This window comes from Stegostoma tigrinum, chromosome 34 (assembly GCF_030684315.1).
Source record: "Stegostoma tigrinum isolate sSteTig4 chromosome 34, sSteTig4.hap1, whole genome shotgun sequence".
Taxonomy (NCBI): Eukaryota; Metazoa; Chordata; class Chondrichthyes; order Orectolobiformes; family Stegostomatidae; genus Stegostoma; species Stegostoma tigrinum.
Window position 1 is genome coordinate 1461505 of NC_081387.1, and position 144179 is coordinate 1605683.

A 144179-nucleotide genomic window follows, 5' to 3' on the forward strand; every position below is an offset into this window, starting at 1 on the left:
GTTGTTGATAAGCTGGTCACTTCTGACATCCGCAATTGGTTCCAATTGCATAAACCAATCAGCAAATTCACTGAGCGAAGTCCACTCGAAACACAGTGAAATAAACAGATATACACACACACACACACACACACACACACACACACACACACACACTCTTGAATAATCAAATGCACACAGATATATTCACACACATGCACACAGGCACATGCACATATAGGCACACAGACACATATACATTTCTGTGCCATCTTCATTTTCTTCTCCAACAACTCAAACAAAGCAACAGCGTAGACACAACTGTCAGTGAGTTACAGAGATAACAAGGCATAGAGCGGGATGAACACAGCAGGCCAAGCAGCATGAGAGGAACACAAATGCTGACATTTCAGGCCTAGACCCTTCTTCAGAAACTTTTTTAATATAAAAGTGCAGCATTCACATATGACAGGCAGTGAAAGAGGGATACAGACAACGTGCAACTGAATGGAATTAGATTATGTAAAACAATTATTAACCACGTTCAGCACAGAAATGGTGAGCCAAAGGGTCTATTCCTGTGCTGCACTGTTATAAATTCCATGTTCCGCAGTCTTTGTTTGTCTTTTATCAGTTTTCCTTCAGATTGACTTCTTCAGCACAAAATTTCCATCAATTCCTACATGCCACTAGGCTTCTGTTTCTGAACATTTCCGGGAAGTTCTAAAAACAAAATCGTGCTGATCTGATCTAAAACAGAATTTGCTGGAGAAACTTAACAGGTCTGACAGTATCTGTGGAGCAAGAAAGAAAGTTAATGCTTTGGTCAAGTATGACTCTTCAGAAAAGAAAAGGGCTGTGAAACAATGGATTTTATGTTGTTGACAAAGGGGCAGATGAGGAGTGTGTGGAACAGATGGTGAGACTGTCCAGAACAAAAGACAAAGGAAGTGCAATTCAAGTAAGGAGCGATCTTGATTTTAAATATGTGCTTGCAATAGCTGTCACTTGTCAAAAGTAGATTAGCTTTGCTGAGAGAAAACACACAGAGAAAAGAGAGGGGTGAAGTCTGTAAAATCAGAATAGAGTACAGAGTTAATAGTCCCCAATAGTTGAACTCAATGTTGTGTCTTGAAGGATGAGAACTGCCTCAACAGAAAATGAAGTGGTTTACTAAAATAGCAAGCAACTGGAAGGTTGGAGTCATTCTTACAGAGAAATGTTCCACAGAGCTGTCACTTAGTCTGTTTGGTCTCACCAATGAAACGGTGACAACATGATGAGTAGGAAATATGTTTGGCTGGATCAAAGGAAGCAAAAGTAAAATGCCGCTTCACCTCGAAGATCTTATAGAAACATATAAGATTAGGAAGGATAAGGTGGAGTCAGGGAGGTTGTTTCTGCCATCAGGTGAAACTAGAACTAGAGGGCATCGCCTCAAAATAAAGGGAAGCAGATGTAGGACTGAGGTCAGGAGGAACTTCTTCACCCAAAGGGTTGTGAATCTGTGGAATTCCCTGCCCAGTGAAGCGGTTGAAGTTACCTCACTGAACTTGTTTAAGGCAAGGCTAGATAAATTTTTGAACAGTAAAGGAATTAAGCGTTATGGTGAGTGGGTGGGTAAGTGGAGTTGAATCTCAAAAAGATCAGCCATGATCTTATTAAATGGCAGGGCAGGCTTGAGGGGCCGGATGGCCTACTCCTGCTCCTAGTTCTTAAGGTCTGTATGTTTGGGGCCCTGAGCACTGAGGAAAGAGAGGGTGAATGTGCAAATGTTTCCACTTCTACAATTGGGAAAGTCCCATGGGAGACTGAGGATATATTGAGAGTCATGGAGGAGTGGATCAGTTTGTTCTGAATGGAAATGGTCCCTACAGAGTGCTGACACAGGTAGGAAGGATATATTGTTGGTGGCGGAATCCTGATGGTGGCATCTTTATGAGGCAGTTGTGGGCACAGAAAAACACAGTTAGTACAGAGGCTGCCCTACATTGTTCCTGATATTTTCCTCAGATAGAACAGCATGGTGGCTTAGTGGTTAGCACCACTGCCTGACAGTGCCAGGGACATGGGTTCACTTCCACCCTCAAGTGACTGTCTGTGAAGTTTGCACAATCTCCCTGCGGCAATCCATGTGCCAGCCTTGGGTCAGGTCTAGTGCCATGACTAGTGTTCCCTCTAAGCTGCCTGAGTCTGTGTGGGTTTCTCCGCTTTCCTCCCACAGTTCAAAGATGTGGAAGCTAGGTGGATTAGCCATGCTAAATTGCCCATGATATTTTGGGATGTCTAGGATAGTTGTAATAGCCATGAGAAACATAGGGTTATAGGGAAAAGGTAGGGGGTGGGGATGCATTTGGGTAGGATGTTCTTCTAAGGGTCAGTATGCACTTGTTCAGCCAAAAGGCCTCTTTCCACACTGTAGGAATTCTATGATTATATGTGGCAAGAAAGGGAAGATTAACATCTTGCTTTGCAGTCAGGTCCCCTGGAGATCCTGGAAGATGGGGGCATGGTAGCAGGGGGAGAGTTTGCAGCTTAGAGGGAACACTAGTCACGGCACTAGACGTGGCACATGGATCACTGCAGTCTCTGCATTTGGTTGGATGTCCAAACGATGCAGGTAGAATGTCAACGACCATCTCCACTCTGCAAACTTCTTTTCTCTGATACCTTGCACTCATGCTATCTCTACAACCGTACCCACCTCCCTGCAAAGCACACTCTCTACCACTCCCAGTATCACTTGCAACATCTTCCCTCATTCGATCTCACCCATCCAAACCCATGATACCACCAATGCAGTGTGCCCTCTGAGCTGCCCACTTACTTGCTTGAGAAATCTCATCACCTCACACCACTAAAAAGACATCTATGTCACCCATTTTCATGTCCAATAATACTTCTCTCATTTCAGGAGGAAGATAAAACAGAGGGCAGGAAGAGCCAAGATGGATGTGCAGGCTAGGTGGATTAGCCATTGAAAGTGTAGGGTTACAGGGATAGGGTAGTGGAGTGGACCTAAGTGGGATACCCTTTAGAGGGTTGCTGTGGACTCGATAGGCCTAACAGACTGCTTCCACACTGTAGGGATTCTATGAGGACAGGATCCTGTCTCTGATGGTCCTGAGCAGCTGAATGACCATGTCCAGGCCCCTGGGCTGTTATCAGAAGGTGCCCTTGTCAGGACCCACTGACCAAAGTCTATCTCCTTCAACCCGACTGAGGACTGCTGTCAACTATGCCAATCTTCCTGGCTTTATGCCTATAATAACTGAGATTCAACCCAGCCCAGTCTATGGGTCCAAGTCCTTGAGCACAGTGTCCTTGCTGTAGTGTTTTGAAGATGTTTGCTGTTGCACTATGAGATGCAGAATTGAAGTATAGAAGCATCTTCCGAGTGGAGTGGAGATGTGTCTTGAGGGTTCTCAGAGGCTGGCACATGTCAAGGTGCCAGGTCATGTGCCTGGTGCCCATGGAGTGTACCCTGAGACATTGGTGTATTATGTCCAGTATGGAGATCCTTTGCAGCAGCAAACAAGCCAAAGTCACCAGGTCCCCACTCCAATATCCATGTTCAGAATTCTCAGTGCCTGGTTCAAACCCAGTCTCAGGCGACTGTCTGTGTGGAGCTTGCACATTCTCCTTATGTCTGCATGGGTTTCCTCCAGGTGCTCTGGTTTCCTCCTACAGTCCAAAGATGTGCAGGCTAGGTGGATTGGCCATGCTAAGTTGCCCGTAATGTTCAGGGATGTATAACTTAGGTGGGTTATAGGTGAGTGGGTTTGGGTGGGTGCTCTGACAGTCGATGTGGACTTGTTCAGCTGAAGGGCCTGTTTCCATGCTGCAGGGATGCTATGGAGAATGCATACTGGTTCCAGTTGGCCAGTTGGAATTCAGAAAATTTGAGAGGGAAAGAAAGATTGAAGTAAAAAAAAAATTAAAATCGAAAGAGATAAGACCATTAGAGAACATCTGTTGGTCATGAAGCAGTTTGGAGCAAAGAGGGGTGTAAAAGAAACAATTTTGACAGGATAGACAGGATGCCAAGTAATACAGAAGCATGTTTGGAAACACAAAGTGATGCCAAGAAGTTACTATGCTTCCATCATAATAAGACTGGAAACATTAAAGCCAATTATTGGAAGTTAAATGTGAAACCATTTGCAATGATAGGAATGTCTAAAGAATCTTTAGGAAAGATTGAATTGAAAAAAGAATTATCTGTAGCTTTAATACAAAAAGAACACTTTGCCTACAAAGGTACCAAGTAGGGAAAGATGGTGTGGACAATTAAGAATTTATATAAAAGGATTTTTCCTGGGATGTAGGTGTTGCAGGCTGGGCCAGCATTCAACCCTAATTGAACTTGAGAAAGTGTTGTTGAGCAGCCTCCTTGAATCATTGCAGTTCATGTGCTCTAGGTAGACACACAATGCCCATTAGGGAGGGAATTCCAGGATTTTGGCCCAGAGACATGAAAGCATAATGATATTTGTCCAAATCAGTATTGTGCGTGGCTTGCAAGGGAACTTTCAGGTGATGGTGGTGTTCCTATATATTTGCAGCCCTTATCCTGAGCTTGGAATCAGACCATTTAAAGTTTTGAGTATTTTGATGCAGAAGGGAAGCATCTGCTAATGCTTGAGATTACAGAATGGTTAAGGTGTAGAAAGAGGCTAAACAGCCCATCATGCCAACATTAGTTATATTACGTAGTGCTAATCTCCTGCCTTTTCACCATATTTATCCAAATAGATATCCAATGCCCTCTTCATTATGTGAATTGAACCTGCTGTCTCCAGACTTCCAGGCAGTGTGTTCCAGACCCAAACTACTCACTGTGTGGAAGTGTTTCTTAAAATCAAAAATGTACGCTCTCTCATTATTACAAGCAGAAATGGCTTCTCCCTATCTACTGTCTAGCCCACTCATGATTTTGAAAACCTCAGAATCATAGAATCCCCACAGTGTGGAAATAGGCCTTTTCACCCAACTCTACACTGCCCCTTCAAACAGCATCCCACCCAGACCAATTGCCCTACCCTTTTCCTGCATTTCTCATGTCTAATCCACCTAACTCACACATACTTGGACACTATGGGCAATTTAGCATGGCTAATCCACCTCGCCTGCAAATCTTTGGACTGTGGGAGGAAACCTACGCATTTACAGGGAGAACTTGCAAACTCCACACAGACAGTCGCCCGAGGGTGGAAGCGAACCCGGGTCCCTGGTGTTCCAATCTCTCGGGAGATTCTCTCCAGGGAGAACAGTCTGAAATGCTTCAATCTATTCTCATAACTGAAGCTTCTCACACTTGGAACCATTCTACAAATCACTTCTTCACTCTATTCACAGCATTCACACCTTTCCTAAAATGTGGTGTCCACTGCAGTACACAAGACTTCAGTCAAGATCCAATAGTGATTCAAACAAGTTCGGTATCACCTTCCTGCTTTTGTACTTTTTGCCCTGCATGCTCTATTAATCACTCTCCACTGGTCCTGCCACTTTAAGATCCCTCTGCTCCTGGATCCCTTTAATAACTGTACCCTCCATTTTACGTTGTCTTTCACTGTCCATCTGAATAAAGCACATCACCTCACACTTCTCTTCATTAAACCTCACCTGCTCCCCCCGAACAAGTGTGCCACTCCATCAACTTGAGAATGTCCTTTTTGATCGCACACTGTCCTCCACACAGCTTAAAATGTTTCCAAGTTGAGTGTCATCTGCAAACAAGGAAATTGTCCCTTGCACACCAAGATCCAGATCATTAATATGTGCCAGAAAAAGTGAGGGCCCAGTTCTGACCCCTGGGAGACTTCATTACAAATCTTCTTCCAGCCTGAAAAATATTTGTTGACTCTCTATGTTTTCTATCACTCAGCCAACGTTGTATGTCTAGGTTTCCTCACAAGTTTATTGTGTGGTACTGTATCAAACACCTTCTGGAAATCCATAAACACCACATCAAGTGTGTTGACTATTCTGATACCTCATCAAAAAAAAGCTCGAGACATAATTTTCTCTTCAGAAATCCATGCCGGAGTCTTCTTAATCAATCCATTTCTTTCTCGTTACTAATTCTCTCCTGAAGAATTATTTCTAGAAGTTACTCCAGCAGTAAAGTTAAATTAACTCGTCAGTACTTGCTGGAATTTTCCTTGAACCTTTCTTGAACAAGGCCACATTGTTTGCAATTCTCCAGTCTTCAGGCTGAAGGATTATGGCCACTACCCTCACAATTTCTACCCTCACTTCGTTGAAAATCCCTGGATGCATCTCATCTGGGCCCAGTGCCTCATCAGACTAAAGTACCAACCATCTATCCAAGGCTCTTCCTTATTAATTTTAAATCCTCGTTAATAGCAGAGTTTCCTTCTCTGTCACCATCGTTTGAGTAGCATCCTGTAAAGACAGATGCAAAGTATTTATTTAATGTCTTAGCCATGCCACTGACTCCACTCATAAATCTCCTTTGTGGTCTCTGACCAACCCTACGACCCTGACACTCTGGTTTCTCTTACAGATCGTATAAACGTTTGCCTTTTATTTAAAATTCTATAATCAATTACTTGATGTTTATATGCACAGAGAAGACTTTGGGATTTCCCTTTATAGTAACTGCAGGCTTCTGTCAGAATTCCTTCTTCTCCTGCTATTTGTTTTCTCACCTCCATGTTTCAGTGTGCCTTTTGATTGTGAAGTGTATTTCCTGCCTTACACCTGTCATAATGTTAATTTAATGTTTTAATGTTAATTTCTACCTCATTTGTCCCAAGTGAATTCTTTTTTGTCCTACCTTTTCCATCAGAGGGAATATACCTCAACTGTATCCTAACGAGTCTCCTCTTTGAAGGTTGCCTATTTCTATTGGTTTTCCAACCCAGCTCTTGTTCCAATTCATCCTGCTCAGCTCTGTTCTTGCCTCATTAAAGTCAGCTCTCTGCCAATTGATTTTCCTTACTCTGGAAATGTTCCATGTCATTTTTCGACATTATTCCTATATCTTATGATCCAATTGTAGAGTCTTCTAAATGTTGCCCCACTGACATTTGACCCACTTCACCTACCTCATTTTCAAGGGCCAAGTCCAACATGCATCCTCCTCCCTTGTTGGATTAGATACAAACTTGGAAACACTCGCGAACACAATCTGGGAATATTTAGCCTTCGCTATCCATTACACACCAGTATCACAATCTACACTTTGGTAATTTAACTACCCATTATATCTACTCCACAATGTTGCCATTTCTCTACTTGCCCTGCAGATTTGTTCCTCTACATCCTTTCCACTAATTGTTGTCTATGGAATAGCAATGTAATTACACTCTTCTTATTCCATAGCTTTATCCAAATTGGTTCTGTCCTTGAAACCTCAGAAATATTCTCCTTCTCTATCTTTCCTGAACAATTTACGCTCAGAAATATTTAACACACAATCTTGCCCTTCTTTGAACCAGGTTTCCATCACTGCTACAACATTATAATTCCACTTTGTAATTCATTCATATCCCGACACCTTCACTGTATTCTGTGTATTTACAGACATGCATGTTACTTTATTTTGGAATTTATTGTTTTCTCTCCTACTGTGATTTCATCTATTAGCTTACAATTCTTTATGCAAGTTCCAGCTGCACCCCTAGGTATTTTACAAGCCCTGATATCCTATTCTATGGTGTCTCATACCCCTGCCAATTATTTCAAGGCCTGCACAGTGACACTAACAGCCCATGAGTAATTCAATCCCAACTCTGTTCACTTATAACCCATTTGGATTGCACAGATGCCATCTTCCCTCGAGCCAGTGTCCAAGGAATCTAAATCCTTCCCTCCTGCATCTTTCCAGCTAAACATTCATCTGCCTTATCCTCCTATTGCTGTATTTTCCTGCACGTAGCTCTGGGAGCACTTTGTCGAGCAAATAGCTATGGAGATACTAGATGCACTTTCAAAAATTCTTAGAATCTGGACAAGCTCCAGATGATGGGAAAACTGTCAATGTCACACCTTTTTACAAAAAGGGAAAGCGACAAAAACAGGCAATTATAGACCAGTTAGACATTGCCTAATAGAGTGTAGAGCTGGATGAACACAGCAGGCCAAGCAGTTTCAGAGGAGCAGGAAGGGTAACATTTCAGGCTTAGACCATTTTCTGAAGAAAAGCCTAGACCGGAAACATCTACCTTCTTGCTCTTCTGATGCTGCTTAGCCTGCTGTATTCATCCAGCTGTAAACCTTGTCATCTCAAATTCTACAGCATCTGCAGTTCCTACTATCTGAGACATTGCCTAATGTCTAACTGGAAAAATCTAGCATCTCATTATTGAGGAAGCATCAGCAGAAAATTTAGATACGCACAGCATAATCAAGGTCGAGTCATGATGGGGAGATCTTGCCTGACAAATTTACTAGGATTATTTGAGGTGTTAACCAGTATATGTAACTTATTTAGATTTCCAGGTTTTTGGTAAGGTAACGCATGTAAGGTTGCTCACTGACAGTCCAGAATGTTGAAAGCAGCAATTAACATGAATAGCTTATTAATAGAAGACAAACAGTAGGACGAGAGAGCATTTTCAGGATGGAAACCTCCACGTAACGGAGTACCACAGGGATCAGACTGGGGCCACAAATTATTTACAGTATATACTGATGACTTAGATTAGATTCCCTACAGTGTGGAAACAGGGCCTTTGGCCCAACAAGTCCACACTGCCCCTTGAAGCATCCCACCCAGACCCATTCCCCTATAACCCACGCACCCCTGAATACTCAGACAATTTAGCATGGCTGATCCACCTTTGGACTGTGGGAGGAAACTGGAGCACCCGGAGGAAACCCACACAGACACGGGGAGAATGTGCAAAGTCCACACAGACAGTCGCCGGAGGCTGGAATCGAACCCAGGTCCCTGGCGCTGTCAGGCTGCAGTGCTAACCACTGAGCCACCGTGCCACCTACTTAAATGATGGAAACGAATTTACTACCACCAAGTTTGCAAAAGACACAAAAATGGGTGGGAAAATGTAGAAGAATGAGCGTAAAGCTGATTAAAATAGAATGAGATGGTCACTGTTTAAAAATAACAGGTCGCCCATTTAAGATAGATAAGGAGAAATATTTTCTCAAAAAGTATTGGGAATCTTTGGAACACTATTCCTCAGCGGAAACAGAGTCACTGAATATTTTTGAAGAGAGAAATTGAGAGATTCTGATTAAGCAAAGGGAGTAAATGTTTATCAGCATAGGTGGAAGTTCAGAATTGAGGTTATAGTCAGATTATCCATGCCTTTATTCAATGGTACTGTTCAGTGGCTGAATTTGGCTCCAAACCAACGTATTCGTCTTGAACAGACAATGGATTGGAAGTGGTGAATCACACAACTGGTCAGACAGGGGTTAGCAATGGCAAGGTATTCAAGGAGACAACTTGTCAGCAAGTAAACTCGCTGCCCTATAGTATGGACAGCTCTACATCCTGCAAGGAACCAGTATGGTGCCTGATACAGGGGTCTGAAAAGTGACAAAGGTTTATTAAGACAAAGGTTTGTACAACAGTCACAGAGTGGATCTTAAGAGTTTAGTATGCACCTCAGCAAGGGTGCTGCTGAGCCATGTGGACTGGAGCTTCAGTGGTAATGCTGCAGATCATTGGGACTGATGCGCCTCTGCCCCAAAACCCACATCACGTTATCCTCCCCAATTTGCTCCCTCACAAGGCCCTTGACAAACATCCATCGCAGAACCAAATTAAGAAGCTCTCCCCCAACTTTGCCACCATGACTCATAGGGACAGTAGCTTTGATTCATATTTGTTTAAGCATTTTGCATTGACAAAGTGGGTGAGAAATAATGTTGAGGCTTTTATTGCATTCACCATTAAATAAGTCACTGATTTGCATCAGCGAATGTCCCTGCAGTTCACAGCAGGCATTGAGGATGCAATGTCTGTGCAGCACACACCTGGTCCCTGGCTCCAAGTATGGAAAATGAACAAATGGGAACTGGAAGGTTCTGAGAACTGTTCAGTTGCGTGAGGGAAGAACCAAGTGAATCAACTGAAGCACTGAGTGATGAACTGACTCCTCACATCCTGGGCTAAGAATTGCTCACTTGTGTCTTCCTCATCCATTCCTTCCTCTCCATCATCCAGATCTTCCTCATCAGATGAGGAGAGGTCTTCGGGCACTTCTTCCTCCAGCTGCAGTCCCCTCTGCACAGCAAAGTTGTGCAGGATGCAGCAAACAACCACAATACGGGAGACCCTCTGTGGGCTGTACTGCAGAGGACCACCAGACCGGTCCAGGCAGCGGAAGCGCCGCTTCAGGAGTCCCAAGGTACGCCTGATGACCCTCCTGGTAGCCTCGTGGCTTTTGTTATACCGCAGCTCGGCAGGCGTGCTGGGGCTGGGGTGCGGAGTCATCAGCCACGTGTGGAGGGGGTAGTCTCTGTCACCGAGTAGCCAGCCTTTGACATTCTGGCAGCTGCTGAAGAGTGGGGGGATGGTGGACTGTTGCAGAATGAAGGCGTCACGGCAGCTGCCAGGAAAGCGAGCACAGACCTGCATAATTCGATGACCGTGGTCTGTAACAAGCTGCACATTGATGGAGTAGTAGCCCCTCCTGTTGAAAGCTGCTGGCTGATTGTCTGGGGCCTTGATGGCGATGTGAGTGCAGTCTATGATCCCCTGTACTCTGGGGAAGCCTGCTAGGGCAGAAAATCCTGCCGCCCTGTCATTTTGACTGCTTGCATCCATTGGAAAACAGATGTAGTCATTGGCTCGGGCAAACAGAGCGTTTGTCACCTGTTTAATGCACTTGTGCACTGCCGACTGGCTGATGCGAGAAATGTCACCGGCAGCCCCCTGGAAGGAGCCAGAAGCAAAAAAGTTCAGGGCAGTGGTCACCTTTACAGCTACCGGCAGGGCATGGCCACCAGGCCCGGCTGGCATCAGGTCCTGCTGCAGAAGGCCGCACAGGTCGCTAACCGCCTGCTTTGAGAAGCGCAGCCTCCTCAGACACTCCTCCTCGGACAACTCCAGGAATGTGACCCGGGGCCGGTAAACACGGTTGGCAGGGTACAGCCTCCGCCGAGTCCTTTCCTTGGCCTGCGAGCGCCTACTGGCTCCTACCACCCGCTTCTGGGTGGTCAGCTTGCGTTGTAGCTGCCACTGTTCTCGGTGCCTCTGCTCCAGCTCATCCTGCTGCTGCTGCTGCCGCTCCTCCTCCTCTTCGTGCAGCCAGATCAAAGTTCCCAAGACAGCCCCCATTTAAGCTGCCCCCAGACTCCGGTTCCCTCTCTGTATTCTGGCCTCCCTACCTCGTTTCTCTCTTTCTCCCCAGCAAGTGTCTGTCTCTCTTTTGCCCTCTCTCTGACCCTGAACTCTCTCACCCCAGCGTCTCTTTTGTTTTCTCACTGTTGTGTCCCACGCCCTTGCCCACACCCCTGTATTTGCCCTTCTCTCCCACCCACATTCCCTTGCCCACACACCTGTATCTGCCCCCCTCTCGCTCTCCTACACACCCTCCCTTGCCCACGTCCCTGTACCTGCCCCCTGTCTCTCCCACGCCCCCTGTACCTGCCCCCCGTCTCTCCCACGCCCCCTGTACCTCCCACGCCCCCTGTACCTCCCACGCCCCCTGTACCTGCCCCCCCGTCTCTCCCACGCCCCCTGTACCTGCCCCCGGTCTCTCCCACGCCCCCTGTACCTGCCCCCGGTCTCTCCCACGCCCCCTGTACCTGCCCCCTGTCTCTCCCACGCCCCTGTACCTGCCCCCTGTCTCCCTCCCAAGTGAACAGACAATCAATGCTTAGACAATGATCCGAGACACACAATCACAGCGCAATCAGTCCCCAGGCAAGTAAGAGCCGGAGCCAATTAGAAGCAGGCTTATGCCGGGGTGCTCCTGAAGAAGGAGTTAGAGGTCAGAAAGGATCAATAGTAGAGGGTCTCACTGATGAAGTGGGTGAGGCAAGCTGCAGTGACGTTTTTTAAAAAGCGTCAGAATAGGTACGGGGCGCTCGGTGATGGCGTAAGAGCTCGGCCCCCTCAAACCGATATCCACGCCCCCTCAAACCTCAGTGTGACCCTGTGATCTTTTACTTGTAGTTCGTGCTCATCTCACCTGGCGAACACACTACGCTCCGGAAGCTTCTGTTTTTAAATAAACCCGTTGGATTTGTAGAGATAGTAGGAACTGCAGATGCTGGAGAATCTGAGATAACAGGTTGTAGAGCTGGGTGAACACAGGAGGACAAGCTGCATCCTGCTCTGATGATGCTGTTGAATTTATAAGCTGGTGTGTGTCATTTCTGACCTTGCCCGCCCACCAGAGGCAGACATAGCTCTGTCCTGACAAGGCATGCCGCATCCCAGACCTCTGGCCACTTCCCCTCAATCCCGGCCCGTGACACACCTGTCCTTACCCTCAAACCGCGTTACCCCGCCCCATTGCCCCTCAGTTCCCGTCCCTGACCCTCTGTCCCTGCCTCCACCTCTCCAGGTACACTGCCCCTCAGTCCCCGCCCCAGGCCATCTCTCCCCGCCCACTGCGCCTCAGTCCCCGCCTCAGGCCATCTCTCCCCGCCCACTGCGCCTCAGTCCCCGCCCCAGGCCATCTCTCCCCGCCCACTGCGCCTCAGTCCCCGCCCCAGGCCATCTCTCCCCGCCCACTGCCGCTCAGTCCCCGCCCCCTCGGCGTCCCGGCCCCGCCCCTCCACCCGCCGCCGTGTTGCTGCTCTCCGAGGACAGTGCCTGCAGTTCCCGCTGGTTCCCGGCCCCTTGAGCAGGGGGAACCCGCTCCATTCGGTGTCGCGCTGCCCGGATGAGGGCGGTCCCTTGGACTGGGCCCGACAGCCCCTGTAGATGTGCTCAGGGAGATTCTGCGAGAAAACTGTCCAGAAATATTAATGCAGATGGTAACAGCTCCTCTCAGTCTGTCTGGAAAAAAATAAACAGTAAAGCTGACAAAATGTTTTGGTCCATTAGAGTGAGTGTGCTGCAGAGGTGATTATGGAAATGTAAGTGATGGCAGATGAATTGAGCAGGTATTTTGTATCCGTCTTCACTGTACAGGGTGGAATAACGTCTCCGGAGGGAGTGGAAGGGAGGTGTGAACTCTGGAAAATCGCACTCCGCAGAGAAGTGGTACTGAGTGAAGAGTTTGAGCTGCAGGATGCCAAATCTTGATGGACTACTTCTCCCCAGAGTAAGAAGTAAGTGGCTCATGAGATGCGGTTGGTTTTAATTTCCAAAACTCTCTTGCTTCAGGGTAGACTCCCAGTAGATTGGATGATCGCACATATAACCTACTTATTCAAGAAGGGAGGGAGGTAAAAAGCACGAAAATACAAGCCACTTAGCTCAACAAATTCCACAGTGAAAATATTTTTAAATAAGGCCTAGCAGGAAATTTTGGTAAATACAAGGTAATTCGACAGAGTTATTTAGGGTTTATGAAAGGGAAATCAAGATTAACCAATTGCTTGGAGACGTTCAGAGTCAGAGAGTCACATAACATGGAAAAACCCTTTGGTCCAACTTGTCCATGGCAACCAAGTTTGTCAAACTAAACTAGTCCCCACTTGCCTGCTTTTGGCCTATATCCCTTTAAACCTTTCCTATTCATGTATCTGTCCAAACGTTTTTTGGATGTTCAACTGTACCTGCGTTACCACTTCCTCCGGCAGTAATTCCACACACGATCATGTGAAAATGTTGCCCCTCGGGTCCCTTTTAAATCTTTCTCCTCTCACCTTGGAAATGACCCCCCTCCACCCAGTTTTGAACACTCCCACCCAAGGGAAAAGACCTTTGCTATTCACCTTATCGGTGTCCTTCGTTATTTTACAAATCTCTATAAGGTCACATCTTAACTTCTTTTGCTATAGTGAAAACTGCCCCAACCTATCCAGCTTCTTCTTATAACTGAAATCCTCAAATCCAGCACATCCTTGTAAACTTTTTCTGAACCCTGTCCAATTTAATAATATCCTTCCGATAGTAGGGTGGCCAGAACTCCACACAGTACTGTTTATACTGTACTTAAAGAAAGTGTCACAAAGGAGGTTTTTGCAGAAAAAGAAAGTTTGTGTTGTACAGGATAGCTTGTTGGTGAATCAAAGGGAATGACCTCTGCGAAATGTGGACCTGTATGCGCCTAGATCCCTCTGTACGTTGATGCTACTAAGGGGTCTGTGATTTACTGTATCCTTTCCTCCTGCATTTGAACTTGCAAAATGTATCACTTTCATTTTTCCAGATTAAAGTCCATCTGCGATTTCTCCATCCAAGTCTGCAGCCTGTCTTTATCCTGCTGTGTCCTCTAGCAATTATTCTTGCTATCTGTAGCTCCCCCAATCTTTGTGTCATCCTCAAGCATGCTAACCAGATTACCTTCATTCTTCTCCAATCGTGTGCATTACAGACAAGAGGTCCCATCTGTGGAACACCATTTATCACAGATCTCCAGACAGAAAAACAACCTTCCACGTTATTTGAGATAACAAAGTGTGGAGCTGGATGAACACAGCAGGCCAAGCAGCATCTTAGGAGCACAAAAGATGACGTTTCGGGCCTAGACCCTTCATCGGAGAGGGTTCTGAAATAAATAGGGAGAGAGGGGGAGGCGGACCAAAGATGGATAGAGGAGAAGATAGGTGGAGAGGACAGTATAGGTGGGGAGGGGATAGGTCAGTCCGGGGAGGACGGACAGGTCAAGGGGGCAGGATGAGGTTGCTAAGTAGGAAATGGAGGTGTGACTTGAGGTGGGAGGAGGGGATAGGTGAGAGGAAGAACAGGTTAGGGAGGCAGGGATGAGGTGGGCTGCTTTTGGGAAGCAGTGGGGGGGGGGGGGTGGATGAGCTGGGCTAGTTTTGGGATGCAGTGGGGGGAGGGGAGAATTTTGAAGCTTGTGAAATGCACATTGATAGCATTGGGCTGCAGGCTGTGTTCATTCCAGCTCCACACTTTGTTATCTCAGATTCTCCAGCATCTGCAGTTCCCATTATCTCTTCCACTGCTATTCTCTGTCTTCTCTGACTGAACCCATTCTGTATCTATTTTACTAGCTTTTTGGGGGATCCGTGTGCCTTCACTTTTTGTATCAGCCTGTCATGAGGGACCTTGTGACTAGACTTGCTGCAGTCCATTATAGATAACATCCAATAATCATCTGTGTCACTTGCTCAACAAAACTTCAATCAAGCTCATGAGATACGCCTTTCCTGCACAAAGCCGCGTCATAGTGGTTTACAGCATGGAAACAGATTTTGTGACCTGACTTGTCCATGCTGCCAGTTTTCATAATTAAACCAGTCCCATTTGCCTGTGTTTGGTCCATATCCCTTCACTCCTATTGCTTCCATGTACCTGTCAAATTTTTAAAATGATGATATTATACTTGCCTCCACCACTGATTCTGGCAGACCTTTCCAGACACCAGCCACCCCTCAGCCCTTTTTTATCTGTCCTCTCTCACGTTTAACCTATGCTGTCTACTTTTAGACTTCCCCTACCCATAGGGAAAAGCTGTTGGCTATCTATCTTATCTATGCCTCACATGATTTTACAGATTTCTATAAGGTCACACTCAGTCTTCCTATGCTTCAGGAAAGAAGCGTTTCAGCCTATTCAGCCTTATAAGTCAAGCCTTCCAGTTTAGGTTGCATTCTAGCAAATCTGTTCTGCATTCTTTCTAGTTTAATAATAAGCTATCTATGGAAGGGTGACCAGAACTGCACAGAGTACTCAAAATGTGGCTTTACCAATGTCTTGTACTGCTGCAACAAGATGTCCCATCCGCTATACTCATGCTGTGACTGATGAAAGCTGGCACGCCGAAGCCGCTTTCACCACCCTGTCTACCTGTGACTCTATGTTCAAGCAGCTATGAACCTATAGCCCCTAGATCTCCTTGTTTTATAGCATTGACTGTGTAAATCCTACCCTGGTTTGCTTTACCAGAATGCATTTATGTAAATTAAACTCCACCTGCCATTCCTCAGCTCACTGGTTCAGTGTGAACTTAGAATGTAGAACTGTACAGCACAGGAACAAGCCCTTTGGCTCATGATGTTGTAACAAACAAGGTGCTAAATTAATCTAATCCCTTCTGCCTACCCTTGTTTCATATTATTCCATTCCTTGCATGTTCATGTGTTTGTCTAAAAGTCCCCTGTCGTATCTCCCTCCTTCACCACCCCTGGCAGTGTGTTCCAAGTTGCACTACAACTTGTGCAAAAAAGTTGCCCCTCATACTTCCTTTGAATTTTGAATCCTTTGGTATGACAGGTCAGCACAACGTTGAGGGCCGAAGGGCCTGTACTGTGCTGTAATGTTCTATGAACTTTCCCCCTTTCCCCTTAAATGCATATCCTCTAGTTTTAGACATTTCAACTCCTGGAAAAATATACGGACCATCAATTGTCTGTCTGACTATGCATCTCATAACTTTATAGACTTCTATCAGGTCTCCCCTCAGCCTCCACTGCTACAGAGAAAACAACTAGCGTTTGTCCAGCCCCTCCTTATAGTTCATTTCCTCTAATTCATTCAGCATCCTGCTGAATCTCTTCTGCACCCTGTCCAAAGTTGCCTCATTCATCCTGTAATGTAGCAACCAGGAATGAATGCAGCGTGGCTTAACTAAAGTGTTATTAAGCTGCTTCCTGACATAATGATTCTACTCAATTTCCTGACCAATAAAGGCAAGCATGCCATACATCTTTACCACTTTATCTATTTGAGTGGCCACTTTCAGGGAGCTATGGACTTGAACCCCAAGATCCGCCTTTATATCAATATTGTTCAGGAAGCGCAGCACCATATGCTTACTTGGATTAATCTCTATCTGTGATTTCTCACCCATATCTGCAACTGATCTACAGTGAACTGAATTGAATATCTCTTATTGTCATGTATATTCAAAATAAATTGCACTGAAAAGTGTGCAATGCCATTCGTACAGAAGCGCCATCCCCCTGTGGTGTTTGCCAACCTTTTGCACTATCTACACCTCCACCGATCTTTGCGTCGTCTGCCAACTTACTAACCCACCCATCTATGTTTTCGTCACTGTAACTTATATTTATGAATAAATCACAAACAGCAGAGGTCCCATTATGGATACCTGCAGAAAACCACTAGTCACAGAAGTCCAGCCTGTAAAACACCCTTCCACCACTACCCTCTGGCTTTTATGAGTAAGCCAGTTCTGAATCCCTGCAGCCAGATCATCGTGGTTCCCACTCATCTTAATCTTCTGGATGAGCCTACCATGAAGGACCTTTTCAAAAGCCTTACTAAAACCCATGCAGACAATGTCTACCCTCATCAATCACCTCTGTCACCTCTTTGAAAAATTCAGTCAGGTTAATAAGACATGACCTGCCCTGCACAAAGCTATCCTGACTGTCCCTGTTAGGCCAGTCGTCCAAGACCTCTCCAGTGGCTAATGAGGAATCAAAAGATCTTGGTTAAGACCCTGGTAATATTAACATGTTTGACACAAATCTCGCTATGCTCCATATCTTTCTCCTGAGTGAATATCGAAACAAAGTATTCATTTAGGATCTCACTCACATCCTCTGCCCCTAAGCACGAGTTCTCCCCTTTATTCTTGAGTGGTCCTACCTTCTTCCTAGTCACCTTCTTGTTTTTAATGTATGTATAGAATGTCTTGGGATTCCCTTTATCCCTACTTACCAAGGTCATTTCGTGGTCTACCACTACCACAACCCTCTACCACTACACTTTGCCTTCTACCTTCAAGCTAATTTTGTATCCAATTGGTAAACTCTCCCTGGATCCCATGAGATTTAACCTGTCAACAACCTATTGCAAAAGTCCAAGTAGGCAATGTCTACCGTACTTCCCGAATCAACTTTCTTCGTCACTCCTTCAAAAAACTCAGTCTAATTCATGAGTCACAATTTCCCATGCACAAAGCCATGCCTATCTGACTATCTCAAATGAGTGTGTGCCTTTCTAATACCTGTAGATCCTGTCCCTCAGAATTCCCTGTAACAACTTAGCTGCCTCAAGCTCACTGGTCTGTGATTCCCAGCCATTTCCCAGCAGCCTACCTTAAATAGTGGCACAACATTAGGCATCATCCAATCTTCAAGCACTTTAGCTGTGGCTGTCGATGATACAAATATCTCTGCTAGAGGCCCACCCTAGCCCCTCTCAAAGTTGCAGTGTCATACAGCATGGAAACAGACCCTTCAATCCAACCAGCCCATGTCGAACATAATCCCAAACTAAACTAGTCCCATCAACCAGCTCAAGACCTATGTCACTCCAAACATTTTGTATTTACGTACTTTTCAAATGTCATTTATACGTAGTAATTGTGCCCACATCCTCCACTTCCTCAGGAAGTTCATTCCACATGTGACCCAACCACTGTGTAAAAAAAATTTGCTCCTCATGTCTTTTTTAAATCTCTCTCCTATCACCTTAAAAATGTACTCGCTAGTCTTGAAATCCCCCAACCTACGGAAAAGTCAAGTACCATTAACTATGTTTATACCCTTCATTATTTTATAACCTTCTACTGTTTTTCCTCTCGACCTCCTGTGCTCCAGTGGAAAAAATCCCAGCCTACCCAGCCTTTCTTTATTAATCAAGCGTTCTATAACTGGCAACATTCTTGTAAATCTCTTTTGAACAGTCTCCAGCTCAGTAATATTCTTGCTATAATTGCACAACGAGATCTAGACGCAGTATTCCAGAAGAGGACTCACCAGTGTCCTATACAACCCAACCATGACTTTCCAATTCTAACTCAAAGGACGAAGCATTGAAGGCAAGCATGCCAAATGCATTTTAAACCACCCTGTCTATATGTGAAACAAACTTCAAAGAATTATGTACTTGAACCAATTGGTCCCTCTGTTCTACAAAACTACCCAAGGCACTACCATTAATGGTATAAGCCCAACCCTTGTTTGTTGTATCAAATTGCAATACCTTGCCTTTAGAGTCATAGTGTTATGGAAATACAGAGCAACCTTTGGTTCAACTTGTCCATTGCCAACCAGATAGCCTGAATTAATCTAGCCCAATTTGCCAGCATTAGGCTCATATCCCTCTAAACTCTTCCTATTCATTTACCGATCCGTATACTTTTTAAATGTTGTAACTGTACCAGCCTCCACCACTTCCTCTGGCAGCTCATTCCGCGCACACACCACCCTCTGTGTGAAAATGTTTCCGCTTTGGTTCTTTTTAAATGTTTCCCCTCTCACCATAAACCTATGCTCTTGAGTTTTGGACCTCCCCACCTGGGGATAAAGACCTTGTCTATTTGCCCTATCCATGCCCCTCATGATTTTACAAACCTCTGTAAGGTCACCCATCAGTTTCCAATGCTGCAGGGAAAATAGCTCCAGCCTATAGCTCAAACCCTGTAACCTTGGCAACATGCTTATAAATCTTTTCTGAACCCTTTCAAGTATCACAACATCCTTCCTATAGCAGGGAGACCAGAAGTGCATGCAGTATTCCAAAAGTGGCTGAACCAATGTCCTGTACAGCTGCAACATTACCTCTCAACTCCTATACTCAATGCAATGACCAATAAAGGCAAGCATACCAAATGCCATCTTCGTTATCCTAGATACCTGCGACTCCACTTTCAAGGAACTATGAACTTGCAGTTCAAGGTCTCTTTGTCCAGCAACACTTTACCATTAACTGGATAAGTCCTGCTCTGATTTGCCTTTCCAAATGCAGCACCTCACATTTATCTAAATTAAAGCCATTTGCCACTCCTTGGCCCGTTGGCCCATCTGATCAAGGACCCATTGTACTGTGAGGTAACCTTCTTCACTGTCTTCTACTCTCCAATTTTGGTGTTGTCTGCAAGCTTACTAACAATATCTCCTATGCTGACATACAAATCATTTATATAAATGACAAAAAGCAGTAGACCCAACATCGATCCTCGTGGCACACTGCTGATCATAGGCCTCCAGTCTGAAAAACAACCCTCCAGCACCACCCTCTGTTTTCTACCTTCAAGCTAGTTCTATATTCAAAAGGCTAGTTCTTCCTGTATTCCACGTGATCTAAGCTTGCCAGCCTGCCTACCATGAGGAACCTTGTTGAACACCTTACTGAAGTCCATATAGATCACATTCACTGTTCTGCCTTCATCAATCCTCTTTGTTAGTTCTTCAAGAACCTCAATCAAGTTTGTGAGACATGGTTTCCCACACAAAGCCATGTTAACTATCCCTAATGAGTCCTTGCCTTTCAAATATACGTAAACCATGTCCGTCAGGATTCCCTCCAACAACTTGCCCACCACCGATGTCAGGTTCACCGGTTTGTAGTTCCCTTGATTTTCCTTGATGCCTTTCTTAAGTAGTGGCACCATGCTAGCCAACCTCCTGTCTTCTAGCACCTCACCTGTGGCTGTTGATGATGCAGATATCTCAGCAAGAGGGCCAGCAATGACTTCCCTTGCTTCCCACAGAGTTCTCGGGTACACATGGTCAGGTCCCTGGGATTTATCCATCTTTCTGCATTTTACAAAGTCTAATACCATACCTCAGAATATGGACATTTTTCAAGATGTAGTTATTTATTTCCCCACATTCTTTATATCCTTCTCCTCAGTAAACAGTGATACAAAAGACTTGTTTAGTATCTCCCCCATCTCCTGAGTTCCACAAATGGGTTGCCTTGCTGATCTTTAGGGGGCCCCCCTATTCTCTGCCTGGTTGCCCTTTTGCCGCTAATGTATTTGTAGAATCCCTTTGGATTCTCCTTAACCCTATTTGCCAACGCTGATTCATGTTCCTTTTCTCGCCCTCCTGACTTCCTTTTTTTTCTTGACCAAACCTCAATTTCTCCAGCCATCCAGTATTGTCCACACCTACCAGCCTTGCCCTTCACCCTAACAGGAACATATTGTTTCTGGATTCTCGTTATCTCATTTTTGAGGGCTTCCCATTTTCCAGTTGTCCCTTTACCTGGAAACATCCAGCCCCTATGAACTTTTGAAAGTTCTTGCCTAATATTATCAAAATTGGCCCTCCTCCAATTTAGAACTTTAACTTTTAGATCCAGTCTATCCTTTTCCATCACTATTTTAAAACTAATAAAACGATGGTGTCTGGCCCCGGACCGCTCCCCCACTGTTGCCTCAGTTACCTGCCCTGCCTTACTTTCCACGAGTAGGTGAAGGTTTGCACCTTCTCTGGTATGTACATACACATATTGAATCAGAAAATTTTCTTGTACGGACTTGACAAATTCCTCCTCGTCCAAGCCCTTAATATTATGGCAGTCCCAGTCTATGTTTGGAAAGTTAAAATATCCTATCACAGCCACCCTGTTATTCTTACAGGTAGCTAAGATCTTGTTTGTGTCTTAATTTGCTGCTGACTACTGGGGAGGTCTATAGCACAGTCTGTATAAGGTGATTATTCCTTTCTTATTTCTCAGTTGCACCCAATTAACTTTACTTGACATATGCCTAGGAATATCCTCCCTAAGTAGAGCCATAATGTTGTCCGTAATTAAAAATGTAACCCCCGCCCCCCCCCCCACCTTTGTCCCACTTTCTATCCTTCCTGTAGCAAATATATCTTGGAATATTAAGCTGCCAGTCCTGTTCATCCCTGAGCCTCATCTCTGCAATCGCTATTACATTCTAGTCCCATGTTCCTGACCATGCCCTGAGTACATCTGCCTTACCTGTCAGGCCTCTTGCATTGAAATAAATGTAATTTAATTTATAATTTAATTTAATTATCAGGGCATGGGACTAGAATGTAATAGCGATTGCAGAGATGAGGCTCGGGGATGAACAGGACTGGCAGCTTAATGTTCCAAAATATGTTTGCTACCTCATTCTCTGATTTGTTCCTGACTGTTTGAATTGCTCCTTTTCCCAACTGTATCAGTCTCAGCCTGCTCTCTTTCCTCGCTATCTCCCTGGGTCTAGCAAATCTCCCCACCATTACATTCGTCTCCTTTTAATTCAGGTGCCATCTGTCTTTCTTATATGGGTCATTTCTACTCCAGAAGAGATCCCACGGATCCAAAAATATGAATCCTTCTCTCCTGCACCAGTTCCTCAGCCACACATTCATCTGCTCCATCCACCTATTCCTACCATGTCTAGCTTATGGTCCCGGGAGTAATCTAGATATTATTACCCTCGAGGACCCCCTTTTTAAATTCCTGCCTAACTTCCAATATTCTCTCCTCAGAATCTAATCCTTTTGTCTTCCTATGTTATTTGTTCCAATGTGTACAATGACCTCCTGCTGGTCCCTCTCCTCTTTGAGGATAGTCTGCACCCTCTCCAAGATATCTCATCAGGGAGGCAGCACACCATTCTGATGCCTTGCTGGTGGCTGCAGAAACGTCTATCTGTGCCTCTGACTGGAGAGCCTCCCATCACATTTGATCGCTTAGAACCTGATGTACCCCCTGTTACATTAGAGCCAGTTTTGGTTTCAGAAACCTGGCTGTCAGTACTACATTCCCCTGAAAGTCTAACACTCCCTCCATTTTTGAAAACAGCATACTTGTCTGAGATGGGGATAGCCATAGGAGACTCCTGAAATACCTGCCTCCCCCTCCAACTTTTCCTGGAAGCAACCCATCTACCTGACTGTATCTTTGGTTTATCGCCCTTTGTGCAACTGTTATCATACCTAGCTCCTGTAAGTTCCTCATTACCTCCAACTGCCGTTCCAACTGATACGTGCATTCTGGTGGGATTCGCAACCAATCACAATTCCTGCAGACATAATCATCAGTAACATGGAAACTGTTCCACATTTGACAGAAAGAGACATCACTATTATCCAGATTGATCTCCATCAGCCATTTTTCAGCCTGTTGACCCATTTGGTTGAAGTCCCTTTGTAATACTAAGAAACCTTCTTCACTGTCTACTATGCTACCAATTTTAATGTCATCCTCAAACTTACTAACCATGACTTATACAGTTTCATTTAAATCATTTTTGTAAATGACAAACAAAAGAAGACCCAGAGCAGATCTCTGTGAAACACTGCTGGTGACCAGCTTCCAGTCCAATAAGTAACCCTCCACCACCACACTCTGTCTCCTGCCAGTGGTGTAGTAACTTAGGAGATAGGAGCAAGAGGAGGCCATCCAGCCCCTCGAGACTGCTCCGCCATTCATCATAATCACCCAACTCGGTAGCCGACACCTGCTTTTTCCCCATAATTTCCAATCCCATTTGGCCCAAGTGCTATTTCTAACTGCCTCTTGAATACATTTAATGTTTCGACATTAGTGACTTTCTGTGGTAATGAGGGCTTTGTCAGTTTTCAGTTTCCTGAACCTTATGCATGTCTCATTTCTCTTTTTTAACTGAGCTCTCAATTTCTCTTGTCATCCAAGATTCCTGAATCTTGCCACCCTTATCCTTCATTTTCATAGGAACATGTTGGTCCTGAACTCAAATCAACTCACCTTTAAAAGAATGCCACATGCCAGATGTAGATTTACCCTCAAACACTCGCCCACAGTCAACATTCCCCTGTTTCTGCCTAATATTATTGTAGTTAATCTTCCTGCAGCTTAGTACTTTTACCCAAGGACTATTTTTATCATTATGCACAAGTAACTTAAAGTTTATCAAATTACGATCACTCTTTCAGAAACTTGGATCACCTGGCTGGGCTCATTCCCCAATACTGGGTCCCTTCCTGACTATTTACATATTGTTTCAAAAAACCACCCTGGGCATTCTTAATTTCTTCCCCATCCAAGCCCCTGGCACTAAGCCAGTTCCAGTCAATATAGTGGAGCTATAGAATTCCTACAGTGTGGAAACAGGCCAATTGACCTGACAAGTCTGCATCCATCCTCCGACGAGCATCCCTGTACCCCTGTAATCCTGAATTTCACATAGCCTAACCTACACATCTCTGAATGCTTTGGGAATTTAGCACGGCCAATCCACCTTACTTGCACATCTTTAGACTGTGGGAGGAAACTGCAGCACCCAGCGGAAGCCTACACAGACATGGGGAGAACGTACAAACTCCACGTCGATGCTCACCCGAGGCCGGAATTGAATTGGAATCCTTGGCACTGTGAGGCAGCAGTGTTAACCACTGAGCCACTGTGCCACCCCGTGGCTAAAATCACCCTCACAATCCAGAGATAGCAAGAACTGCTGATGCTGGAGTTGGAGATAATGCAGTATGGAGCTGGAAGAACACACGCAGCATCAGAGGGGCAGGAAAGTTGACGTTTCCGGTCAGCACCCTTCTTCAGATGTTGCCTGGTCTGCTGAGTTCTCCCAGCTCCACACTGTGTTATCTGACAAGAGCCCAGTCGTTTTCACAAGGTGCCTTGGTTAAAATGGATAAAATTCTAAAGTGTCTTGACAGGGTAAATGCAGAGAGGATCTTTTCTTTTGTGGGAGAATCTTGTACTAGGAATTAGTTTGAAATTAAGGGGTCATTTAAAACGGAGGTGAGACACTTTCTCTGAACTGTCATATATTCATATGGTGCTGAAAAGGCCCTTCATCTCATCAAGTCTCCACTGACCACTAAAAGTGTGCTAATCCCAATTTCCCGCATTTATTCAATGTCCCTGAATGTTATGATATTTGAAGTACTCATCCAAATTTTTTTTAAAGGTTGTAAGCTTTTTGGCCTCCACTATCTTCCCAGGCAGTTTATTCCAGATACCCACCACTTGCTGAATGAAAATGTTGTCTCCCAAATCCACCTGAATCACCTGTCCCTTACCAGGCAGCATAGTGGTACAGTGGTTAAGCATGATATTGGCACAATGGTTAGCCCTACTGCTTCACTGTGGCAGGGGACCTGAGTTTGATTCCACCCTTGGGTGACTGTCTGTGTGGAGTTTGCACATTCTCTCCAAGCCTGTATAGGTTTCCTCTAGTTGTTCTCACAGTACAAAGATGTACAGATTAGATGGATTAGCCATGTTCAATTGCCCATAGTACCCAGGGATGTGCAGGTTAGGTGGATTAGCTGTGGGAAATGTAGGTTAGTGTGGGGGCAGGGTGTAGAATGCTCTCTCAAAATAAAAAAATGGTGACATGGTGCCTCAGTGATTAGCATCACTGCCTTGCAGGGCCAGGACTCGGGTACAGTTCCAGCCTCGGGGTGACCGTGTGTCGAGTTTGCACATCCTCCCCGTGTCTTTGTGGTTTTCCTCCATGTGCTCCAGTTTCTTCCCACAATCCAAAGACGTGCAGATTAGGTGGATTGGCTATGTTAAATTTGCCATAGTGTCTAGAGATGCATAGGTTAGGTGGATTAGCCATGGGAACTGCGGTGACAGAGTGGGGAGATGAATCTGGGTGAGATGCTCTTCGGAGAGTGAACTTGTTGGGCCAATTGGCCTGTTTCCACACTGTACTTTGCCATCTCATGATTGACCCTTCAACCAACGGCTGCTCTCTGTATCCCTCATAATCCTATACACCTCAAACGTGTACCCCCTCAGTTTTCACCACTCTTTAAAAAAGCAGTCCAAGTCTATCTAGTCTCTTCTTATTGCTCAGTTTCTCCATCCCGGTTGTGGGCAGATGGGGCATTGACCACTGTTCATGTGAAAAACTGATCAGCCATCCTTTGATGCCATGCAACTCAATGAGGGGTCATAATTTGTAGCAAATGGGATATCTGTGTTTCAGTTGTCAACATGAGTGAGTCTGTGATCACTCCACAATAGCCCTACCTCCTGTTCTATGTCAGACATCCATTCAGATTTCCCATTTTCAGAAACAAAATTTAAGCTTACCCCCCCACTCCCTCACCTCAACCCTAACGTAGCATCTCAGATTTCCAGAGGATTATCCAAGCAGGCTCTACTGACATATCTTTGTGTGGATACTGAGCGCTCAACAAATGTTCATTCAATATTCTTTCTTAGGAAGCAGTTAAATTGTTGGAATTCCCAATGCCTTGCTCTCCTATATCTCTTCCCATAATCCCAGCACTTAGATAGAAATTTATTATTACTGTCTGGTCCACTGAATATTCCCTGATTGGTTCATGCAGGTGTTTTCCTATCTCTCAAGATCCAAGCCCATTTCACATTCTCTAGTTCCTCTTTCTGTGCCTAACAATCCTGATAGCCCTAATTTACAATCATAGAGTCATGGAGATGTACAGCATGGATATGGATTTTTTGGTCCAACTCGTTCATGCTGACCAGATAGCCTAAATACATCTAGTCCCATTTGCCAGCATTAGGCTCATATCCCTCTCAACACTTCCTGTTCATATACCCATCCAGATGCCTTTAAAATGCTGTAATTGTGCCAGCCTCCACCGCTTCCCCTGGTGCCTTAAATCTATGCCCTCTAGTTTTGTACTCTCCCACCCCGAAGGAAAGACCTTGAATATTTATCCTATCCATGCCCCTCATGATTTTATAAGCTTCTATAAGACCGCCTGTTGGCCTCCGACAGTCCAAGAAAAATAGCCCCAATCTATTCAGTCTCTTCTGTAATTCAAACCCTCCAACATCTGGCAATGTCTTTGTAAATCTTTGCTGAACCCTTCCAGCAGGGAGACCAGAATTGTACACACTGTTCCAAAAGTGGCCGAACTAATGTTCTGTGCAGCTGCAACATGACCTCTCTATTCCTATACTCCATGTACTGACCAACAAAGGAAAGCATATCAAAACACCTTTTTCACATCATTTCTATTTTCCTGCCGTTGTCACAGGACTTACTCCCTCTTAAAACATCTGAAAGTCCCTACTTACACGCCACCCTCCTCCGAATGTACCGTCACTTGTAAATGAGAGCTTTGCCATTCCTGATGCTGTTGAGGATGATCCCATTGGCCTCGATCGAAGGACATGTTTGAGGACTGAGACTCTTTCTCTTTAATCACATGTCTGTGTTTGCTTCCTCAAATCATGGTGCTGTTACTGGTGTACAGCACTTGTGTGTAAATTGCTGCTTAGACTGCCCACCTACTCCTATATTTGCCTTTAAAATTCTTGGTTGGTCCAGCCTCCTCTTCTCCTCCACCAACTGAGTATTTAAGCGACTGCTGGACTTGCACATGGACAGCAGTGAATTGAGGGGAATGTAGGTTAGGCTATTTTATTTTTGGATTAGGATTATTCCACGGCACAACATCGTGGGCCGAAGGGCCTGTACTGTGCTGTACTTTTCTATGTTCTATGTTCTATTACACTAGGTTTCTCCCCGAAATATCCTCTGCACCCTGGAATTTCCAACCATCTCGCTGTAGACCTCGATGCATCCAGCTGCTAATTTACTAAATGGTGCCTTCCACACCGTCTTTGATGCCCTTCCTCTCACTAAAATTGTTACAATTTTCTAACCTTGTTGATTCACCACCTTTGCCTTTTTACATCTGAAAGAGCTTTAGGTTTAAATGTCTCTTGCAATCAATTTTTTGGCCCATTGCTGAAATCTGCCTGGGTACAGCGATCACTGATTTTGTCAAATGTTAATGTTGTTTAATGATTACTCAGGCAGATAAAAATGATACCAGCTTTACTTTAAACAACACTGAACAGGAATAGGCCATTCAGCCTTTTGGGTCTACTTCCCCATTCAAATGATCATGGTTGATCATTCAACCTAGCACTCTGTTCCTATTTTCTCCCAATACCATTTGATCCTTTTAGGCCCAAAAGCTATATCTAACTCCTTCTTGAAAACATTCAATGTTTTGGCCTCCGCCATGTTCTGTGGCAGAGAACTCCACACACTCACCGAGATAACAAAGTGTGGAGCTGGATGAACACAGCAGGCCAAGCAGCATCCTAGGAGCACAAAAGCTGATGTTTCAGGCCTAGACCCTTCATCAGAAAAGGGGGATGGGGAGAGGGTTCTGAAATATATGAGGGGGGTGCGGGGCGGCAGATCGAAGATGGATAGAGGAGAAGATAGGTGGAGAGGAGAGTCTAGGTGGGGAGGTAGGGAGGGGCTAGGTCAGTTTGGGGAGGACGGACAGGTCAAGGGGGCGGGATAATGTTAGTCGGTAGGAAATAGAGGTGCAGCTTGAGGTGGGAGGAGGGGATAGACGAGAGGAAGAACAGGTTAGGGAGGCGGGGACGAGCTGGGCTGATTTTGGGATGCAGTGGGGGGAGGGGAGATTTTGAAGCTTGTGAAATCCACATTGATACCATTGGGCTGCAGGGTTCCCAAGCAGAATATGAGTTGCTGTTCCTGCAACCTTCGGGTGGCATCATTATGGCATAGTAGGAGGCCCAGGATGAACATGTCGTCTAAGGATTGCAAGGGGGAGTTGAAATGGTTCACTTTTGTGCTCCTAAGATGCTGCTTGGCCTGCTGTGTTCATCTAGTTCCACACTTTGTTATCTCTCTTCCCACAGTCTCACCACTTTTTGGGTGAAGAGATTTCTCCTTATCTCAATCCTAAATGGTCCATCCCGTGTCCTTAGTCTGTGAGCCCTGGTTCTGGGCTCCCCAGTCATAAACAACATCCTCCCTCTGTTTACTCTGTCTGGTCCTGTTAGAAGTTTATTGCAAACACCCCACCTCTGCATCCATTGCTACCTCTTTGCCCACTTCTGGAGGAGGTTGTGATTCTTCAATTGCATCAGTTGAGAACACATGGCTCACCATGTAAACCTACTTTGAGGTTAACCGATCCTCAGCTCTCAGTTTTTATTGTTTCTTGAGTTTTCATCAATTTTTCCATTTTTTAGGAGTTGGGATGTTATATTACAGCTATTCAGGACAAAAGTGAGGCCACTTGTAGAATACAGCGTACAGTTCCGGTCACCGTTCTGTAGGGAGGATGTTAAAGCTGAAAGTGTTCAGAAAATATTTACAAAGATGTTGCTGGGACTGGAGGGTTTGAGCAAAAGAGAGAGGCTTAATAGGTTGAGAATTTTGTCCCTGGAGTGTTGGAGGCTGAGGGGTGAACATTTAAGGATTTATAAAATCATGAGGGGATAGGATAAATAGTCAAGGTATCTTTCCTAGGGTTGGGGAGTCCACAGCCAGAGAGGGCATAGATTTAAGGTGAGAGGGGAAAGATTTAAAAAGGACCAATGGGCAACTTTTCATGCAGAGAGTGGTGCATGTAGAATGAGCTGCCAGAGGAAGTGGTGGAACTTGGTACAATTACAACATTTAAAAGGCATCTGGATGGGTACATGAATAGGAAGGATTTAGAGGGATATGGGTCAGATGCTGGAAAATTGTACTAGATCACAATTTAGGATTTTTGTCAGTGCAGATTAGATGGACTGAAGGGCTTGTTTCTGTGCTGAATGACTTTATGGGAATGATATAAAGGTTAACAGTGAGATTGGGCGGACAGGGGCACACGGGGGATAGGGGATTGATCTGCAGAATTGGAGATATGGCACGGATGCTCCTTGGGTTGCGAACATGCAGTCCAGTATTCTTTTGTTTTTTTTCTGAACTTTGAGGCCTCTGCCACAAACTCTTTTCTCAACTGACTCTACCTCTGTCCCTTGCAACTGTCTGAGGTGAAGAATTCCTGTCCTGTTGGACTCTGAGACATGCTTTCCTCTGTAATATTGCTGAATTCTATTATAACTTGTGCTGGTGTGCTGGAACCCTCCTTCATGTCTTTGTATGTAAACTTGCTATTCTAACATTCTACCATCTCATCTCTCCAATTCTACATTCTATAAATTCAGAAGTCACGCAAGATTCTGCCCATGTCCCTGTATCACAACAAATTCTGTTTCCTTTTCCGTATGCTCACTAACTTACATTGTTAGTGAAACAAATGTGAAGATTTTATATTTTTCTTTTTCTGTATTTTTGATTGTTTACTGAGATGGGAAAAGAATTGGTCTAAAATCCTAGGATTGTGGAAGTGATACTGCACTTTTTAAGGGTGAGTAACTTGACTGTCAAATTGTAAGTGCCGTTGACTCAACTGTTTGCTCTTCGAGTTACAAATAAGCTGGAGCCAGGCGTCTTGTGTGCAAATGGAGATTTGGCCAGCAACAAGTAACTGATTGATCTGTGGGCTAGCCCCTAGCAATGGCCTGGTGTCTACAAAAGCAATATGATTGGCTCCCAAGTAGCCGAACAGATTATGGGTGTGAGCATTTTGGGGGCAGCAATTGGATCTCTGGAAAAGAAAGACACTACATCTTTACTTTGTAGGAAAAACCATCTCAAGCCAGGTAAAGAGAAGTAGTTCATTTTTCTCTTGTCAGTTGCTGCAAGCTGTAGTTTTAAGTAAGTCAGAAGATTTTCAAGTTGTGAGCCAGCTGCCACATTCTTCCTGCAAGTGACTGAAGGAATCTGGAGAATGTAGCTCAAGGAGCGTGGTCCTAACAGACCAAGAGGATCAACACAGCAAACCTGGGAATAGGGGCCTTTGAGCTGCTTTTGCAGTCTTTCCCTCTACCTGTTACACTTTTTTTTTGTCTGAATGTGTCGGAAGAATCCACGGGGGAGAAGGGATTAGAGTTTTAACAATACTGGCTATATGTTGACAGTTCATAATGCAGTATCTGTAGATGGAATGTATTGATTTGTAATAAATTGCAATTCTTGTCACATACAGAAACGTGGTCTGTGCTTTCTGTCAACCTGTATTTAAAAGATAAGTACCTTTGGGAATCCTGTATACCTTTTCAAATAGTTAATATCTGGAATGACTCCAACAATAGCACAGCTTGATTTCCAGCATAGTATCCCAATGAGGCCTAACATAGTAACTGTGAATGTGCATATTCTTAAAATTACGTGTACAGTTGCATGTATTCATACATCAGACCCTGTCCTTTGCAGAACAGGAGTGTGCATACAGACTGTAAACCTCTTTCACTGTCACAAAATTGGTGACACAAACGCTGTGGTCAATTTCTCGACATATTAGAATCAGAATGCCGGGTTTAAATTCAATAAAGTATGTCAGTCAGCTGTTAGTCTTGATTAACTGGTGCACTTTTAGTCATCTAACCTAATATCTCTTATGTGATTTCGAATCGAAACCCCACAGTGTAGAAACAGACTCTTCGACCCAATAAGGCCAGACCAACCCTCAGAACCACCTGCTTAATCTAGGCATCCTGAACACTACGGCAATTTAGCATGGACCTGTAAAATAAAAACCAAAAATCTCTTCAATACGCTTGAACATTGGGCCCATGGTATGCAAAGATGCACATCTGTTGTGAGATTGTCTCTGTAATTTTGAAGATATTTGCACAAAGATGTTCTATTGCATAATTACAGCACTTGGCCTGTACATCTTTAGACTGTGGGAGGAAACCAGAGCACCCGGAGAAAACGCAAGCAGACATGGGGAGAATGCGCAAACTCCACGCAGTCACCTGAAAGTGGAATTGAACCCAAGTCCCTGGCACTCTGAGGCAGCAGTGCAAACCACTGTGCGCCCCAAACACTGTGGTCAGTGTTTTTGCTTCATAATGTTCCAGTTAACTACCTGGGACATTTTACTACCTTACAGGTGCCATATGAATGTAAGTGGTTATTGCAATGTCATATTGCAGGAATTGGTGAATGTTTGCACAGTGCTATCGAGGCATTGCAAGTCCTCACCTTGTCCTACAGGAGCGAGTTTTTCTTTTCTATGATTCACAGCATCCGTGCTTTCCTCTTCACTCAAAGAGGCCATCAGTCTGTCCTGTACCTCTATTGGGATAATCTCTTTGCAATTTCCCCTTGAACTCGGGACTTTTGCCTGAGGCTTAAGCTTACACATTCCCCATTGCTTCTGTCTGAACTGTCCGATTGGGGCAGTGTTACTGTGTTGCAAACTCTCCAGAGCTCCCTGTAGCTTTAGCACTGCCCTTCTCCTTCTGTCAAATTCAGCACTACCTTTACCCTCCTGCTCTGGAGAATGCTGCTCGTATGCTGACAGCTTTGGGCACTGCCTAAACCCGCCAAATGGAGAGAATGTTGTTCACAACCTGTCAGATTCAGCTGTGGGAAATGTTTGAATCATGTCAGCTTTGGCACGCTCTGGAGTATCTGGGTCAAATCATGTCAGCCTGTTCACTGCCTTGTACCCTCCTGCAATGGGAAACATTGTTCCCATTCTAAGATAACAAGATGTAGAACTGGATGAACACAGCAGGCCAAGAAGCATGAGAGGAGCAGGAAGGCTGATATTTCGGCCCTAGACCCTTAGATAGAACATAGAACATAGAACAGCACAGAACAGGCCCCTCAGCCCACGATGTTGTGCCGACCATTGATCCTCATGTACGCACCCTCAAATTTCTGTGACCATATGCATGTCCAGCAGTCTCTTAAATGACCCCAATGACCTTGCTTCCACAACTGCTGCTGGCAACGCATTCCATGCTCTCACAACTCTGTGTAAAGAACCTGTCTCTGACATCCCCTCTATACTTTCCTCCAACCAGCTTAAAACTATGACCCCTCGTGTTAGCCATTTCTGCCCTGGGAAATAGTCTCTGGCTGTCAACTCTATCTATGCCTCTCATTACCTTGTATACCTCAATTAGGTCCCCTCTCCTCCTCCTCTTCTCCAATGAAAAAAGTCCGAGCTCAGTCAACCTCTCTTCATAAGATAAGCCCTCCAGTCCAGGCAGCATCCTGGTAAACCTCCTCTGAACCCTCTCCAAAGCATCCACATCTTTCCTATAATAAGTCTTCAGAAAAATCTTAGGCCTGAAATGTCAGCCTTCCTGCTCCCCTGCTGCTTGGCCTGCTGTGTTCATCCAGCTCTACACTTTGTTATATCAGATTCACCAGCATCTGCAGTTCCTACTATCTTGTTCACGTTCTGTCAGCTTCTGCACTGCCTGTACCCTCCTGCTCCGGGGAATGTGGTTCACATTCTGTCAGCTTTTGCACTGCCTTTTACCCTCCTGTTGAATGCAACGCTGTTCATATCTTGTCAACCTGGGCATTACCTATACCCTCATCCTTGTGGCGGGGTGGGAGAATGGGGAATGCTGTTCACATCCTGTTAGTATTGCCAACTGTTGTTCTGTGAGAGTTGGACTCAAGAATGTGTCATTTCACCATGATTCTTAGAAGAATGGAGAAATTTCCGGAGGCAATGACTTATTGTGAAAAAAAACCACTGGCAGTTTTATAGAGGGAAACTCAACTCAATAGATCTTCAATCCTCAATGTAGTCCCCCATCCTGTTTAACTCCCCCTTTCCTTTTTACACCATGCCCTACTACTTTATCCTCACTTTGGGCCGATAGTGGAAGGAGCTCATTCTTCTGATGGGAACTTTGTTGATGATGACTTCTCACAGACCACATGGTAATACTCTCCATCATCTAATCCTCTGAACATCCATGGTGGATCACTCACTCACACACTCACTGACTCATCCATACTCACTATCATCCATACACTGACTCTCTCACACACTGGCATGCATACCTACTCACTCACATCCTCATGCTGTGTCTGTCTTTTGCGCTCACATTCATATAGACAAGCTCTCATACCCATGCTTTCTCAACTTCCTATACAAACACTCTCACAAATACACTTACAGTTGCTATTACACATGGTCATCCATTGGTACACACACACTCTCAACACATATCCTGCCTCACACACATGCATTCACCCACGCTCTGTATCACACTAACATATACACACTCTGTCATGTCCAAAGACTCCACACCCTCACTCTTGTGCTTATGGCTGCATACATTCTGATTCAAAATCAAGTACACACAGAGTGTTTAAGTGGGTAACTCATACCATTTCCTCCAGGGCAATTAGAGATGGGCATCAAGTGTTGACCCAACCAGAGATGTCTGCACGCTATGAATGACTAACAAATCAATGAGTTGTCATTTTTGAAGATGAGAAGATATTTCCTCACTCAAATGATAACACAACTTTGTTTAGGAAGACAGTGAGTGACTCTGTTCATCTCCTGAGCCTTGTGTTTTTTACTGTAATGGTTAACTCTGTCTCTGAGTTGGCACATTCAGATTCTGAAGTTGTCTTATTTGAATAATTCACAAATAAATGGTGATCTGCTGAGAGTATTGACATTGAGCTCATAGGCACTTTGGGAACTTCATGTTCAGCCAGATTACATGGTGAAGAAATAAGCTATTTTATAGCCCATTGGGTATTGGAAAGGTGGCAGAATATTGTCAAAGCTACGGTTAGAACAGTGGAAGATATGTAAATGCAGGTGTCCAATGCAAATAGACACAAATAGTAAGAGTAAAATAACAAGAATGCAGGGAATGTAAATATAATTGTCACATTTGAAAATAATTAAATTGAGTGTCTGGGAATAGTTTTGTGAAGCACATAATCACCAAACTAATACTGAAGCTACAAAAGTTAAATTCTGAAGACTTGTTCCACAGATCAGCTTTACTAAAGCAGGTTACAGGTGTAAAGTCATCAGATATATTTGATTGATGGAAACTATTTCTTCTCATGGGCAAATCCTGAGTACACAGATTCCTGAAAAAAGATGAAATTGGAACTAAATTAATAAATTTGGAATGTGACCATGAACCAGTGTCAGTTGTTATAAAAACCCATCTGGGTCACTTATTTCCTTCACCTGGTCTGATGTACATGTGACTCCAGACCCACAGTAATGTGGTTTCCTCCAAAATTGCTGAGCAAAACACTCAGTGGTATCAGATTTTTACAAATTTTTAGGAAAGAAATGAAACAATGTGGATTACCCAGCATCGACCTAGGCACTGGAAACAATGACAGAAACAACACTGTCAACATTACAAATTCAACATTGCTAATTAGTGCCACAGTTGGGAGAACTGCCTCACAGACTAGTCAAGCAAAAGCCTGACATAGTCATACTTATGAAATCATACCTTACAGACAATGTCGCAGACATTACCATCCCTGGATATACTCTGTCCAACCGTCAGGTCAGATCCAACAGATTTGGCTGCACAATGCTATACAGTTGGGAGAAAGTTGCTTTAAGAGTCCTCAGCATTGACTCCAAACTCTAAGTCTATGGCCTCAGGTTAAATATGGGCAAGATAACGCCCTGCTAATTAACACGTACCGTGCTCTCTCAGCTGATGCATCAGTACCACTCCATGTTGAACAACACTTGGAGGAAACACTGAAGGTGCCTTACACAGCACCAGGAGCCTGAGTTGGGCGATTGTCTGTGTGGAGTTTGCACGTTCTCCCCGTATTTCTGTGGATTTCCTACAGACTTCAGCTTCCTCCCACAGTCCGAAGATGTGCAGGATGAGCCATGGGAAATGTAGGGTTACAGGGAGATGGTAGGGGTAATACGTCCCTGTGGGTGTGGAAGGACAGCCTGAACTTGAAAGAATTTGCAAAGTCCAAACAAACAGTTGCCCGAGACTCGAATTGAACCTGGGTCCCTGGTGTTGTGTAGTGGTGCTAGCCATTGTGCGGTCCCTTAGATGAGAAGATTTTCTTTTACTGAAAAGATGTTTTAAAGTTTGGAATTCTCTCTCAGCCTGAGAATGCTCACATGCTGAACATATTCAAGAAAAAAGTGATTCACTAATTAGAGCCAAGTTTGATGAGAGAGGGGAGGCCATTTCATCACCAGATTGACAGGCAGATTCACCAACACTAGATTTTATTTCTTTTAACCTTATGTTCTTCAGTCTGCAATCTGTCCCATTTTATGAATTGTTTGTGTTTTGTGTTCTTACTTTGGTCAGTTAACTGAATTAGTTTGTTCAGTTTCCAAGTCATCTGATACCTTTGCATAATTAATAAACAGATATTGATGTGCTGAGAGTATTTCCTTTGAGCTCACTGCTGTCTCGAGTAATGTAGCTCTAGCCAGGTTATAGAATGAGGATGTTGGTCCAGAAAAACCCTGAAGCTAACAGAGTTAATTGCTGGTGATCCATTGCATGGGCAAACCAGGTTATCCTTCCCTTGAGCAGGTTAAACGGTGAGGGCTTTCTGTATACCAGAAGAGAGCAAACCCCTTAAACCAGGTCCCTCATCTCTGTGCATTCATCATTGGCGTCTTTGATTGTCTCTATCCTCTTTATCTTTCACTGTTTCTGTGTGTGGACATCTCTTTCTCCCCCCGCCTCCTCACTTCCTTACTAATGTTTCTTACTGCATCTGCTATTATTCTACTTCTCTCCTATGTCCCTCAACTTCTGTTCCTGTTTTTATGCAGCATTCTCATTCTGCTATTTTCCATTTTCTTTTGAGAAATGCTTCTTTCTTTCTCTTCTAAATTAATTCTTAGGGTGAGGCCAGCATTTTAATGTCCGTTGCAGAAGGCAGTTAAGAGTCAGTCACATTGCTGTGGGTCTGGAATCACATGTAGGCCAGACCTGGTAAGGATAGCAGTTTTCTTCCCTAAAGGGCATTGGTGAAGCAGATGTGTTTTTTTCCCCCAAAAAATCCACAACTGATTCACACTCATCATTTGATTCCTAATGCCCATTTTTTTATTGAAAAAAAATTCCACCTTAAGCTGTGGTGTGATTTGAATGCAGTGTGCCCAAAACATTAGCTGGGTTTCTAGATTAACAGTCTAGTGATAATGCCACAAGACCATCCCTCTGTGCCTTTCACTGTGTCTTTCAATGTCCTTTGCCAGACAGATTTATTTTTCTACTTAACAAGTGAAAAATGACATTATGATTTTGACAACGGACGCTTCTGCCTGTTAATTTCGCCCAGTCACTTCAACGAGATGTTCAATTACATTTCAACCTACAGCTGTATAATCTCCTGCAAATGTATATAGTGGGAGTGGATAGGTCTCATATAGTCAGCCATTTAAGACTAAGATGTGAGCAATTTATTCGTTCAATAGATGTTGAACATTTTACATTCTTTCAACCCAGATGTCCGTGAAAGCTAAGGCATTGACTGTATTCGAGAGCACTCGATATTTTGCTGCTGAGTTTACTGGGAGATACAACAGTAGTTTGGAAATATCATGTTCAGGAAACAGATCACTCATTGACATGTTGAAAGATAATACAGGCTTGAAGGTAAAAGAGCATAACTTTGAAGAAGATGTGAGATGAAAATCTTTTACACAGCGGGGTGGTAAGTGCCTGGAACATGCTGTTAGAGGAGGTGGTGAGGCAGACACATTGGCAATGTTTAAGAGGCATTTTGACAGATAATGATTTGAAGAGCTGGTGTAGGTGTGATGGACCAAATGGCCTCCTTTTGCATTGTAATAATTCTGTTAGTCTGTGACTCACAAATTTTACTGTATTGTTACTGAGCAGATATGTTAAAATGGGAAATCACGATTCCCACAAATATGGGGTGTGTTTCAGTGTCGTGTTCTGTTCTCGCCATAAATCCAGTGAGGAGAACATGAATTGAACTTCCACAGAATGTCACCATGAAGAAATTCGGTTATTCACCCTATCCATCTCTATAAAGTCACCCCCTCAGACTCAGATGTTCCAGGGAAAAATCCTAGCTCCACATTATAGGATTGTGTTGAAAATTGAGATTGTGTCCTTTCCCTCTCTGGCTCAGTGAGACCATCACCAGGGATATATTTAAGAACAAAGGGCAGTAAAATAACTTTGCTTCCTCACTCTCCACGGGAGTCGTACCGGAAGATTGGAGGGAGGCAAATGTTGTTCCTCTTTTCAAGAAAGGAAATAGGGAAATCCCTGGAAATTACAGACCAGTCAGTCTTACGTCTGTGGTCAGCAAGGTTTTGGAAAGAATTCTGAGGGATAGGATTTATGACTATTTGGAAAAGCATAGTGTGATTAAAGGGAGTCAGCATGGCTTTATGAGGGGCAGGTCATGCCTTACAAATCTTATTGAGTTCTTTGAGGAGGTCACGAGACAGGTTGACGAAGGTCTAGCAGTGGATGTGGTGTACATGGACTTCAAGGCATTTGATAAGGTTCCCCACAGCAGGCTCATTCATAAAGTCAGGAGGTATGGGATACTGGGTGATTTGGCTGTCTGGATTCAGAATTGGTTGGCTGACAGGAGGCAGAGAGTGGTTGTAAATGTGATAATGGGAACTGCAGATGCTGGAGAATCCAAGGTTGTAGATGGTAAATTTTCTGCCTGGAGGTCAGTGCTGTGTGGTGTCCCACAGGGCTCTGTTCTTGGGCCTCTGCTCTTTGTAGTTTTTATAAATGACTTGGATGAGGAGGTTGAGGGGTGGGTTAGTATGTTTGCTGATGGCACAAAGGTTGGAGGTACCGTTGATAGTATCGAAGGCTATTGCAGGCTTCAGCAAGACATTGACAGAATGCAGACCTGGGCTGAGAAATGGCAGATGGAGTTCAACCTGGAAAAATGCAAAGTGATGCATTTTGGAAGGTCGAACTTAAATGCTGATTATAGGATTAAAGGCAGGATTCTCGGCAGTGCGGAGGAATAGCGGGATCTTGGTGTTCAAGTGCATAGCTCCCTCAAAGTTGCCACCCAGGTGGATAAGGTTGTTAAGAAAGCATATGGTATTTTGGCTTTCATTAACAGGGAGACTGAGTTTAAGAGCCGCGAGGTTATGATGCAGCTCTACAAAACCCTGGTGAGACCACACTTGGAATATTGTGTCCAGTTCTGATTAGATTCCCTTCAGTGTGGAAACAGGCCCTTCAGCCCAACAAGTCCAAACCGCCTCTTGGACCAGCCCACCCAGACCCGTCCCCTGAGAATCCTGAACACTACGGGCAATTTAGAATGGCCAATCCACCGAACCTACATATCTTTGGGCTGTGGGAGGAAACCGGAGCACCTGGAAGAAACCCACGCAGACACAGGGAGAATGTGCAAACTCCTCACAGACAGTCGCCCGAGGCTGGAATTGAACCCCGGTCCCTGGTGCTGTGAGGCTGCAGTGCTAACCACTGAGCCACCGTGCCGCCCGAAAATGGTCACCCTATTATAGGAAAGATGTGGAGGCTTTGGAGAGGGTGCAAAGGAGATTTACCAGGATGCTGCCTGGACTGGAGGGCTTGTTTTACGAGGAGAGGTTGACTGAGCTCGGACTTTTCTCACTGGAGAGAAGGAGGAAGAGAGGTGACCTGATCGAGGTGTACAAGGTAATGAGAGGCATGGATAAAGTTGATAGTCAGACTTTTCCCCAGGGCAGGATTGACTGCCACGAGGGGTCATAGTTTTAAGCTGTTAGGTGGAAGGTATAGAGGAGACGTTGGAGGGAGGTTCTTCACCCAGAGAGCTGTGAGCGCATGGAATGCTTTGCCAGTGGTAGTCGTGGAAGCAGAGTCATTAGTGACATTTAAGTGACTGCTGGACATGCATATGGACAGCAGTGAATGGAGGGGAATGTAGATTAGGTTATTTTATTTTTGGATTAGGATTATTCCACAGCCCAGTATCGTGGGCCGAAGGGCCTGTACCGTGCTGTACTTTTCTGTGTTCTATGTTCTATGACTAGCCCAGGCAGCTCATGATTTTGAACACTTCTAATGAATCTTCTTTCAGCCTTCTTCTCTCCAAGGAGAACAGTCCCAACTTCTTTGACCTACCCTCACTGCTGATGTTTCTCAATCCCTGGAACACTAATTCATTGCTTCTGCACCCTCTCCAATGCATTTGCATCCTTTTTATAATGTGGCACTGTGAACTGTACATAATACTCCAGTTAAAATCTCACAAGTGTCTAGTAAAAGTTCAACATCACCTTCTTGCTCTTGTACTCTAAGCTCCTACAAATAAAGCCAAGAAACACTGTCTGCTTTATTTACTGCTCCCTCCATCTATCCTGTTACCTTCAATGATCTGTATACATATACACCTAGGCTCCTCTGCTCCTGCACTGCCTTTACAATTCTAGCCCCGATTTTATATTGTCCTTTAGTTCTGAAGAAGAGCCACTGGAGTCAAAATGATAACTCTGCTTCTCTCTCCACAGATGGTGCCAGATCTGCTGAGTTTCTCCAGCATTCCCTGTGTTTGTCTACAAATACTTCATCCATCCGACCCTTCTAACACCTGCTGCCGCAGATGAAGGGCAGGATGTGCAGATCACATATTGGATTTATCAGAAATCCCAGAACTGAATGAAATGGAAAGGAAACAAGTCATCCTTGATGCCAAGGGACTGCCTATGGAGATACAAGAAGCACAATGAAGGGCAAAGTAGTGAATATTCACTTTTAAAATCAGGCAGGGTCCACATAGCCTTAGATCTGAAGCCAGTTTCATAAAAAACCATTCAAAAATAGTTTACATTAACTTCACTTGAAGTTAGAAATCAGATGAAAAACAGAATGGGCAGGTGAGCTGTTCCTGTCCATTTTTCGACCAGAAAGAAAACTGAAAATACCATTGCTACAGAATTTAAATTGTACTAAAAAAGTTGAAATGTCCCACTGTACATATTTTGGAACGACAAAACAATGATTCACATTATTCAATTATTCTTCCCTTTGATTGGTGCTCATTTTTCTTTCAAAATAGTTCTGGAGACAGTTTCCACACTTCCAACAGAATATTCAACATCAGTAATGACTCAATGGCTGAACAAAACGTTTTTTCATTTTGGTCATATTCATAAAAGTGTACATTTCATACCAACTCAAAATTCAATGAAGGGAAATTTTGTTTTTGCAACTTTTTTTTGTAAAAGATTCTGCTCAGGGTTTAAACATCTTTATTACCTCAAAACTGCCCTGTTTTTTCCAGCTAAAAATACTATGGGTTTTAATAACCTGCTCTGCCCTAAAACTTACAAATCTAGCAACTGCCTTTGTTAATGCAAAAGATCTTATGGTAACATCTCATTGTTTTGCCAGGCACAAATGAAGCTCTGAGCAAATCAACTGCACATTATCAAACTGATTCAATTCCTATTTGTATTAGTATCAATGGAATTAAAATCTGCCAGCTTTATATCCCACAGAGGCTGCAAATCCAGTAACATGTTTCAAACCTATTGCACGAGTTATATTAGTACATTTCAGGAAATTATAGTTTTACTCAAGTAAGAGTCATTCGTACAGATATAAGCTTCAAGTGAATAATTAATCACAACATTTCATGTACGTGCCGAACTCAAAAGTCCTCACCTTTATGATTTTCAATCATATTAACAAGGTCGTTGACTTCTTCAGTAATCCTCTCTTCAATGGATTTCTTGCCCATCCCAAAGCTCCAAAGGGCTGATATCACAAACTTTCGAGCTCCCTGCTATTTCTTCCCTTCGCTGTGTATGACGCCTGAAAGTCATACAATGTGAGCTGATTCACTTTTGTACACAATGGGGAGTTTATGTGAATGCAATGTCAATTTAATTAGTCTGCTTTCAGAGGGTTCAGGCCCCAAAAATTGATGATCCTTCCCAAAAGGGTTTTTCAAAAATAGAAAGGATCATTTTGAATGGGAACATCTTATAGTCAAATCGGAGACCATTGTGTGCATTCCTTCTCTTTGGAGGAGCTTTTTTCTTTATTCATTTACAGAACGAGGGCATCGCCCATTCCTAATTGACAGTTCAGAGTCAACCACATTGCTGTGAGTCGAAGAGTCACATGTATGCCAGACCCGGTAAGGATGGCATTGTCCTTCCCTAAATGACATTAGTGAACCAGATGGGTTTTTCCCAACAATCAGCGATGGATTCATGATAATCGTTATTCTCTTCATTTCAGATATTTAATTGAATTCAAATTCCACCATCTACAGTGGCAGGATTTGAATGCGAGCCCACAGAACGTTACCTTATATCACTGGATTAACAGCCCAGTGATAATATCACTACATCATCACCTTCCCCACTTGGTCTTATATTCTCCCATATTCCTGAAAATGGTCTCCAGTACGAAGACAATTTTTAAAATTCATTCATGGGTTATGGGAGTCACTGGCCAGCACTTAGTACTCGTTAATTGCCCAGAGGGCAGTTAAGAGTCCCCTACATTGCTGTGGAACAAAAACAGAAGTTGCCGGAAAATCTCAGCAGGTCTGGCAACGTCTGTGCAGAAAAAAATCAGAGTTAACATTTCAGATCCATTGACTCTTCCTCAGAACTGATGGTAGCTAGGAAAACGTCGGTTTATATGCAGAAAATAGGATGCGGGATGGGGAAGGGAGTAAATGATAGAATATAGCCCAAAGAAAGAGAAGAGCAGTTGGATAGACAAAGGAGTTGAAAACAATCTGGCTGGGAGGGTGAATAGTTGTTAATGGGGACTGTTAGCCTGCCATTATATACTACCTATTGTTAGGCACTATGTGGTAACAAGGCCTGGTGTGTGGCATGGGGGCTAGGACATGGGAGAGTTTAGAACATAGAACAGTACAGCACAGAACAGGCCCCTCAGCCCACGATGTTGTGCCGACCATTGATCCTCATGTATGCACCCTCAAATTTCTGTGACCATGTGCATGTCCAGCAGTCTCTTAAATGACCCCAATGACCTTGCTTCCACAACTGCTGCTGGCAACGCATTCCATGCTCTCACAACTCTGTGTAAAGAACCCGCCTCTGACATCCCCTCTATACTTTCCTCCAACCAGCATAAAACTATGACCCCTCGTGTTAGCCATTTCTGCCCTGGGAAATAGTCTCTGGCTATCAACTCTATCTATGCCTCTCATTATCTTGTATACCTCAATTAGGTCCCCTCTCCTCCTCCTTTTCTCCAATGAAAAGTGTCCGAGCTCAGTCAACCTCTCTTCATAAGATAAGCCCTCCAGTCCAGGCAGCATCCTGGTAAACCTCCTCTGAACCCTCTCCAAAGCATCCACATCTTTCCTATAATAGGGCGACCAGAACTGGACGCAGTATTCCAAGTGCTAAAGTTTAACCAAAGTTTTATAGAGCTGCAACAAGATCTCACGACTCTTAAACTCAATCTCCCTGTTAATGAAAGCCAAAACACCATAAGCTTTCTTGACAACGCTGTCCACTTGGGTGGCCATTTTAAGGGATCTATGTATCTGCACACCAAGATCCCTCTGTTCCTCCACACTACCAAGAATCCTATCCTTAATCGTGTACTCCGCTTTCAAATTCTCATGACTGGGAGCTTGCATCAATTGGTGTACCACAGAGTTTGTTTGTTGTCTACTTTAATGACTGCTTCAGGTCTGCCCTTGTCTTCCAACTGTATACCCTGTGCATAGAGCCTTTCCTGTGCCTCTTGCGGAGGAAGCTTTCAGGATTGTGTCTGCAAGTTGGCAAAGGGTTGGTTCTGTCAGCTGGTAAAAGACAGGCAACATCCTGAGCAAGAGCATGAATAGGAGCTATATAAAACCCAGCGGAAGAAACATGTCACCAAGGCACATCATCTGGGAGGAAGCTTCATGTAAAGGTATTGCTGCAAAATCCACAGATGGAAGCTTATCACCTGGGTGCAGGCACACACCAGCATCTGACTGCCCTCTGTCATGGGAAGACTCAAGGGATCCACTGCATCTTCTTGTCCCAGATGTCAAATAGCATCTTCTGGATTTTTGTGACAAAACAGAAGGAAAGGTCAAAGGGGCCAGTGGTGCCATTACATGGAGGTGACCAACAAGTTTAATGACTTGCACTCAGTTCCTGTAAGAAAGCCCTTGGAGTAGTAATTTCTAGCAGCCTAGGTGAAGAGACTTTGGCCTCCCATTCCTGCCGATTCACAGGACAGGATTCTTCAGGCAGGCTGATGTAGGGCGTCCAGACAGAGGAGATGGATGGTGCTTCAGTTAAATCCCTGTAACTCCTCTGGAAATGAATTCACCTGCCAAGGACTGTACATGAATCTGAAACATTTGCCCTAGTTGATGCCAGCAGAAGATGCAGCCTAGTACGCTGCCTGATACTGGTGCATCCTCCCCAGGTTAGCAGGGTTAGTGAATGTAAGGAGCAGGTTGTCAGCGTAAGCCAATAAAAATGCCCAGTCTACTCAGAGCCAATCCCAACAACCTCTTCCACAAAAGGCACAGGGAGGGCTCCAAACCCAAGGAACGCAGACAAAGGGCAACTCTAACACCGTCCTCTCCCAAAGTGAAAGGGCGCCATCAGGGATCCAATAACTTTAATCTGACACTCCCTGATGGGGTACAAAACTTGGATCTGGATGACAAACATCACCCCGATTCTGAATGCCTGAAGAGTTCTGAGTAGATACTCTTGATCCATCGTAATACAAATCTTCTACTGAACAATGGACACTCAATAAACCAGTCCTCTGGGAAAAGAGGATCAGGTCTCAGACCAGGTGGATATTATTGTAGATCCCCTGGGCGAGGACCACGTGGAAGTGACTGGGGTGAATCATGCGGTCCAGCATGGATCCAAAGAAAGAAGACAACAGCCTGGCAGACAACTTGTAATCCATGCAGAGGAGAGAAACCAGCTGCCAGTTTTTTTAAGTAAATAAAAGATCCCCCTTCTTTGAAAGCAGGGATGACAAATCTGCATCAAAAAAGGACAGCTCTCCAGTCTCAAACCATTTCTGCAGGATTCATGCATAGCTTGTCCCCAGGCTGTCTCAAAGTTCTGTAGAGCTCCACGGTAACTCGGTCCAGCCCGAGGAATATACCCCTCAAGAGCCAAGTGAGGGCGCCAGTGATGGGACCTAGGCCAATCTACAGCTGAGATAACAGAAGTGTGGAGCTGGATGAACACAGCAGGCCTAGCAGCATCTCAGGAGCACAAAAGCTGACATTTCGGGCCTAGACCCTTCAGAGAGATGAAGGCTGGTTCTTTTAACAGAACTCTAAGCATTCTCAGTGGAATAGATTTGGACGGAATAGAGCCCTGTAACAGGGTGACGTTGGAGCCCTGATGCCCTCTAAACTCTGAAATAAGGGACCCAGAACAGGCCAGGAACATGAGGCGCTGCTGACAGGCTCTCTATCTTCTTTCCAGTAAGTAGAAGGAAGAGCAATGGTTCAGGTCCTCAAGGAACCCTGTCCGTGACCTCTCATTTGCATTCTGGGAACCGAGCTGCAGATCCCTCAGCATGGCATTCTTCTCTTCACACATATCCTCACAGGGCCCAGTCTGCATCAGCCTTAACAAGATGTGACTCCTGGTTGAGCTGTTCCTTCTCAACTCCTTAATCCTGGATTCCCATCTGTTAATTGACTCCCGTGTGTATTTCTGACAGAAGAGTCTGTCCACTCCCATCACAGTCTGAAGGAGAAGCCCCACTTCCTTCTCTAGCCAGCCCAGCACGAATAAAGCAAATACGGAACCACTCGTCCTCCAAAAGCATGTTGTTAAAAATGCCAGTACCCAGACACCAGCTGGTGCACCATGGGGTGAGACTTAACCACACCAGGTGGTGATCCATGCAAAGCACCTGCCGCATGAAAGCCACTGGGATGCAGAAGATGTATGGTCATGTGACAAATAGGCGGTCAATTCTTGACGGTCCTACCCCAGGCCTCACAAAACGAACAACCTAGACTGACAGTCATTCTGAGTCATTCCAGAGACACTCAGAACTGTCATGGCAAAACAGAAGACTAGTTCAAAAATGTTCCACTGGTTGAAAGTCCAGCTAGACCCTGTCACGACAACTTAGATTTTCCTCCAGGAACTCCTGGAGTTCCTCAAAAAGGATAAGGGGGGGCTCAGTGAGGAGATTACAGAATCCATAACCTCACCAGAGATCAACGCCATATCATCCACTGTGTCCACCACAAAGCCCTCACAATCCTCAGGGTGGTTGTCCTCAGCACCTAACTCCTACTCCATTCTCAGAGTAGGGGGTTGGTTTGATGCCATCAGCCTGCTTCACTGCTCCAGTGATCTCAGACCCACAAGAGTGGCTGACTCTTAACCCCTCTAGCAGTTAAGCTAAAGGCCTAGTTAATCACTCAGTTGTACTGTAATTCTATTATGTTAAAACAAAGCAAATAAACTGATGGACCCCTTGACATTGACCTAGGGCTGGAAACAACAATGGCAAACATATCCCTGACAAATTCTGTCAAAGTCCTTGTCAGTGACAGTTGGCTGCTTATGCCAATACTGGGATGTGTCCAATGGACTAGTTAAGTAACAGCTTGACAGTCATATTCATAGAATCATACCTGACAATGTCCTAGACACCATCTTCACCATCCCTTGATATGACCTGCCCCAAGAGTGGGGCAATCCCACCAGAGGTGACAGCACAATGTTATATATAGTTGGCAGCCAGGAGAGAGTTGCACTGGGAGTCCACAAAATTGACTCTAGACCCCTCAAAGTATCAGTACTGCTGGTCAAATACTGACAAGAAAACCTTCAGCTGATTATACCACCACCCCACTATTTCAGTTGGTACATCAGCATTTCTGCGTTGAACACAACTTAGAGGTAGAAATTACAAAGAATATATTGTGTTTATGACTGCATAGTGTTTCGTACCATTTATGGCAACCCTGATACTGAAGCAGTCCATGTCGCTATGCAGCAAGACTGGACAATATTGATGCTTGAGCTGATAAGACGCAAGGAACATTCGTGACACAAAGTGACAGACAATTAGCATCTCCAGAACAGAGAACTTCATCATTGCCCCTTGATGTTTAATGGTAATATCTGTACTCCCTACTCTAACACCCTGGGGGTTACCACTGACCAGGAACTGAAGTGGACCAACAATACAAGTACTTCCTCCATGACAACAGGCCAGAGGCTAGGGGAACTGTGACAGGGATCTCACTTTTTGTCTCCCCAATGCCTTTCCACCATTTACAAAGCACAAGTCAGGGGTGTGGTGGGTATACTCTCCATTTGCCTGAAGGAATAGCTCCAAAATGACTGCATAGTGGCTCAGTGATTAGCACTGCTGCCTCACAGTGCCAGGGATCCAGGCTTGATTCCAGCCTCGGGCAACTGTCTGTATGGAGTGTGCACGTTCTCACCGTGTCTACGTGGGTTTCCCCAGGTGCTGTGGCTTCCTCCCACAGTCCAAAGACATGCAGGTTAGGTGGCTTGATTGTGCTAAAGTGCCTTGTAGTGTCCATGTTATTGTGCAGGCTAGATGGACTAGCCATGGGAAATGCATGGTTACAGAAATAGGACAGTGAGCGGTCTGAGTGAGACATTCTTTGGAAGGGTGGTGAGAATTCAATGTGCTGAACAGCCTGCTTCGACACTGTAGAAATTCTATGATTCTGATAGCACTCAAGAAGCCTGACACCATCCTGGACAAAGTAATCAGCTTAATGGGCACACCACCCATCACCTTCAACATTTACCCTCTTTACCACCAATGCTCAGTGGCAAGTATGTGTATTATCTGCAAGGTACAAGATATGTGGCAGTGACTCACCAAGACTTCTTTGACAGTATCTTCCTAATCTGAAACCCCACCACCTAGAAGGACAAGGGCAACAGATGTATGGGAACACCATCATCTGCACGTTCTCCTTTGAGGCATACAACATATTGTCTTGAAATTACAGTACTATTTCTTCACTGTCGCTGGGTCATCATCCTGGAACTCGTGTCGGAATAGCATGGCGAGTGTCTGTACACCCGAAGGACTGCAGTGACTCAAGAAGGCAGCTCACTACCACCATCTCCAGGGCAATTAGTGATTGACATCAAATGCTAGCTCAGACTGCAATGCCTAATTCCCAGGAACAAGTCAGAACAACTTGTGAAACCTTTCATCTGATTCATATTCATAGCTTGCTCATGAATTACTGCAATACTGGGCTTCTCCAAACTTTGGAAGCTGGAGATTGATCACACCTAACAAAATCTAAGGGTTGATTACCAATCGATTACATAAAAATGCAAGAAACCGACATATAAATGAAAAGCATGTACATCAAACTCTGATCCCTCTGTAATGCACAGAAGGAAGATTCCCTGAATCCAAAAGATCTCTCACGCACAAAAATTTAAATTATACAAAGCCTTACTGTATGAACTCAGGAACACCGATTAGAAAAGAATATGATTTATTGTTGAACACCAAAACAGAGCCACTATTAGGCCTCCTTTTTTAAATATCTGGAAGAGCTCCTGAACACACAACTGAATATTTTTTCCCCATCATCAAATCGACGCGGTTTATATTTCATCTACTAACCACCACTGGTACATCACTCATGTTTCCAACTGAGAAAGGGCAACGAAACCATCAAATGTGAGGGAGAGATATGAAAAGCGGAAAGGAGCTAAGGAGAAAGCAGGATTGGGCTAAATCAAAATTGAGTTGGAAGAGAAGCACTGTACCTCCTGCAAGGTTTACATCTCCCTAAAGGCATTGGAGAGTATTGGTAGACAGTGTGCTCCCTCTCCAAGGACACCCAGGCACAAATGTAGCTGCAGAAGGGCAAAACAGTTGGTGGATGTGACCCCTTCACAGCCTGTTGCTGGACCAGATAACAGCCAATTTGTCAGGTCCAGGAGCAGACCCAAGCTCTGGTCCTCTGAATTGTCCACACTGTTTTTGCACTGGATGCCCAAGATCAGGAACATGGGGCTGAAGTACAACCAAAAGCATGACTAAAAGTTTTTCAAAGAACTAAAAAGGAAGTGCAATTGCCCACAACTAAGGTATACATGATCCATGACTCCACAGCACCACAAAATAAGCAGTTGGGCTGGGGGGGTCTGTGACCTACCAAAATATTCTGTTAAACAGGACTTCTGTGCAACAGTCACTTTCCATTGGGTATCTGGAGTAGACTATGACCTGAAGAGAATGTTTATTCATTCTGTTTACATTCTCAAATACTGAGAGACAGGGTATGGCTTGAAATATAATGGCGATGCCAACACCAATGCCCCTGCACCAGGGGTCAAGTATACCTAGGCTGGGGTAGCAGTGGCTGTGGCCCCATAAGAACCTGAGGGTAAAAAGCTATGCCCAACTACGCATGCCCATAGAGGCCTGCACAAAGGTGATGATTAGTGTCACCAATGCACTGAGTGTTGTTATAGTATCCTAATTTAAGTGAAAAAACTAAAAATACTTAAAAGTCTGACCTTGAACAACAAGAGAATTTCAGACAGGAAAAGAAAGAGATGGCATTTAAGAAGCTAGAACTAGAAGTGAAATGGGAAAGAAGCTGTTAGAGACTGCCTGCTTAGAAGACTGATATTCAAAACAGCATGCTTCATGGGGGTGGTGTGTTGAAAAATCAAGCCCCCCAATTACTACATTCATTACTAACATTAACTATTTTATTGAAGTGATCAAAAACGCTCCAATTTACCAGTCTATTTACGCCCTTGTGAACAGTAAACATGAAACAGATCCTGGGTAACATATACAGGCTTAGCAAGTGATGTCCACCTCCCGTGGATTAACAAGAAAAGGCAATAGTGTAATCACTACTTAACAATGAATTTTGGTGACGCCTTTTTGAGAAGTGGAATAATAAATTTTTAAAAACAGTCCTTTTCCCTTTTCAGTCCATAATCAAGAACACAAACAAATAAAAATATATGGTTGTTACAAAGAAAATCCAGCCGTAACCCAAAGACAAGTCAAACAGCGTTTATATTTATATGAGCCCTGCCAGAATTTGAGGAAAAGGATATGGAGGTATCCTTTATTTGACATTTGACAAGAGATCAAAACCAATGATGCTGCTGAAGGAAAATTGGATATGATTGACACAGGTAAAGCACGTAAGATTTATGAATCAATGTTAGAACAGGTTTCTATAGATTGTGACATAGTAAAAAAAAAAGAGGCTATTTTGGGTGCATATGACTTCACTCCTGAAGCAAGGTAACATGAGAAAGGTAAGATTCTTTTATCTTTCTTAGTGTATAGGGACAGAGATGGCAGTTCAGGCAGTGGTGCGCTCCTCCTGCCAGGTGTGGGAGATCAGGGAGAGGTCCAGTGTCCCTGACAGGTAGAAGGTGTGGTAGACACTAGTTACAGGAAGGTGGTCACATCACAGGTTCAGTCAGGCAGATGGGTGACTGCCAGGATAGGAAGGCAGGTACCGCAGGAGTCTCCTACTGCTAGTCCCCTCTCTAACAGGTATAACATACTGGATACTGCTGGGGGTGATAGCCTCTCAGGGAGTAAAACAGCAGCAGCCAGGCCTACAGCACCACTACTGGTTCTGCTGTGGAGCAGAGTCAGGCAAGATCAAAGCGAACAATAGTGGTAGGAGATTCCAAGATAATAAAATGTGAGGCTGGATGAACACAGCAGGCCAAGCAGCATCTCAGGAGCACAAAAGCTGACGTTTCGGGCCTAGACCCTTCATCAGAGAGGGGGATGGGGGGAGGGAACTGGAATAAATAGGGAGAGAGGGGGAGGCGGACCGAAGATGGAGAGTAAAGAAGATAGGTGGAGAGGGTGTAGGTGGGGAGGTAGGGAGGGGATAGGTCAGTCCAGGGAAGACGGACAGGTCAAGGAGGTGGGATGAGGTTAGTAGGTAGCTGGGGGTGCGGCTTGGGGTGGGAGGAAGGGATGGGTGAGAGGAAGAACCGGTTAGGGAGGCAGAGACAGGTTGGACTGGTTTTGGGATGCAGTGGGTGGGGGGGAAGAGCTGGGCTGGTTGTGTGGTGCAGTGGGGGGAGGGGATGAACTGGGCTGGTTGAGGGATGCAGTGGGGGAAGGGGAGATTTTGAAACTGGTGAAGTCCACATTGATACCATATGGCTGCAGGGTTCCCAGGCGGAATATGAGTTGCTGTTCCTGCAACCTTCGGGTGGCATCATTGTGGCAGTGCAGGAGGCCCATGATGGACATGTCATCAAGAGAATGGGAGGGGGAGTGGAAATGGTTTGCGACCGGGAGGTGCAGTTGTTTGTTGCGAACTGAGCGGAGGTGTTCTGCAAAGCGGTCCCCAAGCCTCTGCTTGGTTTCCCCAATGTAGAGAAAGCCGCACCGGGTACAGTGGATGCAGTATACCACATTGGCAGATGTGCAGGTGAACCTCTGCTTAATGTGGAATGTCATCTTGGGGCCTGGGATGGGGGTGAGGGAGGAGGTGTGGGGACAAGTGTAGCATTTCCTGCGGTTGCAGGGGAAGGTGCCGGGTGTGGTGGGGTTGGAGGGCAGTGTGGAGCGAACAAGGGAGTCACGGAGAGAGTGGTCTCTCCGGAAAGCAGACAGGGGTGGGGATGGAAAAATGTCTTGGGTGGTGGGGTCGGATTGTAAATGGCGGAAGTGTCGGAGGATAATGCGTTGTATCCGGAGGTTGGTAGGGTGGTGTGTGAGAACGAGGGGGATCCTCTTGGGGCGGTTGTGGCGGGGGCGGGGTGTGAGGGATGTGTCGCGGGAAATGCGGGAGACGCGGTCAAGGGCGTTCTCAATCACCGTGGGGGGGAAGTTGCGGTCCTTAAAGAACTTGGACATCTGGGATGTGCGGGAGTGGAATGTCTTATCGTGGGAGCAGATGCGGCGGAGGCGGAGGAATTGGGAATAGGGGATGGAATTTTTGCAGGAGGGTGTGCGTTGTATCCGGAGGTTGGTAGGGTGGTGTGCGTTGTATCCGGAGGTTGGTAGGGTGGTGAACCATTTCCACTCCCCCTCCCATTCTCTTGATGACATGTCCATCATGGGCCTCCTGCACTGCCACAATGATGCCACCCGAAGGTTGCAGGAACAGCAACTCATATTCCGCCTGGGAACCCTGCAGCCATATGGTATCAATGTGGACTTCACCAGTTTCAAAATCTCCCCTTCCCCCACTGCATCCCTCAACCAGCCCAGTTCATCCCCTCCCCCCACTGCACCACACAACCAGCCCAGCTCTTCCCCCCCACCCACTGCATCCCAAAACCAGTCCAACCTGTCTCTGCCTCCCTAACCGGTTCTTCCTCTCACCCATCCCTTCCTCCCACCCCAAGCCGCACCCCCAGCTACCTACTAACCTCATCCCACCTCCTTGACCTGTCCGTCTTCCCTGGACTGACCTATCCCCTCCCTACCTCCCCACCTACACCCTCTCCACCTATCTTCTTTACTCTCCATCTTCGGTCCGCCTCCCCCTCTCTCCCTATTTATTCCAGTTCCCTCCCCCCATCCCCCTCTCTGATGAAGGGTCTAGGCCCGAAACGTCAGCTTTTGTGCTCCTGAGATGCTGCTTGGCCTGCTGTGTTCATCCAGCCTCACATTTTATTATCTTGGAATCTCCAGCATCTGCAGTTCCCATTATCTCTAATAGTGGTAGGAGGCTCACTAGCTAGGAGTACAGACAGGAATTACTGTGGCCACATTCAAGACTTCAGGATGGTGTGTTGCTTTCCTGGTGCCAGGGTCAAAACATCTCCGAATGGTTGTACAAAATTCTCAAGTGGGAGTTTGAGCAGCCAGAGGTCGTTGGTACCGACATAGGTAGAAAGAGGGATGAGGTTCTGTGGGGTGAGTGCAGCAATTTAGGAAAAAGGCTGAAAAGCAGATGTTGAAGGTAGTAATCTCTGGATTACTGCCAGTGCCACGTTCTAGTGAGGCAAGGAATAGAAAAAGGAGCGATGAAAGTGTGGCTAAGGAACTGGTACAGGAGGCGGGTTTAAGGTTATGGACTCATTGGGACCACTTCTGGGACAGGGTGACTCGCACAAGAGAGATGGTTTTTACCTAAAGTTGGACAGGGTCCATGAGGAATATAAAGGAAGCAGGAGTGAATTCAAAGCAGGGAATCAGGACAACAAGAAGGGGCCATGAAATGACCTTGGTAAGTTGGGTCAGAGAGAATCCCAAGGCATTCTCCACATACATTAAAAACAAGAGGATAACTAGGGAGAAGATAGGATCACACAAGAATAAAGAAAGGAACTTGTGCATGAAGACAGAGGATGTGGATGAGATCTTAAGTAAGTACTTTGCATCAGTATTCACCCAAGGGAAGGCTATTGGGGATAGTAAGATTTGTGTGGTGCATAGTAATATGCTAGGGCATTTTGAGATCAAGAAAGAAGTGGTGTTGGATCTCTTAGATAAGAGATAAGACGGATAAGTCGTCAGGGCCCAATGATATCTATCCTGGCTTCTTGAGAGAGGCAAGAGAGAAGACTGGTAGGGCCTTGACCAAGATTTTTGTATCCTCATTAGCCACTAGAGAGATCCTGGAGGACTGGCAAGTAGCTAATGTTGTTTCGCTGTTCAAGAAGGGAAATAGTGATAATCCAGGAAACTATACAGTCTCACATCAGTGTTTGGGAAGCTATTAGAAAGAATTCTTAGGGATGGAATTTACACAAATTTGGAAAAACATTGCCTAATTAGGGACAATCTGCATGGCTTCGTGCAGGGCAGGGAATGTCTTAATAACTTGATTGAATTTTTCAAGGAGGTGACAAAGGTGATCGATGAGGCGAAAGCAGTGGATGTTATTTACATGGATTTTAGTAAGGCTTTCGAACAAAGTCACTCATTATAGGCTCATCCAGGAGATTAAGATGCATGGGATTCACGGCGAATTGGCCATGTAGATTCAGAATTGGATTGCCCATAGAAGGCAAAGGTAGTGGTGTAAGGGTGTTTTTCAGGCTGGAGACCCATGACTAGTGATGTTCCCCAGCGATCTGCGCAGGGCCTCTGCTGTTTGACATCTATAAGTGACTTGGATGAAAATGTAGATGGGTGGTTTAGTAAGTTTGCAGACAATACAAAGATTGGTAGGGTTGTGGATAGTGTAGAAGATTGTCAAAGGATACAGTGGGATACAGATCAGTTGCAGATATGTGCGGAGAAATGGCAGATGGAGTTTAATCCAAGTAAATGTGGGGTACTGCACTTCGGGAGGTCAAATATTAAGAAAAGTGTACAGTGCTGAACAGTGCCGATATATAGAGTGATCTTGGGGTTCAAGTCCATAGCTCCCCGAAAGTGGACATGCAAGTAGAGACGGTAGTAAAGAAGCCATATGGCATGCTTACCTTTATTGGTCGGGGGACTGTGCATATTGTTCAATGTTCTATAAGTTTTAAAACTTATAGGAACAGCATGGGAAAGCCTACAGTAAACTTCAAAAGGGTGAAACAGTGAATTTGGCCATTGGGTATGGGCAATATGAGTAAATGACATATACGAAGCTCTTGAGATTCTATTTTCATTGAAAGATTTAAAAATTCGCAACCTGTAGTTACTCAAACCCATGTTCAAGGCCACAGGATTGTAACAGCCAGACAGGCAACAAAATGGTTGACAATTATGAACAGATCCTAAAATTAAACAATTTTTTCATCACCTGCATAAACTTGGAGGATAGAAGGGGGGCAGGTGAAAGGAAGCAGTTAGGGCAAAGAAGCGACAGCTGGGAGAGCCCCAGGAATTCTTCCTCAACAGGAAAAAATGGTACTAACAGTGGAAGTGAGAACCATATCCAAAGTGTTTCCGTTGTAACAAAGTGGGAGACATTTTGCTGAAACATTATGTCTTGCATTCCCAGAACATTTCACAAGAATTGGTCACCCAAGTTCGTTATTATCAACAAACTAAGCAAGGCATAATCATTAAGAATGTTAAAGTTGTGTGGAATGGAACTTATTGGCATTCATAACAGCCAGACCAACAAAGGAGGTCAGAAGGAAATTACCACAGATCAAATTGTAGCTTTAACAAAAAATTTGAAATCAAAGGTAAACACTGTTGTGAATTCAGGAGAAGTAAACAAGTTACAAGAAGAATATGAAGGGCTCTTATTGAAGAAAAGTAAAATATTTCTCTTTAATTGATACAGTCAAACTTGTAGCTAAATTAAGAGATACAGAAGCTACTAAAATCCTTGCTGGAAAACTATTAGTTTTTCTTCCAGGGAACACACTGAAAACCAAAGTATTTATAAAATAGATTAAATGGAGAATACATACTTGTTCCATTGTTAATAGGGCACTTAGAATGTGACAACATCAAGTGATCAAAGTTTTAGCAAAGATTTGTAGCTCAGGTTGTGGGTGAGGCTGTTGACTTGGTCACCGAGCTTGCTTGTTTTCATTCAGATGTTTTGTCACCATGTTAGCTAACATCATCAGAGCCTCTGATGAATCAATGTTGTTCTACACTGCTTGGAATTTATTCTGCCCGGTCCATTATGGTGAGTCATTTCCAGTTTTGTTCTGTATGGGTTTGTATGGAGTACAATTTCATATGTTTATTGATTGCATTACAGATCGAAATCCAAGCCTCTAGGAATTCCCATGCCTGTCTATGTTTGGCTTGGCCTACTATAGTTACTATGTCTGAGTTAAACTGATGGCCTTCATTGCCCGAGCGTACTGATACGAAGGTAAGTCTGCAGTGTTGTTCTGCTGCTAGCTGCTGTTTATGTATTCTGATGGCTGGTTTCCTTCCTTTCTGTCCAACGTAATGTTTGTGACGGTCTTTGCATGGTGTTTTGTGAACCACGCTGGTTCCGAGTGTTGTGGGAATGGGGTCTTTAATCCTTGGAAGCATTTGTCCTGGAGTGGCTGTGTGGTCATGCTACTGTGATTCCCAGTGGTCACTGGAGTCTTGTTGTCAGTTCTGATATGTCGTCGATGTAGGACAGTGCGGCCAGTGTGTTAGGGTGTTCTGCGTCCTATTGTTGTCTAATTAATAGGCACCTGCTGATGAAGTGGCAGGGATATCTGTTCATAGCGAAGATTTTGTATAGGTGCTCTTCCTCTTTCATGCGTAATTCTGGAGTGTTATAGATAGTGATGGCCTATTTAAATAGTGTCCTAATACAGCTTTGAGGGTGTTGGGGTGGTTGCTGTGGAAGTTGAAGATTTGGTCATTGTGTGTTGCTTTCCTGTACACCGAGGTTTGGAACTCCCCGTTGGTCATACATTCAACTCTGACGTCTAGAAACGGAAGCCGATTGTTGTTTTCTTCTTCTCTTGTGAATGTCTTTCTTACATGCTTTTTCTATCTCCTGTTTAATTTTCTTCCCCACATCCTGCCTACTGCTAAGAAGCCCACACAAAACACCAATCATGGTCCTTTTCTTCTTTGCAGTTCCTCACCACACCCACACAGATTCCATGCCCTCCAACTCTAGATCACTCCTTGCCATTGATTTATTTCATTTCTTACAAACAAGGCAACCCTGCTCCTTCTGCCTGTGCTTTCAAAGGATGGACAACCTTGGATATTTACTTCCCAGCCCTGATCTCCTTGCAGCTACATCTCTGTGATATCTGCCAATTTTAATCTGCGCTATAAGCTCATCTATCTTCTTTCCCTATACTGCATGCACTCAAGTACTATGGCCGGAGTCCTGCATTAACTGCCCCTTCTCATAGTTGTCCCCATATCTGCTGTACCTGAAATTAGATTCCTGACTCTTTCCGTACTCTGTCCTTCTCCTTGTTCTGAAAACCTTAACCTCTGCCGTGCCCTCCTATCCTTTAACTCTTTGCATAATTTTGCATGCAACTCAACACCCCCACACCTCCATCCTCACCCACCAATTACTTTAAAGGTCTATCTGCAGGCCTAGTTATGCAATTTGCAAGGACTATGGTCCTGGCATGTTTCAGGTGGAGCTTATTCCAGTGGAACAGCTCCTTCCTTCCTTCTCCAGTACTGTTGCTAATGTCCCAAGAATTTGAACCTGTTTCTCCCACACTAATCTTTGAGCCACACGTTTACCTCTAATCTTGTTGGCCCATGTGCCAATTTGTTTGTGGCTCAGACAGTATTCCAGAGATTATTACCTTTTTGATTCTGCTTTTTATTTTGGCTCCTACGTCCTCATATCGCCTTAGCAGAACCTCTCTTCACCTATACTGCTGGTATCTACATGGACCACAACTGATGGATCTTTAACTTCCAAGTTCTTCTGCAGCCCAGTTGAGATATCCCAAATCCAGGCAACAAGCAGGCAACACAACGTTTGGGGCTCTTGATTCTGGCCACAGAGAACAGTGTCTATTGCCACAGAGAACAGTGTCTATTCCCCCAACACAACTGTTCCTGATAACATCTGTATTCTTCATTTCTCCTCAGTCTTGAATGGTACCATGTACTATGGTACTATGATCAGTTTTCTCCCAGAATCCCTTATTCCCATCCACACAGGGAGCAAGAACCTCAAACCTTTAGACAAGATCAACACCAAGGCTCTTGATGACCTTATGGATCCCTCTGATAGTTATACCCTCCTGTTCCTGACCACTGAACAAATGGGAGGTAACTAATCTAAGGGGTGTGACTATCTGCTGAAACACAGCATCCAGTTAACCCTCCCACTCCCTGATATGTCGCAGTATTCAAGCTCAAATTCCAGCTCATCAACTCAGAGCCAGAGTTTCTCAAGCAACCAACACTTGCTACAGATATGGTCACTATGAACCACAATAGAGTCCACTAGCTCCTACGTCATGCTGTTACATCACAGGCTTCAATATCTGAATCTGAATAAATAAATGAATGGTTTTATTGGCACGTGTATTTTGCAGTAAAAAAAACAGTGAAATATCATGGAAAGCATTTTCATTGTCATCACGATCTGACACCATTCTGAATAGTTTTAAGAATAAGAAAAAAGAAAGCTGTAGCTTGAAGTCAGTCTATCAGAACTGAACCAGCTCATCATCAACAATGCATGCATCACCAGCCCAATTCCACTGCCCCGCCACCTTCTACACCAGATCTACCCAACATAAAAGTCACCACTGGCTGATTCTCCTCCACCACAGCCTCGCTGCCACCTGTGCCAGGCCCAAACAACAATGAAGTCGCTGATCCTCAGGCACATCTTTCACTGCTGGGCCTACCTCACCAACATTGCCTCTGCTGGTGTAGCAGCCACCAATTCCAATGCTAAGTCCCGTGCTCAACCCAAAGAAGTAGGAATGGGTTCACATTCTGCCACCACAAGGTTTGTGTGTTGGACCCACTTACCACTGCATGAGGTCCACATTAGGCCCACTGGCTGCTGCCATGAGGTCCACATTAGCTTCCTTGAGTCCGCGCTAGGGTTCCTTGCCACCACTGATGCTGTCCAAGCTCAAGACAAGAGGTAAATAAAAAGAAAAAAAAAGTTAGAGCGAATGAGGGCTCAGGAGCCCTACTCTGTTGCTATCTTGATCACGTATGTCATTCCCCCTTGTGGGAATCTCTTGTCAAATGACATGTTGCCAAAAAATTCAAAAATTCAGCCCTTTAGTTTGTAACATTTAGACTTATCAGCTGATTTACTCTTAGATTTGTAATCTTTGCCCTTCCTGTCATGAACTGTATATCATTTCCCATAATATCTTGCTCTCTTGTCTTGTCTATGCTATTTGATTTATCACCTGTTCCCAAATTCGATTCCTTGCCTTCACTACTTAGTTTAAATACATCTTACTTTGTGAGTACAACAGTTCACTGCTCCCAGCATAGTTCAGGTATCGACCTATCTATAGGTGAAGTCCCCTAATTTTCCAGTACTGGTGCCAGCATCCTAGAAAACAAAACTCAATTGTCCCATACCAGTCTTTGTGCCAAGCATTCACTTCTCAAATCTTACTTGCCCTTTTCCAATTAGGGCCTTCTTATGACTAGGTGAGGGAAGAGATGTGATTGGCTTTCCTCTTTATAAAGCCTCCTCTAGTCAGTGGCTAACAATTTTATTTATTTTTCACACATAACAATCTAATTTCAATTAGCTAGCCAGATCAAAGATGGACAGTCAACGACAAGGTTTCCTTAAGAGGAAAAATGTGGAATTTTATCACTCATTAAACTCAGGAAACTAAGAAAATGCAACAAATAATTCTTGCACGTATGCAAAGTAAGAGTGAAACTGTGGTGGACAGGGAGGCTGCCTACACAGACAGAAGGATGCAGGCAGTTGCAGTTTAAAGTTTTTAAAAGCTTTGGGCTGTGAAAGTTAAATCTGAATCCAAATGGTGTAATTGTTTCTTATTTCCTCAAAAGTAGTGAAGACTGCAGATAACCTTGATTTCTCATTGCACAGTGCTTTTACGAAGTTACTTTTCCATTGGTCACTGACTTATCAGGTTGATAGAAGGAGACAGACAGTTTTCCAGCTCTTGCTTACAAATAGTTTTCCTTGTCTCTGCTTTTCTACTCAGAGGCAACTGTTGATAAAGGTCCATTTATGGGGAAGTGCTGGTCTTGTGGTATTATCACTGGACTGTTAATCCAGAAACCCAGTTATTAATATTCTGAGTACCCAGGTTTGAATCCCACCATGGTAGATAGTGGAATTTAAAATTCAATAAAAATCTGGAATTACAAGTCTAATGATGACTATGAATCCATCGCTGATTGTTGGAAAAACCCATCTGCCTCACTAATGTCCTTTAAGAAAGGAAAGTGACATCCTCACCTGATCTGGCCTACATGAGTCCACACCCACAGCAATGTGGTTGACTCTCAATTGCCCTCAAGGCAATTGGGGATGGGCAATAAATGCTGACCTAGCCAGTGATGCTTATGTCACAATTTCAATAGCAATTTCTGATCATTTATCTATGAATTAGTTGGCTTGTAAAAGGATCCCGACCCAAAACGTCAACTTTCCTGCTCCTCTGATTCTGCCTGGCCTGCTGTACTCTTCCAGCTCCACACTGTTATCTCTGACTCCAACATCTGCAGTTCTTACTGTCTCTTTCAATCCAACGTGTAGTTTCTAGACAGCTTGAATCAACCAAGTGATACAGATCCCAGTTTCAATTCCCTCTAATAATAACGTTCATTTTGGCGTAGATTGATCCTTGTCTACTTATGGTTTCAGGAGCCTGGTTGAACCTGGTCAGGTGATAACAGCAGCCATCTTAGGTCAGTATCTGTGCTTTTTAAAGCCATTTCTAGTTCACAATATTAAAATCAAACGATTGAAGTTGAATATCAATATTCACCATTATTATGTTCACTATTATCACAATGACACGGTTCAAGTAATAGTCTGGAGATTAGTACCTTGGAGGTCCTGTTTTTTAAAATTTGGTACGAAGTGCCAGATACTGATAATGTAGAATCTCTTTCTCTGTGTAGTGTTAGGCTTAAAAAAATGAATACCCAAACCAGATCATTAAGGGTTAAAGGCTCAAGTTAATTTGGCATGACAAGGACTAATTGAAGCAAAGTTAAAAAAAATGCATGAAAATAGGCCTAGTGTTAAAAAACATGACTTTTTGACTAAGAAGTAACTTGTGCAAACCATTCACTTATGCAATTAATGCAGTACCTAAGGACTGTGACTACCTTCTGGAAGGAAGTGTTTCAAACATCTGGATAACTTTACTCTTGCCTGATATGGCAGCATCAGTTCAGTTCCTAAATCATAAATTCTGAGCCACAGCTGGAAAGCCAAAAAGGTTCTTTTCAGAGCCATCACATCTCCTTGAACAGAGGTAAACTTACAATAACATGATCTCTATCTTCTAGCCAGACGTATTTTCCATAGATGTAATTTTAAGTTTATACAACACCCAAATACTGTAGACACTGAATTTCATTTGATTGCAACATCTTTAAGTCCCCGCTTTCTCTACCGTAACAAAACTGTCTGGGTAGATATTCCACTTGTCTTTGTGCATACATTTTTTTATGCCAGCTAGAGGCGATAATTATACAATCTGCAATTTTCACTGAAGCATACAGCAAGCATGGGAACTAACTGCTGCCTGGTAAACAATGACCTTTGTTTAGAATTTGAGGTCCTGGTAATCAAAAAGTCTTCCCCTCAGCTAGGTGAAGGCTGAGCTAGCACATTGGAGGAATTGCATCCTTTGTTTTTGTCAAAAGGAGGTTCCTGAAGGATGGAGAATGGTTAATATTTTCCAGGATCTTAATTGATGGGGTAAGATGTGATATGGGAGTTGGTAGGAAGAAGACCTTGGTTTTCCAGCTGTTCGGTAATATACTCACTTCCACATTTTTCAGGAAAAGAGTTTACCGAGACCTTGGAGCTCAGTTTCTTAGTAATAGCACATCATATCCATACAGGATTTGGTTAAATGAATTTAGGGCAACTTTCAATTTGAATTTGATCAGCAACATCATGAGATAGTCTTGCTCTTTGAATTATATCTCACAGCTAAGATTTCAGATTCCTATAATGCCCTCCCTGGCTATGCACTATCCCACCACTGAGTGTAGTGATGGATTAAAAATGATATCTTCAAACCAGATCATTAAGAGCTAATTGTTAAGGGTTAATTAGACATGATAATGAGCAATTGAAAACATGTGGAAAACTACTGTTTGAGTGCAAAACAGTTGCCTCGGCCTTCGAGGAACCACATGACATGGCCAACCACACATCTCACTGTCTTCTGCCCATCAGAGGGTCCACCTTATGACAGTGTTGTGGAGAACTCGCATTTCCTACCACTGGTCACAATCTCAGACCGAGATGAAATCCAATGAGTGCTGCAGAGTCCCTTACATGAATACTATTCTGGATGCTTTCAGTATTTTACCAGACATTGTACTGTGCAGAAAACCGCCCTCCAGGTGGCAGTGTCACATGGTTCCTCAACAGCCAAAACAACTATTTTGCACTAAACCAGGAACTTTCCACTTGCCCTCAATTGCCAGGCTGAGACCACTACATGCGACTGCTGAAAGCCACCTCATCACTGGGTTGGGAGTAGCCTCCTGTTCCCCATTAGATGCTACTTGAGACACCGCTGACAATCTGCCATCCTTCCACTCCTTCAGGCACTTGAGCACAGCTGAGGACCTGGAGCCTCGGCCCAGCCTCCAGGTCTGGGCTGTTGCAGTCAGCTTGATGGGAGAGCCTGGGCTGGGGTGGAACCACTGCTGCTAGAAGCCTTCACCTTCTCCTGCAACTTTCCAGGCTTTAAAGAAAACAAAGAAAGAAAAAGCAAAACCAAAAAGGAGGAAAAAAGGAAAAATTCAGCCAATAGGAGCAGATGAGCCCAGGCTCAACTCGCCTACTCCAACACCACCTTGGACAAAGTGTCTCACGTGCTCTGCAAAAATTCATCAAAGCTCCTGCGGGTTCCAAACCCTTGATCACTACGCTCAAGCAAGATAAGGCCAGCAGATACACTGGAACAGAACCACCTGCGAGTTCCCTTCCAAGCTCCTCTCCATCCAGATTGGAAATTATATTGCCATTCCTCCAGTGTCACTGGGTCAAAACCCTGGAACTTCCTCCCTAGTAGCATTTTAGGTCTACCTGCTACAAATGGCCTGCAGCAATTCCAAAGTGCATGCAACAAAAGTGGCAATTAACACTCATGCCACACAAATGCCTAAAAACGAGTGAGAGTTTAACCATCACCTTTTGACATTCAATGGCATACAATTACTTATCCCCCACTATCAATAACGTGAGGTTTACCAATGACCAGAAAGTGAACTAGACCAGCATGTAAATACAGGTCAGAAGCTAGGAATCTAATTTTTAAAAATTAATTCATGGAATGTGAGGGTTGCTGGCTAGGCCAGATTTATTGCCCGTCCCCAAGTGCAATGATGGCAATTAAAAATCAAACACATGGTGTGGGTCCAGAGTCACATGCAGGCTAGACTAGGTATGGACAGTTGTTTCCTTCCCAGAAAGACATTTGTGAACAAGAAGGATTTTTCCAACATCAACAACGGTTTTATGATCATCATTAGACTCTAACTTCCAGATTTTTAAAAATGAATTCAGATTATACCATTTGCATTGGCTGAATTTGAATTCAGGGATATGATAGAATACTCTCCAATTGCTGGATGAGTACAGATCCAACAGCACTCAAGATGCTTGACATCATCCAGGACAAAGCTGTTCACTTAGCTGGACCCACATCCATGGATATTCACAAGCAGCACCGATGTACAATAGCAGCACTACCTACCATCTACAAACCTTTCTCTTTTATGGAGAGATCAACAACTAGGAAGCATACATTTCAGATAAGGTGAAGTCAGTTTAGAGGAAATGTGAGGAAAGAATTTCCGCCTCGTGGTTAGTGGGAATCTGGTACTCACTGTTTTTAAGAGTGGTAGAGGCAGAAACTCTCGTGACATTGAAGTAGTATTTAGAAGTGCATTTGCCAAAGCATACAAGGCTATGGGCCAAGTGCTGAAAGAGGATCAGGCCATAAGACCATTAAAAAAATAGGAACAGCAGCAGATCATTCAGCCTATTGAGCCTACTTTTCCCTCTGTGGGTCGGTGTGGACTTGTTGAGCCGAAGGGCCTGTTTCCACTCTGTAGGTTCTCTGATTCTATGATTATGGCTGATCCAACATTTATGTCGACCTTCCAGCCCTTTTCACACATAACCCATGATTTCCCTACTGATCAAGAATCTATCTCAGTCTTAAATATACACAAAGATTTTGTCCCCACAGCTCTTTGTGGCAAGGAGTTCCAAGATTCACAACCCTCTGAGAAGAAATTCCTCCTCCTCACAATTTTAAAGTGCCATCCCACCATTCGGAGACGATGCCCTCTGGACATAGGCTGTCCCATGAAGGGAAACATCTTCTCAGCATTTACCCTGTCAAGCCTTTAAAGAATCCTATATGTTTCAATGAGATCAATTCTCAATCTTCTAAACTCCAGTGAGCAGAATCCCAGCCTGTTTAATCTTTGCTCATAAGACAGTCTTTCTGTACCAAGGATCATCCTACTGAACCTTCTTTCAACTGCCTCCAATGAAATGATAGTTTTCCTTCATTAAAAGGCCCAAAACTGCTCACTGTACTCCAAGATATGGTTTCACTAGCACTTTATACAATTAGAGTAAGACTTTCCTACACTTATACTTCAACCGTCTTGAAATAAGGACCAGCCTTTCCTGATTACCTGCTGCACCTGCGTGCTAGCTTGCTATGTTTCATGCACAAGTATCCCCAAGTCCCTTTGTGTTGCAACATTCTGGAGTTTCTCTCCATTTAAATAATATCCTGCTCTCTTGCTCTTCCTTCCAAAGTGAACAACTTCGCATTTTGCCACATTACACTCCACTTGCCAAATTTTGTCCACTTACTTACATCTCTCTGTAAACTGTTTGTATCCCTCTCACAACCTGACCTTTTAACTATTTTTGTGCCATCTGCAACTGTAGCTACAGTACATTCAACTCCCTCCTCCAAGTCATGAATAGGATATCATTAAACTTGACAGGGTGCTGGAAAGATTTGTAGGTTGAAAGGTTTGAGTTATAGGCAGAGGCTGAATAGGCTGGGGTGACCTTATCAAGATTTATAAAACCATGAGGGGCATGGATGGGGTGAATGCAAAGGTTTTTTTCTTAAGATAAGGGAGTCCAAACCTAAACGGAAAAGGCTTAAGATGAGAGGGGAAAGATTTGAAAAGGACCTGAGGGGTAACTATTTCACTAAGGTGTTGTGTGTGTATGGAACAAGCTGGCAGATGTAGGCGGGTAGAATTACAACATTTGAAATTCATCTGGATGGGGAGATGAATAGGAAGAGTTCAGAGGAATACAGGCCAAATGCTGGAAAATGGGACTGAGTCAGTTTGGCATGTCTGGACGTTGCAGATGAGTTGGACAGAAGGGTCTGTTTCTGTGTTGTTTGACTTAATTACTCTATATATAGTAAACAGTTGCAGTCCCTTGTGGGACCCTACTGGTCAAAGATCACCACCCTGGGAAGAACTCCTTATCACTACTCGTTGTTTCCTGCCCATGAGCCAATTCTCTATCCATGCCAATATACTACCTCTAATATTATGGGCTCTTATCTTATGACTTAATCTTTTGTGAGGTACCTTGTCAATTACCTCCTGGAGGTTCAAATACAACCCATCTATGGTTCCCTTCTATCCATGCTGGTTGATACTTCTTCGAAAAAGTCTAATAAATTAGTCAGACATGATTTCCCTTCCACAAAGCCATGTTAACTCTGCATTTTTAGATAATGATTTTCCAGACGTTCTGCTTTTATTTCTTTAATAATTGATTCTAATGCCTTTTCAAAAATAGTTAGGCTAATCAGTCTACAGTTACCCACTTCTTGCCTCTCTTCCTATTGGAATAAGGTGTCACATCAGCAGTTTTCAAATCCCCTGGCACTTCTCCAGAATCCAATGATTTTTGGAAATATCTAGGTAATTGTTTTTGATTGGCATGTATGTGATGGGCCAAAAGGCTTGTTCTATGGCGTACTCTATGACTTTAAGATGCACCAAAAATGTTCACGAACGCTCCTTAGACAGCACCTTCCAAAGCCATGGACACTGCCAGGATCAGGGATGCAGATATATGGAAATTGCACCACCTGCAAGTTCTCCTCCAAGCTACTCACCATCCTGACTCAAATACATTGCTATTCCTTTAATGTTGCTGAGTCCATATTTTTAGATTAGACTCCCTACAGTGTGGAAACAGGCCTTTCGGCCCAACAAGTCCACACTGCCCCTTGAAGCATCCCCCTGTAGTGCACACACCCCTGAACACTACGGGCAATTTAGCATGGCCAATCCACCTAGCCTGCACATCTTTGGACTGTGGGAGGAAACCGGAGCACCTGGAGAAAACCCACACAGACATAGGGAGAATTTGCAAACTCCACACAGACAGTCGCCCGAGTCTGGAATTGAACCCGGGTCCCTGGCGCTGTGAAGCTGCAGTGCTAACCACTGAGCCACCGTGCCGTAATTCTGGAATTACCTCCCGGATGGAATTGCTTGTGTACCTACAGCAAATGGACTTCAGCAGTCCAAGAATGCAGTTCACATCACCTTCCCAACAGCAACTATGATGGGCAATAAATGCTTGTTCAACCATTGATGTCCACAATCCATGAACTTTTTTTAAAAAAAAATTCATAGACTTATCGGGAAGAAGCTGGGATTGGTCTGAAATTGTTGCAGAGATAGTAGGGACAGCAGATGATGGAGAATCTGAGAGAACATTGTACAGAGCTGGATGAACACAGGAGGCCAGGCAGCATCATAAATTGGTCTGAAATTGGATGGCTCTTTTAAGAAGTGTCACAGACCAAATGACAACACTCTGAACTGTAAGACTCTTTCTAACAAACCAAAAGCTCAAAAGCACAAGTGGGCACTTTGGTCTATATTTCCCGGGGCCAATGGCCCATCTAAGCAAAATGAGAAAGTCAGATCCTCCCTGTCACAAACAAACAGTCATAGAGATTCAAGCACATTTACAGCCTCCTTGGACCACTGTATCCATTCCAGTAATCAACAATCTACTGTCATTCTCTTTTCTGTAATTTGGTCCAAGACCTCATATGCAAAGGCTTTTCAAGTGTTTATCTAAATACATGCTTATCTTTGTCCTCTACATATCCATTATGGAAATTATACTTAAGAATTATAGAAAGAGAATTGGTAAACATTTTCTCATATATGAAATTAATATATGGAAGACGGTGGTTAAATCATCAGCTTTTCATTTGAAGTCGCAAAATTCATTATTTACACCATGTCATTTTCAAATAACAAGCATAATTGGAAACACTAACCAACTTTATCGTGATTCAGTACACTTTCAAACAATTGAAATACAGAGTTGGCTTTTACTTTTCTCTGGCCCTTATCCATCATTCTTTACCAGGAACCATCAGTTATACCTGGCTTGCCTCAAACATCGTTTCCCCAGGCTCCACTCTTACTTTCGTCTTTAGTTCTATCCTTGCCTGCAATTCATTTTATTTCTTTATCATTTACCATCACGACACCTGGTACTCCTCAAAAAATGGCCAAGTTTAGGCCCTAAAATTATTGAACTCGAGATTGCTGTGGGCACGGAGTCAAGTATGGGCCAGACCAGGTAAAGACAACAGTTTCGTTCTCTACAAAACATGATTGAATGAAATGGCATTTTCCTGAAAATTAACAATGGTTTCATGGTCATCATTAGATTCCGAATTACAGATTATTATTGAATTCAAATTCCACCACCTGCCATGGCAGGATTGAACCCAGGACCCTCAACCTCCGGATCCAATGCATCATCCTCTGACACTTCCGCCATCTGCAATCTGAACCCAACACCAAAGACATTTTTCCCTCCCCACCCTTATCTGCTTTCCGGAGGGACCACTCTCTCCGTGGCTCCCTTGTCCACTCCACACTCCCCTCCAGCCCCTCCACACCTGGCACTTTTCCCTGCAACCGCAGGAAGTGTTACACCTGCCCCCACACCTCCTCCCTGACCCACATCCTAGGCCCAAGAAGACTTTCCACATCAAGCAGATGTTCACCTGCATATCTGCCAACGTGGTATACTGCATCCGCTGTTCCCTTTGTGGCTTCCTCTATAAATCGGGGAAACCAAAGCGGAGGCTTGGGGACCACTTTGCAGAACACCTCCGCTCGGTTCGCAATAAACAACTGCACCTCCCAGTCGTGAGCCATTTCAACTCCCCCTCCCATTCCGCAGACAACATATCCATCCTGGGCATCCTGCAGTGCCACAACGATGCCACCCGAAGGTTTCAGGAACAGAAACTCATATTCTGCTTGGGAAACCTGCAGCCGAATGGTATCAATATGGACTTCACCAGCTTCAAAATCTCCCCACCCCCTACCGCATCCCAAAACCAGCCCAGCTCGTCCCTGCCCTCCTAACTTGTCCTTCCACCTATCCCTTCCTCCCACCTCAAGCCCCAACCCCATCTCTTACCTGCGAACCTCATCCTGGCCCCTTGACCTGTCCATCCTCCCTGGACTGACCTATCTCCTCCCTACCTCCCCACCTACACTCACCTTTACTATCTCCATTCCTGCCTCTTTGACCGGTCTGCCTCCTCTCCACCTATCTTCTCCTCTATCCATCTTCTATCTGCCTCCTTCTCTCCCCATTTATTTCAGAACCTCCTCCTCCTCCCACATTTCTGAAGAAAGGTCTTGGACTGAAACGTCAGCTTTCCTGGTCCTATAATGCTGCTTGGCCTGCTGTGTTATTCCAGCTCTATACCTTGTTATCCTCAGCACATTACCTGAGTCTCTGGATTAATAGTCTAGTAATAATTCCACTGGGCCATCATCTCCCCATTCTACTTCCACCAGCCTTCCAGCCACTGCATTTCAAATTCGAACATCCCGCATTGACAAAATCTCATATTCTTTCTGATTGTTTTCTCTTCATTTTGTTCTTTATAAATTTAACTCAAGTGCACATCAGTTCACATGTTAGAAGGTGCCAGAATACAGAGTACAGTTCCAGCTTTGTTGATCAGCACACATATTTCAAATGAGAATCAATGTTTGTGTGGTTAAACAACATTGCATTTTAAAGTCCACTAGAATGGTTAGCTCAGCAGTGTTTGGATTAGGAAGACCATGGAAAGTTTACAAAAATTCCATTTGCTGGTATTAGAAGATTGGTGTCATCAAGAAGTATTTGAGGAAAGAATGTGTATCTTTCACTAATATTGCACTGACATCCAAAAAAATGACAACCCAACAATGTTCTGTCTGCAAACTAGGACATACCTGAGATAGGAATGTGGGTCCTGTTGTCAACTCAAGCTCTGATCGGCAGTGATAGGAGTAAGGTTGATTTGACTTAAAGGCAGACATTGTGACTGTGACTGTGCTGTTATTACTTGTGTATCACACTTATATTTTAGCGTAAAGATTTTAATTTTCTGCAGCACTTATGTTTTATTAGGTTAGCAAACAACCAATCCAGTTTCGTCAATAATGCAGATCGACAAGCAGTAACTCAGTTCCAGCAGAGGCTACACTTCAAAGGTCCGCATGCCTGTAAAACACTTTTAAGACATCCAGTGGGTGTGAAAAGAGCCATTGAACTGCAATCCTTTGTATCTGATCCCTTTGATTGTTAGTAACAGTTATGTCAAACCATGAGATCACAAACTGATGATAAGTTGATGATAAATAGAGGTGAAGGCAGTGTAAAAGCAGGAAAGCATTATTACAGCCGCTCAGAAATCTGGTCAGTCTGCACCTAGAGTACAGTGTAAAGTTTTAATCCCCTAACATTACAAAGAGTATAGTTACAATAGATGGAGGCTTAAAAGACTAATTACTATTATGAAAGGGTTGTTTTATGAGGAACTGTTGCTAAAAACAAGGATAACATGGACAAATGAGATAACAAGGTGTAAAGCTGGCTGAGCACAGCAGGCCAAGGAGCATCAGAGGAGCAGGAAGGCTGACGTTTCAGGCCTAGACCCTTCTTCAGAAATGGGGGAGGGGAACGTGGTTTTTAAATAAATAGGGAGAGAGGAGGAGGCAGATAGAAGATGGATAGAGGAGAAGATAGGTGGAGAGGAGACAGACAGGTCAAAGAGGTGGGGATGGAGCCAGTAGAGGTGAGTGTAGGTGGGGAGATAGGGAGGGAATAGGTCAGTCCAGGGAGGACAGACAGGTCAAGGGACTGGGATGAAGTTAGTGGGTAGGAGATGGGGGTGGGGCTTGAAGTGGAAGGAGGGGATAGGTGGGAGGAAGAACAGATTAAGAGGCGGGGATGACATGGGGTAGTTTTGGGATGCGGTGGGGAGAGGGGAGATTGTGAAGCTCATGAAGTTCACATTGATACCCATTGGGCTGCAGGGTTCCCAAGCGGAATGTGAGTTGCTGTTCCTGCAACCTTCAGGTGGCATCATTGTGGCCCAGGATGGGCATGTCATTTGAAGAATGGGAGGGCGTCTGCTTGGGGCCTGGGATGGGGTGAGCGGGGGGGGGGGGGGGGTGTCGGGCGGGGGGAAGGTGTAGGGGCAGGTGTAGCAGTTGCAGGGAAAAGTGCTGGGTGTGTTAGGGCTTGAGGGGAGCCTGGAGCAGACAAGGGAGACCCGGAGAGAAAGTGATCCCTCTGGAAAGCAGATAAGGGTGGGGAAGGAAAAATGTCTTTGGTGGTGGGGTCAGTTTGCAGATGGCGGAATTGCTGGAGGATGATGCGTTGGATCCGGACGTTGCTGGGTTGGTACGTGAGGACGAGGGGGTTCTGTTTTAGTTGTTATTGCGGGGAGTGAGTGTGAGGGATGAGTTACAGGAAATACGGGAGACACGGTCAAGGGCATTCTCGACTTGCGGGGGGGTGCGGTGAAGTTGTGGTCCTTGAAAAATGAGGACATCTGAGGTGTATGGGAGTGGAATGCCTCATCCCGGGAGCAGATGCGGTGGAGGCGAAGGAATTGGGAATAGGGGATGGCATTTTTGCAGGAAGGTGGGTGGGAGGAGGCGTATTCTCGGTAGCTGTGGGAGTCAGTGAGCTTGAAATAGGAAGTGGGAGGAATTGAAAGAGAATTTGTTGAGGGTGAGGACGAGTTCGGCTAGGTGGATGAGGGTGTCGGTGGAGGGGGACTGGTTGTGCTTGCGGAACAGGAAGAGGCGTAGCGGCTTTAGGCCGTCTGTATGAGGAATGCAGGTGTATAGGGACTGGACGTCCATGATAAAGATGAGGCGTTGGGGACCAGGGAATTGGAAGTTCTGGAGGAGGTGGAGGGCGTGGGAGGTTTCACGGATGTAGGTAGGGAGTTCCTGGACCAATGGGGAGAAAATGGAGTTGTGATAGGTGGAGATAATTTCGGTGGGGAAAGAGCAGACACGGACAATGGGTCGGCCAGGGCAGTCAGGCCTGTGGATTTTGGGAAGGAGATAGGGGTTGGGGAATGATGAGGTTGGAGGCGGTGGGTGGGAGTCACCTGAGGTGATGAGGTTGTGGGTGGTTTGGGAGATGGTTTGGTGTTTGAGTAATGCGGATAAATATTTGGTTGACAAGATTGCCGACGGTTACAAGGGGCAGGCGAGATTCAGTCACAAAACAGATTGAATTGAATGATTTTGAACTTTACAGTGAATAATTGAGTAAAATACTGTGACAGTTGAAGCTTTTCACTATCTGGCGCCATTTTGAATAGTTTAAGAATAAAAGGAATAAAAGATACAGCTGAAAGAGAGTCTATCTTCATTCCAAACCAGGTAAGGAGGGCAGATTTCTGCCCTGAAAGGAATTGGTGAAGTACATCGCTGTGTGCATCAATCCAGTAGATCATGATCATTATTTGAAAGGTGATGTTTTATTTGAGATTGATGAATTGAAGTGCATTTACATTTCCCCAGCTGCCACGGTAGGATCTGAAGTCATGACTCTATGACTCTCCTTTCTATCACATCAAAACTGGAACCAGGCATTAAGCAACCCTACGCCAAAGGTCTGTCCCAGTGCCTTGCTCACTAAAACAGTCAGGTCACCATGATGTAAACGTCCCTTATTTTCCCATTGACATTAATGGAAATCAGGAGATGGAAACAATGAACAAGTGATACAATGCTGCCTTTATTTTTACACAAAAGGCACTATCCATTCCTTGGCTCTTTAATTATAGAACATAGAACAATACAGTGCAGAACAGGCCCGTCGGCCCACGATGATGCATCGACCTGTGAACTAATCTAAGCCCCTCCCCCTGCACTATCCCATCATTATCCATGTGCTTATCCAAGGACTGTTTAAATGCCCCTAACGTGGCTGAGTTAACAACATTGACAGGCAGGGCGTTCCACGCCCTTACCACTCTCTGAGTAAAGAACCTGCCTCTGACATCTGTCATAAATCTATCACCCCTCAATTTGTAGTTATGCTCCCTTGTACAAGCTGAAGTCATCATCCTCGGAAAAAGACTCTCACTGCCCACCCTATCTAATCCTCTGATCATCTTGTGTGTCTCTATTAAATCCCCTCTTAGCTTCCTTCTCTCCAATGAGAACAGACCCAAGTCCCTCGGCCTTTCTTCATAGGGCCTGTGCTCCAGACCAGGCAACATCCTGGTAAATCTCCTCTGTACCTTTTCCAAAGATTCCACATCCTTCCTGTAATGGGATGACTAGAACTGCATGCAATATTCCAAATGAGGCTGCAGTAACGTTTTGTACATTTGCAGCATGACATCACAGCTCCGGTACTCAATCCCTCTACCAATAAACCCTAACACACTGTAAGCCTTCTTAACAGCACTATCAACCTGGGTGGCGACTTTCAGGGATCTATGTACATGGACACCAAGATCCGTCTGCACATCCACACTACCAAAAGAATCTTTCCATTGACCTGGTATTCTGCCTTCCTATTATTCTTCCCAAAGTGAATCATCTCACATTTATCAGTATTAAACTCCATTTGCCACCTTTCAGCCCAATTCTGCAGTTTATCCAAGTCTCCCTGCAACCTGCAACGCTCTTCCACACTAAGATAATAAAATGTGAGGCTGATGAACACAGCAGGCCCAGCAGCATCTCAGGAGCACAAAAGCTGACGTTTCAGGCCTAGACCCCTCACACTGTCCACCACTCCACCGACTTTAGTGTCATCTGCAAACTCGCTGACCCATCCACCTATGCCTGCGTCCAAGTCATTTATAAAAATGACAAACAGCAGTGGTCCCAAAACAGATGCTTGAGGCACACCACTAGTGACCTGACTCCAGGCTGAATATTTTCCATCAACCACCACTCATTGCCTTCTTACAGAAAGCATCTAATCCAAACTGCTAAATCTCCCTCAATCCCGTGCCTCTGTATTTTCTCCAATAGTCTACCATGTGGAACCTTATCAAAGGCTTTACTGAAGTCCATGAACACCATGTCACCTGCCTTACCCTCATTCACATGCTTGGTCACCTTCTCAAAAAAGTCAATGAGGTTTGTGAGACACAACCTGCCCTTGACGAATCCATGCTGACTGTCTCCAATCAAATTGTTGCTTGCTAGATGATTATAAATCCTATCTCTTATAACCCTTTCCAAAGCTTTTCCTACAACAGACATAAGGCTCACAGGTCTATAGTTACCTGTGTCATCCCTACTGCCCTTCTTGAACAAGGGCACAACATTTGCAATCCTCCAGTTCTCTGGTACTAAACCTGTCGACAATGAGGACTCAAAGATCAAGGCCAAAGGCTCCACCACCTCCTCCCGAGCTTCCCAGAGAATCCTCGGAAAAATACCATCAGGCCTAGTGTATTTATCTACCTTCACACCTTCTAGAATTGATAACACCTCCTCCTTACTAACCTTAATCCTTTCAATTCTAGTAGCCCGTAACTCAGTCATCTCCTCTACAATATTCTCCTGTTCCTCAGTAAAAATAGATCAGAAATAATCATGCAGCACCTCTCCAATCTCCACAGGGTCCACACACAACTTCCCACTTATGTCTTTGACTGGCCCTATTTCTACCCTAGTCATCCTCTTATTCCTCACATACCTATAGAGAGCTTTAGGGTTCTCCTTTATTCTACCTGCTAATGTCTCCTCATATCCCCTCCTTGCTCTTCTTAAATCTCTCTTTAAATCTTTCCTAGCTAATCTGTAACTCTCCATCACCTTATCTGAACCATCTGGTCTCATCGTCACATAAGCCTCCCTCTTCCGCTTAACAAGAGATATAATTTCTTTAGTAAACCACGGTTCCCCTACCCTATCACTTCCTCCCTATCAAAGACACGCAATATCTGTTCCTTAAACCAACTCCACATTTTGATTGTCCCCATCCCCTGCATTTTGCTACCCCATTCTATGCCTCCTAGATCTTGCCTAATTGCGCTATAATTGCCCTTCCCCCATCTATAATTCTTGTGGCATGTTCCTATCTCTTTCCATTGCTAAAGTAAACATAACTGAATTATGGTCACTCTCTCCAAAGTGCTCACTTACCACTAAATCGAACACCTGCCTTGGTTCATTGCCAAGTTCCAGATCCAGTGTGGCCTCCCCTCTTGTCGGCCCTTCAACATACTGAGTCAGGAAACCCTCCGGCACACATTGGACCAAAAACTGGATCAAAAATAGATCAGAAATAATCATGCAGCACCTCTCCAATCTCCACAGGGTCCACACACAACTTCCCACTTATGTCTTTGACTGGCCCTATTTCTACCCTAGTCATCCTCTTATTCCTCACATACCTATCAATTCTAGATCCATCCGACCTACCAGAGTTATAGCATTTCCAGTCAATGTTAGGGAAGTTAAAGTCTCCCATAATGACCACCCTGTTCTTTTCACTCCTGCCCAGAATAGTTTTGCTGATCCTCTCCTCCACATCCCTGGAACTTTGCGGAAGCCTATAAAAAACTCCCAGCAGCGTTACCTCTCCTCTCCTGTTTCTGTCCTCAGCCCATATCAACTCAGTAGACGAGTCCTCAACAAAAGTTCTTTCAGCCCCCGTTATACTGTCCTTCACTAATAAAGCTACATCTCCCCCTCTTTTACCACCTTCCCTGACCTTAATGAAAGATCTAAGGCCTGGAACCTGCAACATCCATTCCTGACCCTGCTCTATCCATGATATTGAAGCCACTAAGAAAATGTCTTTCATGAAGATGCAACAAAGCTGGTCCCAAATCACTGAACTGACAGAGAAAAGGCAATTGGTCTCTCTGACTAACAGTATTTCAGAGATAGTACCCTGACCATGACCTTTGCTGTAGCGTTGCTTAATGCCTGATTCCAGTTTTGATGTTTCTATTGCTGAAACCTCCCCCATTACAGTGATAGAAAGGAGAGTCATAGAGTCATACAGCAAAGTAACAACCCTTCAGCCCAAATCATCCATGCCAACCATGTTTCCTGAACTAAAATAGTCCCATTTGCCTGCATTTGGCCTTTTCCTCTAAACCTTTCCTATTCATGTACCTATTAAAATGTCTTTTAAGTGTTGAAATTATACACCTCTACCACTTCCTTTGGAAGCTCATTCCGTATACACACCACGCTCTGTGCGGAAAAGTTGGCTCTAAAGTCCCTTTTAAATCTTTCCCCTCTCACCTTAAACCTATGCCCACTTGTTCTGAACTCATCTATGCTGGGGAAAATACCTTGACTATTCACTTCATCTATGCCCTTCATGACTTTATAAGCCTCTCTAAGGTCATCCCTCAACCTTCTACACTCCAGGGGGAAAAAAACCCAGCCTTTCCTTATGATCTAAACACCCCAATATTCTTGGTAACATTCTTGTAAATCTTTTTGCACCATTTTCAGTTTATTAGCTTCCTATAAAGCAGGGCATCAAGTTTTAACATCCGTGATGTAGATCAAAGTCAGTTTGGGTGATCATTGAGATCTGAGATAATTGTAGAACTCAGCAATACAGAATGAGTACAGCCATAGCCAAAATCATCTCAGACAGCCAATGCCAGCCAGTCAATGTTACTAATTCAGGCAATTACAGGAGGTACATAAATCCCAGGGAATTTCAAGAAATAAATCATTGATATTCATAATTTGACCTGACCTTTTTGATTTCTGATACTAATTGCAGAAATATTGCTTGCAAACAATTTAGAGAACCTCTTCTTCCAAAAACTAGTTGATGGATTTATCCACTTCTTCATGATATTATTTCGTGTTTGATTGAGTTATTTGAACAAGTAACAGAGAGGGCTTACGAGGGTATGCTCGTGATGTGGTGTGTATAGATTTCCAAAAGACATTTGTACAACAGATCTGTCTGTCTGTGAAGACAAAGCCCCCGTGGAATAAACAGGGCAATGACAGAATTAATATGAGCTCATGTCTCTGTGACAGGATGTGTCTTTAGGTGGAGGAAATTATACAATGGCATGTCCAAGTACTGAACTCACAGCTTTTCCTAATATAGATGACATTTGCAGAAGATACTTAGTTTGGCAGAATAGTAACCTGTGGCAGGGATAGTGGGATAACAAGGTGCAGAGCTGGATGAACACAGCAGGCCAAGCAGCATCAGAGGAGCAGTGAAGCTTGGTTCAATTGGAAAGACAATATGAAACAAAGGGTATGAATCCAAAAAGGGTGAGGGACCAGAGGACTGGGAGTATATGAGAAGTTTGTTGAAGGTGACAAGTGAAGATTGAGAAAGCAGTTTAAAATTCAAATGAGACCCCAGGCTCCATGATGAGAGAGGCAGAACTTGACAACAAGAAAGTTATGGTGAAACTTCTTGAACAGCAATTTGGCCTCAACTGGAACTTGCACTGAATTACAATATTTGTACTTCATGGAGGATGCAAAGTTATGACAGAGGGTACTCAAAAGATTCACGCGAATGATTCAGTGGGACTTCAGTTCCAGAGAGAGAGTGGAGAAGTCGGGACTGTTTCTCTTGGAAAAGAGGTTTAAAGGAAATGTGAGAGAGGTTTGCAGAATCATGAAGGGTCTAGACAGAGCAGACAGGGAAAATCTGGTACCGCTCGTGGACAGATAGAGAATCACAGGGCTTAGATTTAAGGTGGTTTGCTAAAGTAATGATGACATGAGGAAAACCCTTTTTTTGCATCAAACAAGAGGTGAGTATCTTGAACGTACTGTCTGAGAGGTGGAGGAAGGTTCAATGGAGATATTGAAAAGGAGATTGAATCAGGAGCTAAAAGAAAAAGAGATGAGTAGTGCTAAAGACAGTGAAAGGTGAAACAAGCTGCAGTGCCTCTGCTGCAGATGGTGCCCTCACCAGGAAAGTCAAAAATCAGAAAGCGAATGATTGCTGAGACCCACAACGGCAGGACAACTAGGCAAGTGCATTCATTAAGGAAAGCTCTCCTTGTTGCCCCAATCCTGATATCCCAATCTCTCTCCAGTCCTGGTCTGCCCCTCCACCAAATCCTGATGGCCCACTGTCTCAATCTTTCACAGTACCCTAGTCTTGATCTCCCTCTCAGTCCTGATCTCTCTTCCATAATATGCAGATACCTCTCCCCTCTTCCTGCCCATTACAATCCTGGTCTCCCCTCTGCCTTCCACAGTGCACATGTATCAGTGCAAGAAATTTCAATGTGAACAAAGTAAGAGCAAACATGGTCAATGGATTAGAACTCAAATCCAGTCCATTCAGTGCCACTTTGATTACTGTGAAATGACTGCCAGTAGTGACCAAAGAGAGTCACAGATGAAAGTTACATTACCACATTAAAATGTAAATTTGTCAAGTATGGGGATGTATGGCCTCCTGGAGAATTAATCAGCATAGTTCACAACAGCATCCTTCACTGTGTCATAGGCACTGCCTTCTGTGTACCAACCTCCAATGAGAAAACAGTTCCATATGTCTTCAACAGCTATCAGATAGATAGAGAGGTAGAGAGCGAGACTGAGGTTGCGACTGAAGTTTCATTCCTAGTGAGGACTAACAAGCACACATCATCCATTATCATCTTGGTGCCAAAGAAAAATCAGGCAACATGCCTTAATGACTACCACCCAGTGGTCCTGACATCCATCATTATGGAGTGCATCGACAGGTTAGTAATAGTACACATCAACTCCAGCCTTCCAGATTGCCCTGATCAACTACAATTCACCTACTGTTGTAACAAATCCATGGCAGATGCCATCTCCCTTGGCCCTACACTCATCCCTGGGACATCTGGCTTACAAAGACATCTGCATCAGGCTCCTATTTATTGACTTTAGGTCTGCCTTCAACACCATAATTCCAACCAAGCTCATCTCCAAACTTCAAGACCTAGGACTCTGCTCCCCACTCTGCAAATGGATCCTTGACTTATTAACCCACAGATCGCAATCAGTAAAGATAGGTGACAACATCTCCTCCATGGTAATCCTCAACACTGGTGCCCCATTTGGCTGCATACTCAGCCCCTTACTATACTCCTATACACTCACGACTGTGTGATGATATTTAGCTCTAATTCCATTTACAAATTTTCTGATGACACTATGATAGTGGGTCAGATCTCAAACAGCGATGAGACAGAGTACAGGAAAGAGATAGACAGCTTCGTAGTATGGTATAAAGACAAGAATATCCCCCTCATTGTCAACAAAATGAAGAAGCACACCGTCGACTTCAAGAAGCAGAGTGCAGAACATGTCCCTGTCTGTATCAATGATGCTGACATAGACAGCTTCAAGTTCCTCAGAGTGTATGTCACCAATAATCTGTCCTGGCCCATTGACAATGATGCTATCGTCAAGAAAGCACACCAACATCCTCAGAAAGCGAAGGAAATTTGGCATGTCCATAATGACTCTGAACAATTTTTATAGACATAGAAATGGATTATTATAGCTTGCTAAGGGGAAAAAGCTCTGCCCAAGACAGCAAGAAATTAGAGTTGAGAAATTAGCCCAGTGTATCATGCAAACCAGCCTTCCTTCCATTTACTCCTCACTTCCCACAGCCTCAGGGGAGCAACCAACATTATCAAAGACCCTTCCCACCCCAATTATACTCTTAGAATCCCGACAGCGTGGAAGGAGGACATTTAGCCCAACAGTTCCACACCGACCCTCTGAACAGCATTCCCCCTAGATCCCTGCCCTATCCCTGTAACCATGCATTTCCTATGAATAATCCACTTAGCCTGCACCCAGAGGAAATCCACACAGACACTGGGAGAATGTGCAAGCTCCACACAGTCACCGAGGCTGGAATCGAACCTAGGGCCCTGGCGCCATGATAACCAGTGAGCCACTATGCCACTCGCAGCACTCTTGAGCTTTGCGGGCAGTTAGCTAGAATTGCCAAAATAACCTGTCCGCACAACGTCCTTGTCCATATTGCTGCACCCCATCTAAAGTGACTGAAATCTGATCATTCATTTACTGATCAGTTACAACGGGAGTCAAACATATCAGCTGAGACAGCATTTTTGCTTATTATTGAAGTCTGTGTGTACTTATGATTAGTGTGGGCAAAATTTTAGGGAAGAAAGAAACACCTCCACAAGACAGAAGTCACTTCAATTATCGACTGGCTTTTAAAAAAAGACTGGAACAAAACAGAAATTGCAGGCAAAACTCAGCAGAATCTGTGAGAAGAAAGCAGAGTTAATGTTTCAAGTCCGGTGACGCTTCATCAAAACTGTTATTAGCTCGGAATAAGCGGTACTGATGCTGCAGCTGAAGTTGGGAGGGGAGGTTGTTGAGCGAGAGAGCGAAAACGAATGAAAGGGGAAGGTAAACAAGTAGATTCTGGGTAGTTGGCCAGAACAGATGATACAGTGAATAAGTGATAATAACAGGTAAGAGTGGGTGAGCTGTACTAAAAAGCAGCCCATACAATAAAATGCAGACTAGGTGACCACTTTGCACAGCAGCTGTGTTCTGTCCATAAAATGACATGAAATTCTAGTTTCCTGCCACTTCACCACACCACCATGTTCTCTATTCGACATCTGTGCTGTGGGCTTGCTGCAATGCTCCAGAGAAGCACAGTGAAAGCTGGGTGAACAACATCTCATTTTTTGTTTGGGGACCTTGCTACCTCTTGGACTCAACATCAAGTTCAATAACTTTAGAGCCTGATTCCAATTTCCATGTTTTTTTTTAACCCACCCAACATCTAGTCCTTTTATGACATGGGTTGCATTTAGCACAGTCCCATGCTCTCCAATGCTCAATATCACATTATATGTGCTGCACGCAATTTAACTCACCCATTCTCCTACAGTTAGCTCTTATTATCTCTTACCCAGATTTTCTTCTGTCCTGGCTTGGCTGCCCATAATCTCGTTGTTTACTTACCCTTTTTTGCATCTATCTCTCGGTCTGGGCTCCATCTCTTCCGCTCATCTATTTCCTTGCCACCCCCACAAGTTCCAATCTCACTTTCAGCAAAAATACCAGTTTTTCTCACTGCTAACAGTTCTAATGAAGAGGCACTGGACTCAAAGCATTAACTCTGATCTGTTCCCCCAGATGCTGCCTGATCTGCTGAGTTTCTCCAGCAATTTCCATTTTTTGTTTGCGATCTCTAGCATCTGCAGTCCCGGGTTTATTTCAAAACCTGGGGTTGGATATTATGGGCTGTGACAGTGAGCGGAATGGTGAACTGTAACTGAATGGCAGGCTGGCCACTGATTAAGGCCATCCCACAAATGCTGAATCCAGCTCATGAACTATCTAGGTCCCCACTCAGGGAGGGGGTGTGGGATGTCAGGAAGGGGAGGAGAAAGGATTTGGAAAGTATAGGATGTGATAGTGCCCATTATATGCTTAGTCCCCAGTACAATGTGGAGGTCTCACAGTCCACAACTGGAGCTGGATGAGTATCCCTGACATTTCCCAGAACCAAGCAACACCAGGAAACGTGGAAGGCGATGGGCCAGGGTTATTATCGATGGGCTATTAATCTTGGCTAATGTTCCAGGATCCCAGGTCTGAATCCCATCACAGCAGATAGTGCAATTTGAACTCAGTGAAAAAGAAACTGCAATTAAGAATCACTGATGACCGTGAAACTATCGTTGATTGCCAGACATATACATCTGGTTCACTAAAGTCCTTCAAGAAAAGAAATATGCCACCCATATTAGGTCGAATCTACATTTGACTCCAGAGCCACAGTACTGTGGTTGACTCTCAACTGCCCTCCAATATGGCCTAGCCAAGCCATTCAGTTCAAGGGCAACTAGGCTTGGCAATAAATGCAGGCCAGCCAGAGACGCCTGCATCTCATGAGTGAATTAAAAAAAAACACTCTATTGCAGGATAAGAGGGCCCACAATGTTTGAGGGTAGCCAAACAGGGAGGGGGGGGCGCTGTGGCTGAGGTTGTTACCCTTATCCCACGACGGGAAGAAATGCTGGACTTGCTGCCAACATTGGGGAGTGGGCAACAGTTGGGGAAGGGCTGGTGAACTTCCAAGATCACACGATCGGCTGCAAAGTGGGTGAGCTGCAAACAGGCTAAAGGGGGCGCCATGTGATGGCCACTCTGGCCGTGTAGGCTACACCCACCCCACTCCTATTTCATTTGCGATGGTCAAGTCTCCAGTGTACTGGCGATGGAAGAGTATGTCCAACACGCAATTTGTGGAATGTAAACACTTAGAAAGATCTAGCTGTGGCTTCAAAGGTTGTTACCCAGAAATTTTCTGTCAGTTTGACAATTGCTGTCAGTGTACAACAGCTGTGACTGTATACAGATTGGTCAAGAAAAGAAAATAAATGAGGATTGGGAGTAGTTTAGAATTCAGTGAAGAAGGATCAAGGGATTTACTAAGAAGGGGAAAATTCAGTATGAATGAAAGCTTGCAGGGAACATAAAGGCTGATGCTAAGAGTTTCTATAGGAATGTGAAGGGATAGAGAGTTGGTAAAGTTAAATGTAGGTAAAAAGAGGTAAAGACAGAAACAGGGGAATGTATTTAAGGGACAAATAAATAGCTGAGTAACTGAATACATGTGATAATGGGAACTGCAGATGCTGGAGCATCCAAGATAACAAAGTGTGGAGCTGGATGAACACAGCAGGACAAGCAGCATCTCAGGAGTACAAAAGCTGACGTTTCGGGCCTAGACCCTTCATCAGAGAGCAATCATCTCTGATGAAGGGTCTAGGCCCGAAACGTCAGCTTTTGTGCTCCTGAGATGCTGCTTGTCCTGCTGTGTTCATCCAGTTCCACACTTTGTTAACTGAATACATGCTTTGGTTCTGTCTTCCCAAAAGATGACACAAGTCAGATACTGGAATTGTTGGAGGATGCAAGATTTAGAGAGAGGGAAGAATCGAAGAAGATCAATATTAGCAAAGGAATGGTGCTGGGAAATTGTTGAGGCTGAATGCCGATAAATCCCCAGGGCCTGATAATCTACATCCCAAAGTACTTAAGGAAGTAGCTGTAGAAACAGTGAATGTATTGGTGGTCATTGACCAGGATTCTATACAGTCTGGAACAGTCCGTGAAGATTGTAGGGTGGCTAATGTCACTCCAATATTCAAAAAGGGAGGTAGAGCGAAAACAAGGAATTATAGACCGGTCAGCCTACAATCAATAGTGGGGAAAATTCTTGAATCCATTGTCAAGAATTTTATAGCAGAGGATTCAGAAAGCAGTGGCACGATCAGACAGAGTCAGCATGGATTTATTGATGCTTGTCAAATCTGTTGGAATTCTATAAAGATGAAGCAGAGTTGACAAGGGGGAGCCAATCGATGCAGTATATTTGGACTTTCAGAAAGCATTTGACAAAGACCCACTTAACAGATTAATGTGCAATGTTAAAGAGTGTGGGATTAGGCAAAGTCTATTGAGATGGACAGGAAACGGTTGGCACAGAGGAAACAAAGAGTAGTAATTAATGAGTGCTTTTCAAATTGGCAGGCAGTAATTTGAGAGGTGCCACAGGGGTCAGTGCTGGGAACTGAACTATTCACAACATACATTAATGATTTGGACGACAGAACAAAATGTATAATCTCCAAGTTTGAAAATGATATCAAGTTGGGTGGGAGGGTGAAATGTGACAAGGATTCAGAGATCCTTCAGCATGATTTCGACAGGTTGAGTGAGTGGGCAAATCAGTGGCAAGGGCAGTATAATTTAGATAAATGTGACGTTGGTCACTTCAGAAGCAAAAACAAGATGACAGATTACTACCTGAATGGCTGTAAATGGGGGGAGTGGAGTGTGCAGTGGGACCTGGGTGCCCTTGTGCAGCAGTCACTGAAGTTGAGCATGCAGATGCAGCAGGCAATAAAGAAGGCAAATGGTATGTTGGCCTTCATTGCGAGAGGTTTTGAGTACAGGACAGGGATGTGTTGCTGTGGTTATACAGGGTAAGGCCAGACTTGGAATATTGTGTGTAGTTTTGTTCTCCTTTTCTGAGGAAGGATGCTCTTGTTCTTGACGGAGTGAGGCGAACGTTTATTAGGCTGATCCCAGGGATGGCGAGTCTGACATAAGACGATAGATTGATTAGTTTGGGATTGTTTTGCTAGATTTCAGATGGATGAGGGGGCATGTCATGGAGAGTTATAAAATTCTAACAGGATGAGGTAGAGGGGAAATGGTGGGTGTGTCCAGAACATGAGGATTGTGGGTAGATGATTTAGGACAGAGATGAGAAGACATTTCTTCACCCAAATAGTGGTGAATGTGTGGAATTAATTCCCACAGGAAGTAGTTGATGCTAAAACATTGAATGTATTCAAGAAGCAACTAGATATAGCACTTGGGGTGAATGAGATCCAAAGTTTTGGGGACAAAGCAGGATTAGGCTACTGAGTTGGATGAATAGTCGTGATTGTGAAAAATGGCATAGCAGGCTCAAAGGGCTGAATGGCCTCCTCCCGTTCCTATCTTCTGTGTTTCTATGTAGCTCTGGCTGTATCCATCCTCAGTATCTCACAGGCCTTAGCCCTAATTCTAATATAGGAATGGATGGTCTTTGGCACCCAGCAGCCATCCTGCCAAAGACAACCATAAGGCATAGGAGCAGAAGTAAGCTATTTAGCCCATCGAGACTGCTTCTCCATTCAATGAGATCATGATTGATCTAATAATCCTCAACTCCACTTTCCTGCTTTTACCCCCTCCCCCAATACCCCTTAATTTCATTACTGATTAAAAATCTGTCTCTCTCAGCCTTGAATACACTTAATGACACAGGCTTGACAGCCATCTGTGGTAAAGAATTCTGCAGATTCACTCCCTCCTAACAGCAGAAATTCGGTCATTTGCAACAGTATACTCTGACCTTGTAATTCAGGCTCAGTCATTTGCAACAGTGCACTCTGACCCTGTAAACTTGCATTGGTGGCATAATACTCCTCGTCTCCGATGCCGACTCTCCTTCCCTTGCTCGGAAACTGTCACTAATTGGACCTGAAGAGGTTAGACTTGGCCCTGATTTGGGTAAGTGGAATCCTTCACTGAATTCTGCACAATTTTAGGGTCTATAGTAGAAGGCCTGGGAAGGATGGACCCAGAGATCACAGGAGTGTGAGACTAAAATCAGTAAATCAGTGATGCTGTGATTCTCTGATACAGCATACCGGCATCATGATTCTATCCCTCTGGATTCTTTCAGTCGTTGCATGGAACTGTAAAAACTGCGGTCAGGTGATGGAGAAAAGTGGATAGACTCCAGGAGTGAAGAACGTCTTACAAACTGGATAGAGGATCTCTCAAACAAAAATAGTTATCCGAAATCCCACTGGTTTATTCCAAAACAATTGTCTACTGCTTGTAAATCCCAGTTGTTCCTCAGTAAGACTGAGCTGCAGGGGGGCTATCCTACTGCTAGATGCATGGTGTTGGAAGGACTCCTTTGTCCAGGGTCGTGCTCCAAGATATGGCATTCAAGGTCAGTAACATCAATAATACAGAAGTCTCTTGATGACTGAGATCAGTCTTTATTTTGGGTGTGCAAACGTCCCATGTTTACGTAGGTCCACCGTTCTCTCCCTTAAGACAATGTCCTTTAAATCTGCTGTTATCTCTGGTGGATCATCCACAATGCTCTCATTGTTAGGAACTTGGACATTATACCCATATTCCGGGAAGGTGATTGAACTAATAGTCAACTGACTGGGGACAAAGTCCATCCATTCCTTCTGTGGCTGATGCTGCCATTTTGTACATTCACACCCCAAAGAAATGCTATATATTGATGTTCAGGTCTGTCTGAAACAACTGGCAGACAGAAACAAGATGGGTATTGAAGAACTGTTTCAGTACTGGTACACCGAGATGGATCACAGTATTCCCCAGAGAGGCAGTGAATGGCCGCAATAATCCCAGTGTACTGCACATTGAACAATATCACTCTCAAACAAGGTTGGGACTGGGACAGTACGAGGAGACACGAATATACTAGAAAACCACAGGAGAGATTAGAAATTAATGGACCAGCACATCTTGGGAAAAGCGAACGGACTAGAATGTCCTGGAAGAAGGGAATGGACTGGGGCATTTACTGGAGAGGAATGGGATGAGGTGAATGTTGAGCCTGATATATCGGAATTCAAAGGCGTTGGCAACTTTTAATATAACTCCATACATCATTTCTATTAAACCGTTAACCCAATAATTCGTGGTTATAATACTAACTTCAGATTTCCGTGTACTAGCCAGCACCCATTCAAACTAATTCAGGGGTTCGCTACCGCATTAGATTACAGCCACTTCAATTTGCGGTTAGACCCCACTTGAAAGTGCACTCACGCATATGAAACTTTACTCCACTAATAAAACTAAAAACGCTATGCAGTATGTGTAAGTAACCTTTAACCTACTAATAAAACAGCGCTATGTCCAGACCGCGCGACCATGAATGAATCAGATGCTCATAGAGTCATACGGCGTGGAAACAGACCCTTCAGACTAACCAGTCCATGTCTACTATGATCTCAAACCAAACTAGTCCTACCTGCCCACATTTGGCCCATAATCCCTTCAAACATTTCTTATTCACGTACTTATCCAAATGTCTTTTGAATACTGTAACTGCACCCACGAATGACTGAAACTGACAGCACTACTACAACAGGTGTGACCACGAAACCGAATGAATGATCGAAAATCGAACCACAGAATCAAAACTGTCGGGGACTCAGACTTTTATTTAAAAAAAAAACACCAGATGCCTTTTTCCAACTTTAAAATTCTAACCTGGAAAATACCAAGACTAAAGATAATAAAATGTGAGGCTGGATGAACACAGCAGGCCAAGCAGCATCTCAGGAGCACAAAAGCTGACGTTTCGGGCCTAGACCCTTCATCAGAGCTCTCTGATGAAGGGTCTAGGCCCGAAACGTCAGCTTTTGTGCTCCTGAGATGCTGCTAGGCCTGTTGTGTTTATCCAGCCTCACATTTTATTATCTTGGAATTCTCCAGCATCTGCAGTTCCCATTATCTCAAATACCAAGACTAACACCTTTTGAAATACGCAAGCGCAAACCAGACAGACACTCGAATCTCATTAAAATAACCATTAACACTCACAAATAACCGGTAACATTTAGCAATGTTCTGAGGAGGGGGTCACCGGACCCGAAACGTTAACTCTACTTTCTCCTTCACAGATGCTGCCACACCTGCTGAACTTTTCCAGCAACTTTGTTTTTGTTCCTGTTTTACAGCATCCGCAGTTCTTTTGGTTACATTTAACAAATATTTAAACCAACTCTGATTTCCTGCAAAAGTTTTTTGTACTATGTCTGCTGCTTAAAACTCAAGAGTTAGAATGTTAATGTATGCTTGAATTTTGTATAAAATGGCTGCTTTCGAGCTAAGATGTGGCGTGGCGGGGCGGGGGGGGGGAATTGTATTCCACCTTACATCGCGCTGCCGAATGTGCAACAGAGGCTATTTTCGCCAGTCACTGCTCCTGGTCACCTGGTTCTTCGAACGCGATCTCACAAGCCTCAGAAATCGAAGGTGAGGGGGATGAAACTCCACAGGAGGTGACCCCACAACAACGTGTCTCCCAGAGTGAATCACATCACACTCCCTAAATCTTTCAGTCAGATTGTGGGAACACCCTGTAAGCACTCAATCTCCCCTCTCGCATAGCTACCGTCTGGGGTGTTCCCTTTCTCACCTAAGCACATTGAAAGCAACACATCCCGCACTGATGTTGTCAGCTTGAAAGCTATATTGATGAAGAATGCAATTACCACACTAGAAAACATTTAGACAGCAGCTGCAATAAGTGAGGTTTTATTCACGTGGGACGATGCAAGTTTAAATTCCCACCTGATCTGCTGCTCAAAATCACCTCCATTTCACTGGTCAGTTTCCCAAGCTTCCGGAAACTCGTGTTGCTGCAGAAATATTTGGATTGGCTGTGAGAGACGTCAATCAGAGAGCCCACCCACTCTGCCCATGCTCTCCTCTTCCTCTTCCAGAGCTGGTTCACTTCCTGTAGGGACTGAAAACCAAGTGAGGAGATGGTGAGTGAAGGAGCAGCTTTTATACAAATTGTATCCCATAATATCCACACCAGTCTTCAGGCAGTCTGACTGTCCTGTGGGTAATCAGGGGTGGAAATGTCCCTTATGCTGTGTGAGAAGATCCAGCTGAGAGAGCTGTTTACTCGGTGCTTTGTACTGAACTGTTTGACTGAAGCTGTGTGTTGGATATTGAGTGTGTTTGTTGGAAGCATTTCCCTCCTGATTTCCAGCCTGAGTTTTGTTGGTGACTTATTCCTGAATATGAGAGTGTGAGGGACTGTTGTCTTAATATACATAGAAATTAGAAGAGCCATTGCCTTGAGTACGCCCAACTATTTAAATCGAGCAACATATTTCTGTGCCTTTCCCAGATCCCTTTGAACCATTGTCCAAAACCTGTGTCAATCTCATAATTTATATTATGTCACATGTATCATTAATTTATAACTGATTTACAAACATACATGTAAATTCAGAGCAAGAGTTGATCATTCAGTCCCTTGAACCTGTTCTGGTATTTAATAAGACCATGGTCGGGTCCATGACATAATTGTAACCTCAAATCTGCCTTCCTGTCTAGTCCTGATAGCCTTTTAACAATCTCACGTTGATTGTAGTTTATATGTGGAACTGTTTCCTCATTTCAATCCTGAAAGGTCTTCCTCTGACTTTGAGACAATTGCTCCCCACCCAGTGAAAATAATTTATCTTTATTCACCCTATCTCTTCCCTCTCATAACTTGTAAGCTTCAATTAGATCACTGCATAACCTGCTAAACTTTGCAGAACCCTTCAATCACTTAAATGAAATATCATTTTCCTCCGCTTTAAGCACTTCCTGCTCAGTGTTCCTTCAAATAATTTTGGAATAAAAAGGATGAGATTTTGAAATTTCCACTGAATTAACATTTCTCCTGGGTCCTTTTTTATTTAAAACATATATTCTAAGGCCAAAACTGGTATTTTCCAGTACAACACAAGCTCATTGTGATTTGCTGGTCCTTTTTTACACTCTGCCTGCCTATTTTCCTGTTGCCGTCATGGTGCCTTGGCAAGGTGGGGGTTATACTGAGTCTGGTTAGAGGAGAGAAAGTAGCCACATGTTCTGCTCCTGGTTACTAATCAATGGCCTTGCTGGAAAGAGAGTGTATGACAGTCAAGTGAGGGGGAAAAAGAAAAGACATGTATCTGATTTCCCCCGAGAAAAGGGAATAGCCAGTCTGCTGTGGAACTGTCTTTCACTGAGGAGTCAGCCCCTTCGGCAAAGGAGGAGAGGGAGTTGGAGGAAATCATTTTTTGTTTCTGTTTTACAGAAGAATACAGAGAGGATAGATACTGCAGATAGATCCTGACCATCGCCCAAGAAAAAAACTGAACAACTGTGGCGAGACGTTCAGTCCTTTGCAGCATTCTTCAACACAGGGAAGACTGCACGGTAAAAGCATTGTATGGAAATCGCTCGGGTCAGGAGAAGTTCGATGTATCATCGAATCGGAAATTGGTCAGTGGTGTGGAGCCTTCCATCAGAACCAACCATTCTGAAGGTTCGGCTGTGAGTAATCGGTCAGGGTAAAGCTGGAGAAAAGTGAGAGTGGGTTCCAGGTGCGGTGAGGGCTTCATTCATTCATCGAGCCTCATGAATGCTTGACTCATTCCGACTGGGGAGAGGCTGTTCCGGTGTGAGGGGGGCTCCATGGGCTTGTATGATCTTCAAACACACAAGGTGCATCTGCTGTACAACTGTTAATGCAAGAACAGCTTCATGGAAGAGAAAATGTTTAAGTGCGAGGTTTGTGACCAAGCCTTTGCACACTCATCAACACTTGTGAAACACCGACGGATCCACACTGGGGAGAGACCTTTCAGGTGTGAGGTGTGCGGCAGGGCTTTTGCCCAGTCCTCTGGCCTCATGTATCATCGGCGTCTTCACACAGGGGAGAAACCATTCACCTGTGAGGTTTGCGACAAATCTTTCTCGCACTCTTCCCACTTTCGAAGGCACCAGCGCATGCACACCGGGGAGAAGCTGTTCAAATGTGAGGTTTGTGACAAAGCCTTTACTAGCTCCTCAACTCTCCTGAATCACCAGCACACCCACACAGGGGATAAACCCTTCAAGTGCGAGGTGTGTCACAAGAATTTTGCACGACTACTGACCCTGGTGAATCACCAACGTGTGCACACCGGGGAGAAGCCATTCACGTGTGACGTGTGTCACAAGTCATTCTCGCAGTTACCGAACCTCCGCACGCACCAACGCATTCACACAGGGAAGAAGCCATTTCGCTGTGAGGTCTGTGAGAAGACTTTCACCCGGTCCTCTGATCTCCTGAGGCACCAGAGGATACACACTGGGGAGAAACCCTTCAAATGCCATGTGTGTAACCAAGCATTCACACAGCCATCAACACTGCTGCAGCACCAGCGCACTCACACTGGGGAGAAGCCGTTCAAGTGCGAGGTGTGCGATAAGGGATTTGCCCAGTTATCAGGCCTCCTGTATCATCGGCGCATTCACAGGAGATAACTATCGAAGTGTTGGTTGTGACACCAAACTTCCTGAAATTATGAAACACTGACATATCCACAGTGAGGGAGAGACAGAGTGCAAGGTGCATTTGGGGAGGTGATGGCCTGATGGTGTTATTAATCCAGAGACCTAGGTAATGTCTTGGGGACCTGGATTCGAATCCTGCCTTGGCGGATGGTGGAGTTTGATTTCAACAACACATCTGGAATTAACAGTCTAATGGTGGCTGTGCAACCATTGTCAATTGTTGGAAAAAACCCATCTGGTTCGCTAATGCCCTTTATAGAGAAAGAAATCTTACCTGGGCTGACTTCTGTGTGACTCCAAACCCACAGCAATGTGGTTGACTCTGAGAACTGCAATTAGGAATGGGCAACCAAGCTGGTTTAGCCAGTGATGCTGAATGAATTTTTTTTTTAAAAAAAGGGGGTGTGACAAAAGCTTTACAAATTCATCAAACCACCCGCTCCTTCAATGAATTCAAACATCCTTCCAGAGTGAGATTTAGGGGAAAGATTTTCTGAAGCTTTCAAACCTCTAGGAACACCCAGGATTTGCACAGGAAGGAACCATTTCAATGTGATGTTTGTACTGAGGCCATTCAGGAGCCACTCAGGTATGCAGTACTGACAAACCAGTGTGTCACTTGTCCATCAATACATTCACTGAGTTCTAGAATAAACTCATCACACAGTGGTCAGACTTCTGGAACGTCAGTGACCCCACAAGATACACCAAACCCTACCAGTGTGATATGTGCCAGGATTGTTTCACCACCTATTCCTTCTCTCTTATCAGACACCAAGGCGTCCACATGGACATGGAGCCGGGTGACCTGGTTCCATTGTGCTGAGAGTTGACTGTATCATTTACCTTCCAGTACGCTCACAATGCAGCTGTCATTCAAAAATACAGTCTGTTTCAACAGCGTCTGTCACAAACCTCCCAGCAGCAGTTCAATCATTTCAGGAATGTCAATTTATCCTTTGACCAGGTCACCAAAAGAAGATATCTACATGTCTTGAAGCTGCTGTATAAACTCAGCATCCTTTCAGTGCAGTATCAGGTACAAGTCACTTACTGACTTTCACTCTGACAAAGAAGACAGATATTTAGTGGTTAGAAAGGTTTCAGCTTCTGATCGACCAGCACATGCAGTCAGGGGAAGAGCTATTCCTGGGATGGTAACGGAGGTACATCAATTAGCCTCAATGTCTCTTGTCTATGGAGGGGGTCAGCAGCCAGGAATCCCGTTTCTCATCAGCGATCCCAGCTGGGAAGTCAGGGGGAGGGCAGGATGTGTCTCGGCTGTGACAGTCTCCATTGTCTCACAACATTCACCATCTGGCTGTCCACATGCTGAATGGGCACTCGAACAGTGTACTAGAAGTCAGTCAATGTCCACAGTCTGTCCTCCAGGTCAGTACCTTGAGGATTGTAGGGAAGTAAAAGGACAAAAGCTTGCACTTACGGAGTGCCTTAATATAGTAAAGCTTCCTGAGGTGTTTCATAGTGAAATAATCAGAAAAAAATGAATGAGACAGAGAAGAGATTAGAAGGGATTTACCAAAAATATGGCCAAAGAAGTGGATTCAACAGGCTCCAAATTGCAGAGAGAGAGAGGATGAAGCAAGGAATTCTAAAGATCCCTTAACACCCAAGGGGCACCTGTTGTAAGCACTGTTTACACTCTATCCCTCATACCTCTTCCCCACTTTCTTATCATACATTCATCCTTTGTAGATAATTAGTCCTCTCTCGAATGCTGCTATTGAACCTGCCTTCACCACACTCTCAGACAGAACGTTCCAGAGCCTAACCAGTCATTGTATGAAATATTTTTCCTCATATTCCTAATGTACCCTTTGCCAATCACCTTAAACTTCTGTCCCCTCATTCTTGATCCTTTCTGTGCAATATTACATGATTTAATAAACGTCTGACAAATGTCCTCTTAACCTTTCCAATGAGATCAGTTCTCTCCTCACCAATCCAACTCTGTGACGGAGATCTCTCATTCCTGGAGCCATTCTCGTGAATTTTTATTCCACTGTTGCTAATGTCTTCACCCTTCCTAAAGTGTGACGCCACACACAGGACATAGCATTCTCGCTGAGATTAAGCCAGTGTTTTATCCAGGTATAGGACAACTGTCTTGCTTTTGCACTCTGTACCCCTATTGATAAACCCTGGGTGCAAATGGTGTCAGTTGGTTTATTAAGTGCTCTTTCAAACTGCCCTCCCAACTTCCACGATTTTGTCCAGGCTGCACCCTTTTGGAAATATACCTTTGTTTTTCTATCTTCTTCAGATATCTCTGCATGAACTTTCTTCTCCCACCTCTCTGCCACTTCCACAACAGATAATAGACAAGAGAAAATAGGTGCTGGAGTAGGCCATTCGGCCCTTTGAGCCAGCACCACCATCCATTATGATCATGGCTGATCCTCCACAATCAGTATCCTGTTCCTGCCTTATCCCCATAACCCTTGATTCCATTATCTGTTAGAGCTCTATCCATTTCTTTCTTGGAAGTATCAAGAGAGTTGGCCTCCACTGCCTTCTGGGGCAGGGCAGAGCATTCCATATATCCACCACTCTGAAGAAGTTTTTCCTCAACTCTGTTCTAAATAGCCTACCCCTTATTTTTAAACTGTGTCCTCTGGTTCTGGACTCACCCATCAGCAGAAACATGCTAGATAATAAAATGTGAGGCTGGATGAACACAGCAGGCCCAGCAGCATCTCGGGAGCACAAAACGTCAGCTTTTGTGCTCCTGAGATGCAGCGGGGCCTGCTGTGTTCATCCAGCCTCACATTTTATTATCTTGGATTCTCCAGCATCTGCAGTTCCCATTATCACAGCAGAAACATGCTTCCTGCCTCCAAAGTGTCCAATCCCTTAATAATCTTATACGTCTCAATCAGATCCCCTCTCATCCTTCTAAACTCAAGTGTATACAAGCCCAGTCGCTCCAATCTTTCAACATATGATAGTACTGCCATTTCGGGAATTGACCTCATGAACCTACGCTGCACTCCCTCAATAGCCAGAATGTCCTTCCTCAAATTTGGAGACCAAAACTGCACACAATATTCCAAGTGCGGTCTCAGCAGAGCCCTGTGCAGCTACAGAAGGACCTCTTTTTGCTCCTATACTCAATTCCTCTTGTTATGAAGGCCAGCATGCTATTAGCTTTCTTCACTGCCTGATGTACCTGCGTGCTTGCTTTCACTGACTGATGTGCAAGAACACCTAGATCTTATTGTACTTCCCCTTTACCTAACTTGACTCCATTGAGATGGTAATCTGCCTTCCTGTTCTTGCCACCAAAGTGGATAACCACACATTTATCCGCATTAAACTGCATCTGCCATGCATCTGTCCACTCACCGAGCCTGTCCAAATCACCCTGTATTCTCATAATGTCCTCCTCGCATTTCACACTGCCACCCAGCTTTGTGTCATCGGCAAATTTGTGTCTTCAACATACCTATCTCCTTTTGATATTTTACACCAACCTCTGCAAAGTTCACAATATTTTCAACTTTGGTAATGTTCAAATGTTGTTATTGTGTCCTGTATAGCAAGATCATTAATTATAACTCAGGAACAGCTGTAATCTAACACAGGCCCCTGGACAGCTCCATTCTCAACCTTTCTCCAGCCTCAGAAACATTCATTCACCATTCCTCACTGTCGCTGGTCACTCAGCCCATTTTGTATCCATAAAGTTACTTTCCCTTTGACTGCATGATTTGTAACTTACCTCACAAATCTGGTGCACAGCATGTCTTCAAATGCCTTTTGAAGCCTATGTGCCTCACTTTAACAGTACTCCCCTCATCAAGCCTCTCTGTTACCTCAATAAATGACTTATTGAAGTAAGTTATACTGTTATTGTCCTTTGTTGATGTTTTTCATTTCGTTAATTAGCCCACATTTGCCCAAGTAATTTAATTTTGTCCTCAGTTATTGTTTCTAGAAGCTTTCCCATCACTTTGCTAAACTGAGTGGTACTTGGTGCATTTATCTTTACATCCTTGTTCGAATGAAGGTGTAATGTCTGAAATTCTCTCCTTCTCCTGATCCACTCCCAATTCTCAGGAAAACAGGAAAATTATGGCAAGTGCCTCCACCATTCCCATTCCAGCCAAATAATCTCCACATTAAAGGTAGCCAGTTGCTCATTTACCATTTTGCCAGGGAGCTTTTTACTGCAGTTTATCTGGCCAGATCCATTCTTGTCTTGTTGCATATCATGTTGCCCGATTCATAATTTTTATTCTGAATTGGTCATTGTCTTCTCTATTGTGACACTTAAAGCTTTTGATTCAATGAACACTGTCTCCAAACGTACCCTGACTGACACATGAATCTATTCAGTGACATCCCTGACCCTGACATCAGGGAAGTAACATGCCATCTTGGAGCTGCATCTCTGATCTCCGATAGAAATGTCTGTCATTGGTTTCCAGAACTAGCAAGTCCCTGTTGCTGTGTTTTGGTACACAGCACAGCCAGCTGTGGTGCCATGCAGTCCCCAGATCACCCATCACTTCCAACATTCAGACCTCAATACTGGAGACTGAGATACATTTAAGGGTCCTGCACTATCCTCCTTCCTGATACTTTTTAAAGCCACCGGTGAACAGCCCGGCTCTAAGTTTAATGCAGTGGGCCCTTTATTTGTAAAGTGAGCCAGCTGTCAGGAGTTGGTAAGGGGTAGAATCAGACCCTGGACTGATGTAAAGTATAGTTATATCCTCTTCAGGTGACAGATATTTGACCGATACTATGGGGAATGTTTGTACTCTGCTGTCTGGGAGGACGACTATCCTGAGTGTGGAGAGGGAGTGGAAATGAGTCTCTACAGACCAGAGTTCCCCCAGATAATCACGCCTTGATGTATTAACGATGTAACACAGTGTGGAGCTGGATGAACACAGCAGACCAGGCAGTATCAGAGGAGCAGGAAAGCAGACTTTTCAGGTCAGGGCCCTTCTTTAGAAATGGGGGAGGGAATGGGGCTCTGAAATAAATAGAGAGATGGGGACGGTGATAGTGGAGCGGATAGGTGGAGAGAAGACGGACAGGTCAAGGAGGCGGGTATGAAATGGTAAAAGTGAGTGTAGGTAGCATTGGTGGGGATTGGTCAGTGAGGTGGGAGGAGCGGATAGGTGGGAGAGAAGATGGACAAGTCAATGAGGTGGGGATGGGGGGAGTGTTGGTCTTGGGATGAGGTCCGGGGTGGGGAGATTTTGAAGCTAATAAAGCCCACATTGAGACCATTGGGTTGTAGGCTTGTAAGGGTGCTGCATCTCATATTCCGCCTTGGAAATCTACAACTGAGTGGTCAAATGTGGACTTTCCTAGATTCAAAATCTCCCCACCCCGACCTCATCCCAAAACCAGCCCCTCCCTTTCATCCCTGCCTCATTGACAGGTCTGTCTTCTCTCCCACCTATCCGCTCCTCCCACCTCACTGACCAATCCCCACCACTGCCTACCTATGCTCACCTTTACGAGATTCATCCCCGCCTCCTTTACCTGTCCGTCTTCTCTTCCACTTATCCACTCCACTATCTACCTACTATCACAGCCCTCCCACTCCCTATTTATTTCAGAGCCCCCTTCCCTTCCCCCATTTCTAAAGAAAGGTCCTGACCCGAAACATCAGCTTTGCCGCTCCTCTGATGTTGCCTGGCCTGCTGTGTTCCTCCAGCTCCACACTATTATTTCAGACTCCAGCATTGGAAGTTCATACAGTCTCTCTGTTAATGCTGTGATCTGTTCATCTTTCACTCTCCCAACATTTATTTCATATCCCGTGAAAGATCATGAATCACTTTCAAATGTTTTCTTATTTTAGTTGATTCAGAGTTTGGTACAAGTTGAATACTATTTATCTGCTTATTGAATCTTCTGAACAGGTTTATAACTCATGATAAATTAACAGTTTAGCTTGAGCCAAACCATCTAACTTCTAAGCACAGTGTGTTCTTCTTCACTGAGACACACAGAATCTTACAGTAACAGTTCTGGCCACTGTTGGTCAATGTCACTGTGAATGGGATACGTTCTCATAGATAGAACATAGAACATAGAGCAGTACAGCACAGAACAGGCCCTTCAGCCCACAATGTTGTGCCGACCATTGATCCTCATGTATGCACCCTCAAATTTCTGTGACCATAGACATGTCCAGCAGTCTCTTAAATGACCCCAATGACCTTGCTTCCACAACTGCTGCTGGCAACGCATTCCATGCTCTCACAACTCTCTGCGTAAAGAACCTGCCTCTGACATCCCCTCGATACTTTCCACCAACCAGCTTAAAACTATGACCCCTCGTGCTAGCCATTTCTGCCCTGGGAAATAGTCTCTGGCTATCAACTCTATCTATGCCTCTCATTATCTTGTATACCTCAATTAGGTCCCCTCTCCTCCTCCTTTTCTCCAATGAAAAGAGACCGAGCTCAGTCAACCTCTGTTCATAAGATAAGCCCTCCAGTCCAGGCAGCATCCTGGTAAACCTCCTCTGAACCCTCTCCAAAGCATCCACATCTTTCCTATAATAGGGCGCCCAGAACTGGACGCAGTATTCCAAGTGCGGTCTAACCAAAGTTTTATAGAGCTGCAACAAGATCTCACGACTCTTAAACTCAATCCCCCTGTTAATGTAAGCCAAAACACCATATGCTTTCTTAACAACCCTGTCCACTTGGGAGGCCATTTTAAGGGATCTATGTATCTGCACACCAAGATCCCTCTGTTCCTCCACGCTGCCAAGAATCCTATCCTTAATCCTGTACTCAGCTTTCAAATTCAACCTTCCAAAATGCATCACCTCGCATTTATCCAGGTTGAACTCCATCTGCCACCTCTCGGCCCATCTCTGCATCCTGTCAATGTCCCGCTGCAGCCTACAACAGCCCTCTACACTGTCAACGACACCTCCGACCTTTGTGTCGTCTGCAAACTTGCTGACCCATCCTTCAATTCCCTCGTCCAAGTCATTAATAAAAATTACAAACAGTAGAGGCCCAAGGACAGAGCCCTGTGGAACTCCACTCACCACTGACTTCCAGGCAGAATATTTTCCTTCTACTACCACTCGCTGTCTTCTGTTGGCCAGCCAATTCTGTATCCAAGCAGCTAAGTTCCCCTGTATCCCATTCCTCCTGACCTTCTGAATGAGCCTACCATGGGGAACCTTATCAAATGCCTTACTGAAGTCCATATACACCACATCCACAGCTCGACCCTCATCAACCTTTCTAGTCACATCCTCAAAAAACTCGATAAGGTTTGTAAGGCATGACCTACCCCTCACAAAGCCGTGTTGACTGTATTTGATCAAGCCATGCTCTTCCAGATGGTCATAAATCTTATCCCTCAGAATCCTTTCTAACACCTTGCAGACGACAGACGTGAGACTTACCGGTCTATAATTGCCGGGGATTTCCCTATTTCCTTTCTTGAAGAGAGGAATTACATTTGCCTCTCTCCAGTCCTCAGGTACGACTCCAGTGGAGAGCGAGGATGCAAAGATCTTCGCAAGTGGCGAAGCAATTGCATTTCTCGCTTCCCAAAGCAGCCGAGGACAAATCTGATCCGGGCCTGGCGACTTGTCAATCTTAATGTTTGACAAAATTTTCAGCACATCAGCTTCCTCTATCTCTATCCATTCCAGCATGCACACCTGCTCTTCAAAGGTTTCATTCACTACAAAGTTGGTTTCTTTCGTAAAGACAGAAGCAAAAAACTCATTTAGGGCTTCCCCTACCTCCTCAGGCTCCACACACAAGTTCCCTATGCTATCCCTGATCGGCCCTACTCTTTCTTTGACCATTCTCTTATTCCTCACGTAAGTGTAAAATGCCTTTGTGTTTTCCCGGATTCCTTCTGCCAAGCCTTTCTCGTGCCCCCTCAAGTTTTGGATGTGAATGCAGAGGGTACAGTCTGTACGTTTGCAAATAGATGGTGTAGTGGACTGTATGACTGTAAAGATTATTGCAGAGTACAACTTGATTGGATGGACCAATAGGCCAAGAATTGGCAGGTGGAGTTTAATTTAGATAGATGCGAGTCATAGAAACATCTAGCATGGAAACAGAACCTTTGGTCCAACCGGTCCACGTCAAACACAGTCCCAAACTAAACTAGTCCCATCTACCTGCTGCTGGTCCATATCCCTGCATCCATTTACTTATCCAAATGTCTTTTAAATGTTGTCATTATACCCATATCTACCAATTCCTCAGGAAGGTCATTCCACACGTGACCAAACTTTATGTAAAAAAAATTGCCCCTCATGTTTTTTTTAAAATCTCTTTCCTCTCATCTTAAACATGGATCCCCTAGTCTTGAAATCCCCATCCTAGGGAAATGACACTACCATTAACTCTATCTATACCCCTCATTCTTTTACAAACTTCTATAAGGCTTCCTCTCAACCTCCTGTGCTCCAGTGAAAAAAGTCCCAGCCTACCCAGCCTTTCTTTATAACTCAAACATTCCATACCCAGCAACAGCCTGGTAGATCTCTTCTGAACCCTCTCCAGTTTAATAATACCCTTCCTGTAAATGCACAGCCAGAATTAGACACAGTGTTCCAGAATGGGCCTCACCAATGTCTTGTACAACCTCGACATGATAGCCCAACTTCTATACTTAAAGGACTGAGCAATGAAGGCAAGCGTGCCAAATGCCTTTTTAACCACTACAACTATATGTGTCACAAACTTTAAAGAACTATGTACCTGAACATTTAGATCTCTCTTCTACAACGCTACCCAAGGCCCTACTATTAGTTGTATAAGCCTACCCTTGTTTGTTGCGTTTTGGTAAGGCAAACTAGGGCAGGACTCGTGCAATTAATGGTAGGGCTCTGCGGGGTGCTGCCCACCAAAGAGACCTAGGGGTGTGGGTGCATAGTTCCTTGAAAGTGGATATGTGGGTAGAGAGGGTGGTGAAGAAGGCACATGCCTTCATTGGTCAGAACATTGAGCACAGCAATTGGGATGTTATGTTGCGGCTGTACAGGACATTGATGAGGTCGCGTTCAGAATACATTGTATAATCCTCATGGCCCTTCTATAGGAACGATGTTGTTAAACTCGAGAAGTTGCAAAAAGATTTACAAGAATGTTGCCAGGACCGGAAGGTTTGAGTTAGAGGGAGATGCTGAGGGTTGACCTTACGGACGTTTATAACATCACAATGGGCTTAAATAGGGTGAATACCCTTGGACTTTCTCCTAGGGTGGAGGAGGATAAACGAGAGGGCATACATTTAAAATAACAGGAGAAACATTTAAAAAGAATCTGAGAGGTAACTTTTTCATAAAGACAGTGGTCTGTGTAAGGAAGAATCTGCCAGAGAAGGTGGTTGACATGAGTACAAGTACACCATTTTTTTTAGATTAGGTTAGATTCCCTACAGTGAGGAAACAGGTCCTTCAGCCCAATAAGTCCACACTGCCCCTTGAAGCATCCTACCCAGACCCATTCCCCTATAACCCACACATCCCTGAATACTACGGGCAATTTAACATAGCCGATCCACCTAACCTGCACAGGTTTGGACTGTGGGAGGAAACTGGAGCACCCGGAGGAAACCCACACAGACATGGGGAGAATGTGCAAACTCCTCACAGACAGTCGCCTGAAGCTGGAATCGAACCCAGGTCCCTGGTGCTGTGAGGCTGCAGTGCTAACCACTGAGCCACTGTGCCGCCCCATTTAAAAGGCTTCTCGACAGGTGTGTGAACATGAAGAGTTTAAAGGGATCTAGGTCACATTTAAGGTTTTAGCTAAGATTTGTAGCTTGGGTTATGGATGAAGTTGTTGAGTTGCTTGTCGAGCTGGCTTGTTTCCGTTCAGGCATTTCATCACCGGGCGAGGTAAAGTCACCAGTGAAGCCTCGGATGAAGCGATGTTGTTCTACAGGGCGGTGTGGTGGCTCAGTGGTTAGCATTGCAGCCTCACAGTGCCAGGGACCTGGGTTTGATATATGCCCTCTCATTTATCCTCCTCCACCCTAAGAGAAAGTCCAAGGATATTCACCCTATTTAAGCCCATTGTGATGTTATAAACGTCTATAAAGTCAACCCTCAGCATCTCCCTCTAACTCAAACCTTCCAGTCCTGGCAACATTCTTGTAAATCTTTTTTGCACCTTCTCGAGTTTAACAACATCCTTCCTATAGAAGGGCAATGAGAATTGTACACAGTATTCTGAACGCGGCCTCACCAATGTCCTGTACAGCCGCAACATAACATCCCAACTGCTGTGCTCAATATGCGGTTTCCTCCCACAGTCCAAAGATGTGCAGGGTAGGTGGATTGGCCATACTAAATTGCCCGTAGTGTTCAGGGGTGTGTGGGTCACAGGAGGATGGGTCTGGGCGGGATGCTGCAAGAGGCGGTGTGGAGCTGTTGGGCTGAAGGGCCTGTTCCCACACTGTAGGGAATCTAATCTAATCTACTCCGCTTGGAATTTATACTGTCCGGTCCATTATGGTGAGTAGTGCCATTTCTGGATTTGTTCTCTATGGGTTTGTATATGGGGTCTAATACTATATGTTTGTTGATTACACTATGAGTTGAGAACCATGCCTCTAGGAATTCCAACGTGTGTCTATGTTTTGCTTGGGTTACAATAGCTACAATGTCCCAGTTAAACTGATGGCCTTCATTGTCCAAGTGTACTGATATTAAGGTAAGTTCTGAGGAACGGTCACCGGACCTGAAACGTTAAGTCCGTTTTCTCCTTCACAGATGCTGCCAGCCCTGCTCAGCTTTTCCAGCAACTTTGTTTTTGTTAAAGAAAATTTGTTGTGTCGTTTTGCAGCGAGCTGATGTTCATGTATTTTGATGGGTAGTTTCCTTCCTGTCTGTCCGATGTAATGTTTATGACAATCATTGCATGGTATTTTGTAAAGTGCATTGGTTCTGCATGTGGTGGGAATGGGGTCTTTAATCCTTGAGAGTGTTTGTCGTAGAGTGGCTGTGGCCTTGTGTGCTACCATGATTCCTAGTGGTCATAGGAGTCTGGTCGTCAGTTCTGATCTGTTCTTGATATAGGTCAGTGTGGCCAGTGTGTTGGCGTGCTGTGTCCTCTTGTTGTTGTCTATTTAGTAGGCACCTGCAGATGAAGTTGCGGGGATATCTGTTCATAGTGAAGATTTTGTACAGATGCTGTACCTCTTTCCTGTGTAGTCTGGCGTGTTGCAGTGAGTGATAACTTGTGTAAATAGCTTTGTTTGTGGATGTTGGGGTGGTTGCTGTGGAAGTTGAGGATATGGTAACATAGTTTACCAACATAGTTTACAAAATACCATGCAATGACTGCCAGAAACATTACATCAGACAGACAGAAAGGAAACTAGCCATCAGAATACACGAATATCAGCTAGCAGCAAAATTATACGATGAACTTACCTTAATATCAGTACAGTTGGACAATGAAAGCTATCAGTTTAACTGGGACAATAATAGATTGGACAGAATAAATTCCAAGTGGAGGGGAACAACATCACTTCATCGGAGGTCTCACTGATGATGTTACCTAAGCAAATTGATAAAACGTCTGAATGCAAATAAGCCAGCTTGGTGAGCAAGTCAACAAACTCACCCACAATCCGAGCCACAAATATTTGCTAAAACCATAAACACCTACAGGTGTAACACGCTAAAAACTGCCCATCATTGGGAAACCTTCACCAACAACTGAGCCTACCTGCAAACAAGCTCACTTTCACCACAAAGGTCTTAGGAATCAGGTACTGCCTCGCAGCATGAGGTACAAACCTCCACTCAACAACCCACAGGCGCAAAAATAGCTGAACAGAGTGGACGCAGAATGTGACAAGTCATGATTAATGATGCCCATAACTGACTCTACAAGTATGAACGGGAAATTTCACACCAAAAATGACAGTACCTAAACACCACAAACCAGCAATGTACTACAATCCGACAACAGCACCATCAATCAACACAGGAGCAAAACTCAGAAGAGACACAAGCTACAGAAGAAACTCACCAAACTGATCAACCACAAAGACAAGGACAACTACAAACGGAACACATGGATAAGAAACCCATCCAGCAGACAACTCACAGAACCCGAAAAAGCTGTCCTATTATCGGACTAAGCTATCACCATAATGATGCGAACAGAACAGACTTTATGGCTGCCCTGGAAACTACATTAAAAGACAACAAACACACAGACAGAACACAAGAAACCATCCAGAAAACTATAATCCTGAGACTAAACTGAAGGAATGAATGCAATATCCTGAACACATCGGAGAGAAAAGCATTACATAAACTCAAGAAAGACAAGAACATTATAATCTTACGAGCAGACAAAGGGCACTGTCATTATGAACGAACTGGACGACATTGAGAAAGATAACAAAATGTGAGGCTGGATGAACACAGCAGGCCCAGCAGGATCTCAGGGGCACAAAAGCTGATGTTTCGGGCCTAGACCCTTCATCAGAGAGGGGGATGGGGTGAGGGTTTTGGAATAAATAGGGAGAGAGGGGGAGGCGGACCGAAGATGGAGAGAAAAGAAGATAGGTGGAGAAGAGAGTATAGGTGGGGAGGTAGGGAGGGGATAGGTCAGTCCAGGGAAGGCGGACAGGTCAAGGAGGTGGGATGAGGTTAGTAGGTAGGAGATGGAGGTGCGGCTTGGGGTGGGAGGAAGGGATGGGTGAGAGGAAGAACAGGTTAGGGAGGCAGAGACAGGTTGGACTGGTTTTGGGATGCAGTGGGTGGAGGGGAAGAGCTGGGGCCGGTTGTGTGGTGCAGTGGGGGGAGGGGACGAACTGGGCTAGTTTTGGGAAGCGGTGGGGGAAGGGGAGATTTTGAAGCTGGTGAAGTCCACATTGATACCATTGGGCTGCAGGGTTCCCAAGCGGAATATGAGTTGCTGTTCCTGCAACCTTCGGGTGGCATCATTGTGGCACTGCAGGAGGCCCATGATGGACATGTCATCGAAAGAATGGGAGTGGGAGTGGAAATGGTTTGCGACTGGGAGGTGCAGTTGTTTATTGCGAACCGAGCGGAGGTGTTCTGCAAAGCGGTCCCCAAGCCTCCGCTTGGTTTCCCCAATGTAGAGGAAGCCACACCGGGTACAGTGGATGCAGTATACCACATTGGCAGATGTGCAGGTGAACCTCTGCTTAATGTGGAAAGTCATCTTGGGCCTGGGATAGGGGTGAGGGAGGAGGTGTGGGGGCAAGTGTAGCATTTCCTGCGGTTGCAGGGGAAGGTGCCGGGTGTGGTGGGGTTGGAGGGCAGTGTGGAGCGAACAAAGGAGTCACAGAGAGAGTGGTCTCTCTGGAAAGCAGACACGGGTGGGGATGGAAAAATGTCTTGGGTGGTGGGGTCGGATTGTAGATAGCGGAAGTGTCAGAGGATGATGCATTGTATCCGGAGGTTGGTGGGGTAGTGTGTGAGAATGAGGGGGATCCTCTTTGGGTGGTTGTGGCGGGGGCGGGGTGTGAGGGATGTGTTGCGGGAAATGCGGGAGACTCAGTCAAGGGCGTTCTCGACCACTGTGGGGGGAAAGTTGCGGTCCTTGAAGAACTTGGACATCTGGGATGTGCGGGAGTGGAATGCCTCATCGTGGGAGCAGATGCGGCGGAGGCGGAGGAATTGGGAATAGGGGATGGAATTTTTGCAGGAGGGTGGGTGGGAGGAGGTGTATTCTAGGTAGCTGTGGGAGTCGGTGGGCTTGAAATGGACATCAGTTACAAGCTGGTTGCCTGAGATGGAGACTGAGAGATCCAGGAAGGTGAGGGATGTGCTGGAGATGGCCCAGGTGAACTGAAGGTTGGGGTGGAAGGTGTTGGTGAAGTGGATGAACTGTTCGAGCTCCTCTGGGGAGCAAGAGGCGACACCGATACTGTCATCAATGTAACGGAGGAAGAGGTGGTGTTTGGGGCCTTTGTAGGTGCGGAAGAGGGACTGTTCCACGTACCCTACAAAGAGGCAGGCATAGCTGGGGCCCATGCGGGTGCCCATGGCCACCCCCTTAGTCTGTAGGAAGTGGGAGGAATCGAAAGAGAAGTTGTTGAGGGTGAGGACGAGTTCGGCTAGGCGGATGAGGGTGTCGGTGGAGGGGGACTGGTCAGGCCTGCGGGACAGGAAGAAGCGGAGGGCCTTGAGGCCATCTGCATGCGGAATGCAGGTGTATAGGGACTGGATGTCCATTGTGATAATGAGGTGTTGGGGACCAGGGAATAGGAAGTCCTGGAGGAGGTGGAGGGCGTGGGTGGTGTCACGGACGTAGGTAGGGAGTTCCTGGACCAAAGGGGAGAAAATGGAGTCCAGATAGGTGGAGATGAGTTCGGTGGGGCAGGAGCAGGCTGAGATGATGGGTCGACCAGGACAGGCAGGAAAGTACAGGTATTGCTCATAGACATAAACACTTACCAACAGGTGGTGATGAACCCAACACAGCAACTAGGTAATAGGAATACCCAGACATTGAAGAGACCAAAGGATGCAGGACATATAACCAAGAATACATGAGAATGAAACCAGAAGCCATGAACACCCACTGCTTCTGTGGACTTCCTGAAGTATACAAACTAGACATACCTGTCAGATCCATTGTCTCCCTACAGGGCATATCTTCACACAAGTGCCTCCAACAGAGACTAAAACACCCAGTCGATGGATCACCCAATTGCTTCCACTCAACCCAAGAATTTCTTAATACCCTCAAGAACAAAAAAATCAGCGACGACGAAATTGGGGTATCTTTAGATGTCACAGCATTATTCACATCAATTGACATCCCACTAGCTGAAGAAACACTGGCCACATTACTAGAGAAAGCAGGAATGCAGATCAGTAGCTCCATGATAACATGCTCAAACTACAAGACTTGTGCCTCACCTTGTCTTTAATGGTGAGTATACAAACAGATCAATGCCATACCAGGACTCAGGATTCATCACAGAGGCAGTCATAGAAAGACGAGAACACACTAGCCCCCACCAAGATTCCGATGAAGGGTCTAGGCCCGAAATGTCAGCTTTTGTGCTCATGAGGTGCTTCTTGGCCTGCTGTGTTCTTCCAGCTTCACACTTAGGATGGTGAAGGCATTTAGCTTGCTGGCATTCATTGGTCGAGGCATTGAGTATAGGAGTTGGACGTTATGTTACAGCTGTACAAATCGTTGGTCAGGCCACACTTGGAGTATTGTGTACAGTTTTAGTCACCCAACCTGATCGACTGTGTTCGTTACTCCCAGTATGGTCTCCTCTATTCTGGGGAGACCAAACGCAGACTTGAGGTCTGGTTTGTGGACCATCTGCACTCTGCATGCATCTACCAGCCCAACCTTCTGGTTGTCATCCATTTTCCATCTGATCACATGTCCATCCTCAGCCTCCTCCACTGTCACAGTGAGGCCAAACGTAATCTGGAGGAACAACACCTGATATTTTGCCTTGGAATCTTACAGCCTGATGGCCTTAACACTGACTTCACCGGCTTCAAATTCTTTCACTCCTCTAAATCTGCTGTTTTCACTTCATAGAATCCCTGCAATGTGGAAGCAGGCCATTTGGCCCATCCATTCTACACTGACCCTCTGAAGAACCTTTCACACAGACTTAGCCCCCTATTTGTAACCCTGCATTTCCCACGGCTACATCACCTCGACATTATGGATAATTTAGCATAGTCAATCCACCTAACCTGCTCATCTTTGGACTGAGAGAGGAAATCAGAGCACGCACAGGAAACTCACACAGACACAAGGAGAATGTGCAAATTCCACACAGTTGCCCAAGTGCGGAATCAAACCCAGGTCCCTGGCACTTGGAGGCAACAGTGTTAACCACTCAGCCGCCATGCTATCACTTGCTTCCCCAAAATACCAAACCTTGACCTCTCAGTCCATGTAAACAAGTGACCCATCTCCAGCCTCCCTTACCCAAGTTCTTCAACACAATGTCATCTCTAAATCGTGAAGGGGGACATATGTCAAGTTGGGGGAGGGAGGTGCAGAGCGATATGTCATTGGAAATGGTGAGTCATTGGGCAGGGGTGGAAAGGATTGCGGAGAGATCTGCTGCACAGTGACAGATCATTCCACAAATTGTTTGGCCAATCACAAAGTCAATGTCAAAGTGACTACACATACATGTGTTCCCCAAACACAGTCACTCTCACAGCCCTCTGTCTCCTTTACTCGTCACCGATGTACATGTGCTGATCTCACCACTGCATGTTATTGCTGCCAAAGATGTTGTTGGTCTTCCTCTTCTGATCTGCTGTCAAACACGTCTGAGGATATATTCCACACTGAGTGCTTCTGAAGATGAAGAATGCTATTCCCACACTAGGAATCTCTGTCAAACATTTACCGGGGAATTGACACAGCAACTGTAATAAATGAGGTTTTATTCAGATGGGTCAATGACAAATTTAAATCCCCGCCTGATTTGGTGCTCAATCACCTCCTTTTCACTGGTCAGTTTCCCAAGCTTCAAGAAACTCATGTTCCTCCAGTAGATAACAAAGTGTGAAGCTGGATGAACACAGCAGGCCCAGCAGCATCTCAGGAGCACAAAAGCTGACGTTTCGGGCCGAGACCCTTCATCAGCTCTTCCTCCAGTAGAATTTGGATTGGCTGTGAGAGACGTCAATCAGAGAGCCCACCCACTCTGCCCATTCTATCCTCTTCCTTTTCCAGAGCTGGTTCACTTCCTATAGGGACTGAAAACCAAGTGAGGAGATGGTGAGTGAAGGAGCAGCTTTTATACAAATTGTATCCCATAATATCCACACCAATCTTCAGGCAGTCTGACTATCCTGTGGGTAATCAGGGGTGGAAATGTCCCTTATGCTGTGTGAGAAGATCCAGCTGAGAGAGCTGTTTACTCGGTGCTTTGTGCTGAGCTGTTTGACTGGAGCTGTGTGTTGGATATTGAGTGTGTTTATTGGAAACATTTCCCTCCTGATTTTCAGCCTGAGTTTTGTTGATGGTTCATTCCTGAATATGAGAGGGGGAGGTGTAAGTATATGGGAGATGCATAGTATTTGAGGGTTTTTACTAATATCTTTTTGTTGAGTTTTGTGTGTGTGTGTTGGGAACCGGTTATTATCCTGGAGACTGGGAATGGTCAGTTCTGTATGTGGATATTGGGACTTGATTATATTCCTACGGACAGTAATTTATGCAAACTGAGGAACTGTTTCCACATTGGACTTGCAGTAATGAGGGAATATTGCCTTGTTGGGTGGCAATACATAGTGGCAGCGTTCTATACCCTCGAGTATATTCCATCACTCGGTGAGATCATGGCTTATCTGTGATCAGTCTTCATATTCTGTCTCTGATGTCCCTTCAAACCGCTGCGGAACAAAAATCTTGAGTGAAAACTAGCAATTGCTCTCTCATTTGACTGTAATTAGTGGAAGCGAGTCTATTCTTCCACCGTTTATGTTTCTGCATTTTACTTCTGAAAGGTCTGTCTCTAGTTTGTCCTGGACTCCCCAACCAGTGAAAATAAATTCACAACTTTAACACTTAAACAAATCAATTGTAAATTTTTAATAACTCTGACTAATAGAACCTGTTTGATCTCTCCTCATAATTTAAACCTTGCAGTCCAGGGATTATTCCACTAAATCTACACTGCATTCCCGCCATAGTATTTTCCTTCTAATTTTGGCTTTTATTGTGATTGTTCATCATTTTTTGCTCAGGCAGTTCAGAGTCAACCATGTTGTGTAGGACCGGAGTCACATGCATACCAGACCAGACAGTTAGATGATGCCCTACAGCGTGGAAACAGGCCCTTCGGCCCAACAAGTCCACAACGCCCTTTGAAGCATCCCATCCAGGCTCATGCCCCCATAACCCTGAACACTACGGGCAATTTAGCATGTCCAATCCACCTAGCCTGCACATCTTTGGACTGTGGGAGGAAACCGGAGCACCCGGAGGAAACCCACGCAGACACGGGGAGAATGTGCAAACTCCACACAGACAGTCGCCTGAGGTGGGAATCGAACCCGGGTCCTTGGCGCTGTGAGGCTGCAGTGCTAACCACTGAGCCACCGTGCCGCCCCTTCTAACAAGATCTCTTCCTTGAAGGACAGCGTTTTAGTATTTGGGACAATAAGAAAGTTTTCACATTTATATCTGGATTCTATTCACCTAATAGCCATATTTATTAAATTCCCCTTCACAGCATAGAGTGGTTGATTGAAGGCACAGATGCCTTCAAGGGGAAGCTAGATAAAGACATGAGGGTGAAAGGAGCAGAAGCATCTGCTGATGGGGTGAGATGAAGAGGGTGAGAGGAGGCCTTTGTGGAAGATAAATGTCAGCATGAACTAGTTTGGCTGAATAGACTGTTTGAAATGTAATTCTATGTATGTAACTTTCTGTGGTTAAATTTGAACTCTCAATCTCTGGGTTGTTAGTCCAGCACCAGAGGAGTTCAGCTGCTAAACCTGGAGTCAAATTTATTGAAATGTTTTTTAATGCCTTCTTCAGAGATTTTAGCTGAAGGTCTCAGCCTTTCCAAAAGACCTGGGCTTCGAATCGATGGCTTTTGACCAGAGCTGTGGTTGAGGGCTTTCTATTATTATTTCCTTTCCTTAGGGCAGCACGGTGGCTCAGTGGTTAGCTCTGCAGCCTCACAGCGCCAGGGACCCGGAGTCGATTCCAGCCTCGCGCAATTGTCTGTGTGAAGTTTGCTCATTCTCCCTGTGTCTCCGTGGGTTTTTTTTCCTGGGTGCTCCGGTTTCCTCGCACAGTCCAAAGACGTGCAGGCTGGGTAGATTGGCCATGCTAAATTACCCGTAGTGTTCAGGGGTGTGTGTGGGTTATAGGGGGATGGGTCTGGGTGGGATGCTGCAAGGGGCAGTGTGGACTTGTTGGACTGAAGGACCTGTTTCCACACTAGGGAATCTAATCTCTAATCTAATTTGTATCTATTAAAAGAAACAGATCCTCACAAACACTAATTTTAAAATGAAATAAGCTCATAGTAAATTGGTAACCCATTTTATACTCCACCGACTGTCTTTTTCATTACCCTGGTGGTGCTTGGGAGATGGGGTTCAAGCAGAGAAAAGAAAGTAGTCATGGTGACTGGTCCTGGCCACTATCCAGTGTGCCTGCTGGAAACACAGTGTCTGTGAAAGTCAAGTGAGGAAAATGAAACAACTTGTATTCCCCCACACAGGGGAACAGCAGACTGGCACTCACTGTGCAACAGTCTTGTACTGAGGAGTCAGCCCCTTCAGCAAAGAAGACAGAGTTGGAAGAAATCATGTTTCCTTTTCCTGTTTTTCAGGAGGGTTACACCATACTACACCGAAGAATACAGAGAGAATAGATACCACAGATAGATCCTGACCATCACAGCACAACTGTGGGAAGACATCCAACCACTTCACACGTTGTTTAGCACAGAAGGTTGGGTAGTGAAACCATCATCTGGAAATCAGTTTGATCTGGGGAACTTTAACATATCATCAGATCTGAAACTGCTCAGTTGTGTGCAGCCTTTCTGAAGGTTTGGCCGTCGGTGATCAGTCAGGGTGAGGCTGGGAAAAAGTGTAAGCAGCTTCAAGTGTGTTGACAGCTACAATCATTCTTTCAGCCTCATGAACCACTGACTCATTCATAGAAGTGAGAGGCTGTTCAAGTGAGGGCTGTGTGAGAGGAAAGCTCACAAACTGGTGAGATCTCTTCCACACAACATATATCCATTGTAAATCTGTTTTCATGGAAGAGAAAGTTTCAACTGAGATGTGCAATCAAACTTTGGCAAAGTCATCGATGCTGATGAATCAGCAACGCATGCACACTCGGGAGAAGCCATTCAAAGGCGAGATATTCAAACAGGGTTTTAGAGGGCGATCAGACCTGGTGAAGTATCAGCACTTTCGCACAGGGAAAAGGGCATTCACATGTGACATGTGTGAAAAATCTACTTCCTCATCATCAGAACTCCGCATACACCAGCGTATTCACACAGGGGAGAAACCATTCACGTGTGAAATGTGTAACAAATCATTCTCGTCATCATCAAACCTCCGCAAACACCAACGCATTCACAAAGGAGAGAAACCATTTCAGTGTGAGGTGTGTGACAAATCATTCACACACTCAGGAACTCTACGCAGACACCAACGTATTCACACAGGAGAGAAGCTGTTTAAGTGCGAGGTGTGTTGCAAATCATTCTCCAATTCATCAAGACTCCTGCTGCATCATAGGATTCACACAGGAGACAAGCCATTCACATGTGAAGTCTGTGATAAATCATTCTCAGACTCATCGAACCTCCGCAGGCATCAAAGCATCCACACTGGGGAGAAACCATTTCGGTGTGAGGTGTGTGACAAATCATTTCCCAGTTCATCAAGACTCCTGCTCCATCAAAGCACTCATACGGGAGATAAACTGTTCACTTGTAAGGTGTGTTACAAATCATTCTCCCAGTCTTCAAGCCTACACACGCATCAACGCATCCACACAGGTGAGAAACCGTTCACATGTGATGTGTGTATCAAATCATTCTCAAATTCATCAACTCTCCGCAGACACCAACGCACTCACACAGGGGAGAAACCATTTACATGTGAAGTGTGTGATAAATCGTTCTCAAGGTCCTGGAACCTCCTGCTCCATCAGAAGATCCACATAGGAGAGTAACACTCAAGTATGAGGTTTGTCATTAACCTTTTGTGGTGTCTTCAACCACTGGGTAATCCATAGTATTCACACATGGGAGAAAATCCTTCAAGTGCAATTTTGTGACTGTCTTTATACGTTGTGGTTCAACCAGACACTCAGAGGGGAGAAAGAACTCACTCCAAAAGGCTATCATAAAACATTTACACAGTTGTTGGATTGCTTGGAACTTTGGACCTTTTCAAACATCAATGAATCCACATGGTACACCAAATGTTTCCAGTGTGATGTGTGTCAGGATTCTTCCGCATCCTTCTCTCTCATGAGATACAAACTTCTCCATACAGACTCTGGACCTGCTTCCACTGCACGGAGTTGTCTGTTTTGTTTATCCTCCAGTGTTCACAGAGCGGAGCGGTCATTCCAAAACTCTCCTGCCATCAGTCCAATCATTTCAAGGTTAATTTAACCTTTGAGCAAATCACCAAACATCACCAAAAGAAGGTTCTTGCAGAGGATCACTTCAGTTGTAATGTTTGCAATAAGCTCACACTGCAGGGTGTTCAGTGGGACTGGGACACAGAACAAGAAGCAGCTTTCACTCCCATCAAACACCTAGTGATGACATCACCAGTGCTGAGGGATTATGATGTCAGCAATGGAGCCACCCTGCAGTGTGATGTCAGTGACACAGGACTTGGAGTAATCCCCATGCAGTGAGGGCAACCCGTTGGGTTTGTATCCAGTTAACACAGACTGAACAACACTGTACACTGATGGAGAAAGTGAGCTTGGTCATTGTCTTTAGATTTTAAGCATTTTAACCAATATCTCTTTGCTGGAGAGAATATAATGGTGGAGCCTGACCATAAGCCTTTTCAAAGCATCTTTGTTAAACCACATCTATCAGCTGTTCCTTCAGTTGTAGATACATCACTTAGAAATGAACCAAGAGAAGCAGATAAAAATCACTAACAAGCATTCAAGAGCTTCACTGCCTTTGAAGGAAGGTGATGCTGGTACAGAATGCTAAATCTTTCAGATTCAACAAGAAACAACAGAACAACATACTCTGCCAGACATCAATGCAGAAGAGTCACTGATGCAGATCCTCTGGTCCCTGCATCATCAGACACTGAACATCCAAATGTATATTTTAAGTTGTGACACAATGACTTCATGTAAATCGCCTGAAGGTTGCAACGTCTGACACTTACACGCTCTGATAAAAATGTCTGACTCTGAGTTAGATGCAAAAATTTGGGAGAATTTTGTCATATTTAACTGAACAATTACCCAGAAAATGTTAGTTAGGAAACTACCTAGTTTAAATCCTGGATAACAACACAACTGAATCCTCCAATCATCCACAATGATGTTCCAACTGCATCCTTCATCTCCCAAGTGTCCCCCACACACCAGGCAACCTCTCAAACCCTACCTGACTGCCTTCTCTATCAACCTGACTATCCCCCATCTATTCTCACCCATCCTAGTCTCAGACTCAATCAGATTAACCCCTGATTTTACAACTTCCTTACTGGCCAGTTGCGTTACCCAGTGAGTACTCTGCCAACTTAACAACACATAACTCCCATTCCTACTGAACTATCAGTCCACCCACTCACCATCTCATCACCTGCTATTTTACCTCACCATCGCTGACTGCCCACCCGTCTACTCACCCTGTCAGCTGACTCAGATGTTATCAACAGACCTTGTGTTCAAGTACACAGTTCTTTGAAGTTGGTGTCACCTGTAAACGGGGTGGTTAAGGAGGCGTTTGGCACACATTGTTATGTTGAGGTTGTACAAAACATTGGTGAGGCCTCGTCTGGAATACTGTGTCCCGTTCTAGTCTCCCTATTATGGGAAGGATATTAATAAGCTGGAGAAGGTTCAGAAGAGATTTACCAGGATGTTGCCAGGTTTGAGTTGTAAGGAAAGGCTGGATAGTTTGGGTCTGTTTTCACTGCAGGGTAGGAAGTTGAGGGGTGACCTTTTTGAGGTTTATAAAATCATAAAGGGTATAGATAAAGGAGGCAGTTAGTTCGGTGTCTTTTCCATCGGGTGAGGGATTTCCAGACTAGGAGGCATATTTTTAAGGTGAGAGGAGAAAGATTTTAAAAAGACATGATGGGCAACTTTAGTTTGTACACAGAGTGGTTCATGTGTGGAATGAACATCCACTGGAAATGGTGGATGCAGGTACAGTTACAACATTTGTATAAGTTCATGAAAAGAAATATCTGGAGGGATTTGAGCCAAGTCCAGGCTGGTGGGACTTGTTTAGTTTGGGATTACGGTCAGATGAACTGGTTGGATGAAAGGGTCTGTTTTCGTACCGTATGACTCTATGACTCATTTAGCAACCCACCCCCGCCACCCACTCACTAATATTCACACTGGACATTTACCTCACAGCATCTCGTGCAGTTAAAGTGGGTATGGTTTCTTTACTGAACGCTGTCACTACTCTGTGTGGATTCCTTCATTGGTTCTCCTCACTGCGCTCTTGCACGGATGCTCTTCACTGTTATATGGATAAATACCTGCACAAGGGAGATCTGCTGGTTGCTACACTGGAACACACTTTGAGGGAAGGTATTCTTTGATTCTTGGGGGCTACTGCTTAATTCTCACTTGCTGTTTTATGATTTGTTGCAGTTATATGTTAACATTTTGTTCTGTATTCATGTTGAAGTAGCGGTTCCTTGAAGTCAAACTGGAGGAGAATTAGAATAATTTATCAATATCCTCAACATTATTAATCCTATTAAACCTGAAGATGCAACATTCCTGGAAGCTATCAATTTTCTAGATACTGTAGTACTTAAATTGGCATAGGACAACATGTACAAGTTAACAACAAGTTTTTTCTCTGACTGTCATATACTTGGACAGACAAAAAGCCATTTAACATTAGCACACCTTCCAGAGACTAGTGAGGCTACAACTAATGTGTTTTAATTGGAAATGTAGAAAACTGGAACATTTTAACTGTCAGTTACTATTCTTTTCATTACATCACAAATCTCAATCTCAGATTTAAATGCATTAATTGCCACAGTATTCATTTAAATCATCTACTACTTTTCCCCGTAGCGCCTGAACATACGCAGTTGTAAGCTAGAGATTCCACATTTGTTTTTACATCTTTGTCATTAACTCAGTGATTTCAAGATTTCCTAGTTCACGGTCAGCTTTGTTTCTTCACTGACAGATTTGAAACTATTCTCTTTTCTTTGCTGCTTCTACCTCTGCCTTGCCTGTCTGCCTGTCTCTCTCTCTCCCTCAGAAGGGGAAATAAAAGCTGGCTCATGAGTGATTGAATAACAAATAAAAGAAGTCTCTCCATCTCTGCCCACTATCCCCACACTGTTCTCATCTCCCATTCTCACCTAGCCCCATTGTGGCCTCCCTCTAGTGCCAGCAAACCCCAGGCTCTGGCAGGCAGATGTCTGTCTTGAGAAAAGTCAAATTCTCATTTTTCCCTTTCACTACTGGCAAAACAGCAATTCTAATTCTAATTTCCTATCTTCATCCACATCTTCCAGCCTTGACTTTCTCCCCTGCTCTACTACCCCTTCTCTCGAACCTGCAGCCACATCTCCAGTTCCTGATCTGGGCATCTCCACTCCCATGGTCCCCCTGGCTTCATGCCATTACCATTACCCCTTTATACCTCCTGCTGAAACCCCCCCACACCCTCAACCACTTCCCCCTTCTCCTCCTGGTCCTCTGTTCTCTCATTCTCTGTCACTGTCGAAACCAGCCCCTTGGCTCGCATCACTCCCAGGCTGCCTGCTTTTCTAGTTCCCACTCCCAAGTTCATGACTCCCTATTCTCTGGCTCCCTGCAGCTCTTGTAGCTCCCAGCTACAAAGGCTCACAAGTGAAAGCGGCCAATGAGAAGTATTGTGAACAAGGCATCTAACAAGTCTGAACCAATTAAAGAGCAAATTCTACTTCAAAGACATTTTTTGATAAAATTTTTGAACAAGTTAATTTATAATCTGTAATGATTATAGACTGTAATGCACTGAATCTCCTTCAGTGACAGTTTAATGTCTTGTGACGTGCCGTGCAATGAATACTTTGCATTATTTCAAACTATTGCTGCCCAAAGAAGCTGTAGGATCTCACATTCCCCACCAAACCCCCATCTCAAAAGTGTTCTCTGTAACAATTATTGGCTGGATGAATGCATTGATGAGGTAAAGAACGGGTTGGCAGACAGGACGGAGAAAGTAGGAATAAACGTGTTCTTTTTAGAATGGCAGGCAGTGACGACTGGGGTACTGCAGGGTTCAGTGCTGGGACGCCAGCTGTTCACAATACATATTAACGATTTGGACAAAGGAATTGACACTAAGCTGAGTGGCAGTATGTGCCGTGAGGAGATGCTAAGAGGCTGCTGGATGACTTGAACAGGTTGAAAAATACCAATATCGTGGATAAATGTGAGGTTATCCACTCTGGTCACAAAAACAGGAAGGCAGATTATTATCTGAATGGTGGCAGTTTAGGAAAAGGTGAAGTGCAATGAGACCCGGGTGTGTGGTGGAACAGTCGCTGAAGGTTGACAGGTGCAGTTTGCAGTGAGGAAAGCTAATGGCATGCTGGCATTCATAGTGAGAGGATTTGAGTACAGGATCAGGGGTGGATTGCTGCAATTATTCTGGGCGTTGGTGCAACCACGCCTTGAATATTGTGTGCAGTTTTGGTCTCCTAGACTGAGGAAGGACATTCTTGCTGTTGAGGGAGTCCAGCGAAAGTTCATCAGACTGATTCCCGGAATGAAAGACTGGATTGACTAGGCTTGTACTCATAGGAATTTAGAAGAATGAGTGGAGTTCTCAAAGAAACATACAAAATCCTGATGGGGCTGGACAGGCTAGATTTGGGAAGAATGATATCCAGAATTGGGGTTTTGTCTGAGAATAAAGGGATAGGCAATTCAGGACTGAGATGAGAAAGAATTTCTTCACTCAGAGTTGTGAATCTGTGGAATTGTTGACCATAGAAAGCTGTTGGAGCCAGTTCGTTAGCTACATTCACGAAGCAGCTGGATATGTCCCTTATGGCCAAAGGGTTCACAGGGTATGAAGAGAAAACAGGAATGGGATACTGAAATTGCAGGGTCAGCCCTGATCATATTAAATGGTCGTGTCATTCAAATAGCCTGCATCTGCACCTATTTTTTATGTTTCTACCATTTATTTGCCAAGCCTAGTTACAACTGGAGAGGTTGGTGGTGAGCTGCCGTTACTCTGCTATTAGTAAATACTTCAGAGTTGATTAACAACAGACTCATCATTTAAGCAAATTCAAATGTTACGAGGCTCTGTGCAATTCACCCAAACAGAAAATTTCTTATAACTACTGTTAAAATGTTTTACATTGAGACAGTAATATCTCTAATTGAAGAATAAATATCAATGTTTAGAGACAAACAAAAAACTGCAAATGCTGGAATCCAAGGCAGACAAACAGGAACAAAACCAAAGTTGCTGGAAAAGTTCAGCAGGTCTGGCAGCATCTGTGAAGGGAAAAAAAACAATCTGATCACCATTGAGGGCTTACCATGGGAAGTTCTACTGCAAATCTTTTCCTACTTGGATATATCATCTTTGCTGTGTACAGGCTGTGTCAGCAAGTCCTTCTACCAGATAGCTAATGACAAGTAAGTGAACTAACTAAGTATTTTCTGCTGATTTAAGATTCTTGAAGCATTGTTTAGTCCGATTGGAGCAAACATTTAATTTAAATACAAAATCGTATATCGTACATTTTAAGCAGACTGCAGTACTGAAGTTCATCAGTTTATTTAAGCTAAATCTGAGGTATAATTTATTTTGGAGTTAGTGCTATTAAGAGGCTCAGAAATCAAGGGCATTATTTGCGTGTTGATTTTTTTGGTCTGTATTGCATACAGATAAACGTGGTTTGAGTGTTGAAGGGGCGACTGTGGAGGCAGAAAATGTAGAGGAAAGCCTAGAATGACACAGGGATGTTGGGAAAAGTACTAAAATTGACTCTTCGATTTTATTTTTTATAAAGGAAGAATTATGTCTGTTTGTTAGCATAGTAAATTGAGCCCTGAAATTACATCACTGGGCACTCTGAAGTTTTATTTTCATTGTAAATCCTCTTTGCTTGTTAATGTAAACAGACCAATGTCTCTGAGGCAGCAGAAAGAGTTTTATGAATATCATTCAAGCTTTTATATAGGAACAGCTCGGTGTAATTTTGAGGTCATTATGCCTTATTTTGCCGTATTCATTTCCAAATATTAGTTAAACTGAATTGACGTATTTAAAAACCTGCCTTTTAAAATATGAAAGAGGAATAATAAATATACATTGTTTTACATTTGTATCTTTTTCTAGTTTAATTTGGCACAGAATCTACTGCAGGTATTTCACATATAAGCGAAAGGCCTGGAAGCCCAAGGGTGTAGACATAGCTACTGAGAAACTAAGCAAAATTTCAATACAGGACTATCCCACAGGATTCTGGAAAAAAGAGTATATATGCAAATATGCAGGCCTGGGCACAAGAGGAGTGGGGCAGTTATTGAAACCCATCAATCGTTATACAGGATTGCCATCAAAGTACCAAGAAGCTGTGAAGTAAGAACTTTCTTTTCAATTTTTTGAGGAGACTTGGAAGTACATGTAAAGGGGCAATGAATTTAGTAATATTTGATCTTGAAAACATGGAGTTTACCAATTATCATTCTGATATGGTATTTATTTGCAGATTTCTTTGAATAAAAAATAATTTTATGAATGGGATGTGAATTAATTCTGTATTGATCCCTTGAGTGCTACAAACATTAAAGACATGTCTTTTAATATGTGAATCCCTACTCAGATGTACACTTTAATTTTGAGTCAAATTTGAATTGATTATGGTCATTCTAACTGTAGAAGGTCTCAAAATGCAAGCATCCGTATTGTTATAAAACAAACAAAAAGCTCTGGAGTTGGAGAAGCATTAGACAATAAAATATTCAACAGGACTGGCAGCATCTTTGGAGAAAAACTGCGTTAACATTTCAGGGCAGTGAACTTTCAAGAGCTTGTTTCTCTCAACATGGAGCCAAGCCTGCTGAATATTTTCATTACTTTATATTTCTGTTTAATCTGAAGATATAATATCCGGTTCCTCTAGTCTGCTGTTTGTTACCAGCTCTCTCAACAGGAGTAGGACATTCAAGCATTCACAACATCTTTACAAATCCTGTCTTGTCAAACTTATTGTTTGATGCTGATTTATGAATAGAAACAGTAAACTATTCAGTCCCTTAAGTATGCTCCACTATTTTAGATGATGCTTTTTATCCACCTCAATGTGGGAATAGGGCATTATCCCCATATTGGCTGATGTCATTCGTGACTAGAAATCTATCAATCTGTCTTGAACTGAAATAACTCTACGGAAGCCAGAGTCCTGGCATCAAGTCACCCTTTATCTACATGAGGAGAGTCCTTGACACTGATTCAGCTGCCTCAGAGCCACCTCTGAGTGAATAGAGCCCCTGATGGGCCTTTTTTTTGTCTCCTGTTTATATCTTTTTCTTTAAAACCTGACACTACAGCAGTAGTGCTTACTTTCCCCACAGCACCCATGTTTTGTGTGCATGTAAGTGCAGGGACTCAGTGAAAACACCAGGTGCAAAACAATTTTATTCGACACTTCCAGCGGGGGGGAAAAAACCATCAATGGTGGCTAGGGAGCCAGTACCAAGCAAAGCCATGTAAAAGCAATGCTTATGTTAAGTTGTGAGAGCATGGAATGCGTTGCCAGCAGCAGTTGTGGAAGCAAGGTCATTGGGGTCATTTAAGAGACTGCTGGACATGTATATGGTCACAGAAATTTGAGGGTGCGTACATGAGGATCAATGGTCGGCACAACATTGTGGGCTGAAGGGCCTGTTCTGTGCTGTACTGTTCTATGTTCTATGTTCTAAGAGTGAACATTTCGGGTCCGGTGACCCTTCCTCAGAACACAGATTTCCTTGACTTGCCAGAGCTGAGCTTTTCTAGCAACTTTGTTTTTGTTCCTGATTCACAGCATCCGCAGTTCTTTAGGTTTCTGTTTAGCAGACAATCAAGAGGCTGGAAGAACAGAGCAAGCCAGGCAACATCTGGAGGACAGGAACATTTGTCAGGTCTGTCCTAAAATTTTGTGAAAACCTCAAGAAATATCAATGACATTGCAGCAAAAAACTCACATAAAATAGAGCAAAGAACGAAGAAAATTACAGCACAGGAACAGGCCCTTTGGCCCTCAAAGCCTGCGCCGATCGAGATCCTCTATCTAAACCTGTCATCTATTTTCTAAGGGTCTGTATCCCTTGGCTCCCTGCCCATCCATGTACTTGTCCAGATACATCTTAAAAGACACTACCGTGTCTGCGTCTACCACCTCCGCTGGCAACGCATTCCAGGCACCCAACACCCTCTGTGTAAAGAACTTTCCATGCATATCTCCCATAAACTTTCTTCCTCTCACTTTGAACTCGTGACTCCTAGTAATTGAGTCCCCCACTCTGGGGAAAAAGCTCCTTGCTATCCACCTTGTCTATACCCCTCATGATTTTGTTGACCTCAATCAGGTCCCCCCTCAATCTCCATCTTTCTAATGAAAATAATCCTAATCTACTCAACCTTTCTTCATAGCTAGCACCCTCCATACCAGGCAACATCCTGGTGAACCTCCTCTGCACCCTCTCCAAAGCATCCACATCATTTTGGTAATGTGGCGACCAGAACTGTACGTAGTACTCTAAATGTGGCTGAACCAAAGTCTTATACAACTGTAACATGACCTGCCAACTCTTGTACTCAATACCCCGTCTGATGAATGAAAGCATGACATATGCCTTCTTGACCACTCTGTTGACCTGCGTTGCCACCTTCAGGGAACAATGGACCTGTACACCCAGATCTCTCTGTACATCAATTTTCCCCAGGACTTTTCCATTTACTGTATAGTTCACTCTTGAATTAGATCTTCCAAAATGCCTCACCTCGCATTTGCACGGATTGAACTCCATCTGCCATTTATCTGCCCAACTCTCCAATCTATCTATATTCTGCTGTAATCTCTGACCGTCCCCTTCACTATCTGCTACTGAAATGTTGGAGAGATTTTCCCTGGAAGTGCCTACCTGTGGAGTGGGGAAACGGGCCATCTCCCTAACCATGAACTAAATTACAGCTCCAAGCCCAGAAAGCTCCCCCTTCACTGAGGTCATTAAAAACTTCAACAGGGACTCATCCAAACCCCTCACAATCCCGCTCCGAACTACATTATCCATGCTGCATGTGAATGGTGGGCCTCCACAGTGAGGGGCAGTATCAGGGGAATGGTAGAGCCAGCTCACGGTGCTTTTTGGGAGATGTAGTTCTTAACTGCATAGAGGCAGTTGGCCCCTTGTGTTCTGGAGTTCGAAGCTGAGCGCGCGAGGCCAACTGGCTGTCACGTGGCAGTTTTGGATCTGGTGGTGCACCCGTGTGCATGCCGGTCCCTAGCGGTGGAAATCGGAATTTCAGCCTCCAGAACCGAAATGTCAGCTTTCCTGCTCCTCTGATGCTGCTTGGCCTGCTGTGTTCATCCAGCTCTACACCTTGTTATCTCAGACTCCAGCATCTGCAGTACCTGACTATCTCCTCCATCCTCTGATTAGTTCCCTGAATGGATTGAGACACTCCTCTGCTCATGTTCACATTACCACTGTGAACATGCACAAAAACATGCAGCGATTTTGTACGGTTCCACTTTGATCAGCTTCTTGCCTCCAGTGAATCAAAGCATCTTGGAATAAATATCTCGTGACTTTTATTCATACCAAGGTCAAGGTTGCACACGTGAGGAGGCATAATGTGAAGGGCTGAATGACTTACCCCTGTTCTCTGTTACTCTGGTATGGTCTGATGAGTAAAAGGTGATCTTTAAGATAGGAATTAGGTGACACAGGGAGTGATTAGTGCCTGTAAAGCACTCTGACATCATCAAAGAAGCAAGTTCAATCGCGTCAACATATTCAAAAGGCAACAAAACGGGTTACGTAAAAAAGTAACAACGTGCAGAGTTACAGGGAGAAGGCAGAGAATGCCCCTGCAAGAGATACTCAAGTTGGAGAGCTAGCCCAGACACTGTGGGCGGTATGGCCTCTAACTGTGACAGTTCTGTGACAGTGGGTGGAATCAGAGCTGAACCAACAGAATGTGGTGAGTTAGACAAAGTTCATGTTTACACAGACATTAAATGTGGAGCTGGAAATGCACTGCAGATCAGACAGCGTCTGAGGAGCAGGAAGGTCAAAATTTCAGGCCAAACCCTTTGTCAAGACTTGCAGGAACACATCTGTAGCAATATTACACAACAACAGGGAAGGTCTCTTAACATCATTCTGTGCAGTACATGTCACAGCAAGGATGGTGCTGGCTGAATGAGTGTAGGGTAATAGTATACAGTCTAGTGTGGATCAAACATACTGCACTTTACTGTTCAGGTCATTGCAGAGTGAGAGAGCTGGAGAAAGGCATTCATTTCATCTTATCTGTGTCAGCTTGCAGGGTGACAAAGGGTGTTTGAAAGTGAAAACAGGTGATTTCTGCCAGTTGCAGCTCATGTCCAAGTTGGAAGGAAAATCATTTGAGAGATTTGTTCCGGAATGAAGTGTTTACTGGAAGCTGAGGAAGACATAGGGTAAACCAATTCAGATGTGACTGCAGGAGCAAATAGAACATAGAACAGTACAGGCCCTTCGGCCAACAATGTTGTGCCGAACTTCTATCCTAATCCTAAGGTCTATCTAACATCCACCCTTACCATATACTATCATCCATATGCCTATATAATAGCCGTTTAAATGCCCCTAATGAGGCCAACTCCACTGTCCTCTCCGGCAATGCATTCCACGCCCTGACCACTTTGAGTAAAGAACCTACCTCTGCCATCTCCCCTAATATCTACCTCCACTCACTTTAAAACTATGCCCCCTCATAATAGCTACCTCCACCCTAGGAAAAAGTCTCAGGCTGTCTACACTACCTATACCTCTAACTGTTTTGTACACCTCTATCAAGTCACCTCTCATCCTTTGCCATTCTAAAGAGAAAAGGCCTAGCTCTCTCAGCCTTTCCTCGTAAGACCTTCCCTCCATTCCAGGCAACATCCTGGTAAATCTCCTCTGCAACTTTTCCAACGCCTCCACATCTTTCCTGTAATGAGGCGACCAGAATTGGACAGAAGCCGAACCAGGATTTTGTATAGCTGGAGAATAACTTCACGGCTCTTGAACACGATCCCTCTATTAATGAAAGCTAACACACCATACGCCTTCTTAACAACTCTATCCAAATACATTGTACAGCACAGAGGAAAGTACCAATGCATTTAATTTGGGTTGATGAGCCCAGCATGCTTTCACTAGGCCATTCTGCTTCCAGAGATGTTATTTTATTGTCTCTTCATGTTGTGATACAGTGAGCCAAATATTCAGCTCCTCATCACAGATACAGCAGGAAATTTATTTTTACAACATGAGCGGGAGTCTGATATAACAGATGTTGTGTAACAAACACTTTCATAGAAATAACCACTCACTCCATCTCAGAATGTTTCATTTCTCTTTGGCACATTATCTATCATTGCATGTGCCTTGGTGGTGCTTTCCTCCTCTGTGTATGCATTTGCTTTATTCTTACACGCTGAGTGGTGTCACACGTTTGACTTGTGAAATCAGAGGCAGGCTGCCAAAACATGTACTTTCCTTCAAAAGTGCTGGCAAAGTGAACATTTGTGCACGACGAAGAGGGAACAGTGCTCCCACCTGCCCAATTTCTGCCTCACTTTGGCAGTACGCGCCTCCCAAGCTGTGGCGCATGCACCAGTCTCTGTGAATCATATTCACATTATCTTCAGGTGATCTGTTCTGACAATGAAGGATTGGTCAGCCCTACTCCCAAAAAACATGGCCTCATTCTTGCCTGAATTCACCTTGGCTCCTGAGGCCAGTTTGAACCGGTCACAGATCAGAGCATAATTCAGCAACATCACCCATGTATAGGAAGGCTCTGACCTGCAGGCCACCACTGCCTGGAATGATCACTGCTCTCAGGCTCACATCCTTCCTGACGGAATTGGCAAGAGGCTATATACAAGGCACAACCAAGGGAGCAACGATAGGGGATCCCAACTGATTTCAGATCTGACCAGGTCACTTTCGTACTCCCACCCATTCATTGAAACTGCATTACTGTTGTTGTTGGTGTAGAGTATTTGAATCCAATTGCAGATTCTCTCTCCAAAACTGTCAGGTCTGTGTGGAGATTGCATGTTCTCCCTGTGTCTGCATGGGTTTCCTCTGGGTGCTCCGTTTTCCTCCCACAGTCCAAAGATGTGCAGGTTAGGTGGATTGGCCATGCTAAATTGTCTGTAGTATTCAGGGATGTGTAGATTAGGTGGGTTAGAGGGGACGGGTCTGGGTGGGATTCTCTGAGGGTCAGTGTGGGCTTGTTGGGCTGAAGGGCCTGGTCCCACACTGTCGCGATTCTCTGATTCTATGTAGGTGTGCGATATCCTCCGAAAGCCCTTCTCCTGGTCCAGGCTGATGAGGCAGTTATCCACCTCCCTGTCTTGCATGTAGACGATAGTATCTCTGAGAAGCACATCGATCCCTGACCTAGTTGGTGATCCGAGACAGGATTTTGTAATCTGCATTCTACAGTAAGACTGGTTGCCAATTTCCAACTTTCTCCTTCTCTCCCTTCTGCTTCTTGACGATGGTGATATAACCTTTCCTCATGGATTTGCACATGCCTTTGGCCATAAGTATTCTGTCGTACACCTCCAGCAGGTCATTGTCAATCAAGTTGCACAGAGCTGAATACTACTTGGCTGGTACTTCTGAGATGTCACTTCCAGGACTTTCACTCTTTTCCAAAGACTCGAGGGCCTTGGTCAGCCCTTACAGAGAAAACAGCTTGTCCAGCCTCTCCCATGTTTTGTTGTCGAAGATAGAGAACAGGATGAACAGGAAGGGCCCACTGTCAGTGGCTTCATGTCACACTCTGGCACAAATGAATTTGCTGATCCTTAGGATGTCAGACTGAGATGATGTTCCCGAGCCATCTCCTTCCTTCAGGCTGCTGAGCACAGAGCCCTCCTTTTGCACCTTCTGGAAGAAGAAGCTCCAGCACATCTCATTCTGCTTCATGATGCGGACCCTGGACCTGAAGATTACCTTGGAGGTTTCTGAGGCAAACAGCGAGGCTTGCTGGCTCTTTACCTCTGGAGATCCTGCTGGCTTGGTGGTTAGCACTGCTGCCTTACAGTGCCAGGTACCTGGATTCGATTCCAGTCCTGGGAAATTGTTTGCACATTCTCCCCGTGTCTGGTAAATGCTAATTAGTGGCAGAGTGTGGGGGCTGGGTTTTGTGGAACACTCTTAGGAGGGTTTGCATGGGCTGAATGGCCTCTTTCTACACTAGGGATTTTGAGATTCCACTGACATCAATCCTGATCACCTGCAGCAGGAGTACAATCTGCATGCTTTTCTGGAGTTGACAATTTTACCCGTCTCTGTCTGAACACTTTTGAGGAGGAAAAACTTCTTGATGTTCATCTTGACTGTCTCCCACCAGTCTGCTTGAGACTCAAAGCGGGGTTTCATGGTTCTCCAGCCTGTGTAATCCCTTTTCAGTTCCTATATGTGTTCTGGGGTCAACAGTTTTCTATTTAGTTTCCATGTTCCCTTCCCGGCCCGGTGGTCATCCTGTAGGCAACAGCCAGTGATCAGACACTGGCTAGATTGTCACTTGATGTGACGAAGAACACTCAGGACACAAACAGAAAGTCTATTCTTGATTGGATAGATAAGCCTGGCCACACCCAGGTGCACCTACGCTGTGTTTCGTCTGCAGGAGGACTGAAGAAGTCGTGTAACTTGGTGAATTTAACCGTATCATTCACTGGCATCCGGTTTGATATCAGCCCCTCCAGACTGTCCACCTGCATTGATGATACAGTTGAAGTCTGTGGCTATAATGAGCAACCTGGGTGTCATCAGCAGCAGTGGGTATTGCTGCAGGATGGCCAGCTGCTTGTTCTTTGCCACCAGGGCGTACATGTTAATTAGTCTCAGGGGAGTGTCTCTGTATATGATGTCTGCTGCAAGGAGGCACCTGCCAACACTTCCTTAACCTCGAAGATGATGAAGTTACCTCCTCGCAGCAGAATATCCAGGCCGGAGGAATGGCAATCATTTCCCCCTGTTCAAATCAAAGGCCCATGGGCCCACAAGCTCGATGATTTCCTGCAGCTGCTGAAGTGCGGTATCCCACACTCCTGCAGAAACAGGAGGTCCACTTTGACATTGGCAATGTGTAAATCCTTCAGTTTGCTTTTGGCAAGTGTTAAAAATAGAAGACAGAATGGAGGAAAGTTGCTTCAGAGATAATAGGAACTGCAGATGCTGGAGAATCTGAGATACAAGGTGTAGAGCTGGATAAAAACAGCAGGCCAAGCAGCATCAGAGGAGCAGGAAGGCTGACGTTTCACGGCTGTCTGTTTAGGGAATGCTGTGAGTCTCCTTGTGTGACCTTCAGTACTGTATGGGTGCAATCAATCACAGTCAGCACTTTGAGCAAGCAGCTATTCCATAAAACTCCAGAAAGCTGTGCCATTGTGATATTAAATTAATAAAGTTGTTTATGCAACAAAGCAATTTACTCTGCAACCATCTCCAGTATTGTACAGCCAAACAGAATATGCATGATTTTAAAACCAGTCATAAATGTATGAAACAGAAACTCCTTGCAATAAAATTATTCATATTATAACAATGACTATATTTAGACGTGTGTCTAAACAATAGACCTTTAGTGAATATTGAATCAAAGCAGAATGGTCCATCAGCAAAAATGATTGAAGGCAATCCCTTGACCCCAGGAACTTTACCACCTTTCACAGCCTCAGGATCCCAGAACACAAGACAACACTGATATCCACAGCTCTCACTAGCTATCACCAGTTTAAACCAAATCAAACTTTCAGGCTGCCAGTTTACAGGAGGAGAAACATTCCATACCCAGCCTTTGGAATGAAAATCTTAGAAACTGAATCCAATTGACAGAAATTTTATTACTGTCAGCTGCAGACTATCATGGCTAAGTCAAAAGATTGCAGTTTCATGTTACACCCCAGAGTCTTAAGCATAGAACTTAGAACAGTACAGGCCCTTCGGCCCACAAAGTTGTGCTGGCCTATTATCCTACTGTAAGATCAAACTCATCTGCATACCCTTCATTTTACTATCATCTATGTGCCTATCCAAGACTCGCTTAAATGTCCCTAATATATCTGACTCTATTACCACCCCTAGCAGTGCATTCCACTTTCTGTGTAAAGAACACACCTCTGACCATTTCCCCAATACCTTCCTCCAATCACCTTAAAATTATGCCCCCTCATGATAGCCGTTTTTGCCCTGGCAAAAAGTCTTTGTCTATCCACTCTATCTATGCCTCATCATCTTGTACACCTCTATCAAGTCACCTCTCATCCTTCTTTTATCCAAAGAGAAAAGCCGAGCTCACTCAACCTTTCTTCATAAGACCTGCCCTCCAGTCCAGGCAGCATCCTGGTAAATCTCCTCTGCACCCTCTCTAAAGCTTCCACATCCTTCCTATAATGAGGGGACCGGAACTGAACACAATATTCCAAGTGCGGTCTAATCTAATGGTTTTTTAGAGCTGCAGCATAACCTCATGGCTCTTAAACTCAATGTCCCTGCCACTGAATGCTAACACACCATATGCCTTCTTAACAACCCAATCAACTTAGATGGCAACTTTGAGGGACTCTATGGACACGGATCTCAAGATCCCTTTGTTCCTCCACACTGTCAAGAATCCTGCCATTAGCCCTGTATTCTGCATTCAAATTTGACCTTTCAAAATGAATCACTTCACACTTTTCTGGGTTGAATTCCATCTGCCACTTCTTTGCCCATCTCTGCATCCTGTCATTGTCCCGTTGAAACCTACAACAGCCCTCCACACTATCCACAACTCCACCAACCTTTGTGTCATCGGCAAACTTACTAACCCGTCCTTCCATTTCCTCGTCCAAAATCACAAAGAGCAGAGGTCCCAGAACAGATCCCTGCAAAACACCACTGGTTATCAAGCTTCAGGCTGAATACTTTCTATCTACTATTACCCCCTGTCTTCAATTGGACAGCTGATTCTGCACCTAGACAGCCAAATTTCCCTGAATCCCATGCCTCCTTACTTTGCAGAAGCATGAAATTCCTTGCTAAAATCCATATACACCACATCTATTTCTCTACCTTCATCGGTGTGATTTGTCATATCCTCAAAGAATTCGATAAGGCTTGTGATGCATGACCTGCCCCTCACAAAGTCATGCTGACAATCTCGAATCAAACTTTCCAAATAATCATAAATACTATCTCTCAGAATTCTGTCCAATATTTTGCCCATCACAGAAGACTGATTGGTCTGTAATTCCCGGGGTTATCCCTATTCCCTTTCTTGAACAAGGGAAAAACATCTGCTCCCTCCAATCACCTGGTACTAATCCAGTGGACAGTCAGGATGAAAAGATCATCACCAAAGAGGCAATCTCTTCCCTCAAACTTCCTGTAGTAACCTTGGGTATATCCTGTCAGGTCCAAGGGAATATCCATCCTCATGTTTTTCAAAATTAAGAATGGTGTTCCTGAAGCTTCAGTGCAGTACTGAGACACTGCAGAACTGTTAAAGAAACTATTAATTTTATTCCAAGGTACTGTCTGCCCTCTCAGGTGAATGTAGAACATCTCTGGAGATGAGAAGAGCAGGGAATATATCCCTGATATCCTGGCCAGTGTGGATCCTACAATCAATCACAAAAAAAGATAATCTGGTCAATATTACATTAATGTTTTTGGGAGGTTGCCACGTGAAAAAACGCTGCCATTGACGCTAAATGACAAAAAGTCATTAAACTTCACTAAACGCTTAATTTTCTGGAAGATGCTTTTGGTCATCCTGAGTTTTTTAAACTATTGCACAGGACATAGCTCGGCAATTCTCAGGCAGATGCCAGTGCTGTCTCTATGACAGTTCTAGAGTTTGACTCATCAGTACTACAGCTGAGAAACAAGCCTTGCTGTGGTCTGTGACATTTATTGATATTATGCGGAGTGAATCAAATTGAACGAAAACTGAAATAAAAGCAATGACTGTAAACGCTGCATATCTGAAATGAAAATGCTGGGGAAACTTAGCAGGTCTGGCAGCATCTGGAGAAAGAAAGAGATTTCAGGTTTCAAGACGAATATGATGTCTTCTGACCCAGTTCTAAAGTGTCATATCGAACTCAAAATGTTCATTCTGTTTCTTTCTCCTTTGAAGCTGGCAGAAATGCTGAGTTTGTCCAGCATTTTCTGCTTTTTATTTGTTTTATGACTGACGTGGATTTGTCAAAAAGAGACTGAGAAGGCCTACATGTGACTCCAGACCCTCAGCAATTTGACTGACTCTCAACTCTCCCCTAAAATGACCAAGCAAACAAGTCAGTGCAAGGGCAGCTAGGGACAAGCAATAAATTCTGGCTGACAAGTGAATTAAAAAGAATCCATTCACCATTTCTAGTTGAAGATGCTTCAATGCCATCTCTTTTCCTTATGTGCAGAGCTCCTCTATCACTGAGCCGACAGTTCACTGACTGAAAGTTCAATGATGACCAAACACACCAGTCCTTTGTTATCACTTTTCGCTCAAATCTGTAAGCATTCTACACTGGTAATAGTACTATGGTCATCATTAGACTTTTATTTCCAGATTATTCCTGAATTGTATTATAATTGAATTGGATTTGAACCCAGGTCCCCACAACATTACCTGGGACTCTGGGTGAATTGTCTCTTAATAATATCATTAGGCCATCACCTACATTCACTTGGTTATCAATCAATTTTATTGTCCATGTAATATACAGAAAGGATACAATTCAACGTATCAGGTACAGTGTGAAGCAATTACACTGAGTGCTGTTCCTGTGGAGCAATGGGACTAGACAGCGATAAAAAGTGTACCCTTCCAATCTTGGTCATAACAGTAACAGCCTGTGGAAATACTTTGTTAACAAAGAAATGGTTAGAGAAAGACAATTTGAATTAGCTTGTGGTCAAACTAACCCATCACTTTCCCTCTCCCAAACAGGTCCTGTTTAAAATGTTCACAATCAAAGGCAATAGCCAAATTCTTTCTCCATCAGTGTACAGTGTTGTCCAGTCTGTGTTAACTGGATACAAACCCAACGGGTTGCCCTCACTGCATGGGGATTACTCCAAGTCCTGTGTCACTGACATCACACTGCAGGGTGGTTCCATTGTCGACATCATAATCCCTCAACACTGGTGATGTCATCACTAGGTGTTTGATGGGAGTGAAAGCTGCTTCTTGTTCTGTGTCCCAGTCCCACTGAACACACTGCAGTGTGAGCTTATTGCAAACATTACAACTGAGGTGATCCTCTGCATGAACCTCCTTTTGGTGATGTTTGGTGATTTGCTCAAAGGTTAAAATAACCTTGAAATTGTTGGACAGATGGTGGGAGAGATTTCAGGCAGAACTTGCTGAGACAGACAGTGCTTTGGAATGACAGCTCCCCTAAGTGAGCACTGGTGGGTAAACAACACAAACAACTCTCAGTGCAACACAAGCAGCTAATGCAGTTTGAAAGTCTGTGTGGAGACGTTGATGTGTGGAGACGTTGATGTGTGGAGACGTTGACGTGTGGAGACGTTGACGTGTGGAGACGTTGACGTGTGGAGACGTTGACGTGTGGAGACGTTGACGTGTGGAGACGTTGACGTGTGGAGACGTTGACGTGTGGAGACGTTGACGTGTGGAGACGTTGACGTGTGGAGACGTTGATGTGTGGAGACGTTGATGTGTGGTGAGAGATAAGAAGATGTGAAACAATCCTAGCACACATCACACCGGATTCCTTGTCTGAATCGTATACATTTCAATATGGTTGAAGATATCATGAAAGCTTGATTACAAACCTCACACTTCATGTATTCTTCCCCTGCGTGGATCCTCTGATGGTGCAGGAAGTTTCACGACCACAAGAATAATTTCCTGTACATTTCACATGTGAATGAAACCTCCCTGTATGAATATGTTGGTGACTCTGAAGAACTGATGCATTCCATCATGATTTGATACACGCATTACATGTGAAGGTGCTCTCCTGTGTGAATATGTTGATGCTTCAGCAAGCCTGATGACTCTTAGAATGATTTGTCACACAAATTGCAACTGAATAGTTTCTCATCTGTGTGAATCCACTGATGAAAAACGAGTCTTGAAGAAGTGGGGAATGATTTGTCATATATCTCACACTTAGACAACTTCTCTCCTGTGTGGACACATTGGTGTATGTGGAGAAATCCTGACTGTGTGAATGAATTGTCACACATCTCACATCTGAAGGATTTCTCTCCCGTGTGAATACTCTGGTGTATACGTAGGTATCCTGAGTGTGAGAATGATTTTTCACATATCTCACATCGGAATGGTTTCTTCCCAGTCTGAATTTTCTGATGGATCAGGAGTCCTGATGATGTGGTAAATGATTTGTCACATACCTCACACTTAAACAATTTCTCTCCTGTGAGAATACGTTGGTGTATGTGCAGATATTCCGACTGAGAAAATGATGTCACACATTTTACACCTGAAGGCTTTCTCCCCATTGTGTACAGAGGTTTGATGATGACGAGAATGATTTGTCACACACTTCACATTGGAATGGTTTCTCCCCTCTGTGGATTCTCTGATGGATCAGGAGTCCTGATGAATTTGGGAATGATTTTTTTCACACATCACATTTAAACAGTTTCTCTAAAATGTAGATGCTTTTGTGACTGCAGAGGGCTTCTGCTTGTGAGAATATTGCATTATACACCCTGCACTCAAACAATTTCTGTCCTGTGTGAATATGTTGGTGTAAGTGGAGGTTTCCTGTGAGAATGATTTGTCACACACCTCACAATGGAAGGGTTTTTCCCCTGTGTGGACACGCTGTTGTGTGTGGAGGTATCCTGACTGTGAGAATGATTTGTTGCACACCTTACATCGGAATGGTTTTTCCTCTGTGTGGACACGTTGGTGTCTGAGGAGTTTTGATGACTGGGAGAATGATTTACCACACTGCCTGCACATGAACGGCTTCTCCCCTGTGTGAATGCATTGGTGAATAAGGGGGTTTGAGAATGATGACGATAATTTGTTGCACACATCACATGCGAACGCTTTTCCCCCCATATGAATGCATAAAGTTAATCATCAGATGAGATAGTTTTTGGAAATCCTGGTAAATGTCCTAGGTGTGAATGTTTTCTCCCCAGAATGAATGTGCCAGTGCCAAACCTTCAGAAAGGTTGGTTCTGATGGAACCACAGCACTGACCAGTTTAAGATGTCATGATAAGTTTAGGCTCTCCTAACCTGACTAATTTCTAGTTGATGATTTTGTTGAACTTTTGATGTGCTGACCAATGCTGTGAAGGGGCTGGACGTTTTCCTACAGTTGTGCAGTTGTTCCTTGCGTGATATCTGCAGTATCTGCTTTCTCTGTATTCTCTGGTGTCATACAGTGAAATCTTTCTGTAAAAGAGGAAATGGAAACATGATTTCCAAAAAAAACCCTCCCTCTCATCTGTAAATTGGCTGAATTCTCAGGTATTTCTTCTTCACACATTTACAGGATTGGCTGTCGCTGACTCAATGAGCATTTGTTGACCATTCCGAATTTCCTTCAGAATGTGATGCTGACCCATTTGAAATATCACACTCCCTTGGGGTGGGGTCGGTTTTCAGGGTACGGAGGGCGCGACTAGTTATGCAGAAATTACATTCAGAATGCACCCAGGAAGGATTTTGGCCCCAGAAACAATGCACAGTTCCCAGGATGATAACCAGTTTTCAACACACAAAAATCAATGTTAGCAAATCAGTAAGAATCCTTACACACTCTGCACCTCCCAGACAGTTACATACTCAGGAATAAGCCATCAACAAAACCCAGCCTGGAAATCAGAAGGGAAATACTTCCAATAAACACACTCAATATCCAACACACAGCTCCAGTCAAACAGTTCAGCACAAAGCACCGAGTAAACAGCTCTCTCAGCTGGATCTTCTCACACAGCATAAGGGACATTTCCACCCCTGACTGCCCACAGGATAGTCAGACTGCCTGAAGATTGGTGTGGATATTATGGGATACAATTTGTATAAAAGCTGCTCCTTCACTTACCATCTCCTCACTTGGTTTTCAGTCCCTATACGAAGTGAACCAGCTCTGGAAGAGGAAGAGGAGAGAATGGGCAGAGTGGGTGGGCTCTCTGATTGACGTCTGTCACAGTCAATCCCAATATTTCTGCAGCAACATGAGTTTCCGGAAGCTTGTGAAACTGACCGGTGAAATGGAGCTGACTTTGAGCAGCGGGCTAGGTGAAGGTTCAGACTTGTCATTGTCCCAACTGAATAAACCCTCACTTATTGCAGCTGCACTCTACATTATTGTGTGGGAACAGCATTGTTTATCCTTTTTATCTTTCAAACTGACAACATTAATGTGGAATGTGTATCATCGGACCTGTTTGACAGCAGATCAGGAGAGCAATATTGGACTTGAATCATTAACTGTTTTCCTGTCCACTACTGCTGCCAGGCTGGTATGTTTCTCCTGTAATTCCTGTTTTTATTTCATATCTGCAGCAAACCTTGCTTTCATTTATCTCTATGGAGCCGAGTTTGGGATTTCCTCACACAGCCCCAGTCCCCGACCCCCTCCAAACACAGGCGCGCACGCACCGAAATGGAAATATCTTCTCATTTAGACCCAAATTTTCGATGTTGTCTTTCGTGACTTTGAAGATTTCTGTTTTGTCGCACTCGGTTTCACTTTTCTCTGAAATGAAAAGAAGTGTTGGCCTGTTCAGTCTTTCCCGACGGTTACAATCCCAAATGCTCAATCACATCCTTAACAATAACGTTGGAATCTTCGCCATTTTCTTGATGTTCTTTTCTCACCTGAGAAATGTGCTCAGTGCTCCGAGTGTTCTGTAACCAAATTCAACATCTGGTTTTCATTTTTTTTCTCAAAGGATAGACGTCGTTTGTAATGTGTAATTATTTTTTGTTTGTTTAAAAGTCAATTCATTTGACTCACTGCTTTTTCTGTTTGATGAACCTGTAATTCTTCCCTTGTTCAACTTATTCGTTGGTTTTCTCTAGCCTACACAATTAAAATGATTGTAGAGACTCCGATCTGGAGAATGAGGAATCTGAGTGACACTTGGATTTGGAGACGCGTGTGTACTTTTCGGGGGGAACCTACACGTGGGGAGTAACAGTGACTTGGATTTATTCAATGGCAACCAACTCTGAGAAAATCACAATGAAATGAGAGATGTCGCAGATGACAGGATGTCAGATTTACAGAATTTCTCTTCCAATCTCTCCTCTTTTGAGTTGAATCACAAAGAAACACTCATCACCACGGGACAAAACAGAAGATTAGTTGTAATGATGAGCAGTTGGCTGCATGAGGGATAGAAATGATTGAGGACTGTGTCATGACACAGTATATCTTAGGTCTCTATGATTTCACCTCAGCCATGTTCCTTCCAGGAGCCACCCATACCAGGGGAGCATCTTGCCAGTATCACAGGGGAAAGAGAGTATGGTTTCCCATTGGTTAGTGCTAGTTTATGTTAACCCATTCATTTTCTTAGAATAGAAACTATACAGGGAGGAAGCAGGTCATTCAGCCTATCCAGTCCAACCAATGAAGACCATTCCACCCCAAGCAACCCCTAACCCAACGGCAGCCTTCATTTCCCATGGCTAATCCACCTTGCCTGCACATCCCGAGAAGCCATGGGTAATTTAACATGGCCAATCCCACTTACCTACACGTCTTTGGACTGTGAGAGGAAACTGGAAGCACCAGGGAAGAATGTGCAAACTCCAGACAGATAGTCACTCAAGGGTGGGATTGAACCCAGGTCCCTGGTGCGGTGAGGAAGAAGTACGAACCACTGAGCCACCATGTTACCCTGGGTGCAACAGGCGAAGGAATCTCACTGCAGTACAGGTTAAGTATGCCTCAGTCTTTCTAAGGGGTTTGTATAGTTAGTTCATCTTCAGGTTAGTACAGGAAGAAGAGGTCACTGAGAACTGAGGCCAGTAACAAAAATGATTAGTTCATTGCACTCGATACAGGATGAGCTCTCAATTAGAACTGAACCAGTTTCCCAACTCGGAAAGAAGAAAAAAATACAGAGCCTTTGCTGTAGAGTTAAATAAACATTTAAAAGATAACACATGACCGCGAGTGACCAGGAGCAGTGGGTGAGAAACAAATTGGATTTCTGCTTTTGTATTGTGAAATTAATTCAGGTTGAAAAGACGGCATCCGAGACAGGAGCAGCCGCACAATTCCCTTTATAGTCAGTAACTGATTATAATCACTTACCAGATATTCCAACCACTGGTATAATCGGATAGTAAATCATGACAGCCTGTATAAGGGGCGGCGATACGTTAAATGGATAAGATATGAAAAGAACTCACATCGTGACTGAGAAGTGCTGGTATTGCCAGAGACGGAACTGCAACGGACTCAGATACATGTGAAGAAAAAACTTATCCTTAATTGAATGACAGCTCTCCCGGGATCCGACAGCAGCAGTAGCAACATTGACATTACTTCGTCGTTTAGACAATCGGGCAACTCCCTTCATGAGGAGATAGCAAGATCTGCAGATGCTGGAGTCAGAGATAACATAGTGTGGAGCTGGATGAACACAGCAGGCAAGCAGTATCAGAGGAGCAGGAAAGTTGATGCTTCCGGTCGGGACCCTGCTTCAGAAACGGGCGGGGGAAGGAAACTCAGAAGTAAATAGAGAGGAAGGGTGGGGCTAGGGAAGGTAGGCGGGATGGTGATAGCTGAATGCAGATAGTGAGTGGGGGATTGGTCAGTGAGGTGGGACAGGCGGATCGGTGGGAGAGAAGATGGACAGCTTGTGTCCGGTCAAGGAATGGGAGATGATAGGGAAGGTTGGACGTGGGATGAGGCCGGGGATGGGGAGATATTAAAACTGGTGAAATCCATGTTTAGGCCATTGGGCTGTATGCTCACGAGGCGGATTATGAGGTCCTGCTCCTTCAGTTTGCAGGTGACCCTGGAGGAGGCCCAGGATGGACATGTCACCCAGGGAGTGGGAGGGTGAGTTAAAATGGTTTACGACCGGAAGGTGTTGTTGTTTATCGGGTACAAAGTGCAGATGCTCTATAAAACAGTTTCAAAGTCTCTGCTTGGTCTCCTCGATTAGAGGAGGCCACATCGGGAAGCGAATACAGTAGACCAAGTAGACTGATGCGCAGGTGAAACCCTGTCTCATGTAGAAGGCTTGTTTTGTTCCTTGAATGGAGGTGAGGAGGGAAGGGGAGATGTAGCTTGCAGAAAAAGGTGCCGGGTTGGGGGGGTTAATGGGGTCAATGGAGTGAATGAGGGAGTTGTGGAAAGAATGGTCCCGACAAAAGGCAGATAGGAATGGTGGGGAAATGTCTGTTTGGTTGTAGAGTCAGATTGTAGGTGGCGGAAAAGGTGGAGAATGATACATTGGATGTAGAGGTTGGTGGGGTGGTATGTGAGAACGAGTGGATTCTGTCTTTATTTTTGTGGGGGGAGGGATGTGAGGGCAAAGTGCAGGAAAGAGATGCAGTTGAGGCCATTTTTGATTGCCGAAGGCATTGTCACTTTCCTTGAAATAGAAGGACATCTGGGATATGTGGGAATTGAATGCCGCAACTTGGTAGCTGATGGGACAGAGGAATTGGGAGTAGGGGATCGCATTCTTGCAGGAGGGTGGGCGAGAGGAGTTGATGTCTTGGTAGCTGTGGAAGTTGGTGGGCTTGAAGTAGATATCAGTTTCGAGGCAGTCTCCAGAGATGGAGACAGAGACTTCCAGGATGGAGAAGGAAGTATCGGAGATAGTTCAGGTGAATTTAAGATTGGGGTGAATGGCATTAGTAAAATTGATGAACTGTTCAAGTTCCTCCATGCAAGCACGAGGCAGCGCTGATACAGTCATGACTGTAGCAGAGGAAGAAGTAGGGGTGTCGTGGCAGGGTAGCAGCGGAAGAGTGACTGTTCCATGTGTCCTTTGAAAAGACAGGCAAAGTTTGGGGCCATGTGGGTGCCCATGGCCACCCCTTTAGTCTTTTGGAAGTGTGATGAGATAAAGGAGAAGTTGTTAAGGGTAAGGACTAGTTTGGTTAAGTGGATGGGGTTGTCGGTGGAGGGGGACTGGTTGGGCCTGCGGGAGAGAAAGAAGTGGAGAGCCTTTAGGCCAATTGCTTGGGGGATGCAAGTGTACAGGGACTGGATGTTCATAGTGAAGATGAGATGTTGGGGCCAAGGAAATTGGAAGTCTTGGAGGAGGTGGAGGGCATGGGTGGTGTCCCGGACAAAGGTGAGGAATTTTTCACTCGTCTTTTTGTGTCTCAATCATTAAATCCAGTTGGAGGGTGGAAGTGTTTTCAATGCCACAGTCCAAATGTCAGAATGACATTTGGTTAATTGTCAGCAAACAACGTATTGAAAACGCTATTCCAATATTGTCATGATTAAATATTAAACTGAGCAGCTTCAACTTTCCTTGTTCTGAGACACGTTTCACTATTTCTGACCAAGCTACAGCATTCCACAAATCTTCCAAGATCTTTCAATGATTTACATCACTCTTAGAGTTGCAGTTTCATCAGTTTTAACATGAGACTTCAGGCATGTTCCTCTAATACGGGGTTGTTGGTCATAGCCAATTTCAATCTTTTCCATATTTCCTGAAATGAAATGCTTCAAAATAAACATCATGCTGAAATATAAAATCACAGACATTGGTTTTAAACATTTTCATTTTTAGTAGAATTTACATTGGAATTTGAAATACAGCTTTAAAGAAAGGGAATTTTAAAACAAACATTTAAAACAAATTATGTGCAAACCATCGGGCAATGAGGCAGTTTATTAGCTTTGCAGAGAACCAGCGCCAACTCAATGGACCAAATGGCCTAGTTTTGCTCTGTAAAATTTATCATTGTAAGCAGTGTAAGCAATCAGAATGGGACTTATTTTGTTTTGTTAATAACATGAAAATTTCAAAGGACTTTAGGGAAGGAAACTACCCATCCTTACTCAGTCTGGCCCACATGTGATTCCAGGCCCACAGCAACATGGGCCTTAACTGCCTCTCGGCAATTAGGGGTGGGCAATAAATCTGCCCGGCAGCAATGTGCTCATCCCGTGCATGAATAAAGGAAAAAGAAAATCTCAGCCAGTCGATCAAAACAGTCAGAATTTCCCTTTGTAGTATAAGAGCTGGTTTTGCCATTGATTTTATATTCTTGTGCAACGGTCGAAGACCAAAAACATTTTCAAAATCTGTCTTCTTTTAACAACACACACTACTATCAGCTAGAAATTTAATGATTGCAGGAACATCATCACATTGCATTCACATGTCCTTCATTGCACGCTCAGATGAACCACCGATTTCAGCAGCAGCATAAATCTGTTAATTCAAGCTTGCATCTCTTTGTGTCTACAAGTTTGTTTCAATTCAATGCATAACTATTTGATCTTTTGACTCATGTCATCTCTCAAGCCCTGCCACTGAACCAAGAAGAAGGAATCAGATGCATTCTCAAATACTACTGATGTTATAACTGGAGTAAGAGTGGGGCTGAGATGGAGTCTGTTGAGTTCATGCTGGACTCAGCATTCATTGCTGAAAATTCCTCAGTTCTTTTTGAGTTATAGTGATTAAATTGTTACTTTGACAGGATATTTCATCCCATTCTTCCGTTCATTTCTGAAATTGTCTTGAGTCATTGCATAAATACATGCCTTATTCTGAACCTGACCCTTGATTTCAGTCTCCACTGTTGGGGGAACACTCTGTGTCAACAGATAATTTCCCAAAAATATGTACATTTCAATGGAATCACAGTAATTTTCTGAGCTCCAGCAAGTATAAATATTGTCTCTCAGTCCCTCCCCAGACAACATTCAATCTTGAGCTGAAAAGCAGCGAGTAATATTGACAGCAATCATCTTTAAGAAAATATAATCTAATTGTCATACATTGACTTTTAATGGTGCTACCATCACTGGACCTTCAAACTGTAACAGAGCCACTGTCATTTCTCAGACATGATTAGAGGTGACAAATAATATCTGCATAATACAAATCCAGTTCCTCCATCACTTTATGCTTAATAGTAGTTGTGTGTGCTATCTACACTGCAGAAACTTGCCAAGGTTCCTTGGATAGAGATAGCAAGAGCTGCAGATGCTGGAACCAGAGGTAACACAGTTTAGAGCTGGAGGAACACAACAGGTTAGACAGCATCAGAGAAGTAAGATAGTCGAAGTTTTAGGTTGGGACCTTCTTCAGAACTGGGGAACTTCCAGAACTGCCTGACCTGATGAGTTCCCCCGGCTTCACACTGTTGTGTCCAAGATTCTCTAGACAGTACCTTTCACACTCATACACAACTATTTCCATCTGGAAAGACAAAGACAGCAGATGCCTGATAACACCACCAAGTGCAAATTCCACTCTGAGCTACTCAAAATCACCAAACCTTCAATGTCACTTAAACAAGATCCCATGGATTGAACTAATGAGGAGAGAAGAGATAAAGGTCAATTACATTACATGTGTTGGCTTGGGAAAGTCCATGGTTTGGAGATGGAGCGAGACATTCCAGGTATTAGACGGTTAGATCAGGAAATTAGTATCTTCAGACTTCTGACCAGTGAGGGTAGAGGAGGGGAAGGTGTATCTTGTGCCCATCACGCTGGAGGTGGCACCTGAGGTGGAAAATGAGGATAAAAGGAAACGTATCATGGTTCCGTGAAAGAGAGTTATAGTTGAAACAAAACCCCAGGAGTACGTCAGACATGTCTGAGGACTTTGTGAACCACGTTGGTTCTGGGGTTCCATATGACGACAAAAACAAATCATTGTCCTGCCTTGGCGTCGGTAACCACGGGAAAACAGGGAGGATCAATCGATTGCAATATTATACTCCAACACAAGGTCATTGGATTAAATCATATTCTCTAAGTCAAACAAATGCAACATTCAGCGTTGAGATTTATGCTGGTGTGAAAAATGGGTGTTTAATGCAGAATATATCAGAAAGTGGGAACCTTTAGACATACGAATCAGGCAAATCTGTTGCTATTTAATCGTGTCAATAAGTGTTAATGTATGAGCTCGATGTCCTGTTCAAATAATCTAGTGAGGAAGCATTCGAGCCAACTTTTAGGGTCAGTGAGCACTCTAATTTCACTGTTGTTCGAATACAGGAACAGTAATGCCGATTTGAGTTAGTTATCTGTCTCACTGTGATAACGGTTTCTGCCCCCTCGTTCCATCCCTAAAGAGAGACCGGCGAGAGTGGCAGCTCAAGACAGTAGGATAACCATAGTTACATAACCATGTTGCCTCGGTCTGAAAAGCGTTTCAGATGGGAAATGGGAATCAAATGAGAATCATTCGCATTTCACACAGAACACCAGCTCTTTGATCAACCAGGTGCCCAATTCGCAATCCTTTACAGCCGACAGGTCACTGTTTATTGTCGGATTTCTGAATCATTCACTCGGCACACTGTCATCAATTTCCACCTCGATTGCCTTAGGCTTGCTGCTTCATCTATTGTTCTTCCAGATAAACCCACACCCAAGCTTTTTGCTTCAGAATTTCTGTTCAAAGGGCAGGCAATCGGAACGACCTTCATTTCTTGATAATATAATGGAGTACAATTCTGGCAAGATTCTCCGTAACAAGGTTCCAGGGATACTTTAGGAAAAATACAGGGTTGCGGAGTGACATTGGCAATGATTTCCAACAAGGAACGCTATGGCTGAATTACAGGAGGTAAGATGGCCATTGGAACTTGGTGAGAGGAAAAACCTGGGGCTCAGGCAGGAGCTTAACGATGCCGCTGCTCACTGCAGAAATCAATGCGGCAGCTGATGGGGAGACAGAGCATATCCTCGCAGACTGCAGAAGGAAAACAGTTGAAAAACAATGTAGGAAGACTGAATTTTTTCCTGCAGTTACTAATTATTTCCAGAATCATTTGATGAAGCAAGCTACTTGAAAGATTTGAAAACTAGTGGCATTTCATGGTAAATAGAGAATTCTTTCCCATCAATTGCTGTCGTTCCAACAACACTATTGGAGGCATTTATTCGATGCCGCCACAGGAATGGCAGTGAGATGCAGGGAACTTTTGCACACATTAATATTCATTATTTTCAAGGTTGTGAATTGTCTTTTTCAGCGGCTGCAGGTTAGTGCAGGAGTATCTAGTACATTTAGGGAAAGAATTCCGTGATTTTGATTCAGTAACAGTTAAGGAGGGGCTGTAGAGCTCCGTTAAGAGTTCGCTTTATGTACACACACATCTTCCCAAATAAACCCATTAATTTAACCTAACAACTGCCAACACTGAGGAATCAAACATCGTTCAGCGCCCAAATGGTGCTTAGAATCACGACTGTGCATCTACAAGAAGGGAATCACATGCACAGCAGAGAGGTGGTGACACAATAGAATAGGAGCACACTCGCAGAGAGATAGAATGATTTGAGGGAGGAAGGAAACGTAAGACAAAAATATGACTTCCAAAGCAATAATATCACGTGCTCCTTAACAGAGGATGTGCAGGATTGAGGGATTGAAGTCATGGCTGTGGAATGGGTATAGAAAGGGGGCATCGCATTTCTGAGGCATTGCCACAGATTTGCGAGCAGGTGGAACTTGCACAAGCAAGCCGAAATACAGCTTGAAAGGATCAGGACTGATATGCACGGAGAACGCTTTATGAGTTGTTTTGACAGAAAGTGTTTGTGTTTGCATATTGGGTGCGTAACTCTCAACTAACACGTCAGATGGATCGGATCCTGAGGGGTTCCTCAAAATCCCAGAATGTAAAACTCATAACAGGAAGTAGAAAAACGTCAAGAGAAGGTAGAGCGCAGACCAAGTGAGAGTGTGTGTCAACTGAGATTAGATTAGATTAGATTCCCTACAGTGTGGAAAAAGACCCTTCGGCCCTACAAGTCCACACCGCCCCTTGAAGCATCCCACCCAGACCCATCCCCCTATAACCCACACACCCCTGAATACTATGGGCAATTTAGCACGGCCGATCCACCTAGCCTGCACATCTTTGGACTGTGGGAGGAAACCGGAGCACCTGGAGGAAACCCACGCAGACACGGGGAGAATGTGCAAACTCCACACAGACTGGAGGCTGGAATCGAACCTGGGTCCCTGGTGCTGTGAGGCGGCGGTGCTAACCGCTGAGCCACCGTGCTGCCCTCAAGAATTAGAATGCGGAAGCTGGTCAAAAGGACGAAGTTCATAGCACTCTGCAAGAATTCACACATTAACAACAGGTAACCGGTTTTTAAAAAAATAGAATTAAAAATAATTGGGTTCAATATAACTGCCATACAGCAGCATGGCTGCAAGTAGGAACTAAACATACCCTCGGTCAGGGGAACAGAAAAATTATTGAGAAATAGTCTCCGGATTTTCAGATACATCCTTTGAAGTAATTTTAATGAAATATCTTAATATCTTCCTTCGAGATCACACAGCGGCAGAGGGCACTTGCGTTCAGCCCCAAGTTGATGTCTCTTTTGGGAATTTCCACCATCGCAAATGCAAGTTACGTATCCACTTCCAGTTATGGATCAATTTATAAAGTGGATCGGGGAATGTCCTTATAGATCAGAAAAAGCCATTGGAGCTATAAGAATATTGTTTTCATACTTGTACAGAGAACACAGTGCTGTATTCACCACTGCAAACTGACACTTCAGAAAGGTTACTGTTGGAAACATCACTGTTCATTTCCAGACATGCAGGGAAATCACTGCTGGAATCATAACTGCTCATTGACGCTGGTACATTGAAATCACGACTGGATACATCACTGGTCATTGATATTGGGAACTGATGGTCGGAAATATCACCGCTCGTTGACGCTGGTACGGAGAAAATACTGCTGGACACATCGTTGCCTGTTGAGAGATAGTAAGAACTGCCAGAGATAATAGTGTCGAGCCGGAGAAGCACGGCAGGTCGGACAGCATCGGGGAGAAGGAAAGCTGACGTTTCGGAAATGTCCCGAAACTGAAAGGTCACTGCCTCTTAAGTATAGTACAGACAACTCACTGTTGGAAACATGAAACTGATAAAGAGAAGTCAAATGCTGCAAATATAAACATAGAAACATTGAAACATAGAAAATAGGAGCAGGAGGAGGCCCCTCGGCTCTTCGAGCCTGGTCTGTCTTCTTCACCGTCATGGAATGATCGTCCAATTCAATAGCCTAATCCTGCTTTCTCAACATAAACTTTGAATCCACTCGCCCCAAGTGCTACATCCAGTCGCCTCTTGAATACGCTCAATGTTTTGGCATCAACTACTTCCTGTGGTAATGAATTCCACAGGCTCACCACTATTTGGATGAAAAAATATATCCTCATATCTGTCATAAATCGTCTACCCCAAATCCGCATACGGTGATCGCTGGTTCTGGGTACACCCAGCGTCGGGAACATCCTTCCTGCATCTACCCTGTCCAGTCCTGATAGAATTTTATAAGTGTATCAGGTCCTCCCCACCAAACCCCACCCCCTCGCCCCATTCGACTGAATTCGGGAGGAAACAATCCCAACCTGGCCAATCTTTCCTCATACTTCATGCTCATTGATAATTGTACAGTAAACTCATGGCTGGAAATATACCTGCTCATTGATTTTGGAACGGAGAACTCCCTCCAGGAAACCCATCTATTCATTGGCATGGAGTACGGAGACCACATGACAGGAGAAAGAACTGTTGTTTGACCCAGTACCACCAAATCAATGCTGGAAATATCATTGCTTACAACCTTAATTCACTGAATTCACTGTTGGCTATACCACTGCACACTGACACTTGTGCTGAGAATTCACGGCAAACATCACTACTCATCTGCCTAAGTACAGGGAAATCAGTGCTGGAAGCATAACTACTCATTGGCACTTATGCAAAGAAGTCAATGCCAAAAACAACAGGGCTAAATGACACTGGTACAATGAACTCACTGCTGGAAACACCGCAAACAAAAACAGAAGTTGCTGGAATAGTGCAGTAGGCCTGGCAGCATCTGTGAAGAAACATCAGAGTTACTGTTTCGGCACCAGTGACCCTGTCTCAGAACTGGTACAGAGAACTCAGTGCTGGAAACCTCACTGCTGGCCCAGTGAGCTCACTGCTTTAAACTTCGTGCTCCTTTACACAGGTGCAGAATACTCCCTGCTGGAACCATTAAAGTTCGATTCAATGCTAGAAATACAGCCGCTCTTTGACGTTGGTACATGGAAGCCATTGCTGGAAATATCACTGCTGTGAAACTACCACAGAGAACTCATGGCTGGGAATAACAATGGTCATTGGCGCTGGTGCACAGAACTCACTGTTGGAAACATCACTGCAATGAAACCAACACAGAGAACTCATTCCTCGATCCTCCACTGCATACTGCCACTGTTACAGAGACCTTTCTACTGGAAATAGCACTGCCTAATGATACTAGTACAGATGACTCACTGCTGGAAACATCACTGTTCACTGGCACTGGTCCAGTCGATGCACTGCTTTAAACTACATTGCTCATTGACTTTGGGAACTCACTGCTAGAACCGTTAATGTTTACTGATAATGATACATGGAATCCAGTGCTTGAAATACAACTGTTTGTCGACTTTGGTACATCGAACCCCTTCCTGAAAATGTCATTACACAGTGACAATTGTACAGATAACTCACCACTAGAAATAACACTACTCATTCAAACAGGGACATGGAAATCACTGCTGGAAACATCACTTGTCATTGATACAGAGAACCCACGACTGCACACATCACTGCTCATTGGCACTGGTACACAGAACTCACAACTGGAAACATCACTGCTAACTGACCCTGTTACAGAGATCTGTCTGCCGGAAACAACATTGTCCGTGATAATAAAATGTGAGGCTGGATGAACACAGCAGGCCCAGCAGCATCTCAGGAGCACAAAAGCTGACGTTTTGGGCCTAGACCCTTCATCAGAGAGGGGAATGGGGTGAGGGAACTGGAATAAATAGGGAGAGAGGGGGAGGCGGACCGAAGATGGAGAGAAAAGAAGATAGGCGGAGAGGAGAGTACAGGTGGGGAGGTAGGGAGGGGACAGGTCAGTCCAGGGAAGACAGACAGGTCAAGGAGGTGGGATGAGGTTAGTAGGTAGGAGATGGAGGTGCGGCTTGGAGTGGGAGGAAGGGATGGGTGGGAGGAAGAACAGGTTAGGGAGGCAGAGACAGGTTGGACTGGTTTTGGGATGCAGTGGGTGGAGGGGACGAACTGGACTGGCTTTGGGATGCAGTGGGGGAAGGGGAGATTTTGAAGCTGGTGAAGTCCACATTGATACCATTGGGCTGCAGGGTTCCCAAGCAGAATATGAGTTGCTGTTCCTGCAATCTTCGGGTGGCATCATTGTGGCACTGCAGGAGGCCAATGATGGACATGTCATCTAAAGAATGGGAGGGGGAGTGGAAATGGTTTGCGACTGGGAGGTGCAGTTGTTTATCGCAAACCGAGTGGAGGTGTTCTTGATACTTGTTTTTTAAATTATTCATTCATGGGATGATGGTATTGCTGGCTCAGTCAGCATTTGTTGCCCTTCTATAATTGCCCAGAGGAGCAGTTATGACTTAGCCACATTGGTGTGGTCTGGAGTCACATTTAGGCCAGACTAGGAAAAGATGGCAGTTTCCTTCCCTAAAGGGGATTAGCGAAGCAGATGGTACTGGATCTAATGCAAGTATGGAAGTCAATGCTATAAGTGCCACTGCTCATTGCCAGGAGTACCATGCATGAACTGCTGCAAGCATCGCTCCTCATTGGGACTAGATGCTGGAGACATCATTTCTCATTGACACTGGTTCAGAGAACCGACTGCTCGAAATTTCACTGGTCACTGAGACTGGTACAAGGATCTCACTGCTGGAAATACCATTGCACCTTGGCACGTGTGTAGAAAATTCACCGCTAGAAACAGGTACAGACAACTCACTACTGAAAACATAGTTGCTCATTCATACTGGTACATCATCACTGATCAATGACACTGATACTGAAAACTCATTTGTTGGAAACGCCATTGCTAATTGCCACTAGTACAGAAAACTCATGACTGGAAGTACCACTGCTGTTTACACATGTACTGAGAGCTCACTGCTGGAAGCATCACTGCTCATTTACATGTACTGAAAACTCACTGGTGGAAGGATCATTGCTCATTTACATGTACTGAAAACTCACTGGTGGAAGGATCATTGCTCATTTACACGTATTGAAAACTCACTGCTAGAAGGATCATTGCTCATTTACACATGTACTGAGAAC

The 144179-nt window shown here is 44.4% G+C and overlaps 3 protein-coding genes and 1 long non-coding RNA gene across 8 annotated transcripts; 2 read left to right on the plus strand and 2 right to left on the minus strand.

The window, feature by feature from the left end:
- Positions 1 to 6303: 6303 nt before the first annotated feature.
- On the minus strand, positions 6304 to 11464 carry LOC125446573 (putative nuclease HARBI1). 2 transcript variants are annotated; one of them, XM_048520255.1, is made up of 2 exons: positions 9955 to 11464; positions 6304 to 6390 (listed from the first exon to the last, which is right to left on the minus strand). In XM_048520255.1, exon 1 carries the CDS (start codon positions 11258 to 11260, stop codon positions 10046 to 10048), a length of 1215 nt encoding a protein of 404 aa, XP_048376212.1. In that variant the 5' UTR covers positions 11261 to 11464; the 3' UTR covers positions 6304 to 6390; positions 9955 to 10045. The 2 variants fall into 2 exon arrangements, with proteins under 2 accessions (XP_048376212.1, XP_048376211.1); XM_048520254.1 differs by having other exon boundaries at positions 6305 to 6390; positions 9869 to 11464.
- A 1274-nt stretch (positions 11465 to 12738) lies between these two features.
- Positions 12739 to 88854, plus strand: LOC125446441 (zinc finger protein 468-like). Of its 2 annotated transcripts, XM_059639698.1 has the most exons (3): positions 12739 to 12909; positions 13067 to 13206; positions 87633 to 88854. In XM_059639698.1, the coding sequence occupies exon 3, from the start codon at positions 88082 to 88084 to the stop codon at positions 88844 to 88846; it is 765 nt and encodes a 254-aa protein (XP_059495681.1). In that variant the 5' UTR covers positions 12739 to 12909; positions 13067 to 13206; positions 87633 to 88081; the 3' UTR covers positions 88847 to 88854. The 2 variants fall into 2 exon arrangements, with proteins under 2 accessions (XP_059495681.1, XP_048375983.1); XM_048520026.2 differs by lacking the exons at positions 12739 to 12909; positions 13067 to 13206 and adding an exon at positions 86238 to 86319.
- Positions 88855 to 89826: 972 nt separating this feature from the next.
- On the plus strand, positions 89827 to 116409 carry LOC125446440 (zinc finger protein 271-like). Of its 3 annotated transcripts, none has more exons than XM_059639687.1 (3): positions 89827 to 89915; positions 108197 to 115227; positions 115934 to 116409. In XM_059639687.1, the coding sequence occupies exon 2, from the start codon at positions 108631 to 108633 to the stop codon at positions 109561 to 109563; it is 933 nt and encodes a 310-aa protein (XP_059495670.1). In that variant the 5' UTR covers positions 89827 to 89915; positions 108197 to 108630; the 3' UTR covers positions 109564 to 115227; positions 115934 to 116409. The 3 variants fall into 3 exon arrangements, with proteins under 3 accessions (XP_059495670.1, XP_059495671.1, XP_059495669.1); XM_059639688.1 differs by lacking the exon at positions 89827 to 89915 and adding an exon at positions 103137 to 103785; XM_059639686.1 differs by lacking the exon at positions 89827 to 89915 and adding an exon at positions 105603 to 105624.
- Positions 116410 to 124267: 7858 nt separating this feature from the next.
- On the minus strand, positions 124268 to 130952 carry LOC132206260 (uncharacterized). Its single transcript, XR_009442942.1, has 2 exons — positions 130901 to 130952; positions 124268 to 126461 (listed from the first exon to the last, which is right to left on the minus strand). It is a non-coding gene; the product is annotated as an uncharacterized LOC132206260 (long non-coding RNA).
- Positions 130953 to 144179: the final 13227 nt, after the last annotated feature.

Bases quoted from the DNA above. Each gene is read 5' to 3' on its own strand.
- LOC125446440 (XM_059639687.1), top strand. From the start codon at position 108,631: ATGGAAGAGAAAGTTTCAACTGAGATGTGCAATCAAACTTTGGCAAAG.
- LOC125446573 (XM_048520255.1), bottom strand. From the start codon at position 11,260: ATGGGGGCTGTCTTGGGAACTTTGATCTGGCTGCACGAAGAGGAGGAG.
- LOC125446441 (XM_059639698.1), top strand. From the start codon at position 88,082: ATGGAAGAGAAAATGTTTAAGTGCGAGGTTTGTGACCAAGCCTTTGCA.